Source organism: Anoplolepis gracilipes, chromosome 15 (genome assembly GCF_047496725.1).
Source record: "Anoplolepis gracilipes chromosome 15, ASM4749672v1, whole genome shotgun sequence".
Taxonomy (NCBI): domain Eukaryota; kingdom Metazoa; phylum Arthropoda; class Insecta; order Hymenoptera; family Formicidae; genus Anoplolepis; species Anoplolepis gracilipes.
The window spans coordinates 5,430,861-5,575,039 of NC_132984.1; the positions used below are offsets into that span (position 1 = coordinate 5,430,861).

Genomic DNA, 144,179 nt, shown 5'->3' on the forward strand with positions numbered 1-144,179 from the left:
ATCAATCATTTAATAAAGAAAGTAAATGAGATCAGAATCTTATCTTTTACATAAGAAATAAGTTACTAATCTAAAAGACAGAAATGGTCAGAAAAACGGTTTGGTACTTCTAGCGATAACTTGATAAAATATTATTTATCAAAAAGAGAGTTTCAACATCAGAGGTAAATAATATATAAAATATCAATGCAATGATATATCCGTAAGCAGCAAATGTATTCTCATGATAAATTGTTAAACATACAAAATTCGATAATTGCTAATTGAAATACAATAGTTTAACCTATATACTTAAATACTTAAATAACGTTATTTATCTTAGGATATAATACATATATCATATTAACATTAAAGATAAATAATATCAATGTGATGATATGTATATATACAGGGTGTTCGGTTGCTCTTGGGGCAGTTACAATGGCATTATGCGGGTAACGTTCTGCCACCTTCCTGTTTGGTACGTAATGTGTGCCTTCGAATTTGTCAAAATAACGACCTACTTCATTATTTTCGATCAATTTCGACGTTGTCAAAGTTTTAGAGTCTATAATAAAAAATGCGAAACGCAAATTAAAAATTAATTAATGATAAATAAAATTAAATAATAATGAAAGAAATATAACAATAAATACAATAACACTAAAAATTAATTAAAAAGCTAAATTAAAAAAAAAGAGAATAAGATGAATTGAAATAAAATAAAATACGTATACGTACAAAGAGATGAGAAAAAAATAAAGAAAAAATTGTAATTTATTGTAATTGTCTAGCGCCACCTACCATCTCTCTACTAGAATTTATATTTAAATTAATAGTATAAATTTTCTGATATAGTTTTTTTAGCAGTTAGCGGCAGTTACAGCGGCATCATGCGGATAACATTTTTCCAGCGCTTTGTTTGGTACATAATGAGTGCCTTCGAATTTGTTAAAATAACCACCTATCTGACTATTTTCTATCCATTTTGGCTTTGTTAAAGTTATAGCGTCTATAATAAAAATTTAAAAAACACAAAAAAATCAATTACTGATAAGTAAAATTAAATAATAAAAATTATATTCATACCTTTTCCCACATAACACATTTCATTATTATCCGTAAGAATTAGGTAACATGTTTGTTCCTTTGTATCACAACAGATATTCAATGGAAAAATATGAGTATTTTCTCTTCTATCTTTTACGGAGATTTTAACAAACTTTCTATCTTTATATCGATGCCATCCAATTATTACGCCTGTAGGACAGTCTGCAGATTGATAATCATGTGTCACGATCATTCCAACCGCAAATTTTACATCTTTTGATCTTGCATTTAGCATTTCAAATTTTTTTATCTTTATGGTAAACTGAAAAATGAAAGTTCAAGTTTTAATTGATATTTCTTGTCAAGTAATTCTTATATAAACATTTGTAGAAAGTTAAATTACAACTAGTCAAATTATAAATAACTATAATTTTTATGTAATTGCATGTTATTAGAGAAAAGCTTTTTGTTTCTTATTATTATTATTAATATACACCATGTGTAGTGTTTACGCACAATACAGTGTGAACCAATTTCTTTTAAACTCGTACTACAATCTTTTAAATTCATATTCCAGTTGAAGTTATTGTAATATTCTAATAAATCTAAATCATTCACTTTCCACAAATTTTCATTATACTGGATCATACACACCAGTATGTGTAGCATCTACAATAAAAAATGATTTAAATGTGAAAATAATGTTCCGATTAGAAACGAAAAAATTATATACTGTGCAAGTCTATTTTTTTAATTTTAATATTACGTAAATTAATATTAAAATTGATAAAAATTAAGTGCGAGTAATTACCAACCCTTTCGGCTTCTATTATTTCCAATTCTGTAAAATTGCACTTGATAAAACAATCTGGGAATTTTTCAAAATTTATTCTAAAACATCTTACATTTTCAGAACTATTTGTGTCACTGCAAACAATATACAATAATATTTATATGCGTGAGTGTATGGTAAAAATGAAAATATCAAAAGATTCAAATAATTTCAAATTTGATATTATACTTACTATGTTGGTTTCCAAAATAGACAGATGCTCTTACCGGGATATCCTTTTATTATATCGCAACGTAGCCCAAGTCTTCTGGCAACGCTATGATATATTATATATATTATTATTTCTTGACCATATTTATGTTCTAAGACCTATGTCAAAAGTTACAATGCAGAAATTAATTAGAGGGAAAGTATTTCTAAGATTACAACAACATGACCATGTTCACAGCATAATTGGCCATAATTCTATAATACATTATAATTAATAGTACTTACATTAGTTATACATTTGTGTTTTAATTGTGTATTCCAATCTGTGTTTTCCACATTGTTTGGTCGAAAGTTTAATGTGTCAAATATATATTCCTCGAGTGTATCCATAATCTGAGTTCCTTCGGCTTCATTCCAATGATTATCGTCAATATTGTTGTTTTTCCAATAGGAAAAATTTTCTGTAGACGTCGAGAATATTGAATGTTTGGAATTTTTCTTTCTGAGGCTATTCAATACTTCTAGTGCTATACCATCTAGTATTGCTGTTACGGACGAGTATAATATCTCCTTTTGAGGCTGTATGTCTTGTGCCACAAAAGTAGCACATCGTTCTAGTAGTTGCACTTTGTCAGGTTGCTTTCAAAATTTTTCTAATTTGTTTGCCCACATACGATTCTTCAGATGGAAAAATGTTTGTACATAGAAATATTTTTCTGTTAGATTGTAAAGAGTTTTTATGAAAAAAATTACACATTAACTATACAATACATATGTTAGTCCACAAAGTTAATTGTACTTTAATTAATATAATTTTACCGTGAAAATTCAGGGAGCAAATTTTTAATCTCATCAAAATAGAAACAAGCTTTTATATCATATCCACTTTTGTTTAAGGTGTACGACAAATCTTGATCTAACTTATTCATGAAAGGATAATGTGTTGAATTTTTCATTGATATAATACCGTGTTCATAATATTCTTGAATTTTTTGAGACATGAAATTTCGTAATTGTCTCGCATTATTCTTGCCTATTTCTATAAACTTCAAATTCTCTTTATTTTTCTCTTTATTCTTTTCAGACGCTTTCTGTTCATTTTCCTTAAGCTCCTTGTTATGGAGTTTTCTTGCTGTAGGCCATCTGATATTTAAATAAATAATATTATCGTAAATTTATAAAAAACGCTAAATTATTGCATTAGTAACAAGTTTTCCAAGAATTATGTTATTTAAATTGTGTAATATACGTAATTAGTCAAAATATCGACATTCTTGTTTTATTTTAATACATTATATAGTATGAGGTATACAATTTTCAATTTAAATTGTAATTAAAATTTACACACTAACAATATACAATTATATAAAATGTAAGCAATGGACAGCATGGTAGCCATATTCTGTAAATGTAACAAATTAACTTTTATATCCCGTGTATTTATTAAACATCAGTTTAATAACATAATTAAATAAAATAATTCTATTATTGAAACTGGATAATAAAATTCAAGAAACAGTAAAATAGACAGGAGCTATCTTCAAAAATTTTTCACTCATAAAGGAAATACAAAATTTAACAATTCTTTAATTAATTAAAGGCTAAATTTAATTGATGAAAAAGTTTAGTGTAAATAATTGCTCGCGCTCTTTGTGTTATTTAACTTTCATTGATCCGTTTCTTAATCTTTTTATATTGTTTATTATATTTTATATATTTTATATATATATTACTTTTATAAAATATATTTTTTCAGAGTTGATTGTATAATTAGTATGTTAATGAAATTAAATTGCAAAAAATTACTTAAATAACAAGTAATTACCTCTGTAAAAGCTTTTTCTTCATAAATTTGTTGTAGTTGGCTATGTGTTGAAATTTTTTACACACACATCTAAAGTTAATGATATCCTCAATGCTGATATTACTGTTGCCAAGTATGATACATATCACTTCCTCAGGTAAGTTTATTATCGTAGCCATTATTTCGATTAAGAAACAAATTTATTTAAAAATTTAGCAAAACAAAAAAAGTAATTTAATTTAAGAAGATTGGACCGCGTTTCACTAATTCCCTGTTTGTAGTCACACGAAATCTATTGCAAAACCTATGTTCTTATATATTTTTCAATTACCAAAAGCACGTAAACTACAGAAGTTTTTACTCTCTATCCGTACCTATTCTGACGAAATCTCAAAATCTAAAGGCTCTTCCACCATACAGTTGCTACGTGATTAGACACATAAAAAAGGACAACTCCTCTGATGTCTTTCAAGTAATACTTGTGATAAATTCTTCGGAACTTTTTGTGAGAAATTCTTTTGAACTGCAGAATCTTTTGAATCAGAATAGGTAAGGTAATATTATACCTCTCAGGTTAGGTAATATTTGTCACAAATCTTTCGAATTTCGAATTTTAAAGGAATTACCTTCCATCACACATGTCCCTGGCATAGTGAAATACATATTTAGAAAAAAGCTATATTTAGAAGAATTCATAAAAATAGCTTACAATTTTTATTTAAAACAATTTTTTTATTTCCATAATATTCTATACAAATTTTGAATATAATTAATATAAAAATAATGGGATATAGTGATGCCTGTGAACTAAACGCCTAAACATACACACGCATCACGCATGTTTCCTCGTGTGTATGTTCATATTAATTTTCTAATGTTAAGTTATGTTCTCTACTGTCAACATGTTTAATTAATATTTTGTCTTAAATTTTTGTAAAAAAGATTTTTATTATTACGCATCAAAATGAATCTGTTTATATTTCTCTTTTTATACTTTTTTTATTTATATTCTTATTATTTCTTTTGTCTGCTCTTTTTTTTCGTTTTTAATTAAATAGACTCAAAGCTGAAACTTTGTTCCATCAAATGGTATAACTGTAAAATTTTTTTAACAAACATGTATACATGCTACAAATGGATAGAGATTACATAAAAATTGTCGATTTTTTCTTTCTTTATTTTGATCCAGAAAACAATTGTGTGGAATGATAAAAGAATAAGTTCTTCACGTTTTTTTATACTTTAAAGCAGGGATCCGGACCGAACCGGAATTGAAACCGAAAACCGTTCCGTAATTTTTTAGTTTAGATGAACCGATATCGTAACCGAAACCAAATTTTATAAAATTTATAACACCGAAATCATAACCGAACCAATAATATTATTTACGGTTAACAGTTTTTTTCGGTTCTTAATCTATATATGTATAGATCTGTTTTTCATAGTTGAATCAATATGACAACTTAATGCTCGATTGAAAATGCTCTTTTTTTTAATAATAAGTTTTTAGAAATATTAGTTTGAAGTAAAATAACATTATGCTTTTTTAGATTTTTTAACCGTTCTAAATTTTTTATTATTATTGTTACTTATTATCTCTATGTCGCTTATATCTTAATTCTTCTATCTGAATCCACTAAATTAATCACATTTTAGTTTATCTTTTACACATGTATATGCATAAAATAAAACATTGTATTAAATAATATAATTTTTAATTTTTATTTCTCGTCATCTGCAAATGTACAATTTAATAAAATAAATATAAAAAAAGTCATTTTATTAAATTTATCATTACACTTCAAACTCTTTCCGTACAAGTAACTATAACCGAAAAAAAAGTTTTAAAAAACCGTAATTTTTTCGGTTTCGGTTTCGTTCACTGGTCAAGAAACCGAAACTGAAACTGAAACACTTATTCGATGTTTTATTAAACCGTATTTAACCGGAACCGAACTGAAAAAAGCTTTCGATCCGGGTCCCTGCTTTAAAGTACACTAAATTTGACAAAAAATTGCCGAATAACTATAAGATTTTTTTCATGGTGGCCATTGTGTTTTTATGGAGCAAAATGTGCAAGAAATTGTGAAATTGCTTAATTCCAATTAAAAAAATGGAAAATAAAATCAATTAATGTTAAAAAATTGCTTTCCAGTACACTGACACTACATGAACTTTTACTAATTATAAGTGTTTATAAGAAAAAAAGACACATTTAAAAATTTTTTTTCTTTATCAAAATTTTAAAAATTTAAAAATCGCCAGCGTTAGCGTTATCCAGAGCATATCACGAGAAAGTCGCACGGTCGGATATATGCTTCGTTTTGTGTGTGTGTCTGCACAAAGAGTTTACAACTCGTCGCTTTTGTGATATTTCTTGTCTTCGAAATTCTTTTTATGCATGTATGTGTTGCTGCCTGAGGATTTTGCTGTCAGGATTGCCGAAGAGCTCTGATAAGCGAGTCGGCGATGTAATTTTTATTATTAATTTTAATATTAATTATTAAATTTATAATATTAAGAAAGATATGAATCAATTAAACAAAATAAAGTATAAATTAAGTATAAGAATTGCATAATATATAATTTTCTCGTTTGTAATTAGAATCTTATTTACATGTAGTCTTTCTTTTATTATTGTAGATAGAAGTACTTTTGAATTTGATCTAGTTTAATTATAAATATTTGTGGCAAAAAAATTCAATATATTTGCTGCAGTATCACAAGAATAATAGTTACAATTGGAATATGAATTTAAAAGATTGGAATATGAGTTTAAAAACGATTGGGCCACACTATACTGTACTGTGCATAAGAATTACAAATAAAGCATATTAATTATAATAAAAAGTTATCTTTAAGGTTTCTCTTTGATAACACATATAATTACATGAAAAGTATAATTCGACTATCTCTAATTTTACTTTCTATAAGTGTTTATTTAAGAATTACTTGATAGTAAATATCAATTTAAAGTAGCACTTATACTTTTCAGTTTACCCTAAAGAAACAAGAAATGTATCTCTAGAGAAACATCATGTATGATGTAAAATTCCAATTACAGAACCAAAGAAAATAAAATTTGCGATTAGGATGATCGTAATCCATGGCAATCGATCTATAGACTGTCCTGCAGACGTGATAATTGAATGACAACGATATGAAGATATATATAAGCTTAATATCTCTATAAACGATAGGAGATAGAACCTAATATTTTTCCGTTGTAAATTTGTAGTGATATAAAGGATGATATAAAGGATGAAACACATTACCTAATTTATACCGAAAATAATGAAATGTAGGAGAAGGTATAAATATTATTATATTGACACATCTTTATTTTAAATTACAATTCTTTCTTTATTTATCTCATTTTTTTATATTGTAAAATAATATTTTATTTTATTTTAATTTGTCTTGTTCTCTTCTTTCTTAATTTAGATATTTAATTTATTTTTAGCGTTATTGTATTTATTATCGTATTTTCTTTATTATTATTTAATTTTACTTACCATTAATTGATTTTTTTCTTTGTGTTTTTTGTTTTTTATTATAGACGCTATAACTTTAACAACGCCGAAATCGATCGAAAATAGTGAAGTTTATCGTTATTTTGATAAATTTGAAGGCATTGACTCACCCTGTCGAACGGCCACACCAGACTGACTCTTCCTGCTAATTCTCCAAAGCTCTAAGAACCAGCTAAGGTCGAGGTAAGTCGAATCTTAATCATTCTGATTTATCTCCTTTACTCTCGAACATTGTATTCTTATTTCTTCTAATTATCGCAAAAGTCCTAAAGGTAAACTCAAGTCGCTATTTTTCACGACACAATCGAGAACGTCGACCAGACGATATATATATATATTTGTAACCACTCTTAACGATAATTAGATGTAATCTGTTCGCAAAAACTATGAATAAATTTATGCTATACTAAAGATACAATTTTCTCCGTGATTTCTAATCCCTCTATCGATTAAAAGATCGCACCTGGCCCTATCCCGCGTAATAAGGATTAATTTCTTTTACCAAAAAAGGACCGTCCGAACGAATGTCCGAAATAACAAGTAATAACGATATTCATTATTGTTAATGTTTTGGACCTGATAATTCGTTTGACTCGAGACCTACATCTTGATTCGTACGATTAGGTTTCGAGAGCTACCAGTTACGCCCTTCCTTCTAACTCATCCTTTCCTGAGTCTGGATGTAACAATATAAAAGTTTTAAATAAAAATTAAAAAATTCATATTTTAAATATTTGTAGATAGGTTTTTTTTTAAATAGGTTTCTTTTAATGTGATAAAAAGAAATTTTTACACTGCCAAAAGCATGTGTAACAAAAGATAGAGAAGCATTTGTATTCTATTAAAAGACTTTTCTCTTTTTTTCAGAGACAATAATAACTTTCTAAAACTTGAAAAAGTAGTGTCTTTCACAAAAATGAATTATTTGAGAGACCCCGTCAAGCTACAGAAAACATTTCCTATTGTGTGTAGTCACGTGACAACTATATAATAAGAAAACATTTAGGATTACAGATGATTAAAAAATGAAGATGGCCAGAGAGTGTAAAAAATTTCGGTGGCGGATAAGACACGTACTTTTGCTCTTGGCATAGGAAATTGGAATATACATAAAAATATAAGTTTCGCAATAGATTTCGTATCGTCATGACCATAAACAGGGAATTGATAATACGCTTAATAGTTTGATCCGATCTTCTTAAATTAAATTTTTTTTTGTGTTTTACAAAATTTTCTTCATAATGGTTTATCTGATAATGTGCTTACCTCAAAGGATATCATTTTTGGTTACAATAGCATCAATATTGAGGATATCATTAACTTTAGATGTGTGTGCAAGAAAGGCCGGATAAGCCTACCGAAAGTGTCCCCGACGAGTTTTCAAATAATACTTGGCCTGTCATTTCCTCATTGTGATAAAAAATTTTCCTCCAAGTTTCAGCTACTTAACTTTATTATTCTTTGAGTTATCAAGAAAAATATCGTTTTCAGTTTTAATTTTTTTTTTATAAATATTTGAGTTAATCCCATATCGATTTTTTTCTGAACATTTATCAACAAAAGACACAAAAAAAATATTTTTTCAATAATTTCAAAAATTAACCCCCCCCCCCCTCCTATTTTAACCTTGATTACAACATATTCAAAGCGCATAAAAATCGGAGAGGAACATTTCCATATTTTTCTTTATTAGTATAACTTGGTAAATACTATTTATCAGAAAATGATTTTCGATTAGTAAAGTAGGTAAATATGCAATATTATATAATATTGCATTAGAATATGATATAAAAATAAATATTTTGTTGGTGTGATTGGGAATTTTTATATAAAAATCTCAATCCCTTACGAGTAATTACGAGTAATAGAAAAATTTTACTTCGAAGGCATCGAAATTTCGCAAACTGTCCCTTAAGTTTTAATTATATTATTCTTTCAGACTAATAAGAATTATTACTTTTATTATAAAAAAAAATCATAATTGGATTGCAAATACCAATTTAATAAATAAAATTGTGGAAAAAAAGAAAGTGAGAAAAAAATCGCATTTTGTATACATACATATTATATATCCATGATAGATGACTAATAGACATTTATCATACATTTATGGGCGATATTCAACTGAAATAAAATTAATTTTCATTAGAAATCTATTCATCATCCACAAAAACAGATATCGGATGTCACAATGGAAGGATTACAGAGTACAATAAAAGGCATTTTTTCCTCGCACGCGCGTACAATTACAATTAATTCTTCTCGTCGTTCTCTTTGTCCGAGAGTCTGTCTCTCAGATCTCCTCGACTCGCAGATCGAGAATCGATTCTTTGTCTAGCGCCACACCATCTCTCCACAATAATTTATATTTAAATTTATAGTATAAATTCTCTGATATTGTTTTTTTTAACAGTTACAGCGGCAGTTACAGCGGCATCATGCGGATAACATTTTTCCAGCGCTTTGTTTGGTACGTAATGAGTGCCTTCAAATTTGTTAAAGTAACAACCTATCTGACTATTTTCTATCCATTTCGGCGTTGTTAAAGTTATAGCGTCTATAATAAAAATTTAAAAAACACAGAAAAAAAATTAATTACTGATAAGTAAAATTAAATAATAAAAAAGAAATACGATAATAAGTAATACTAGAAATAAATAAAATATCTAAATTAAGAAAGAGAGAACAAGATAAATTAAAATCGAATAAAATACTATTTTGCAATACGTATAAATAGATGAGACAAATAAAGAAAACATTTTAATTTATTAAAATAAAGATATGTCAATATAATCATATTTATACCTTCTCCCACGTAACACATTTCATTATTTTCAGTAAGAATTAGGTAATGTGTTTGTTTCTTTATATCACTGCAAATCTTCAACGGAAGAATATGAGGATTATATCTCGCATCTTTCACGATAACTTTAACCGAATCTCTGTCTTCAAATCGGTGCCATCCAATTATCACGCCTGCAGAACAGTCTGTAGATTGATTACCATGCGTTACAATCGTTCCAACCGCAAATTTTACTTTTTTTGATTTTGTATTTGTCATTTCAAATTTTTCTATCTCTAGGATGAACTGGAAAGTGTTAGTTCTAGCTTTAATTGTTATTTATTGTTATATAATTTATAAATAAACATTTGTAGAAAGTTAAATTACAGCTAGTCGAATTATATATAATTATAATTTTTATATAATTATATGTGTTATCAGAAAGAAGGTTTAAAGATTCCTCGTTATTATTATCAATATGCGACATGTGTAATGCTTATACGTACAGCATAGTGTGGTCCAATTATTTTTAAGTCTGAAATCCAATCTTTTAAATGTGTGTCATTCCAGTAGAAATTATGTCTGGTGAAATTTATAAATGAGGTTGGACATATACCCCACGAATATTTATCTTTTAACTGAAACAATTTCAGAAGTATTTCCCGCATCTATAATGAATAATGGCTTAAATGAGTAAATATGATTTCAAATACAAAGAAGAAAATTATACATTGTGTAAGTCTTTTTGTTTAATTTTAATATTATCAATTTGTTAATTAATATTAAAATTAATAAAAATTAAATATAAGTTATTGTCAACCTTTCCAAATGTTATTATTTTTAATCTTGTAAAACGTTGTTGCTTGATAAAACAATCTGGGAATTGGTTAGAATTTATTTTAAAACATCTTACATTTTCAGAACTATTTGTAGCACTGTAAACGATAAAAAATAATATATGTGAGTATAATGGGAATAAAAATGCCGAAAAATTCAAATAGTTTCCAATCTGATATTGTACTTACTAACTCGGTTTCCAGAATAGACAGATACGCTTATCGGGATATCCGATTATTATATCGCAGCGTAAACCGAGTCTTCTGGCAACGCTGTGATATATTGTATATATTATAATTTCCTGGCCATATTTATGTTCTAAAACCTAATGTCAGAAATTACAATGCAGAAATTATTTAAAGAGAAAGTATTTTTAAGATTACAATAAACATCCCAGACAACACAAAATATTTAAAAAAATATTTACACAATATATTATAATTATTTAAATATTCTATAAATATATGTCAAAACATTTTATAAACATTTTTAATATTTTAGATTGAATAGATCATAAATATTACCATATATATCTTAGGAAAAATATTTCACAAATAATTACTATAAATATTTATTTTGTACTCATCATAAATATTACATAAAATATTTCATCTTTGTTTTAAAAATATGTCAAATAAAGATTTTTACAAAATATGTATAAATTATTTATATAATATTTCTAAAAAATATATTTTCATAAATATTTATCATAAATATTATGCGCTGCTTGTGATATGGCTATGTTTACGGCATAATTGACCATATTGTTATAATATATTATATATATATATAATCTATAGTATTTACATGATCTATACATTTATATTTTAATTGTTTATTCCACTTTATATTTTTTGATTTGATTGGTCGAAAGTTTAATTTGTCAAATATATATTCTTCGAGTGTATCCATAATCTGTGTTCCTTCTACTTTATTCCAATAATTATCGTCGATATTGTTATTTCTCCATTGAAAAAATTTTTCATCGGATGTCGACAATATCGAGTGGTCGGGATGTTTCTCTCTCAGGTTATTCAATACGTCTGTTGCCATACTATCTAGTGACGCTGTTACGGTCGAATAAAATACTTTTTTTTGAGGCTGTAACTCTTGTGCCACTAAAGTAGCACTTTGTTCCAAAAGTTTCGCTGTGCTAGGTTGCTCTTTAAATTTGTTGAATTTTATTCTCAGTTTACGTTGCCTCAAAAAGTTAAGGAGTTGCATATCGTAATATCTTTTTGTTAACTGCTTGCAAACAACTTTTCTGAAAAATTTACATATTAACTATGCAATATGTACATACGTTAGTCCATAAAATTAATAGTACTTTAATTTATATAATCTTACCGTGAAAATTGTGTAAGCAAATTTTTAATCTCATCTATATAGAAAGAAATTTTTATATCTCTATCATTTTCATATTCCTTATAATCTGACAGTATATCTGGATCTAACTCATATAGGTACTCCTTCTGTCTTACTTCATTAGATGATTGATAGTCAAAATAATTATGTTTAATTTTTATGTTTTCAAATGTTTGTAATTGTCTCTTACAATAAATGCCCATTTCTATAAAGTTTAAACTTTTTCTATCTTTTCGTTCATTCGCTTCAGACTCTATTTGTTCATTTTCCTTAAACAGCTTGTTATAATGTTTTCTCGCTGTAGGCCATCTGATATTGAAATAAGTAATATTATTACGAATTTTTAAAGAACACTAAACTAATTGCATTGGTATAAGTTTTCAAAGAATTAAATTGTTTAAATTGTGTAATATAAATAATTAGTCAAAATATCAACCTTCTTGTTTTAATATAAAATATATGTAGTATATATTCTTCAATTTAAATTGTAATTCTTACACAGTAACAATATACAACAATATAAACAATGGACAGTATTATAGCCATATTCTGTAAATATGACAAATTATGACAAAAACTTTATTTATATTCTGGGTATTTATGAAACATCAAATTAATAATAAATTATTTCATAACATTATTAAATAAAATAATTTTACTAATAATACTTGATATTAAAAACCGAGAACCAGAAAAATATTGTAGATGAGAGTTATCTCCAAAAATTTTTTTGCTTGTTATAAAGAAAATACAAAATTTACCTATACTACTAATTAATTGAAGACTAAATTTAATTGATGAAAAAATTTATTGAAAATCATTGCTCGCACTCTTCATGTGATTTAACTTTCTTATACTTTTCATATTTTTTATTATTTTTTTCATATTTTTTATATATTTTTGTTTTTATAAAATATATTCTTTGCAGAATTGATTGCGCAATAGGTTAATAAAATCAAATTGCAAAAAATTAACTAATTACCTCTGAAGAAACTTGTTTTTCATAAATTTCTTGTGTTTGGCTACATGTCGAAATTTCTTGCACACACATCTAAAGTTAATGATATCCTCAATGCTGATATCACTGTAGCCAAGTATAATATCTATCATTTCTTCCGGTAAGCGCATTATCGTAGCCATTATTTCGTTTATGAAACAAATTTATTTAAAAATTTAGCAAAACAAAAAAAGTAATTTAATTTAAGAAGATCGGACCACGTATCATTAATTCCCTGTTTGTAGTCACACAAAATATACTGCAAAACCTATGTTCCTATATATTTTCCAATTACCAAGAGCACGTATCGTATACACTACAGAACACTCTTTTTTTCTCTGTCCATACCTATTCTGGAAAAATCTGAAAACAGCCTAAAGGTTCTCCCACTATACTGTTGCTATGTGATTATACGCACAAAAAAGGACAACTTCTCTGGTGTTTCTCAGGTAATACTTGTGAGAAATTCTTTGGAACTTTTTGTCAGAAATTCTTTTAAACTTCAGAAAAATTGCCTGCTTATCTTTAAACAATTCCCTGGTATAGTGAAATACATATTTAGAAAAAAGCTACATTTAGAAGAATCCGTAAAATTAGCTTTCAAACAATTTTTTACTTCAAACAATTTTTTATATATACTATTATCTATATTATATTAAGGGGGAGAATCTTTTTTTTTGGTAAAAAAAACGACTTTTTTGGGAATTTTTTTAGCAAAACTATGCGGTGTTTTAATTTCATCTTTTCCGGATATTTTTATTATATATTTATTTATTTAAAAATATTATTTTATTAAAAATATCGCCTGTTATTCCTGCTTATTTATGATGCCGCGTGGAGTGCCTTAATCGCTGGTTGATACGATATCTACCCTTGAGATAATCTGAAACAAAAAACTTAAACGGTGTTTTTTTCTGTATACATGTAGTTATCGCCTGAAATAGAAGTAAGCAAAAAAAAAAAAAATTTTTTTTGAGAAAATGGCGACTTGTCAAACTTAAATAATCGATTTTACTCTTAAATTTGGTAATTTCTTTTTTAATACAAAAAAAGTATATAACGTATCACTTTTTCTTTAGTTCACGCGATAGAGGGATGTTTTCTGAATATACAGTTAAAATTTCAAGTCAATTGATTGAATATTTTTTAGAAATTATGTCAACCAGTTGTAAAAAACCTGTTTCGAGAAAAACGTGTTTAAAGTTTCACCGAAAAAATGGTATTCTCTATTTTAGAAGAATTCCTTCTAAAGCTTTCCTCCAATAAAATATTCTAAAAAATTCAGAATATTCCCCTCTAATGATCTTTTGTTAAGAATTGTATATGAAATAAAGAAAATATTCTTAAATTGTATCATACAAATCCTATTTGCGTTTATACCATTAGAGGGCATAACGGAATATTTTTCCCGTAGATAGAAAAACCTATCGCAAGATATAAGAACCCTAATCCAAGAGAACTCAGTATCGAGGCTCTTAGCCCTGAAGACGCAAACTGCAACGTTTGCGAAATGTCATTGCGTGCATTACGCTGTTTAATCACGCGGCATCCATTCGGAAGTCCCCAGTTTAGACAATTCTAATGGTCACGAAAGCCTCAAGACTAGAAGTGTATATATTCTTACATATTAAAAATATCTAATACTTTTCTATTTTTTTAGAGGATTTCTGTCTTTAGTTAAGAAAATCCTCTTGGCGCTTATTTTAGAGAAAGATATTCTAAAAATAAGTGGTATATTCTTAAAATGAGAATATGATTTTTTCGGTGTTGAAGTTGAGTTTATGAAGATATATCAACTTACAGCTAATCTGCTATACCAGGGCCATACAGTATGCCTTTTTCTTTCTTTCTTTCTTCTTTTCCTTTTGTCAACACAATAAAATCTATTCACATTGTATTGACTGCGTAGCAAGGAGTTCAAACAGCTGTTATGCGTTTCAAAATGTACGCCGAGTCGGTTTACGGTTTATAACTTTCACAATTTAATTAATTTCAAATTAAAACTTTACAGAAGTATTTTCAAGACCTTAAACTACAAGATTTCGTAAAAAAAAATCGATTTTTTTGACCAAAAACGCGAGATTCCCCCCTTAAAGAACAGTGATATATAATGACGTCTGTAAACTAAGCGCGCACACGTGTCAGTTTTCTTCGTGTGTCTATTCATTTTCTATAGTGAACATATTTAACATAAATTTTGTTCTACTGTAAATTTCTAGAAAATTGATTCTTATTATTTTACAGTAAAATAAATCTGTTTTTATTTCTTTCTTTTTTTATTTATATTTTTCTTTTTTACTTATATTTCTCTTTTATTAATAATTAATAAAAATTTTTTATAAATGCAATGGATGAAAATTTTACCATCGATTTCTTGAAAACATACATGCATGTCAGAATTTTGTAGACTTATTTCTGAATATATTATCATCATTAATTATTAAGTAATACTATTAATTGTAAGTATAAATAATAATCCATCAATTTCGGACTTTCATTTGTTTTATGAGTTGGAAATATATAAATAGAAGTATATAAATCATTGTTTATTAAGATTGTTCTGTATTAAATAAAGTTTTTTTGGTAAATATCCTGTTTAGGGGAGGATGCTCCGATGTCCTTGATCTTGACATATGTTGTCAAGGTCATCACCCTAAGTAACGCTTAAAAGGTTTTAGCCGTCGCTCGTTGTTTACTAAAAAGTTACAAAAATTTTTTAAAATTGACGTTTTTTGCAATTATTTTATCAAATATTGAAAATTTAAAAAAATGTTTCAAATAAAAGTTGTAGGTCTCTTCAAAATACACATTTTATACCCTATCCAATTTTATTATACGAGTGATAGTTTTCGAGAAAAACAACGATAAAGACTCTAAACCTTATACAATATTAATTATAACATAATATATAATATAGTCCCACTGTATCCGCGCGTACACTTTCCTACCCACACAACAAATGGGTTGGGTTAAGTTATTTTTTCTGGAAGTGGAGTCCCTTGACAACATATGTCAAGGTCAAAGACATCGGAGCATCTTCCCCTAAACAGGATATTTACCGTTTTTTTATAGACATGTTACTAAACACAAAAGTAGTTTGTGTAAATCTTGTTCTCTGCAATTTTTCTCTTTCGATTTCTATTATATGACACTTTATTTATCTTATTTTAAATCTAACAATAAATTTCGATAAAAAATTTATTGACAAGCAAAATAATTTAAATTAAATTTTAAAACATTGTTTTTTGCATTTAACATATTTTTTATTACATATATTATTCATATTTTTGTATTAATGTATAATTATTTATGATTTTTATTTGTAATAATTCTTTATTTTTGTCAATTATGGTTTTTTTTTATTCGTCTCTTCTATTCTTTCGTTAGAGAAAATATTACATAATATACATAATATTATATAATATACAAAAGCGCGTTTTTAATTCGCACTTGAATGTCTGCAAAAATTTATACGAATCAAATCGGTGGAAAATATTTTTTTCATTCCGCACAGTATATATGAGGCACTTGCTTTAATTTATATCGAATCGAGAGGTGTCACTAAAAACATTTAAAACATATCCTTCATTTGTCAGGTTTATCTTGTCAGTATAACATTAAAAGTACCGAGCGATCATTTTTGACCGTTTCTATTTTTTAAATTAATTACCTTATTTTTTTGTGTAAAAGATAAAATTCTGAAATTTTATAACTTTTTATCAATTATTTAATAAAGGAAGTAATTCAGATCAGAATCTTATTTTTTTTATAAGAAATAGGTTACTAATCTAAAAAATAGAAATTGTCAGAAAAACGGCTTGGTATTTCTAGCGATAACTTGATAAAATATTATTTATAAAATAGAGAGTTTCAACATCAGAGATAAATAATATCAATGCAATGATATATCCGTAAGCAACAAATGTATTCTTATGATAAATTGTTAAACATACAAAATTCGATAATTGCTAATTGAAATAGTTTAATCTATATACTTAACTTGAATAACGTAATTTATATTAGCATATAATACATATAAAATATTCATATTGAATAATATTAAATAAAGTAGTATTATATAAAATTATATTATATATGTTATTAAATATGTATAATAGAATATTATGTAATATTATATTAAAATATGATCTAAAGTTTTATGTAACTAGGAACTTGTATGAAATAATCTAAATTTATAATTACAAATAATAGAAGTCTTTTATTCCGAAAACGGAAAGATTTTACAAACAGTCGCTTAATCTTTGATATTCAGCTTCAGAACAGTTCAGGTCACTACTTTTATCGTGAAAAAAAATCAGTGTTGAATTATGAGTACTAAAACAATAAACGATATGCTAGCTAGAACAATTATTTTTAGATAAATTTACAATAATAAATTTTAACTCTTTTTTTACATCGTAGTGAATTAGCAAATTTTGTTATATTTGATTTATCTTATCCGTCAATGAATAGAGTCGGTTATAATTGCATTTATTTTGATAAAATTAACAAAAATATGGAATTTATTCTGTTAATTAAACTTTTCATTGAAGGTCAAAAACTTACAGGAGGATGCAAAAACCTAAAATCATAACATGTCACACATTTTGAATTTATCTTACATAAATGTTTATATAAATATTACTTATACACAAATTCTCCCTAACAATTTATCTTTTTAATTAAATGAAAATAGACTATATTTAGTAACATTTTATTTCGTAAAATATCCATGTTCAAATAAATTTCAAATTTTAATCCGGTAAAAATTTATATATATATATATATTTTATATATTTAATATTTATATTATTATTTATATTATTATTATTTATATTATTATTGCATATATTATTATTATTATATAAATAAATATATTTTACATATTTATTTTTTATTTCTGGCTATTTATAATTTATACTAGGTTTTATAATTTGTTTAGCGGAGATTTGAACTTCTATTTAAATATTTATTAAGAGATTTGAGAGAGAAAGTACGATCGAGCGTCGAAAGATGGCAGCATCAAGGTGACATCTGTGGGAATTTTATTACGAGTTAAATATAACTAGACTTCTTATTTATATAAATTATTATTTTATTTTAAATATTTGAGAACGATGTTAACAATATGAATGTAACAGGAAGAATGAATAAATATATCTTTAATAAAAGAATAAAAAGTTGTAGTTAAGTAAAAGTTTGATCAATACATTAATTAGATGAAATTAGTACATATATAAAAATTAGGTTGGTAATAATGATGTATGAAATATAAAAGTTGGTATGAGTGATTATGAGTGAATAATTCTTCAGAACGCCACTAAGTCGCCACACATCTTGTGATGGCCGTAGTTTAACGTTGGTGTTCTTAACCTTGAAGCTTCTCTTCTCTTTCTGACTCAAAAAAGAAATATGTTCTGTTTATAACGGATCTTAAAAATAGTAGAGATTAGTTATTCTAACTTCGTGAAGAAAAAATATGTCAGAGAAAGCGAAAACCATGAGCCACATTAAACATATTCCCAAGGATGCCCAAGTCATCATGTCAATCATGAAGGATATGGGAATAACTGATTACGAACCTAAAGTGATCAATCAATTGTTGGAGTTTACCTATCGTAAGTTTCTTCCTTTAATGGCGATTTTGATAATTTTCTTTTACATACTCTTTCACTATATATTTCAACATGTTTTACTATTTTAAGTATTTTATTATTTTTTAAAATGATTTTCTATTTTGATATCACAATCTATCCCTCCATCACAATATCTTACTACTTTATTATTTTTTTTTTATCATTTTATTGTTTCGTTTTTCCTTTAAGAATCTTTAGACTTAATAGATAAATGAATTTTATGACAGGATACGTCACGTGCATATTGGACGATAGTAGGGTATATGCTAATCATGCCAAGAAGAAGTTTATCGACTTGGATGATGTTAGATTAGCAGTTAAGATGCAGCTGGAACGTTCGTTTACGAATCCACCACCCAGGGATGTATTGCTGGATGTAGCACGCGCCAAAAACAACATCCCGTTACCTTTTGTCAAGCCAAACAATGGTCTTAGATTACCTCCAGATCGTTATTGCTTAAATGGGACAAATTACAGACTTAAAAATGCAACCAAGAAAGTTGTTCAAAAGTCTGCGCACTCATTAGTGGGTAACAATCAGTCTAGTGGACAATCCAGACCAAAGGTGGAGGGAAATAAAACAGGGGTGTCACTTGTTAAGAGACCTGGCACGCTCGCTACTGTGGCTAGAACGCAAAGCATTTCTATACCAAAGCCAGTTTTGAAATTTTCGACAGGTAACATATGTTATATAGTTTGTAATGATTAATAATTATAAAACATAGTTATTATTATAATTATTTCTTTGTTTTTTTCTCTTTTGTTGTATTTATTATTAATGTTTTTATTATATATATAGCTAATTTATATATTTAACGTAAATATAATTTATATGATTAATAATTGTTTTACAATTATTAATCATAATTTTTTTTGCCTATCTTTTATTTCTTATTAATGTGTAATAATTATATAAGTAATTAATTTATTTAATGTAAATATTCTTATTAATTTATCCATTTTTCCATTTAATATCCAAGCTTCTTTCCGCCTATTGCAGTCCCATTCATCCGTGCCATTCCGTGTATCCTTTAGAACTCTAGGAAGTAAGATTTTAATATAAAATAAAATTAGTTTTGAAATATGTACATATAATTATAGGAATGTCGCCATAAAATTCACGTTTGCCTATTCGATAGGAATTACTTTAAGCTGAAAAATTAAGTTTAATACATTTTATTTTTAGATATAAACTTATATAAAAAATTAATAAACTTATATAAAAAATTAATTTAATTTAGAGACATTTAATTAATGTAAATATTTTCACAGCGACGACCAGTACCGCGACGGTTAAGACGCAAGTAACGAAGCCGAAAATACAAATCACCTCAGCTCAAACGTTGCCGACCGTGAAGACAGAGGCCGACGAGTCGTTGAAGAGGAAGCGAGAGGACGAAGACTATGACGTGCCGTAATCTCACGATTTTTAATAATTTTCCAATTAACAATTTATTCTTGGACTTATTTTTTTTAACTTTGAATTTTGCAATAATCCGTGAGTTGTAAAAGTCTTTGCGATAGTGATAAATTTTGTTAAAACAGTATAAAAAAAAGAATTTATAAAGTAAACAATATAAAATTTAAAATTATGTAAAACGAATATTATAATATTTACTATATAATCGTATATTATATTTAATTATTTATTTAATCTTCGATCTCGTCTTTCATGTAATCTTCTTCCAATCTCGCTATGTCTATAGGTTTTTCTTCCTCTTCACCTTCTCGAATAACATCTGTTAGTTCAGTTTGTTCCTCTTCATCAAGAATTTCAACCTCTTCTTTAACTTCAGCTTCTTCTTCTTCTTTGTCCTCTTCTTCCTCTTCTTCTTTTTCTTCTTTTTCTTCTTCCTTTTCTTCTTCTTTTTCCTCTTCTCCTTTTTCCTCTTCTCCTTTTTCCTCTTCTTTTTCTTCCTCTTTTTCTTCTTCCGCTTCTTCTTCTTCTTCTTCTCTTTTCATTACTTTTTCTTCTGCGATCCCTTCAACCAACCACTTGGTGGTCGGTTCCTTCATAATGACAGGTGGTACCTTTCCAATTTCCACGCTAGGTTTTTTTGGTACTTTCTCCTCTCTAATGCACTTCTTACGGTGTATTGGGAAAAAGAGTTTGAAATCCTCCAATATCTCGTCCTCCGAATAAAGTCTAAAGAGAACATTTGTAGCGTGTTTAGTTTTGAATTTGATTTAAATATTCTTTCAAGAAAAATTTAAAGGAACTATTGCTTGCCAAAGAGTTGTGTGTATTGTAGATAAAATTAATTTCATATATTTAATATTTTTTTATAATTAAAGAACTATATTAATTTACTTTTTATATTATAAACTTAATTTTTCCACAGAAACATTTTATATAGGTTCAATCAAATTTGTCCGTTGAGAGAGATCTTAAATTAATTAGAAAACAATTAAATTATAATTCGTCAGTAATTAAATAATTAAATTTCCATACTTTAAAATTTAATTATTGATTAACTAGAAAATCAACTAATTGGGGAATTAAATTTAATCATTGACTAATTGGAAAAGCAACTGGTTCATGTAATATGTAATATATCCTTACCTATCAGCGAAATAAACCCGTCTGATTCTGCAATTAGCGTGAATCTGCATTCTGGTGGTCTCGATGTAATTCGTGCCGTAGGCTCGTCGTGTGAAGTCGCACAGATTGAACTGAATCTGATTCCATCCGCCTGAAAGCCCGATGGGCATGGACGTGCAGAATGGGCGGACGCGTGTTGTGCTTTGGAAATTGCTCACGCGAAACCTCCTGTGCATATTTTTATCGTCCAGTATCTATTTAACATACATATACAGATTATTATTCATACATTTGAAAGGAGAAAAGTTTAATTTTTTATTTAATTAAATTTTATTGGTGAAATATAGTAGAGAGAATCTCATTAAAAAAAAAAATTTTTAATTTAAAAAGAAAATTGTAAAAAAAATCTTATTTAAAAACGAGAAATGAGAAAATTCTTAGATTTGTGAAAGAAAAACTTCTTGTTTGTAAAAGAAAATTGAAAGTCTTGTTTAATAATTAAACGTATTCACATGGGCTTTACTGTTATCTCGAACGTGAAATATTTCTTCATATTCTTGATGATGATGACAAGGAAAGGTAATTTAATACCCAACACTTTCTTCGGATCTGACGGACAATAAATGTAGGTCGTAGCCACATTAGTGCCGGCTATTTCTAACGCCAACGATTTTATCTCCTCGTCTGTGATTCTTCGTATGTATCCATTTTTCACCTGAAATATTTAATGCAATATAAATCTATAAATACATAACGTACGTTAAATATATGTGTATGTTATTTATCAAAACGCGTTGCAGAGATATAAAACACGAGTATTTAAAATTACAGTTGTGCAGATAGCTCGAGAGAGCTATAACCGTATCTTGTAGTAATATCATTCGTTTAAATTTCAAAGAAATTAATAAAAAAGCTAACGTGCATGTCCCATAATTCCAGAGGAGCCGATCCGCAACTGTACAAGATGGACAAAAGTCCGCCCTGATAAGTATTTCGAAACATTGCAAGAAACTTTGCTCGATCATCGGCAATTCGGAATCTTTCCAATTTGACAGATATTAAATTCATCCATCCTTTGTTTCTGGAACTTTTTCATTAACAGCTAACGACGTCTCCTTTAGAATTTTTACTGTGAGTTAAATAATTTCAACAGTGTTTAAAAAATTATTTTATATACACTTAAAACAATCAATGGTTTTCTAATAATAATCAACAGAAAATAAAATCAATTACTAAACTTTTATACAATTATAATTTTTAATAGATTAAAAATATAAAATTAAAACTATGACAGTTACAAAAAAATAATTAAAGAATTAGTGATATAATGATAACAGATAATTAATAGATCGGTATTTACTTCTGAATTGGAAGAGTAAGAGAATAGACGATAATTTTGTAGAATATATAAGATTATTTATTTTATAATTTATTTTCGCTAAAATTAAATACATGAAAGATGATTCTATTAGCGACTTCGAATAAGTTCGTTCAATCGACGTCTCTCCTTCTCCGTCAGAGGATCCGGTACGATCAACATCTTCGGTGACATACCAACGCTGAAGACGCGATCGATTCTCACACTATCGAGGGCGAACATCTGGATCATGGCAAAGTGCGCGATCTCGCGATTCAATTGCCGAGATATCTGTCGCCTGATGCTTTGCACGCGATGTCTGCAGACCACGTGGCTTAAAAAGTAAAAAAAAACGAAACGCGTGCAATTAGCTGTCAATTACACGCACCGTAAAATTAAGCAGATTCCATAAAAAAGAAGAATAAATCTGCTAAAATCTTCGCGATGTAAAAAATTTTCTAAAACATCTTCTTCCATTAATAAAAAAATAAAAGTCAACACTTGATACGACTCGATATTTAATAATTCGCTAGAAAATATAAAATTTGATAAAATATTTAATAAAATATCAAATATATTTAACTTGCTTACAAAATATAAATTTCTTAATTCTATTATCTTAATTATAAATTTATGTGCGTTTAATTTGCTGAATAAATTAATTCTTACTAAGGCAGGACTTTTAAATCGGTGTAGCTTGGATGAATCGAGACGTCGCTTCGATACAATTCCGGAAATAGCTTCATATGCTTCGAAAGATACTTGTGATAAGCGGCAGTTTTCTTTTCCTTCTCATCTCGAGGACCTCCGGATACCTCCAAGTCTTCCAGATCGTCTCCTTTATTCATTTTTGAAATCTGACCCTAATTAATTTTTTCAGCCACTTTTTCTTTCTTTTTTTTTTTTAAACGCGATGGAACTAGATTTCACATGTTGGTACACAAAATAGAAAATATCTTCTCTTTTCCAGATGGACGGAAGGTTTTGATAAGAATTGCAACAGACTCATTGATCGTTAAAATAAACGTTACCGATTTAACAAAGATAATTTTTAATATTTTTTTCACTCTATTAGGAGAATTTTTGAAAAAGTCACATTTTTTTTTAAACACCGGAATTTTTCTTCCTTCGCGAAAATCGTCCTCGAGGGACCGCGGAAGTTTGCAGGTTTGCCAAAACGGGCGACAAATTCAATGATGCGATTCGAGGAAAGTTTGTCCGATTTGTAACGAAGTGAGCGCCTGTGCCTCGTACGGATATCGATTTGGTTTCCAGGTAAATCAATAAAGAGATTCGGCTTATTCTTATTCCGATTCGTCCACGGAGCACTGAACTCTTCACGCAGACAACGGGATAGTGGCTCATAAAATATGTCGGTTGAAAGTAATCCAACCGATATATGATTTAGACAATTTAGACAATAATTATGATTTAGTCGCTCCAAAGATCGACGAGAATCCGTACTTTTAGAAAAAAATTACAAACCATAACAAAAAATTGAAATATTAAGTCTCTTAATACTAACAATAAGATCTTTAACAATTTTAAAAATTATTAGTTTAATTAAAATTAGAATAATTTTAAATAAGTTTTAAAAAATGTTCTTTATTATTCAAGAATTATTTTTAAAAATAGAGAAAAAAAATTTATAAAAAGTGAATGCTATCGTCAGCGATGAAATAATTCAGAAGGTATATTGGCTAGACGACCAAAACTGACAGAATTAAGCTTTCTTCATTTATTAGATGTTAAACAAGCTTCTCATAACGACAACGTTTCGACCTTTGGTTTAGGTCCTTGTCTAAAATGTAAAAATTGACAATTTACGTGAGAATTTGACGTCAAACAATATTACAAACCTAAGTACTTATCGAGTTATTTGTAGTCATTTATCATAATCTAAAACGAAAGATCGTAAATGCCTTATGAAAAAAATTTTAGATAGATAAATAAAATGTACAATTAATTTATGAAATTATTATAGCAAAATTAAAACAATCATATTCTTGAAATGACTATTATAATAATTTATTATTTAATTAAAATTAAAATAATTTTAATTACAAATATAAATTTAATTTATTATTTAAATTTAATAATTAAAATAATTTTAATTAAATTTAATAAAATTATAATAATTTTAAAAGTTATAATTTCTCATAGATCCAAGGATTTATTTTCGTCTCGATATTTTGCGAACTTTATAAAAAATTTCGAAATCCAAAAGGCCAAGCGATAATGTAAAATATATAAATATATAAATAATATAAATATATAAATATATAATAATATATAAATATATAAATATATAAATAAAAAAAGAATTAAAGATTTTTAAAGATCCAAGAATTCAAATAACACTCTTGAGATCTAAACAGTTTAAGAATTCTGCTGTTGAGGAGATAAAGAATCTAAAAGTTTTTGTGTTTGAAAAATAATTTGAGAAGTATCTTCAGAATTCGATGCAAAAAAGATTTTAAAATCATGTGCACAGAAAAAAGAACTACTTTTGTTTTGAGAATATTTTTATTCTCGACACGTAAATCTTGAAATAAGATTATGTAAACGTTAAACGCATACAAATTGCTCGTTCAAAAACATTTACTATAATGTCCTCTACTAAGAAAAATATGTTCTTATTATTCAAGAATAATTTTCAGAAATAAGGAAAAAAATGTTGGATGGATAAATAAAATGTACAATCAACTTAGAAAATTATTATAGCGAAATTAAAATAATTATATTATATTCTTGAGATGATTATTATAATAATTTATTATTATAATAAATTATATAATATTTATTATTTATTATTAAAATAAAATTATAATATCGTTGAAATTTAAAGCTATCATTATTTTGCTTATATGATCTCGTGAACTGAAGTATATGAGTTTTAATTTGATACTAATTTTATGTGTGTGTGTTTTTACATCCTCAGATTTCAGAAAACAGTCCTTCGGACGTAGAAGCATTTCTTTAATTGAGATTCTACATTTTTCGATATCTTGTATTCTCTCCCGAATGGCCTTCGTGTCGAGCGCCTATTTTATCGCACGGTAGCACGCGATAAAGGCAGCATTGTGATCTCGATAAAGCATATATGTACGAGGAAGGATTTCGTGTACGTTAATTAAATTTATTTCGCATTTTCCGCAGAGCGAGGCGCGTGATTGCGTGATATAAATACTTTTTCCTTTCCATCGTAGGTGTATATGTTCGTTGAAAGTTGGCTCTTTCATTTCTGCATGTCTTATTGATTTTTGTATATACATGTGTATATAAGGGTACATTAAATCGCACGTGTGTGCGTAATGAGACAGTACTTGTCATTGTATATTCAGTAAATTAGTTAAAATTAAAACAAAACAGGCTTTTATTTATAAATCCGACCGATACAGTCTGACAATTCATTGGACAAGTTGTTATCGATTTTTATTTTTCATCTTTCTTAATTAACTTCTTAGTCATATACTTAGTCAATTTTTAATGTCCTCTTTTACATGCGATATTGAGTGATTTTTCTAACAATCGAAGATTGTTGAGCTTTTAGATCTTGCAAAATTGGTACTGTTCAATTCCACGAATTTTTAAGATTTTGCGTGTGTCGGCGAGCTTTCAAAAGAAAGTCTTTTAATATTATAAATGTTATATGTTATTATAAAAATTAATTTATTCATTTATTACGTATATTTTACTCCAGAGAAACTTAAAGGATAAAAAACTATGGAAAAAAAGATAAAGATTAATTGAATTTAAATGTTATTAACAACTTTGGTTGTTGTCATTAATAAATTAAAATGAAAAGCATGGAGAATTTGAACTTAATTGTTTCTCGAGAACAAATCGACCGGTCGTTCCTACGGAAAAGCTCAGAAACTCAACGGTCATGCTCGAATTTATTGATATTTGCTCGAAAAGCAAAGGGGGAGCTCGCCGTCACACCCGCAGGCTCAACAGTCTTCAGGCGTACAGCTGATCGTGAAAGACGAGACTGAGACGAGCGCATTCCGGGACGATTTTCTACAAAATTTCCGGCCCACCATGAACGAGTGACGTAGGATCGATCGAACGAATTTTCCGCGAGTGAATTACATCGGAGATACTAATCGCAAGAATGTCGCCGAGGTAGCGAGACAGAGCTCTCCTTCTCTTTGCCCGTCTGCCTCTGTCGGAAGACAGTCGGACGGTCCATCTCCAGACACCTCCTTTTCCCTTCTTGTTCCACTTTCTTGTCCCAGAAGATCGAAAAATCCGACCTTGCGATCCGCTCCAAGGATTCAAAGATTGCAAGATCTAAAAATATCCGCTTCGTTAAAAAATATTCCTATAAAAATTAAATAAATATAAAATACATATATTTTTTCACAAGAAAAACTCTAAGTGTACAAAGTCCTCTAAGCATCCCGAAGACCAGCACGCTGTGAGAATTTGACTTTTAGAACTTAGATTTTCAATCAGAATTTAGAGAACTGATAGGCTTCAAGAAAATTTATCAATAAAAAATTTTGCATAAGATTTGGGTTTTTGATTAAACGTCAGAAGCTACAAAAAACAGAGATTCAGAAATCTACGTCTTCAATCTATTAAATTCCATTGCAAAGAATCTATTTCGAGAATCCTGAAGGATTTTGGAGGATTCAAGAATCCACAGAGCTTCCTGAAAGGTTTCCCAACGAAAAGATGCGCCCAAATAATTCGAGAACTCTCGTAAACTGTTGTTTCGTAAATCGTGAAATCTCAATCGCCGGTCAATGTTGGTGAAAACCGAAGTATCGACATACAGGAGCGACAGATTGGAAGCTCTTGCCGTCGCCGAGACGTTCGATAGCCACGAGAGATCCTTACAATGGCCAGCGAAAAGATATACAGGTTGGTAAAATGTATTAAATTTTGACAAACGTATAAATTTATTTTGACATTTTTTTTTGCTTCAAATTAATCAAACTGAGAGAAATTTCAACTATCCAAATATTGAAATTTTCAATCTTCTTTCAAAAACACACATTTTACTGTAGAATTTATAAACTACATCATAATCGCTAATTGATAGTAAAACGTAAAAAATTCATCAAAATTTTTACACAATACGATTAAAATTAATTTCTTTCTTAATTTTAATAAATATCTTTTATAAATAAAATCATAGATAGCCTCACGATTTCGAACCTAGTCATATATTTCTTGCCATTTATTATAGAGATTAATAATGTTTTTTTATAATAAAAAAGTTAAAATTAATAAGAATTTAATAAACAAATTAATAAATGAATGAGAATTTAAATTAACAAAAAGTCTAATTATTTAAATTTAAGATAAATTTCAATTTTTAAAAATCTTTTTTTTTATTATTTTTTAATTCCTCCTCCTAAAAGCATATGTTGTACTTTGCAAGGACATCGTTACCAGTTCCGGGTCATTCCGAAATAAATCTCTGCTCGATGACGCTACAACTGGGCAAGGACATCAGCAAGACCAGCATGCCAGTCATATTCAACGAGCCCCTGTCATTCCTTCAACGCGTCGCCGAGTACATGGAATATGCCAAATTGCTCAAGCGGGCATCTCAGGAGCAATCGCCGACCTCCAGGCTCCAGGTGCGCGAGAAAATTTCTGGTCCCTGTAAAATAATTAATAACTCAATAATCCGGGAGTTAATGAATGAAATTAATGATCTCGCAGTACGTCGCGGCTTTCGCTGTGAGTGCTCTCGCTTCGAACTGGGAACGCTTTGGAAAACCCTTTAATCCGATTTTGGGCGAAACGTACGAGTTACAACGCGAGGACTTCCGGTAATTAATCCGTTCAGGTCTTATTTACTGATTTGTTATTAATGATTGAAATTATCGTATACAGGAAGTCCCATTTTAATTCCTCCAGTCGATTATCTCGAAAACCAAGCCTGGGAGAAAAAAATGTTTCAGGCAAAAGTTGTATGGTTTCGAGGGGGCCATAAGATGGTACCATTAATCTGACCTTGAAGAGTCATTTAAAGGTCACGTGAAGGTTACCTCAATTTTTTTAAATGGCACTCTCTATTTTTTGTTACATATTTTTGTAGCTGACTTTGAGAACTTTCCAAAACACTATGATAAAATGTTTTTTTCATTAAACACTTTTCGAGTTATAAGGCTTCAAAGTTGCAATATTTTGACATAAAATACAAGATATCTCGTAAAATATTAATTTCTCGATTATCTTACCCTAATACTTTTATGCACAGAATAATGAGACGAATCAATTCGTGTAAAGAAAACACATAGTTATCTTTAAAAAAAAATCTGAATTTGCAACTAGCAGTTACACATTTTTACTTTAACATAATTATATGTTTTAATTACGCCAATTAATTTGTCTCGTTATTCTGTGCATAAAAATATTAGGGTAAGATAATCGAAAAATGAATATTTTACGAGATATCTTGTATTTTATGTCAAAATATTGCAACTTTGAAGCCTTATAACTCGAAAAGTGTTTAATAAAAAAACATTTTATCATAGTGTTTTGGAAAGCTCTCAAGAATATGCAAAAATATATAGGGTGTTTCATTTAAGAAATTCAAAATGACCTTCACGTGACCTTCATGTGACTCTTCAAGGTCAAACTAATGGCACCATCTTATGTCCCCCTAGAAACCATACAACTTTTGTCTGAAACATTTTTTTGAATTTTCCATATTTTTCGAGATATTTCACTGGAGCAATTAAAATGGGACACCTTGTATATTTAGAATTATGGATGATTCGTTATTTCGTTATTTTATATCAGATTTAGTCTTCAAGTATTATAACGTATTTAGAGTTTATTGTATAATTGAATAAAGTAAAATCTAAACAATCAAGTTTTACACGATGTAATATCGGTGTAAAAATATTACACGATTAAAATTATTCTCTTATATAATAAATTTTTTAATTTTAATAAATATCTTTTAAATAAGATATATATTACCTCACAGTTTCGAAATCTTAGTCAAATTTCTTAATGTCTATAGAGAATAATTATGGTTCAATTAAAGAAGGATTTAATTATATTTTAATAATAAAAGAATTTTTTTATTAAGAAATAGAAATTAAAATCTTAATTTTTTTTTAATTCAAGAATCAATTACATCAAATTCCAGAATAAATGTGTAAATAAGAATTTAAATTAATAAAAGAATTTAATTGTATTTTATTACTCAAAAAATTTTTGATTAAGAAATAGACATTAGAATTTTAATTTTTTTTTTTTTTATTCAAGAATCTTTAAAAACTTCTACATCTTTTTTAGGATAGTATGTGAGCAGGTCTCGCATCATCCTCCGGTGTCGGCGTTTTATGCCGACAGTGAGGATTTCATCTTTCACGGTAGCATTCACCCCAAACTGAAATTCTGGGGAAAGTCGTTGGAGGTGCACCCAAAAGGAATTGTCACAGTCGAACTACCCAAGTAAGTAATTCCAATCATAATTAATTAATTTTAATTTAATTTAATTTAATTTTTATTTATTTTATTTTAATCAGTTTATTTACTAAATAATTATTTCCTTTATTTATAATATTAATTCATTTCAATATCTCTCTTTGTCTTTTAATTTTAATTATTATTGAAGATTAAATACCAAGGAGATTTCATTGAAAGCTGAATGTTTTTCAAAAGGACGTCGAGATAGAAATATAATTATTACTATTCCTCTTAATTAATTATTATTTAAAATTTAAAAAAAAAAACGAGAGAAAAACTTTTTTCAAAGGATCTCGATGTTAATAGTTGTTTGTTTGAATAGATGGAAAGAGGCTTACACTTGGCAAAATGTCAATTGTATCCTTCACAATGTTCTGGTGGGACAATTGTGGATGGAACAATCGGGCCCGCTGGAAATCAGACAGCATGGAGGAGACAATCTGAAAGCTAAACTATGTTTTATCAAAAGCACTCTGAACGGCAAGGACATTCATCGCGTCGAAGGCTTCATAACGGATCAGGAGTAAGTTTGAAAAATTAGATTGGCAAAAAGATAAGCGCAAAAGGGAAAAGTTTCGCTTGATTGATTTATTTTCCATTGCAAACTAAGATTAATAAATTAAATTTCTAAATTAATCGTTATTATTTCCATATATTTTTTTTTTCAGAAAAAGGAAGTTACTCTTTCTTTACGGCAAATGGATCGAAATTTTACGATCCTGCGAGCCCTCTTTATACGAGGAAATGCTGGAGAAGCTCAGAATGGAGGCAAAAAGCCCGCAGGGTAGTCCAGGACACAAAAAGGTCCTGGCGAAGCTTCACAGCCTCAAGGTCGGAGCTTTCAAACCTCTGCATCAGGTATCGGACAACTCTCGTTCAACAAATCAATCTATTTCTCCAATTAATTAGATTTAATTTATTTTCCAATTCATTATCAAACATATTATTAAATTTGCAGGATGCGATAGATGAATCATCTTTGAGCAGTACGATTGTCGATGACATCCCCATTGTAGATGAGATTCCAGGATCTAATACATTGTGGGAAGCCTCACCGAGACCCAGCAACAGTTCGGATGTTGGTTCAATCAAATTGATAATTGAGACATTTTAATGGATACATTATTTTTTTTTATTTTTCTAAAAATTCTAATATGTATATATATTATAATTGTTTTGTAATAATAATTATTCTCTAACATTCATAAACTGTCTTTTTTTATTTTTTTTTTTATAGTAATATATTTTAATAAATTTATGATACAGAGATTTATTTATTCGGATAAAATAATAAAAATAATTTTGTAAAAAATATATTGAGAAGAACCTTAATTCTATTGCAAAATGATATATGTATATTAATTCAATATGATTTACAGTACTATCAATTTACGACGTTTGCCATGTCATTGAATGAGCTGGAACCTGATATGGGAGACACCCTATGTCCGACCGATTCCAGATTAAGGCCGGATATCCGGAAGCTGGAGAATGGTGATCAGGATGGTGCTGCGTCTGAGAAAGCTAGACTCGAAGAAAAACAGAGGGACTCTCGCAAAGCGCGCAAACAGAAGAAAGCACACGAATATGTCCCCAGGTATGCCTTTCAGAAAATTTTTTTTTAAATTAAAAAAAATGTATTTAAAAAATATATATATTTAATATTTGAAAAGAAAATATTAGAAAAAAATTTTAAAAATCAAAGAAATGCGGAAATCTTATGATTCAAATTTTAATTTAGTATTAATTTAATATTAATTTAGTATTAATTTAATATTATAATTTAGTATTAATTTAGTATTTTACTTTTAATAAATAATTTTTCTTCTGCTAATATTCTAATATCAATTTGAGATTTTGAAAAAATAAAAGCTGCAAAATTGCAATTTAATTAAAAACTCTATATTATAATTATGGCCTTCACGTATAGTAGATTAAATAGATTAATAATTAATATGATCTCTAATTTCCAAATACCTTCTCGTGAGATTGAAAATGAATTTACAGATGGTTTCAATTGGGCATGAATCCTTACACCGGTCAGGAAGATTGGATATATCGGGGCGGATATTGGGATCGTAATTACACCGATATCGAGGACATATTTTAAGGAAGTTCCTCAGTTTCCATTAATGCCCGAGAGGATCGATAATCGGGCGTCTCGTTAGTGCAAAATTATAAATAATAAATTGCCTAAGAGGACGGGCGCGTAGATCGATAATAGACGCCTTTAGAGATCGATGTCTCTGTGTAAAGTACATTAAAAGCAAGGATGAGCGAAAATACAATCGAACGTTCGTAAATTGATCCGGAAATTGAAATTCAGGATTTACAAATTTCGAGCGTTCGATTATATTCTCGGATCACTTCCTCTCGCAAACTTATCCGACACTATTTTTATAAGATGCCAAATCGAATGATGGGAGAAATAGACGATTCTTTTCATAGTATTCCCTGCTTGAAGAAACCCGTAAGAAACGACAGAAACTGATTTGAAATCTATATAAAATGTCTCTAAAATAGAGGGGCATTTTGTGTAATTTCGTCGTGAACTATCGTTCCACCATCGACTTCTCTCACAATCAGTCAAATTAAATATTTATCTGAACGCTTTTCTATACAAATTACCTGTCAGTTCAATCAACTAATTACGTTTCGATGTTTTAATACGTGAGACTCTATCTTAGTTCTATCCAAAAAATATTCTTGTATATTTATAAAAATGATATACGTAATAGAGATATATAAAATATCATGTATCCTATCGTTTGTAAGAGAATGCAATCTGGAATCTAGAAGGGGAAACGTGTAATCTCTTATCAGTCAACTTGCAAAGAGGGAAAGAGAAAATTTACAGCGAAAGTATCAGATGCGAAATTCAATATTGAAGAAAAAGAGAGCACAGTTCGAGCAATTTTTTTTTCATGTGCTTTTGCTATCGGACTCTTTGAGCAAGAACCTCGTAGATTCTTTTATGTAAATATATATAGTGACTGTGTAAAATATTTCTGTACCAAAGTCAAGGTAAACGATTTTTCGAGATTAGTTTCTCACATCGAGCAATAATTATTTAAACTCTGTGCATTTACTTTCGATTTGAAATCTGGAGGAAAAGAAAATCGCGCACAAATTTCGAAAGAAAGTCAACAGACAGGTTCGAAAAGTTTTAATCCAGATTTATCTCTGGATCCAAAAAAACGCGACGTTTCTCGAAGTTCTCAAGCAAGAAGAAGCTCAAATCCATGGAATGGATTTATTAATATTATTAAGAGATATCACTCGTGATAACTGTAACAACAACAAGTTGTTTCGACTTTACATGAACTCGTGTTGATATTTGTAACAAAAATGAGCTTACTTTGCGATATATACAGCCTGTATATTAAATAAGTTAAAATTAATTTTATTTATTCATAGAAACGGGAAAATTATTTTGATATAACAAATAATGATAATCACATGATTAATGTTATAACAATTAAAAATACAAAGTTGTTATACGAAATAAATTAATAATATAAAAAAGAAACAACAAATTTATATTCTGTTCCACGTGACATTTCTTAATAACTACAAACAAGATGCGAATTGATGCAGAAGAAAATGCACACACAAATGCTCTACAGGATGCAAAAAGGATCCAATACATACCGAGTATGCTACGTTTCTTCCAGCTCGAGTAGATGTATCTTTTGCGTGATATAAAAACGCTTCCTAGAATAAAAATTCAGATAAATGTGTTGTGTGTATCATGCGTGCGTTGTGTGTCAAGCTTAATTTAGAAAGGACGACACTATGGGGTTTTTCAAGCCAAATATGTTTCAAACTACAATGTTGAGAAAAATATCTGAATTCTATGAGTTCCATGACAGTCGAAACTTCGGAAAACAGAATTTCGAAAAAGTAACGGAGTGGGGATCAACCAATCAAAATTATTTAAATTTAGCGAATTAATTGTCCTGTGTTATTTTGTGTGCTAAATTAGATGACTCTGATTGTTGATTACTTTTTCGAAATTTTGTTTTCCGAAGTTCCGACTGTCACAGAACGGCACCTTAAGTGTCAAGCTACAAAAACGATTTATTATAATTAAGCGATTTTATAATATATTTTTTAAAAATGTAACTATCAAAAAATGTGCATCTCGAAAAAGAAGCATAAAAAGCGAGATGAGATCCTTTTTTTCGTGAAAATGTTTGTCTTCCGAATTTTAGATAACTTAGTGAATTAAAAGTAAAATTTTTTTTGATTCAGCATAATTTGGAATTTAAACTCTCGAATTATATAATCCTACCAATCTATCAAATTATACATATTGCTACAGAAAAGTCCTTCATTTATTGTGATCGATAATAAATAAAATTGCACAATTATCGAGTATACGAATGAGTCATATTTTATCCACGCGAACGAGATTTAGATATATATAATACACGTGTGTGCACATATAGGAGTACATATCTACACCCGATAGGATTTCTACGCTCCAAGATAAGAGGATGACAATTATTTGTATTGATAATGATTGTATACCTATGGTAATAATATCCGCGAGTCGACTCTGAAAATCTTATTATTGTTAACAATCGCGCACGTAATTTATAGAAACTCGTTGTATTTTTGCGTTGCATATAGTTCACGATATGTGTAATTGTACATAGACAATATAGCCACGTTAGAAATAAATGTTGTTACAAAAGAGCTTTTAATATCTTTATATATATGTGTATCCCAGAGAGCATAGGATGTTTATGATAATGTAATACTGCCCGATAAAAAATTTTTTATGTATAATTATATATGATATATGACCATATAAAATTATATAGAAATATATAAAATTTTGTATAAGTTATGTATAATTATATATAATAATATATCACTTATTATATAATTCTATATAATTTTATATTAATGTTGGCTAGGTGTCAGTCAATGATAATACAAAATTATGCATATTATACATAACTTATACAGAATTTTATATATTTCAATATATTTTTATATTGTTATATATAATTATATATGAGAAATTTTTTACCGGGTGAGAAAGTTTAGAGGTTTATATATAATAGTAACTAGCGGATAGGAAAAATTTTAAACTTAGTATGTGCTTACTTAAAAGCTTAATCTAATATTAGCACTTATATCCTATTACAGGCTGGTAAATATTTTGTTATGCATTGGAATATATAAGAATGAGTACAGTTAACGTTGTTTATCTATTCTAAGTTAAGTACAGGAAAAATATAATTACTAATAGCAAGGATAAGAAAAAACCTGCATGTTTCTATGTAAAAAAATAAATAATAAAGTTATTTGCATTATAACATAAAAAGTTTGGTGTATATTGGTAAGTATTATTGTGATATGTAAATATTCATACGTAGTTATATGTAATTATAAATCTAACTTGATATACATTTATATACATATATATACGCACATATGCACATTTATGCATACATATTCATACACATATATTCGTTTTTTATATTTATATTCTAGAGTATCTTATTCTACTTCGTGAAATATATCTAGATTTTGATAAGGCAAATTATGTTTTAAGTTAAAAGGCAGATTATGACTTCTAATGCTAGTTATATTTTTTGTTAGTTCATTAAATTTTAATTTATTGTTATAGAATTTGTTGAATAGTAGACGAGAACTGGTGCTTTACAACGTGATATGATCGTTAATGATTGTAATATTTCTGGTTGATATACATATATCAGAGCACCCACGAAAAAATAGCTATTAAGTTTGTTTTTTTGCATAAAACGTACTTTGCTTAACTTGTTATTTAAACACGTAAAATTCGGAAAATATGTTACATATATGTCCATAGACTCTTTGCTCTTCGTAATAATAGTACTATATGATTTTAATCGAAAAGATTTATGGAACATTCTATATATTTATTTATAATTTAAAAATTTCAAGACATTAATAAAATATATTTTAATTTCGACAATAATTTAAGTATATATTTAAAATCAAAAGAATATATCAATATTTAAATTTGCAAAAAAAGAAAAGTGTCAACAGCACATGGTGTTCCCAAGCGGTCATCCAAGTACTGACCATGCCCAATGTTGCTTAACTTCAGTGATCGGACGAGAACTGGTGCTATACAACGTGGTATGACCGTTAACACTAATAATAATTCTAGTTGATATAGATATATCAAAGCACTTACAGAAAAATAGCTATTAGGTTTGTTTTTTTGCATGAAACGTACTTTGCTTAACTTGTTATTTAAACACGTAAAATTCGGAAAATATGTTACATATATGTCCATAGACTCTTTGCTCTTCCTAATAGTAGTACTATATTATTTTAATCGAAAAGATTTATGGAACATTCTATATATTTATTTATAATTTAAGAATTTCAAGATAACTATTAATAAAATAAATTTTAATTTCCACAATAATTTAAGTATGTATTTAAAACAAAAAGAACTATATCAATATTTAAATTTGCAAAAAAGAGAGGTGTCAACAGCACATGGTGTTCCCAAGCGGTCACCCATCCAAGTACTGCCCACGCTCAATGTTGCTTAACTTCAGTGATCGGACGAGAACTGGTGCTTTACAACGTGGTATGACCGTTAACAATAATAATAATTTTAGTTGATATAGATATATCAAAGCACTTACAGAAAAATAGCTATTAGGTTTGTTTTTTTACATAAAACGTACATTTTGCTTAATTTGTCATTTAAACACGCAAAATTAGAAAAATATTTTACATATATGTCCATAGACTCTTTGCTCTTCGTAATAATAGTACTATATGATTTTAATCGAAAAGATTTATGGAACATTCTATATATTTATTTATAACTTAAAAATTTCAAGACATTAATAAAATAAATTTTAATTTCAACAATAATTTAAGTATATATTTGAAATCAAGAAAATATATCAATATTTAAATTTGCAAAAAAAGAAAAATGTCAACAGCACATGGTGTTCCCAAGCGGTCACCCATCCAAGTACTGACCATGCCCAATGTTGCTTAACTTCAGTGATCGGACGAGAACTGGTGCTTTACAACGTGGTATGACCGTTAACAATAATAATAATTTTAGTTAATATAGATATATCAGAGCATGCACGAAAAGATAGCTATTAAGTTTGTTTTTTTGCATGAAACGTACTTTGCTTAACTTGTTATTTAAACACGTAAAATTCGGAAAATATGTTACATATATGTCCATAGACTCTTTGCTCTTCGTAATAATAGTATTATATGATTTTAATCGAAAAGATTTATGAAACATTCTATATATTTATTTATAACTTAAAAATTTCAAGACATTAATAAAATAAATTTTAATTTCAACAATAATTTAAGTATATATTTGAAATCAAGAAAATATATCAATATTTATATTTGCAAAAAAAGAAAAGTGTCAACAGCACATGGTGTTCCCAAGCGGTCACCCATCCAAGTACTGACCATGCCCAATGTTGCTTAACTTCAGTGATCGGACGAGAACTGGTGCTTTACAACGTGGTATGACCGTTAACAATAATAATAATTTTAGTTAATATAGATATATCAAAGCACTTACAGAAAAATAGCTATTAGGTTTGTTTTTTTGCATGAAACGTACTTTGCTTAACTTGTTATTTAAACACGTAAAATTCGGAAAATATGTTACATATATGTCCATAGACTCTTTGCTCTTCGTAATAATAGTACTATATGATTTTAATCGAAAAGATTTATGGATTATTCTATATATTTATTTATAACTTAAAAATTTCAAGACATTAATAAAATAAATTTTAATTTCAACAATAATTTAAGTATATATTTGAAATCAAGAAAATATATCAATATTTATATTTGCAAAAAAAGAAAAGTGTCAACAGCACATGGTGTTCCCAAGCGGTCACCCATCCAAGTACTGACCATGCCCAATGTTGCTTAATTTCAGTGATCGGACGAGAACTGATGCTTTACAACGTGGTATGACCGTTAACAATAATAATAATTTTAGTTAATATAGATATATCAGAGCATGCACGAAAAGATAGCTATTAAGTTTGTTTTTTTGCATGAAACGTACTTTGCTTAACTTGTTATTTAAACACGTAAAATTCGGAAAATATGTTACATATATGTCCATAGACTCTTTGCTCTTTCTAATAGTAGTACTATATTATTTTAATCGAAAAGATTTATGGAACATTCTATATATTTATTTATAATTTAAGAATTTCAAGATAACTATTAATAAAATAAATTTTAATTTCCACAATAATTTAAGTATGTATTTAAAACAAAAAGAACTATATCAATATTTAAATTTGCAAAAAAGAGAGGTGTCAACAGCACATGGTGTTCCCAAGCGGTCACCCATCCAAGTACTGACCATGCCCAATGTTGCTTAACTTCAGTGATCGGACGAGAACTGGTGCTTTACAACGTGGTATGACCGTTAACAATAATAATAATTTTAGTTGATATAGATATATCAAAGCACTTACAGAAAAATAGCTATTAGGTTTGTTTTTTTGCATGAAACGTACTTTGCTTAACTTGTTATTTAAACACGTAAAATTCGGAAAATATGTTACATATATGTCCATAGACTCTTTGCTCTTCGTAATAATAGTACTATATGATTTTAATCGAAAAGATTTATGGAACATTCTATATATTTATTTATAACTTAAAAATTTCAAGACATTAATAAAATAAATTTTAATTTCAACAATAATTTAAGTATATATTTGAAATCAAGAAAATATATCAATATTTATATTTGCAAAAAAAGAAAAGTGTCAACAGCACATGGTGTTCCCAAGCGGTCACCCATCCAAGTACTGACCATGCCCAATGTTGCTTAACTTCAGTGATCGGACGAGAACTGGTGCTTTACAACGTGGTATGACCGTTAACAATAATAATAATTTTAGTTAATATAGATATATCAGAGCATGCACGAAAAGATAGCTATTAAGTTTGTTTTTTTGCATGAAACGTACTTTGCTTAACTTGTTATTTAAACACGTAAAATTCGGAAAATATGTTACATATATGTCCATAGACTCTTTGCTCTTCGTAATAATAGTATTATATGATTTTAATCGAAAAGATTTATGAAACATTCTATATATTTATTTATAACTTAAAAATTTCAAGACATTAATAAAATAAATTTTAATTTCAACAATAATTTAAGTATATATTTGAAATCAAGAAAATATATCAATATTTATATTTGCAAAAAAAGAAAAGTGTCAACAGCACATGGTGTTCCCAAGCGGTCACCCATCCAAGTACTGACCATGCCCAATATTGCTTAACTTCAGTGATCGGACGAGAACTGGTGCTTTACAACGTGGTATGACCGTTAACAATAATAATAATTTTAGTTAAATAGATATATCAAAGCACTTACAGAAAAATAGCTATTAGGTTTGTTTTTTTGCATGAAACGTACTTTGCTTAACTTGTTATTTAAACACGTAAAATTCGGAAAATATGTTACATATATGTCCATAGACTCTTTGCTCTTCGTAATAATAGTACTATATGATTTTAATCGAAAAGATTTATGGATCATTCTATATATTTATTTATAACTTAAAAATTTCAAGACATTAATAAAATAAATTTTAATTTCAACAATAATTTAAGTATATATTTGAAATCAAGAAAATATATCAATATTTATATTTGCAAAAAAAGAAAAGTGTCAACAGCACATGGTGTTCCCAAGCGGTCACCCATCCAAGTACTGACCATGCCCAATGTTGCTTAATTTCAGTGATCGGACGAGAACTGATGCTTTACAACGTGGTATGACCGTTAACAATAATAATAATTTTAGTTAATATAGATATATCAGAGCATGCACGAAAAGATAGCTATTAAGTTTGTTTTTTTGCATGAAACGTACTTTGCTTAACTTGTTATTTAAACACGTAAAATTCGGAAAATATGTTACATATATGTCCATAGACTCTTTGCTCTTTCTAATAGTAGTACTATATTATTTTAATCGAAAAGATTTATGGAACATTCTATATATTTATTTATAATTTAAGAATTTCAAGATAACTATTAATAAAATAAATTTTAATTTCCACAATAATTTAAGTATGTATTTAAAACAAAAAGAACTATATCAATATTTAAATTTGCAAAAAAGAGAGGTGTCAACAGCACATGGTGTTCCCAAGCGGTCACCCATCCAAGTACTGACCATGCCCAATGTTGCTTAACTTCAGTGATCGGACGAGAACTGGTGCTTTACAACGTGGTATGACCGTTAACAATAATAATAATTTTAGTTGATATAGATATATCAAAGCACTTACAGAAAAATAGCTATTAGGTTTGTTTTTTTGCATGAAACGTACTTTGCTTAACTTGTTATTTAAACACGTAAAATTCGGAAAATATGTTACATATATGTCCATAGACTCTTTGCTCTTCGTAATAATAGTACTATATGATTTTAATCGAAAAGATTTATGGAACATTCTATATATTTATTTATAACTTAAAAATTTCAAGACATTAATAAAATAAATTTTAATTTCAACAATAATTTAAGTATATATTTGAAATCAAGAAAATATATCAATATTTATATTTGCAAAAAAAGAAAAGTGTCAACAGCACATTGTGTTCCCAAGCGGTCACCCATCCAAGTACTGACCATGCCCAATGTTGCTTAACTTCAGTGATCGGACGAGAACTGGTGCTTTACAACGTGGTATGACCGTTAACAATAATAATAATTTTAGTTAATATAGATATATCAGAGCATGCACGAAAAGATAGCTATTAAGTTTGTTTTTTTGCATAAAACGTACTTTGCTTAACTTGTTATTTAAACACGTAAAATTCGGAAAATATGTTACATATATGTCCATAGACTCTTTGCTCTTCCTAATAGTAGTACTATATTATTTTAATCGAAAGATTTTATGAAACAATCTATATATTTATTTATAATTTAAGAATTTCAAGATAACTATTAATAAAATAAATTTTAATTTCCACAATAATTTAAGTATATATTTGAAATCAAGAAAATATATCAATATTTATATTTGCAAAAAAAGAAAAGTGTCAACAGCACATGGTGTTCCCAAGCGGTCACCCATCCAAGTACTGACAATGCCCAATGTTGCTTAACTTCAGTGATCGGACGAGAACTGGTGCTTTACAACGTGGTATGACCGTTAACAATAATAATAATTTTAGTTAATATAGATATATCAGAGCATGCACGAAAAGATAGCTATTAAGTTTGTTTTTTTGCATGAAACGTACTTTGCTTAACTTGTTATTTAAACACGTAAAATTCGGAAAATATGTTACATATATGTCCATAGACTCTTTGCTCTTCCTAATAGTAGTACTATATTATTTTAATCGAAAAGATTTATGGAACATTCTATATATTTATTTATAACTTAAAAATTTCAAGACATTAATAAAATAAATTTTAATTTCAACAATAATTTAAGTATATATTTGAAATCAAGAAAATATATCAATATTTATATTTGCAAAAAAAGAAAAGTGTCAACAGCACATGGTGTTCCCAAGCGGTCACCCATCCAAGTACTGACCATGCCCAATGTTGCTTAACTTCAGTGATCGGACGAGAACTGGTGCTTTACAACGTGGTATGACCGTTAACAATAATAATAATTTTAGTTAATATAGATATATCAGAGCATGCACGAAAAGATAGCTATTAAGTTTGTTTTTTTGCATAAAACGTACTTTGCTTAACTTGTTATTTAAACACGTAAAATTCGGAAAATATGTTACATATATGTCCATAGACTCTTTGCTCTTCCTAATAGTAGTACTATATTATTTTAATCGAAAAATTTTATGAAACAATCTATATATTTATTTATAATTTAAGAATTTCAAGATAACTTTTTTTAATTTCCACAATAATTTAAGTATGTATTTAAAACAAAAAGAACTATATCAATATTTAAATTTGCAAAAAAAAGAGGTGTCAACAGCACATGGTGTTCCCAAGCGGTCACCCATCCAAGTACTGACCATGCCCAATGTTGCTTAACTTCAGTGATCGGACGAGAACTGGTGCTTTACAACGTGGTATGACCGTTAACAATAATAATAATTTTAGTTAATATAGATATATCAGAGCATGCATGAAAAGATAGCTATTAAGTTTGTTTTTTTGCATGAAACGTACTTTGCTTAACTTGTTATTTAAACACGTAAAATTCGGAAAATATGTTATATATATGTTCATAGACTCTTTGCTCTTCCTAATAATATTAGTATATGATTTTAATACAAAAATGTCGAGGCTATTATAGTTTTCAAACTGGAAGCAATTATATCTCACGAATGATAGGGCTGAGATTTCGCGCTCTCAGGTGCGGCAAAATAACAAGTGATAAAAGTGCTCCTATAAATAGCGCTCTTTTCACGATATTATGAATATTATGTTAGCACTCGGGCATCTCAGCCCGAGTCTCAGCCCTATCATTCGTGAAATGTGCTATGTGTTGGTGTGTACTCTATATCTTTATGTTTTCATTTTCAAAATTTTATCATCAACGATATAAAATATGCAAATCGAAATTCTTACAATCAAAAGACTAGTAATTGTTTTTATTCGTTTAATTGTTGATACAAACCCAAAAATTCTAAATATTAAACTGATTGTTTAAAACCAACCAAATAATAAATAAGAATAACATATATATATATTATATTAAACATTATAACATATATTATATTTAATTATATATATTAACTATATTTTATTACTACTAATAAATTTGCTATTAAGAAATTGGAATATATTTAAAATATCTGTAGTAAATAAAAAGAAGCTGTAAAGCCGCATGTGCAATTTTCAAATCAGCTGTTCCTTTCACGCGGTCACCCATTCTCTAAAGTTTCTACTGGCACTCGACAGGTGGCGGCAACTGTCAACCACATTTTCGACGAGAGGGCGGTATTCGACCTATTGTCAGTTCATAGTCAAAGCCGATCGATCTCTGCTCGGTATCGGAGAACGCGCATTATCTTTTGCTTCCTGGTGAATCGATTCAAGCTCGTCTGTTTTGTGATTTTGCATCGAGGTTTTCACGAAAATCAACGAAAATTGACCGATATCGCCCCGATTCCGCGAGTCACGAGGTCATCAGAATGAGTAATGTGCCAACAGGTGAGATCATCAACATCGCCATCCGATGTCTGATTCCGATTGAGAAACATATTATTCGGGCATATTGTTTGTAATTAAACAAAGTAGCTCGTCGTCGCGAGAATAACGAGAATTAATCGACAAGAACGTTTGAGAAGCGACAAATAAGTTGGACGATCGAATCCTAACCTATAATTATATATTATGCGCGTTCGCATATTTGACGTTTCCAGTCAACAACGACCTTGTGAACTTCCGTATGCCGTGTGTTCACGTGTATGTATGTGTATGTGTGTAACCGACGATGTTCCGGTCGCATATTCTGTGCAAATCATATGTGCATATTGGATTACTTGAAACTGCGCTTTCATATTTTGCGTTGCATTCGTTGACGTTGTTTATCTTGAGAGCTAAAATTTTATTACGAAAAAATACATTCATTTTACTAATAATAATACACTTGATTCTTCTTCGAACTTTGGTATTTAGTTTTTAAACACATTATATACATATACATGTATGTCAATGACATTATACGTCAATGGCAATCTGTATACAAGTATTATTAATTATATGTAAAATTATTATAATAAAATTATTATATATTTTTATATTTAATATACATAAAAATCTTCTTTTATGTGGAAAAGATAAATAAATAATAAATAGTGCAACCGACACGAATAGATTGCAATTACGATGCGGGTGCAGCTGCACTGATTAAGGTCGATTTTCTGCACTTTGCTGTTAAGTGATGTCTTTGGAAAGAATTTAATTGTAAATAACATATTAATTTTTTTAACACATGCGGCTTTAATTATTTTTCTTAACATACTCTTAATTATTTTTTAATTAATTATTCTTAATATTTTTTCCATATAATTTAAACGGAATATTTTAATACGGTCTGACAATTTTTGACAGTTTGCATATTTGGGGAAGGATATTTTTAATAAACAGGTGAAGAAGTAAAGTTAAAAATAGTCGTTTAATTGAAATCAAGAATAAGGAATTAAAAGAGAAAATAATTATTATGTATATTCATAAGTATTAAATAAGAAGAATTTTCAGAAAAAAATCAGAGATATGAAAGAAAAAATATTTTTTAAATTATATTTTTGTCCAACCTTGTGTGTGCTTTATATTTATAAATCAATTTTTATTTTTGAGCTTCCGTTTTTTCAATTGCATCCATTTATCATTTTTAATTATTTTTCTTAACATGTTTTTAATTATTCTTTAATTAATTATTCTTAATATTTTTTCCATACTTTAAAAATAAAACGTTTTAATATCGTCCGATAATTTTTCACAATTTATACATGTAGAGAATGATAAGACATTAAAGAGATAAAAAGATAAAGAAATAAAGTCGTTTGAAAAATTCTTTGAGTGAAATTAAGACGATAAAAAATTAAGAAAGTGAACATGCATTAACAGAAAGATTTTAATTAAAAACATTAAAAAGAATATTAAAAAAAAAACACATTAAAAGGAATCTTTTTCTGTCTTAATTTGATGTTTGCAAATGTTATTTTTCTTTAAGAAAAATGTATTAACCCTTGACAAGAGATTCGTCGATAATAATGAAACGACCATCTTTAATACTAAACACACGTCACTAAGCATGGACAAGAATCCACCGTCGAGTCGAATCGATAAACCGGTTTGCTCTCAAGGTTCCCCTCGCGAGAAGTTTAGAAACTTTTATTGTATTATACAGTCTTTGTGTGCCACGCTCTTCCGCGCTTTTCTAATCGATCGCGAAAAGAGGCAAAGTACTTTAGCGAGGTCCATCTACGAAATCAATTAAAACACTTCTAATCGCGCCTGGTTTTTCTCTCTATCTTTATCTCTATTTTTTAAAAATTTTATATGTATCTGTCATCATAATATGAATGAAACAAATGAAAATACACAGTGAGCGGATTAAATTGAAACGTAGCAAGTGTCAGAATAATTCTGGTGGAACGGTCGAACGTTAATATAAATTAGCGAGATTTTCTTAATTAGAGTGTGTTAATTATTAAGGAAGATCCGTTGCGTGCTATAAAAAAAGTCTATTCTAATTAGGTAGAGTCGAACGCAAAAATAATTTATTATTATTATAAATTATTATTGTAAAAATAATATTTATTTATTTTATAATATAAATTTTATAATTATTATTATACGAATAATTTATTATATTATTATTATTATTATTATTTATACAGTTGTCACGTATAAATAATAACAATAATATAATGAAATAGTTTTATGTTTGCGAGATATGAGACCTGTGGGAACTGGCTTTAGAAGTCGCTACTGGGGCCTTTCCTTCTTGAACCAAGGCAACTTGTCAGTTCCCTCTTTTCTCTCCCCTCTCTTTTCTTCTCTCCTTTCCCTTCCTACTTTATTTTTCATTAAAGCAGAGTGAGAGAACCGCGTCTCGATTTCTCCGAAACGTTTATGTCTTCGCAACTGTCGTTCTTCGACGGGACAGCTGTTAGTCCTGAGTGCACACATCGGTACACGTGGTCGCTTTTCGCGGATTGTCAAATCGCTGCCATGTAGAAGAATCGATTTCATTTGAAAAGAATCGCGTGAATCAAGTCGAGTTGTTGTTCCTAGATCCCGTGCGATTCGATGATTTACGGTGAAACGTTGTTCAATTGTGATAATAAATAATTAATCACGTCGAATCTTCTAGTCCATAGAGATTTCTCCGTCGAGATTTCTCTGTAATTTTTAATTCTCGATTCAGTGAATTCTGAATTCTCGTGTGTGATACAATCTCGCTGCGATCAAGTACAAAGTGTACAATATGCGAATAAAATTTAAATCGTAGACAATTTTATATTTATTTATAAGATGTATTTTTCTGAAGAAACTATTAAGGCAAGATAATAAAAAAAAAATTATAAAGAGTTTGAAGCAAGATTTGACAAAACCTATATAAATGTAATATTGAATCCAAATAAAATCTTTAGATATCTAGACACTTGTCAAGACTGATTAATTCTTTTCAGAAGCTTTCAATGTGTCTGTTGAAGTATAAATTTGAAGTAAATTATGATTTTTAAAAAATCATAGAAAGCAACATTTGCTATTTTTAATTTATATATCCACCAATCATCCAATCTGTTTATTTTGAAGCTTTCCATTTCAACTTTGTGGATTTTTTTTGGAGCAAAAAAACCCCTCGGACATTTTTAAACGTGACCACGAAGATTAACAGGCTAATAGTTCCTCCGATTAATTGAGTATTATTTTAAAGCTTTCAACGAACTTTCTGTCTCACATTTTTCGTGATCAAGAGCCAAGCTTTTACATCAGAAGAGATTTCCCGAAGAAAAATCATGAGAACCAAGAATGGCGAACCCTAGGCAATCCGTAGATCCGAGAAGCAACCAAGAAAAGCGCGGAAGGTTTTGCCAGGAACACGACGAGGAGGACTGTCCGAGTGAGAACGAGCGCGAGTTCGAATCGTTGGAATACGAGGAGGATGTATATTACTCGAAGCTGACGACGACGCCGAGCTTCGACGACATCGACGAGCTCGACGACGATGTGGACGAGTTGGTGGTCCACTGCTGGCGCGACTCCAACGGCGAGATCGACGAGATCGTCGTCGACGACGGCAACCTGTCCGTGGAGACGAAGTTCCTGCCAGAAGTAGGGACACGTGGCGGCAAGAAAAAGAGGCGGTCGATCCGCGTGGTCTTCCAGGATTTCTCCAAGCCCTATCTTGCCAGGATCAGCAACAGCCAGAATTATAGGAGGTTCCTCGAGCTGGTAAAAGGTGCCGTGAGAAGAGAGGAGAATTCGCTTCGCCAGTTTTATCGCTCGTAATTTCCGATGAAGAGCAGTCGTTATAGACTTCGCTGAAACTCTGATGGAAATTAGGACGATTCTCGATAATTTGATAGGCTGACTCTCGAAACTTTGATTACAGAATTAATCTAACTCGAATCATAGAATTAATTCTTGAATATTTATGGTAATTAAAAGCGAATGAGATTAGAGTGAAGATAAATAATAGACTATTGTTGTTTAATTAATCAGAAATCGTTATCACGCTTAAGTCTCTCAATAAGATTGTATACGTATTAAAAATATTATTATTGTCGAATTATTAAACATTGAAGAATTATAGCAATTAAATGTAATGGAATTTTGACGAATTGGGATTCAAGGATGAGAATAAAAAAATATAATAAGAAGAAAGTCAACCAAATCTTATAATACATATATAAAATATTATTTTAATATATAGTGATTATTTAATTTTAATTATAACTGTAATTATAATTGTAATTTAATCATAATTAATTATAATATCAAAATTATAATTGGACATTACATACAGTGATATTTTGTAGAAAGCTTGTGTCCAGCGATCTTAAAATGTTTGATTTTTTAATTACATTGATTTTTGGCTTTTATTACTCTAATTTTAAAATTTTTTAAATTAATTTAAAGATTTTTATTTAATTTTTGGCATTAATTATTTTCTGTAATTTTGTGTAAGAAGTTTTTATATTTAACAGCCTCTCTCGGCGTCGATTTATTTATTTCTTCTCTTGTGTGAAACTGAACAAAAAAAGAAGTTCAGTAAGTAGAATCGCGATCGAGTATATAGCGAAGTAGAAGCATGATGTTAATTTTTTCTAGGACGACGTTTCGCTCTGCTGAAAATGCGAAACTCTGCGCATTCCTTCGCAATCTGACGAAACAGAATCGCGAAATTTGTGTGAAATTTAAGCAATTGTTTCCTAATCGAAAAATTAAAATCGATTAATTTTTATTTTTGCACTCACATTTTATGCAATCCATAAATAATTAGATAAATTTTATCCGTTTTATTCAGCTTATATAAAAGAAATTATCTAGAATATATTAAGTTATTATAAATTATTAATAATTAATAAATTATAAATTATAAATAAAAAAGTAAAGAAAGAATCTTATAAATTGTAGCTAATCGAATACAATTATTTTTTTCAATCTAGAGAGAGAAAAAGCGTTTGAAACATTAAAATATTTTTAATTATTAATTTGAGTGAAAAATAAAAATCTGTGTTGTTTTCCAGTCTTAATATTTTAATATAATTTTATTAGATTTTAAAATTATTTCTTATAGAAAATATAAATATAATTTTTATTATATACATATATATATTTATGCATAATAAATTATTTATTTATTTTTTTTTCACATAACTTGTTATAACGAAAGAAAATGATACTTCTGGCAGTCAGTAAGCATGACAGTTATAGTGTTGTATAACATGTGGCTAATGTTCTTTGTTCCTTTTGTTCCAGGAGAAGATGCCTCGCTACACTCGGCCGGATCTCTGTCGCCCTCATCGGATCATGTAGTACACGAACTCCAAGGACTCTCCTTGGAGGAGCAGGAACAGCATAAGGCCGAATGGAGCGCTCAGTTAGCAAAAGTAAGTTTTGAGGAATTTGAAAAAATTCCGAAAGACGAGAGATAACAATGTTTGTTTTCAGGTTGAAGAGGAGATACAGACCTTGAGACATGTCCTCGCCAACAAGATCAAGGTTTCGCAGGATCTGAAGAGGAAACTGGGTATCAGCGTCTGGAAAGAGCTCACCGACGATGTTAATCAGGGACTGAAGAACGTCAAGGAGAGCCATGTGTACGTTTGCTACTTAGTTATCAGCTTCTTCTTCGTATCTCTCTTATCTGTACACTATATATATGTATTCACTTTGTATATTCATGTGCACACTTTGCCATATTTCTTAAAGGAGAAAATTTCTTGTAAAGGAGAAGTGGATGGAAAACCGTGATTGTGGAATTGCAAGATACTTGCGAAATATTTCCAAATTCGTTGCACCAAGTTTTTCGATTTTTTTCTTGATTTTTATACACATCTCCTTTCTATTTTTCGTCTCTTCGTTTTTATTTTTGCAAACCTACGGTGATCGTTTTTTTTATGTTGATACTCCACTTCTCCTGTTCTTTAGACACACGTAGAAGCATTCTTTTGTTTTACTTTCGGTTGAGTTTCTAAGACTAATTGTAAGACACAACGAACAATGAATTCAGTTATCAGCTTGGCATGTCACTCGGTCGCTTAGTCAAGACGATTCCCAGCAACGATTTGTAAGTATAACGCATCTCATTTTTTCCTGGTTATCCAAATCTTATTCTCCTATTGATATTTTGCTTACATATTTGTACATAACATGCTTTTAAAATTCTTTAAAATTCTTTTAAAATTCCTTAAACTGAATAAAACATTGTCAAAGTTTGTTGACATGCTTTGGAGACATCTTGTGTTTTTGTCGATATTTTAATTTTGATAATTTAAAGTATCGACGACGTAATATCGCTATTAAAGCACGTTTGCTTGAAACAAGAACCAATCTTAACAAACACCAACATTATCTGATATTTAAGAGCTTTGTGATGTCGATTGAAATTTAATTAACATAGTCATTGTTTTTACAGAGGATGATCTACGACTGACTGATTTATTATTCTTATTAGTTTGTTGATGAATCTTCTCTTTCTTTCAGATACCAAAAAACAGAATCTGTACTCAAGTCTACGGCTGAAAAAACAACAAGTATTCTGGGTGGATTTGGTAGCGGCATTTCCATGAAACTGGGCCAGATGCGCAACTCTGATAGCTTCCGGTCATTAGAGGAAAGAGTTGGATCTGCTTGCGAGAATATTAAGGTATTAAAATTTAAGTTATTAAATAAATAATTATATCAAAATAATTTTTAGATTAAATTAAAATTAATTTTAGATTAAAAGTTTGTAATTAGATTATTAATGGAATGTTCTTTAGCATTTTTATAATATTTTTTATTAAATTAACTTTTCCACGCATTATTAAATAAACAATATAAATTAATTTATTATTATTTATTAATTATTAATTAATAAAATTTACATAATTGTATTATTTATTATATACATTAGATTTGTGTTGTTAGATTATTTTGTATTATTATATATACATGCATGTGTGTAGATATATTGTAATAATAATAATGTATATATTATATACATTAAATTTGCGTTCTTTTATCAATTTACAGAAGTTTTAAATAACTCGATTTAACTTGAATTTTTATTCAGAGATTTGAATCCTTTTCTTCCTTTTTGCAGACAAAAGTTGTGCCTTCGAGATCCAATTCGACGCAGAGCTTTGACGATGCTCTCCGAGAATCCGAAGCAATGAGGCGCTCATCCGCGGCTCCGTCGGTCACCAGCCCGACCATTCCCGAGGACAAGCTGCTCTCTTAGAGCCAAAAGTTGCGCGAAACTCGTGCGTCTCTACCGTGCGATATAAAGACCTGATAACGCGCTATATCACTATTGCATTCGTCTACTGCAATCGCTATAGAGGGCCAAACGACGATGTATCCGTGCACGTTGAATGAGATGATCGATACTTCGCTGAATCGAGACTCTGGATACATTCGTCCAAGTACTATCCTACTCTATCTAATAAAAAAATATATATTTTTCTCGCACGCCCTTTCCACGCCTTTTTCCCTTCGCAGGATCGCCTTTTTCTAGACCACATTCAGGACATCCTCAGACACAGGGGAAAACTTCCCTCGCAATTTTTATATTTACACTTAAAAAATTTATATATAAGGCAACCTATTTTTTAAACAATGACTGTTGAATTTCTTTTGGCCAATAATTTTGATTTATAATAACACAATAAAATATAATTGATGTTTGAATTCGAGCTGATTATTGATATATGCGTTGCAAAAAGTATAATTTTAAACATTAAAGTTAATAGTAAAACTTTGTAAAAAATACTTGTAAAAATGCAATAGTTTTTTGATCATTCTCACTGTTACAATGTTTACAATTTTTAATTTTTTTTTTTTATGTAACTATGCATGTATATACATATATATATATATATATACATACATATATATACATATATATATACATATATATACATATATATATATACATATATATATATATTTTATATACATATATATATATATATATATACATATATATACATATATATATATTTTATATACATATATATGTATATATATATAATTTAAATTTACATGTGTAAATTTGCACTTGTTTTTGCATATATTTGTAATATTTGGTATTGAAATTTTTATCGCAATTTATTGATGTCCTGAATCGATCTAAACAGAGCTGCCAAAAGAAAATATTTTCAACGATTTATGATAAAATTAATAAATAACCCGTCCGTCGACAATACTTTACACCGTATATACTAAACTTCTTATGTATGCAAATCTGATTAGCGCGAACAATTCAAAAGGTCACAAAAGACAAATCTAATCGGAATCTCGAGGAACATTATAAATCTCTTCTTTTTTATCTATTTAATTAAAATAATTTATATAAATTTAAAGCGAATAAAGTTTCTTATAATAAATCAAATAAAATCACATTAATACGATTAAACGATAATTAAAAGATTAAGTTCATTTAATGAAAAAGAGAAAAAATAATTTACTGAATGCTTCTATATCAGAAAAATTATTAAATGCAATACCTATGAGAGATCATCAGAACAGGTTTTATCTGAATACGACTTTTTTGTTTTTTAAAGCGAAACAATATACAATATTAGATAAAAAAAAGGTTCCTGGCGATTCTTGATTTTAGATAAATATGTTTTAAATGCGCGGATAATCTTATTGAATTAGCACGAACTTTGAGAGATATTTTGTATATTTTAGCTTATAAATAAAAAAAAAACTATCGACGACGCACGATGGAACGGTCTGTTAATATCAGAAAAGATGCAAATTTTTGCAAAATAAATTCATATATATATATATATACTTAATAATACGATGCGGTATAATGATTAATTATCATCAAAGATATGATTACCGTGATTCGTCGATAATATTTGCTGCATAATCTTGTTCATAAATAAATTATTTTACGAAACGTCAAAAGTCACAAATTTCTTGTAAACCAAAAAAGGATATAAAGATAGTTCCTTTTTCCTGTCTTTTCTTTTTTCACACTCCTTATATTTATATTTTAATAATCAAAAGGAATTAAATACAAATTAAATACATATATCTCAAATATTTCGCGCAAATATATATTATATTTAAAGAACGAGAAAGATTACACAGTTTTTGCACGAATATCTACAGTCTACAGTCTACAGAATCGTGAAATTAAAAATTAAAGAATAAATTAGCTTGGAATTTTAATTCTACATAATTCGATAACATTCAATATTATTTTTAACATTGAAAATTATATTTCATCCATTTATTTTGTTATTGATATTGATACGTTATGTAATTTTTATACGTTCAACAATTATTACCGACCGAGTCTGCATTGAGTCTGAGTTTGAATTTATCACCATCAGATGGCGTCAGGCAGGCCATCGTTGGCGCCAAAACGTGCATCCGCTGAAACCGCAGATCGTTGTCTCTTTCGTACGTTTACAGTTGCAAAAATGCGCCTACGAATGAATATGTATAATAAATATATAAGTAGAGTTATCGGGAACTTAAAACTAATCTCGGTTGATATTATATCGCCAAGTGCGAAAATGTTCAATCGAAATTCGTGTCTTTGATTTCTACTGCCATCGGAATATCGCTCTCAAGGAAGAAAGCGGTGCAAAAATATGAGGAACCCAGAAAATTCTGTCGATTTTCCGGTTGTATAATTTATGGTGAGCACATTTATTTATTGTATTATCCAGATAATACATAATATTTATGATAAATATTCATAAATATTTTTTACATATTTTATATATTAAGAGAAAAAGTCATAAAAACAATACTTGACATATTATTAAAATACATATAGAGTAAATGTATTTTAGCTACTACTTATTGTCAGTAAAATATAAATATTTATAATATTTTATAAATATTCTCAAATATTTATTGTGAAATATTTGTGATCTTTATGATCAGTTAAATTTAAGATTATAAAAATATTTATGAAATATTTATAAAATATTCAAATAATTATTATAAATTATATTTAATTATATATAATTATTATAAATATTTTTTACATATTTTATAAATATTGTGTGCTGTCTGAGTATATTTTAATTAGCTTGCATGAAAGTGATTAAATTTCTTTTTTTATCAGATTCCAAGAAAAATGGTTCCAACGGAGATTATCCTCGGAGAAGGAAGCGATGCAAAAGAAATCAGCGCAAGGAATCCAGGAAATCCTGTTGACGTAGCCGACAGAGTTGGGCGAGTACATTTACATTATGTTATCATATCTTTATTGTTGAGATCGTTGTAGCAATAAAATTGCTACCTTCAATTTAAACATTATATAATGTTATCTATTGTCTATTGAATTATATCAGTGAAAAAAAACGAAGTGTCCCAAAAATGTATATATGACGAGATTTAAAACGAATGGGACAGCTCATTTTTTAATAGACAAAAATTTGTATTTTATATTTAGTAATTATTTGTTTAATTTATTTAATTTATTATTTTGTTACTTATTCACAAATATTTTTAATTGAAAAATATAAGGTATCTCGGAATTATGTACGATAATCGTAAACGACAGATCTTTCAATTAAAATTTTTTTTTATATTTTAATTATATATAATTATATGTGATAATTATTTTAAAAACTCAATTTTTTTATAACAAAGATTAAGTAATAAAGCATTATATAAAGAATATCGATGCTTTAAAAATATTCGGTGATATTCTTCAATAGATAAATTTCGTACCTTGATAAAATGGCTTAATTAAAATACGATCAAATAACAAAAAACAATGAAAAATCCAAACAATTACGGATGTAATTTGATTGATTAAATATCAGACATCTGAAGCGTTTCTCTGTTTTTATAAAAAAGCATATAAACCTTTATTAAAACTAAGTACAAAAATAATAGGTACATTTCTTCGTCGTCTCGTCTAAATCTCTAAATTGCTATACCGGCTGGTCCGCCATTCAAAATTATTTCAATCATTATACATTCGTGAGCAACAGCGAAGAGTATCCTAAAGCCGAAAGATCATTTAGAATATTTTTCTTTTTCATATATAAAGTTGTCCTGGTATTTTTATCATTTCTCTCAAACATTAAGTCTCGAGTCAATATTAATTAATTAATTTATAATCAAAGAATCCGAGAAAATGTGCGATCCTTGCTTCGAATCGTCTATGATTTAACGTGATTTCACGCAGCATCTCATAATTAACGTCTTTTTACATATTCATAAAAATCTTCGGCGAAGTCGAAGCCGATTTTCGAACGAAAGTGTCATTAAACCTTTTCGCATTTTATCTATAACGTATAAATCTATATAATTAAATAATCTCGTTGACGATAAGTTAGTCGAAAATTTCGTATATTACACGCATATATTGCACTTGGCAATTTATTTTCGCTAAGAATGATGTCTCGTATATATCGTAGATCGCTCGACGATCTTCGCGATTGCTGAAATTAGGAGAGAAACTTTGAACAATCATTTTATTATTAGAGCATATATATATATGTATAAAACGCACAACTTGGTAGGGAGAGGGGGAGGAAACCTTACAAAGTTTTTTTGAAACACAAACGGGGTCTCTTATTCGTGGGTCTATAAAAAAAAAAAAAAATTAGGGAAGAAGAGAGCGATACACAACTGTCAACGTTGTTAACGTATAGGTACGCTAATACATATACATATACATATATATATAATATATAAAATCATATATATTTGCGTATATCTGTACGTATGTAGAAACATGTATTATATATATTTATATTTATATATATATATATTACGACTTCATTAACAACATAAAATGTAATTATTCACATAACACAATATCCGTGATATAATAAAATATTATAACGATCTGCTTTTTGTACTGGGTAGGCCGACGCGCATTTTATATATTTATAGGGTGTTCACGCAAATACGGAAAAACATCTCAGCCGTAGATTCTTTGAATCTCAAGTCGATTTTTGAAAATTTTAAATGTATTTAATTTATATAACTAGCATAATATTAATATTTAATAATATATTTTATATTAAATCTCTTTATATTTTATTTCATTGAAAATACGATTAAGTTATATAAATTAAGACTTGAAAAACTGAAATATCGACTTTATTTTCAAAGAATTTATTAAGTGAAGAAATATTTTTCATTGGTATATATTTGATCACCCTGTACAATACATAATATATATCTCATCAACTTTTCTCCTCGCGAGAATACAAAGGTTTGCATTCCTTGCACGCGTCTAGAGCTAAATGGAACTGTTCTAACTTTGATTTACGATCGGAATGAAAATAGAACAGCCGCAGTTAGCTATAAACGCGCGGAAATAATCTATATCTTTCTTTTCGCGCGGCCCTCGACCGCCATGAGTATTATTGCATCGCATTGTTTAAAAAGAAGGGGGAAAGAAAGAAAGAAGAAAAATCTTACATTTACATTCTCGTTACCATGGTAACCTCGGGATTCGGATTCGTATCCTTGTAACAGGCTTGGACAGCCACCACGTTTTACTCCTAGGATTAGCTTTACGTACGTACATGCTAGGCAAAGTATATAGGTTGAGAAGAAAATAATATCAAGAATTTCAGAACGCGCTCAGGGAAAGATTTCGGCGATCCCGTGGTTCTTGAGTATTAAGGATTCGAGGATCCGAGGATTCCGATGAGTATTTTCTTACGTAATGTGATGGGCAAAGTGGTTATCTCGACACATCGTCAGGTTTAATAAATTTTATTTTAATAAAATTTATACTAAATAAAATTATTAATTAAGTTTAATAAAAATATTAATACAAATTTAATTAATAATTTCAATAAAATTATTTATTAAATTTATATTAATATATTTACTATTAAAATTTTATTTAAAAAAAATAAATTTCATTTTGTATAAATCAATAAATGAGATTGTAGGTTTTTACATTTAGAATTATGTCGACACATTGTCAAGATTAATAAATTTTATTTTAATAAAATTTATACTAAATAAAATTACTAATTAAGTTTATTAAAAATATTAATATAAATTTAATTAATAATTTCAATAAAATTATTTATTAATATTATATTAATATTTATTATTAAGATTTTATTTAAAAAAATAAACTTTAGTTTATATAAATTAATATTGCAGTTTTTTTTTATATTTAGAATAAATAACATTTCACTAATTTTTTTTATACAACAGATTTTTTAAATAATATTAGCCGGTTATTAATTTTGCGATCAAATTTATTAATGAATTTTCATTTAAAGAAAATTATATAGAATTTAGGAATATCAAGGAAAATTTTAGATTATCCTTTGTTTTATTTTTGAGAGAAAAGTATCTTTGCGAAGTAAAAGAGCCAGGTTGTTTTACGAAATAAAGAACTTTTTTGTTGCGTTTAAACAATTCAGAGATTATTGTTACCTTCCTCTAAAATATTTTAATGAATTTTCAAAATGGGAAAATTACGCACGATTTTTTCGATAACTCGTTTTCCCCTGCGTTTACGACACGCGATTCGTTCATGGCGACCTTTGCGTCGCTCTTTTCGCGCAATCTTCCATCTATGGAGATCATTGTTGTAAGACGGGCCACACCTCTCCATCCTACCTTCAGAAGGTTAACAAGCTTATTCGCAATTCTTAAGGAGTTGTCTAGACTAACAGCAAAAATTATCGTGTCTTCAAATTCAGGCAGCGGAAAAAAATTTTAGATTTAAAATCAGAATTTCTTTTTAAAAAATAAAATATTTAATAGTTATATATTTATTTATTTACGCCAAATATATTTTAATATTTTAACTTTTTTAATTGAAAAAATATAATCTAATATTTTAGAAATTTATAGTAACGGTTATATGTATGCGTGTGTGTGTAATTACTGCTGAAAATATTCTATTTTTAATAAAAAATGTATTGGAATTATAATTTGAATAAATTATTAGATTTAAATTTACAAAAATATTAGAATTATAATTTCAAATCTGAATTTTTTTAAATAAAATCCTCGAGTTTTTTCTGCGATTAAAGAAATTTTATTCGCGAATTTTTTTTTTTTACTGGCAAGTACTTTTTTTCAAAATTTTAAATTGCAATCTAAAAAATATTTTTCGTCGAAGAAGGAATCGTTAAAGAAGATCATCAAAGACACACAAAGAAGAGTCTCTTACATTTATACATATAAATTTTGTTATTGCAATTGAAAGACGCAAGAAATATTCTCAGAGTCGAGGAAACTCGAGGATCTCGTTAATCCTTAAAGTTGACGCGCTTGATTAAAAGTCGTCGCATCCTCCGAAGACGACGTTGCCGCTTTCCTTTCGCGATCGCGAGAGATCGAAGGGGGCGGGGAGGGGGAGGGATCGATCGCGCGGTTAATTCGCCGCAAAGCTGATTAGAAGCCGGGCGGGTCGCAATCCGATTCGACGAGATTGGTGAAAGCCGGTGACGGCGGTGACTTTAAACACCCCTTATAAGGTCGCTCTCATCATCGCGATCTTTAAGTACCCTAGACCGATGTGATGAGGCACAGCTGCTGTAATAACGCCCTTATATCGAGGTGCCCTACAAACCGGGCGAGTCGGCCCCCTTTCCCTACGCGCGTGCGACCTGGTTCTTTAATTAACCCCCTCGCGCCGAGAGATCAAATTTATATACCTCGTCCAGTAATTAAAAATAATTCGTAGAACTAATCGCGTAGAATTACTCTCGCTCCGGAATTGAAAGAAGAGTTTCTAAATTTTGTACTTACTGTTAGAGGATTACAGAAGCAAATTAATTTAGCTCTCTATTGTTTAATTTATTTTGTGCAGCAATTGGAAAATAATATAGAGCGAATAGTAGGCTTGTTAGCAATGAAGATTAAAAAACTTGTATAATTAAAAGGTATTTCTAATTTCTGGATGGAGAAAAAAATCTACAATCTCTTTAATCTCTTTCATGGATTTTTCCTGCTTTTAATTAGCATTGAAGCACGAAGGGGTGTGACGGGGGGGGGGAGACATGGATCGACACCGTAAAATTATAGATGTTTCAGCTATAATTATGATGATCTCTTGTTGCTGTCTGTTTTAATTAGACTAACGTGCAAGCAGAGAGATAGATATGTTAATATATTTTGCAGTTTCTCCGCCCATTTTCTTCCTGATAAATTATGGGATAATAAATATAAAATCTTGCAATTTCCGTTATACTCTCGCCACCGCGTATTTTTTTTTTTTTTTTTATGGTGGCTAAAAAACTTGAGAAATTTCTTCGATCTGATTATGAAAATGCCTGACGATGTGTTTTCGAACTTGAATCGTCGATTGTGGATATTGGCCTTAGTGCGGCGAAAAAAATAATCTTGATTGAATTATGCAAATTTCGGGCAAGGACGAGAGAGACAAGAGGCTGCGAAATTATACGAAACTTTCTAAATCTTTTGAATTTTCCAGCAAACACGTTCAGATTTTTTTTTTCTTTTTTTATAGTTTTGAAACACTCTCGACTCTTATCTGAACAAATTTTATAAATATATATATATATATATTTTTTTTTGGTACATTACAATATTTATTATACAAATATTATAATATTTATAATAATATTTGTATAATACTATTATAAATATTATATAATGTTATTATAATTTTTTACATAACTGAGGCGGAAAGAATGTTGATTTTGGAAAGTTTTAAAATCAGATGGCCCGCTGGATGAGAGTCGAACGCGTTGGATAATTTTGTTCAAGAGTACCTTTTGAAAGCCGCTTTACTTTTGCGTGAAGGCCGCGCAATTAATTATCCCGATAACGAATCGCCGACGGATAAATTCATCCCTCGGGGTGAAACTTATCGCCACCTGCGTCACGACGGACGGGACGACGACGCGATGTCATGCATCGTGTACACGTGTGATGGGCACGCACGTAACGCAATATCGACGCAACGTGTAATTACCAGGCTGGCGAGCCTCGCGATAGCCCGAGGGGGCCCGTTCGGAAACCCTCTGACCTCCGACGGTGTTGTTACGGGGTCGCGGGGGCCCCGGAAAATGTAGCACGAGTATACAAGGTGTGCGAAAATTCACGCATATTTCTCTCTCTCTCTCTCTTTTCCTCCCGATTGTGTGATTTTGTTATTCGCAGCTTTGGACCTTATAGTCGATAAAATTACGCTTATTAATTGGTGACGATCTTCAACATCGGTGATTATGGCAGTGATGTATAATTAATTATTATAACACACGAGAGTAATTTTATTATTTGTGAATATTAATACTTTTTTTTCAAGAAGCTTTAATGTGATTTAACAATTAATGCTTAATGGATAAAATAATTTAATTATCAGTTTTATTAACACTATAAACACAATAACAAATAATGCAATAATGTTATATTATTTTGACACTAGTATTTTTTTATTCTGTAAGCAAAGTCAAAAAATGAATGTGACTGTTGTTTCTGTGGTAACTTTCGGCAAAGACATTTGAAATGATTGAAAATAATTTTCTCGGTCGATTCCTTTTTTTCTAGCTGCGTTTTCGCGAGAGAAGAGAGAGAGAGGGAGAGAATTTAAAAGAAAAAAATACCAATGTGTGAGAAAATAGTATTAAAAACGCATTCCATTACGTTTGCTTCGCTCTAAACTGCTCGTGTACGTACCTAAATCACAGCTCATGCTACTAATTACTTATTAAAGGATATTCCTCTCGATACTTTGCGCTTATCTCGCTCTAAGTTACTATCTAAATCTACTCTCTACATACACGGAATGTTGCAGGATCGCCGGATATCCTTTTTGCTCTGCAGATTCGATTTGGAATCAATCTCTTTTTAACTTTCGAATATGTCGGATTAATTTCAGTTTCTTTTTACTCTGATTTAATTTGTCAATTGACTATAAAAATATAAATGTTCAAAAGTGAAAAGATAAATGATGCGATCTAAGATATTTTCATAATAAGAAAACATCGTTTTTCGATCGATCGTAGAAATTTCGATTAAAAAGATTCGATGGTCCTGAAACATCCTGTATAACTGTAAAGATTTATTTTATAAAACATCTTTAACGTTAATATCTCGTGGCTATTAAATATAATTAATATCGTCGAGTAGCCTATAAACATTCGTCGCTCTGTCGTCGTCATTATTGTCACCTGTCAGTGTCGTCGTCTTCGTCATTATTGTCATTAAGGGTGATCGTAGGAACAACAATTTCACGGATGTCATGTTAATTTAAGAGGAGCGCGATTAGCGCCCTTCCTTCATAATTAATTAATAATTAAGATAAAAAAACTCGGCAGCGAGCTGCTGCCGTTAGGATAGATAATCTCGCAAACAAAGATCGGATTCTTATATATAATTAACTTTTTAATTAACTCTACGGTGTGTCGCGCGTAGTTTCGCCATGCGAAACTCGATCGGTTTCTTGTCAGTGTGTTGGGTATGTCATGGAAAATGATTTCCTTCGTTCATATAATTCGCAATCGATTCTTTCACGGATCCGAATTTGACTAACTGGAGCTATAATTAAGATTCAATTCGAGTTGTTTAACTAATCAAAGAAAATTAATCGAGTCGATGTAAGAAATAATTTAGACACTTGGCTTAATCGAAGTAATTAAATAAATAATGGTTACGCTAATTTAATTAATGAATAATTGAATAATTTAAGCAAGCAAGTTTATCTAATTAGATTAACGTTTAATTAAGTCAAATTAAATCGAAACTTTGTCCAATCCAACAAATTATTTTCCAAGATTACGTGAGTTAGTTTTCGAACACCCGATACACACACGATGCGTTCATCTAATCGCTCGTCATGGTTCGCTCTTTCTCGCAAGCTCGGCTCGAGAGTTTCCATCACGGAAATTATATTCATGTAAAAAAAAAAAAATCGGCAACTCGAGAAGAGAAAGCAGAAACCAGCCACGGCCGCCATCTCTTTTCCGAACGCGGGAAGAAAAAAAAAAAAAAAAGAAAACACGAACGAATGCACGTTCGCGCGTTCGCGTCTCGCGAACTAACTGGGGGGACTGCAGGCAGCTCCCGTGGGATCCACGGCGACCTGGGTTCTGCTAGCGATAGCCGGGGAGGAGGGAGTCACGTTGGTCTCCGCCGTCGGGCTGGTGTTACCGTTGTTTCCGCCCCCGGTGCTGCCGCTGCCGGAAGTGGAAGTCTGCTGGATACCGGCGGGCTTCTGGGTCACGTGAGTCTGGTAGTGCTTGGCCAGGTGGGCCTTCTGGCGGAAGCTCTTGCCGCAGAGCGAGCAAGCGAACGGCTTCTCGCCGGTATGCGTTCGGATGTGCACGTTCACGCTGTACTTATCCTTGAAACCCTTGCTGCAAATACTGCAATAGTGCAGGGAACGCTCCTTGCGTTGCACGCTACCGGGCGAGCCGCCGGAGCCGCCAGACTGTTGCTGATTGGCGTTGCTGCCGGTATCCGAGCCGGCGCCACCGTTGCTGGAGCCATTGGCGTTGTTGCGATTGGCGCGTCTGACGTATTTCTTGGCTGGCTTGGTATTGACGCCCACTCGGGCGGAAGTAAGCTGCAGCTGACCCGATTGCTGCAGCACACCCGATTGCTGCTGTTGCTGCTGCTGTTGGTCCACGTCGGTTCGTTGAGCGGGCTGTTGTTGTAGAACGTCTTGCTGAGCGGCCGTAACCACCGTTACGGTACTCACCTGGCCGAGATCGGCCGGTAACGTGATGGTACCCAGACTCCCGCTTGCTGGGTCCAGCGTGTACATTACCGTAGTGGTCGCCGACACATTACAGACCGGCTCGAGACTGCAGTATGACTCGACTACTTCGTTCGCGATGCTCTTCAGCTTTTCGTAGTCGCCTGGTCGGTAAGTCGTCTGGTCCAGCTGCGAGAGTAACAGGTCCTCGTCGGTACACGTTTGCATAGAGTCCTCCTGTTGTTGTTGCTGCTGCTGTTGCTGTTGTTGCTGTTGGTCGGACACCATGAGAGCCGTGTTTGCCGAAACTGGCAGCGATATGGTTGCTTGCGAGGACGGTGACGACGAGGTGACCGATTGGGCCGGTCCGGTATATAGTTTACCCTGAAGAGCACTTCTCAAAAGACTTTCGGCGGAATCCCCAGCCCCAACAGCGACCGCGGCGGCAGCTGCAGCCGCGACCTCTTGGAGATTCTGGTCCGATAGCTTCCAGTCGTTGTTATTGTCACCGGAACAGTTGGCTGAGGACGCGCGCGCGCACAGCTCCTTGCTCTCGACGAAGCCGCTGTCATCGGTCGCGTACTGTGACGACGGCACGGTGAAGCCGCGGCCGTCCGGTCCGTGAAACCTATCATTGACACTCCTGGACACGTCGCCACTGGTCTGCTGCTCGTGGTCCTGCTCGCCGGAGGACGGTTCCATGCTCAGAATGGCGTCGAGGTCGAGATTGGGTCTCAGGGACCAGGAATCGCCAGACGCGGGCGCCGGACTCTTGCAACAATCCAACGCGTCCATCGAGTTCGCCTCGTTGTTCAGCACCGTCAGCGTGTAGATGGCACCGTCTGTATTCTGTCGGTCGTTGGTGGTGCAGCCAGCGCGGCCCGAGCCTACGACCTGATGATGATCGTTGGGCCCAGTGGTCGCCGAGTGAATGACACTGTCGTTGGTGTGCGCGCTCGAGGACCAACAGTACTTGTTGAGGTCTTCCAGCAGGATGTTGCACGTTTGCTCTTTACCATCGTCCTCCTGGCCCCAGTAGTCACACTCCGACTGATCCATGGCGGTGGTCTCGCCCCCAGTCGGCTGGACGCCCCCGTGCTGTGCGCGCACGTGATGATGCGCGTGATGATGGTGCTGATGATGACTCAGCGAGCCGGTGATGGTCGAGACGGGTGGTAACGCCGTCAGTGTGTTGTTGTTGGTTTCCTTTATGAAAGAGCCATGTGTGCTCTCGTGATCCTCGTGGCTCTGAAGGTAGCCGCCCAAGGCGGCACGATGGCAGCCGCCAGTACCGCGGTGCAGGAAGCTCTCCTCGTCAGAGACGCCGTCGGCCGAGGGACAGTGCGGCGGCGGCGACACGACGAAATCGAAGAAGTCCGTCTTCGGCAGGTCCTCGCCGCCGCCTCCCGGCGCGAAAGCTTCCGTCAGGTCCATGTGGACGATAGGACGTCGCTCGTTGTACTCGGTATCGCCGCTTTTCGCTCTGAGTTGACTGCAATTATTCGCTCGAGTGAGCCGAATGATTTTGCTGACGTTGATCTGCGGTGGGTATTCTCGTCAAACGCAGCGCCCTCGACTCCGCTCCATTCGCCACCGCATCCTCGGACTCCACGGAGTTGCCTAGAAAAAGGGAAGAAGATGAGATTAGATGAGGTTTTAATGTGATTTTAATGCAGCTTTCAGCTACAACTTTGTCCTCGCCCAATATAGGGTTAGAGGTATGGACCTTGAAAGAAAGATCAAGTTTCTCGGAAGTTTAGTCCTGGCGTAAAAAATTAATTTCTGTATATATGGTATAATTAAGTGTTAAGTTGTTGCTCTAATTTTGAATTATCCCATACAGTACCGAAAGATTGTATACACATTGCAACAATCTTTCATCGCAATATTGCAATATTGCAAATTTACTGCGAAATGTTGCTGCATCATTGCTGTGGGATTGCAGCAACGTTCAAATGTCCGCCTTTAGGAAGATTGCAACGAAATATTATAGCAATATTGCAATGTTATGAATTTGCAATAATGCATTGTTACTGCAATCGTCGACTAATGTTGCGTATAAGAATTTTTGTTTTTGATAGATCAGAAGCATATGGACACATAAAATACAAAAAAGTTGAAGTTAAATGTTTGTAATAATTTTTTTTATCTAAAAAATATTATATTACAAATTTACATAAAATTATATATATAAATATATATGTAAATTCATAATATAATATTTCTTAGATAAATATTATTGCAAACATTTATTTTAAGTGCAACTTTTTCATGTTTTATATATTTCCTGTACGTTTTAAAAAAATATAATTATAAAATTTTGATTTTAAAATTTTTCCGAAATATTTATGTTATGTTGCAACAACTGTCGATATTTTGTGGATTTATATCTCTGCAATGTTTTTGTAATTTACAATATTGCAACGTTCCTGCAATGTAATTGCAATGATCTGTGCTGTATGGGACTCTTATCAATTAGCAAAAAAAATTTATATTAAAAATAGATTGATTTGACTAATTAGGCTCTGATCTATAGATATATATACTCTCTTACTTCTAAAAAATATTTATAACGAATTATAAACGAGAAACAAATTTAGAATATTGCAGAATTAATTGCTAAGATATATAGATTGCAAATAGATTTCAAGTTTCAAAAATTTTAAGAATTTTTAAATATTAAATTTTTATGCAACAACATCAAACATCAAAACTGTTGTCTGAATTAATTGCTAACGAAATATTTTAGTTCTACATTTATTGTTCGCGAAATAAGTTTCAAAATTATGGAAAACTATCCAACACTTATATATATCAAGAATAAAGTTACAGTTTAAATAAGTTAAAAATTATAAAAATTATAAATATTATATATAAAATCGTTAATTATATATATATATATATATATATATATATATATATATATATATATATATATATCTAGGTTTTAATAAATATTTTAAATGATTCAAAGTAAGGTCTAAAGTAATATCTTACATGAATCATATTACACACAAGGCTATAAAATTAGTTACAACCGCGTATATAGACGAGTGATTAATTGTGCAAATAACCAATAATAATTATTATTGTGATCATAAATTGTTCGTTCCATGATTGCTCTGCCCATGATGCTTCTTCGGATCTCCTTTTGCTTTTGTTTGTCCTTTGCCACTTTTTTAATAGCGCGCACTTGCGAAAACACAATTAATTACGATCGCGCTAATCATCAGAATACGACGCTCGCGTGGCGAACTTTACATAGCACTTTCTGATCAATTGACACGACATGTCAATTCATATTGCGACGGTTGCATAAAGCTACTACCATCCGTGCTCGACGCAAAAAAATCGCGGAGCCAATTTACACAATGCTATCTAATGTCGCTAATGAATAGTATACGCACGCATTTTACGGCAACTTTACTATCTCTCATTATAATACAAATGAATACAAGTTAAAATTGAAATAAATATTGATGGAAATGAATAAATTAAAATAAATATACAAGTTAAAATTAGAAACAGATATCCTGGGTAATTAAAAATGCAATATTTATAAACATACTCGACTGATTTATTTCGATCAAATGAGTCACTAGACACGTCTTTTAGCAGATCATCTATATACAAACACCATTTATGGTACTATTGATAAATATTAAATACGGAAATATATATATATATATATATATATATATATATATATATATATATATATATTAATAGCGTATTTATTAATGTTTGGCAGCAAATCGATACGTGAGCGATAGAAGCGAGAATAAAAAGTGCGAAGGAAATAGAGATTGAAAAGATAGAATTTTGGACGGCACATAGTTTAATAAAAAATCACGTTATTTGCAGTAAATTCCAAAATTTCTCGATATTTGCAACGAAATCGCGAAAGAAGATCGAATTCGCGATCAGCTGTGAATTGCGGAAAGCTCAGCGATGACCTGTCAATTCATTTTAATGACTGAAAAATTTGAAAATGACATCTGTAATTTTGCTCCGATATCAGGCGAGTTAATTGAGACGTAACTGGGATAATTGTGAAAATTAATTACTCCCGCTGGCTGACAATCATTAATTATTTAAGTATCTTTTCGTTATACATGTCTCGATTGTACATATTATAGTACGCGTCAAAGACGAACATATTACCATGCGCGGTGGATTTGTTGTCATTCACACGGCGAGGCGAGACACGTGTGTGACGGAATATATTCTGTGTCTTATCACATAATTTCTCGAAATATAATCGCGACAAGTAATGAAAGCTGACCGAACGCGATCATTTCTCACGGCTTATTGGCTATTCAAACCGCACAATCAATTAATTTTCGCGATTATCGCGTCTCAATTAGTCATTAATTCAACGCGAACTTTTAGAGTACAGTTTTGCTGATGTCATATCCTTTGTCATTAATAAGACATCCAGGAAATGGATTGACTCGACGGACGCGTTTAATTAACAAGTATAGTCGTCATTGATCTCGTATTTTAATAAGCATTGTGAATTGCCTTTTTCTATCGGAACATAAAATAAAGTGCGTCCAATTAACGTCCTAATCATAAATTCGTCTCGTGAGTGCCAAAGAAGTGAAGGAGCGATAAAGAACAGACAATGGAAAAAGAAAAAACAGAGTCATCAGGTGACAGCGAAACAACCATGGCAAGTAATTTATAATTTTGGTCATTAATTATATGTAATTCATAGAAATATTTGTTTGCTTATTTATATAATGATTTATTTTATATAAATGTATTTAAAGTATTCTACGACTTGTTTTTCAATACTTTAAATATTTAATAAAATATATATTTATAATTAGTAATTATATATACATTTAGACATTTTATTTAAAATTTATAACTCTTTATATTATTTATAGAAACTTTTAAGAATTGGATTTTTATTTATCATATGTTTTATATAAACTTATATATAAATTTTTCCGGAAATCTTTTAATTTCTTTCAATATTTGTATATATTTGTTTAAAGAAACAAATACAAATTTAAACGCGTTAATTATTTCTTTTACTAATCGCTTTACATTATTTTAAATATTTTGGATACATTTATATTTTATAAATCGGTGTTATATATGATCTACAATTTATTACTGTAGACCGTTGCACGTATCAATGAATTATATTATTTTTTATCTTAATTTGGAGGTTTAGAAAATAATCGAAAACTTATTCGGCGAATGTAAAATTAAGTGATATTTTGAGAGCAATTAATTTAGAAGTTTTAGTATTAAAACAGAACTAATTAATTACATTGCAACACAGTTTACTTTTCAGTAATTATATGAGTAATTGAGAAAGTGTGTTTTCGATTATTTTTTAAGCTTTTTATTTTGCGAACAATGAAACAAGAATGACTGAATATCGCAATACAGAATACAGAAAACAAACATTTGAATCTATTGCACTCTGACGTCACGCACTCCAACCAATCAAAATCGTTTTCTCACAATTTAAATTTTATTAAATTTTAATCTAATTTTTTAATACCTTTCTATTGATTAAAACTTACAATTTTCTTATAAATAAATTTATAATAATATATACTTAAATTACATATATAAGAAGATGTATTTTTTTTTTTTTAATGCCAACTCCCTACTCGTCACTTCTGATCACGTGACGCTAAAAATGAACGTCAACATGAAATGGCGCCTTAAATAAAAGAACGACATTCAGGCGCTCTCGGACATCCGGGAGCGGCGGTTGCCGCGATCAATTGTTGCGCGGTTCGCGTTGTTGGCATTTAGCGCGAGCGTGAGGCTCGCTCCGCAACGTCTACACTGTATTAATTTGGTACAGTGCGTTGCTGCGGTATTGCGGGATATATAAGCGAGCGCGGAAAAGAAGTTGCGCAAGCGAACACGAGCGTTGCTCATACCACTCGGCGTCGTACACGCGCGCCTAGTCTTTGCTCTCTCTCTCTCTCTCTCTCTCTTTCTCTCTCTCTCTCTCTCTCTTTCTCTGTCACTCTTTTTCTGTCTCTCCTGTCTCTCGTCCCGCATCTATCCTACGAGCTAGAGCGAATTTATACACGAGCACGGTGCGTTCCCACGCCTTAGAGTATGCGAGAGAGAGAGAGAGAGAGAGAGAGAGAGAGAGAGAGAGAGCCTCCTGCTCTCTTCGAGAGCCTGCGCGCCAAACGATCCCGCGCGGTAAAATGTAACCGATGTAACCGAGGCGAAGCGCGTCGCACGAGAAAACTCGGGAAAATCTAGGTCGCCCCCTGCGCGACGCCATTGTGCGCGCGTTTATCGGTTAATGGCAAGCGCGACACGGAGGAAAGTAGCGCTGTACGAAATGACGGGGCAAAAGATGCCGAGATGTTTCTCAAAAGATAAAATTGCGGCTAATTAAATTGCTGCGAATTTATCGCAAGTTTCAGGAAGGAAGATTTCAAGGAAATTTCTTGAAAATATAGAAATCAGATGGGATTCTGTATAATAATTTAAAAAGTAAACCAAATATATTTAATATATATTTTATATATGTTTAATAATATATTTAATATATATTTTAATAAATTTTAAAACTTTAATAAATTTATAATTCTCAACATTTTAATAAATTTTAAAACAAAATATTTTTTCTGATAAATTTTAGTAATAATAATTTTTAATAATCCTTGATAATCGCGTGTATGAAGAATTGAAATTTTTTTAAATTCTAATTAAAAATTAAAAAATTTCGTGAATTAAAGTTATAGGGAAAATCAGGGAGACCTTTTCAGAGAGATTATCGCTAAAAATTAGAGAACCGTACATATCTTAAGAGGGGCCCAGAATGCGATTTTTTCCCCTCCCCTCCGCCCCCCTTCCCCTTTCTCCTCAACTGCGCGATCGCTTGTGCAACGCGATCTAGTTTCGATCTCTCGCGGGGAAGCCGGGAACGCGATCGGCGAAGCATCTGAGCGTTTGAGCAACTCGTCGCCCAAAGGAAGTCCGCGATCGTGAAGTTCGACGATCTCGCAACGATTCCGAGGAAAAAAATGGGGCAGGGGAGAGGAGAGGAGGGAGGGAGGCCGAGGTGATCCACGCGCGGGAAGATCGATCGAACGCGGGCCTTAATGAGGCCCGGGCCCGATCACGACGATTTCGCCGATTCTGCGAATTCATTCAAGATCGGCCGACAACACCCAGCCAGCCGCTTTCCTTCCTCGATCTCCGGCCGATTATTTTCGCCCCTAATTTTTTACTCGCCTCTTTTACCTTCATCAGACAGTCGGCAATTCTCGATCGCTTCGCCGAACGCGAAATTTATTTAAAAGATTTAAATCAACAAAGTGAAGAATCGATTACCAGAATTGGATATTAAAATTGGTACAATAATTTTAAATATTCGATTTGTGTGTGTGTAATAAAATTTATTTATTAAAAAAAAAAAAAAAAAAAAAAATTAAAGTATTAGTGTTTAAAATTCTTTAGGTATTCGAAATTTTTTTTTTTTTTTTTTTTTTTTTTTAATAAAAAATGTACTCTCCTGTCAAAGTTTTGCAAATCTCCAGAAAAGATGCTGATTTTTAGAATAAGTTCGCATGAGATTATTTGCGTGTAACGTTACCACCTCCCGGATATTTCCCGGTAAAAGAGGCCAAGGATCTCTTCTCGTGCTGGGAACAATCGAGAGACGGGTTCAATCGATCGAATTTCGAGCCGTGGAAAAGAAAAGGAAGAAGGCAAGAGTCAATCTCTCTTCGCATGAACGGAGCGGAGAAAAAAACGCGCCGGACGTTCGTCCCCTCGTCTCAATCGCCCTTCGAGGTCTCATCCTCCTTCAGCCTCCTTTCCTCGCCACGTAAGCAGGAATTGGTAAAATTTTACGAGCGCCTTTATATGCCGTAATAACATGTCCGCGGTCAAATTTTATCGCTTCATTTGGCTTCAATATAATTTCCCACAACGTCACGTGTCTTCCTCTTTCTCGCCGCGTGATTTATCCCGCAAATTTCACATCCAATTTTATATCCTTCTCTCTCTCTTCAAATTTAAAATTCTTAGAAAAAAAAGAAAACGTTGGTTTTGATAATAACGTCACGAAATTTCTCTTATGTCATAATTAACACTTTCAGACGAAATTTCTTTTATGATCGTTAACTTACGTAACGCAATGACATGAAAGAATGTATTTTTGATTTCCAAATCCAGAATCTTATTAAAAAAAAAAAAAAAAAAAAAAAAAAAAGAGAATATAAGCCTGAATGAGGCGGAAAACATAAAAAAGGGCGCATTATCCTGCTTGCGAAACTCGGCCGCGAGCCCGGCGTTTATGTCGTCGAAGCGAAACGCGAGCGAGTTATATCGAACTGGTTGCAAAACCCCCGTGGAGTACGAGGCCGGGGCCGAAGCAGGGGATGGCGAAGAAGTGGAAACGCGAGGGAATCGGAGGGATACCGCGATCGCGAAATGATATTGGACAAATGAAGCAATAAAGTCCTCGAGCAAGCGAGCGAGCTCGCCGGCCGCGAGAGTGGCTAAGAAAGCCGATGATGCTGTCCGAGAATTATGATGTAACGGTGTGTTCGCCGAGAGAAACAAACAGGTTCAGTAGGGAAGACACGACGAGCCAGGTATTAATAGAGCATTTACTCGCCGGCCGCGAAGCGAATAGATTGCGAAGAAATTGGAGCGCGTTGCGTAACCAGACGTTGCGTTCGCGCAGAGGAAAAAGGAAGTTATCGGGTCACGGTATGTTAAAATATGCTCTCGGATTTTCAGAGTGTCTCTAGAAAACCTGAAAAATTCTCCGGAATTTTTTTCGTATCTAGAAAAATTAGGGAATTCCCATAGAATTTTCTTGGAAATTTTTAAAAAAGTTCTCAGCGATTTCTTTTGTTCTTCAAAAAATTCTCATGGAATATTAGAATATCATTATATTAGAAATTTTTAACAAATTTTCAAGGATTTTTGGTATCTGGAAAATTAGGGAATTTTCATAGAATTTTACTGTGTGGAAATGAAAAAAAATTCTTAGCGATTTTATTAAAAATTTTTTTCAGATTTTTAAGATACTTGGAAAAATTAGGAAACTTGGGGAATTTTATTGGGACTCAGAGAATGTTTGAAAAGTTTCTTAGAGATTTCTTTTGTATCTTGAAAAATCAAAAAATTCTCATGAAATTATATAAGAATTTTTTTCTTAATTTTAAGGATTTTTTGTATTTGAAAAAATTAGGGAATTTTTATGGAATTTTATTGGAAATTTTTAAAAATATTCTCAGAGATATCTTTTGTTTCGGAAAAGGAAGGGAATTTTATCGAAAATTTTTGTAAAAAGTTTAAGAGATTTCTTTTGTCCCTGGAAAAATCGAAAAATTTTCGTAGAATTTTGTAAAACAATTTTTAGGAATTTTTTTATATGTGGAAAAATCAGGGAAATTTCATGGAACTTTATTGAGAATTTATAAAATTCTTTCTTTAATAATTTTGCTTTAGAAAACGCATATGATAAAAAGACTTAAAAAATTGCATAGAAAATCTTTAAAATAGTCTCTTTATCGGAAATTTTGAATAAAAATTTCTAGAAGATCAGGGGAATTTACAGAGAATTTTTTTTACAAGATTTTAGTAGACCTGCGAGAGTTTTAGTTTTATGATCGTTTTTATACAAAATATTTTCAATACTTTTAATAATATTTTCAATAATAACGAAATATCACGCATTATAAGATAACATAAAAAGAATATTAGAATTTTCATTATAAGTAAAAATTTTGCTTTTTGCGTGATTTATTTTAAGTTAAACTCAAATTTCTCTCAGGAATATTAAATCTAGAGTCTTCGATGATCACACAAGGTGACGTTAGATCATGTTCAAAAAACAGCGGCAAACTCGTAGACAAAGTCACGCGTACTGAAAATATTTCGGGAGTGTTTTATGGCTAGTTTTACTGCCTAGCCATTTCGAGAAGATAGCCTTTTAAATCCACGACAGCTTTCTCTGTCATCGCTCCTCGCGCGTAATTAAAGGAGTTGATTCAATTAAAAAAAGAGAAAAAATTACGGAACTGGCCAGGCAATTAAGGGGGCAAGACCGCTTAACCCACTTACCGCAAACAATTAGATGCGAGAGAGAGAGAGAGAGCTGAGGAAAGAGAGAGAAAAAGAGAGAGAGAGAAAGAGAGATGGTACTAAAAATCAAGTGTACCGACCACAGAAATTCAATTCGCCGAATCTTACAAAAAGACGAAAATCACGCGTAAGAGTTTTAATATTTCTGGCTTGAAATCGATAAACTTAATTCCTCGGCATCTCAAAAATGTTTAATGCGGCATTTTTTGTTTCTTTTTATTACATGCAATTTCGAATTTTGTCAGGTTGCTTTCTCCAATTTTTCGTAGTAAACGATTTGAGACTGAATCGGATAAATTCGAGTTTTTTAAACTTTAATCGAATAATTTATGTATAACTCCATTTAATATGTTAAATCTTATTAGTGTAAGTTATTATTAATTAATAATAACCAGTTTAGAAAAAATAATTTTTTTCGAATATAAGAAAGAGCATAATCATTTCTCATAATCTCAAAGAATTAAAAATTTCGAATTTAAATAAAAATAACACTAGAGATTATGATTATTCCCTTTCGTATATTAGAAAAAAATTATTTTTGTTAAACTTGCTAAAATTTATTATACGAATCTGATGTAAAAATTTGATAAATTCAAAATGTATACTAGGCATTCTTGCAAGTAGATATGAATTTTGAAAAAAAGTTGATCATTTATAATTTTAACATTTGCCGATTAACGTATTGATTCTTTAAAATTGTCAGTTTTGAAATCACAGATTTATATTTAGCGATTTAAAAAAATTCTTAAGTTTGAATAAACGTTGAAAACAATTTAATAAATTTTTAATATTCTAATTAGTAACATACTTAACTTCGATTGCAACAAAATTTCAACGTGTCATCTATCTATAATTTATTAAAACTTCTGTAAAATTTCTTAAAATTGTAAGAAGCAATTAAAAGAAATTAATTAATTATTTCAGTTAGGTCGAATTACTTTTTGGTTTAATTTTATTAAAAAAAAATTAAAAAATTAAGATATGATAGTATAAATGTATAAATATTAAGATATAAGATGTATAAATGTTACAAATTAATACAGTTAATATTAAAAATTGATATTAATACAAATTTCTTATAAAAGCTGAAATCAACAAGATATTTAACTTTGATTGAAACAAAACTTTTCCAACATGTCACATATCTATATATATATATATATATATATATATATGATAAAATATATAATAAAACAGCAACTACTGTGACGTCAAAATTCTCAAAATTATGAGGTTAGGTAGAAAATAAAGGCAGAATCTTTTGTAAATTCAGCATAAAAATGTTATAAAAATTAATTATCTTCTTTCTTATGTATTTTTCTGTCAAACTTGATAAATTTAAAATATATACGTAAACATTCTTGCAAGTGTCTATAAATTATATATAAATTTTGACAAAAAATGGATTTATAATTTTACATTAATTACATTTGTTATGTCGTTTTCGCTTTCGAATCTGTCAATTTTAACATCACAGATTTATATAGGTATTCAACGATTTAAAAAATTCTTAATTGTTATTAATATAAATTCGCAATTATTAATTTAATATTATTCTCTTGATTTAATATACTTATTATATATTTAATATTACACAGATGATTTATAAATAATTTATTAATATCTCTCTCTCTCTCTCTCTCTCTCTCTCTCTCTCTCTCTCTTTCTCTTTTTCTAACGTCCCGTGTATATAATCGAACGTGTTCTCGACGCGTGTACTCGCACGTGACGTTATATTATGGCGATAATCAACGTCGCGAAATACAACGTTTTATATACATATATTATTGGCCGTTAAGGGGAAAATAATAACGTCAATTCGTATCTCTTTTTTTTCGTTGAATGCGTGGTCGCTCTTAATCGACGGGTTCTCGCTTGAAAATTCAACGATCCGGCACTCCTAACCGTAAAACCGGCGTCCAATTACCCGGCATAGATGTGTCTGCCCTAATGATCGGCCGCAGTTGTGACGGATACACGTTATCTCGCGGATACGACGACGGGAAATTATCTCGCTGCGACAAGCGAAACTACTTGGGCGAGCGGCTAATAACGGATTGCGCGCGCGCGCGCGAGCGTAAACACTCTGTCCCACAGTGTTATACGTGCCAGGTATATCGAGAAGTTAATATATTCTCCCACAACCAGTTCGCTGGAATATTATCGTATTAAGTATTCTTGTGCGTAAGTGATCCGAAACCCTCGACGAGACTCCTCTGAATTATAATGACATATAAAATAATATAAATGCAAAGAGTTTAAAAAACCCGACCAGTGTTTGTTTACTCAAGTCAGTTTTAAATATTTTTTTTTGAACGAAAATGTGGGTCATAGCTTTTCTGCAACATTTTTAAGATTGATACATCTCAATTTTTATATACTTATATATTTTTATAAATTATTAATATTTATATATTTCAATTTTTTCGGTTTTTTAAAAATAAAATAAAATAAATATTATATATTCTCCCACAATCAGTTCGCTGAAATATTATCGTATTAAGTATTCTTGTGCGTAAAGTGATCCGAAACCTTCTGAATTATAATGATATATAATATAAATTGCATAGAGTTTTCTTAAAAACTCAACGAGTGTTTGTTTACTCAAGTCAGTTTTAAATATTTTTTTTTAACGAAAATGTGGGTCATAGCTTTTCTGCAACATTTTTAAGATTTATTATATCTCAATTTTTATATACTTATATATAATTTTATATATTTTTAAAAATTGTTAATATTTATATATCTCAATTTTTTTCGGTTTTATAAAAATAAAATAAAATATTTTTATATATTCTCCCACAATCAGTTCGCTGAAATATTATCGTATTAAATATTCTTGTGCGTAAGTGATCTGAAACTCTCGACGAGACTCTTCTGAATTATAATGATATATAATATAAATGCATAGAGTTTTCTTAAAAACTCAACGAGTGTTTGTTTACTCGAGTCAGTTATAAATATATATTTTTTTTTAACGAAAATGTGGGTCATAGCTTTTCTGCAAAATTTTTAAGATTTATACGTCTCAATTTTTATATACTTATATATTATTTTATATATTTTTATAAATTATTAATATTTATATATCTCAATTTTTTCAACTTTTTAAAAATAAAATTAAATAAATAATATATATTCCTCTACAATCAGTTTTCTGTAGTATTATTGTATTCTTGTAAGGTAATCCAATAAAAAGTTTGACGAGACTGATCTGAATTATAATATAACATAAATGTTATAAAAAAAAGTTTCCAGGAAACCAAAGAATTTGTTTAGTTGTAATTTTAATTTATCAATGTTTTACATGATTTTTTTTAATGAATAAATGTCATTTTTGATATTTAATATAACTCATTCTCTTTGATCTTTAAAAATAAAATTATATCAAAAATTAATTCGACCAAATTAGTGTTGAAGTAAATAATTAATAATTAGCTTCTTTAAATTAGTTCAATACAAAGTCACAATCACTTTACGCACAAAAATGCTCAATATGATAATTTAATTTAATTTTTAAACAATCGAAAAAATTAAGATATATAAATATTAAAAATATATATTAAATAACTAAATAAATAATATTTAAATTACATATAAGTATATAAAAGTAAAAATATATAAATATTAAAAATGTGAAAAAGTTGTAGAAGTTGCTATTTTGTAATGTATTTTATTATCATGTTATAGATATGTGACATGTTGAAGAAGTTTTTTTGCAATTGAAGTTAAGTATGTTGTTAAAACTTTCAATTCTGATAAGAAACTTGTCGTGTCAGTTATATGATAATAAGAGGTTCGCGTTTAAGTATAATGTCAATTGCAGAAAAATTGCTAATTAGAACCTTTAAAAATCTAGTAAATTGTTCTTAAACATGTTTTAAGTATATTTTAAATATGTTTGTTCAAACTTGAGAATTTTTTTAAATCGCTGAATATGAATACGTGATGATCAAATTGATAGCAAGATATGACGGATGTTAAAATTAAAAATGGCCGCATTTTTTTTCATATATTTGTATAGAAATGTTTACGTATTTTGAATTTACATATCAATTTTTTACATTAAATGTATCATATTTAGCGATCTAAAAACCTGGAATTTGAAATAGAGAAACGATTATACTTTCTTTCACGATTCGAAAGAAAAAAAGTTATGTTCTGTTGAACTGGGTTATTAATTAGTAATGACTGCACATTAAATGGCAAACGAAACTCGAAGAGAGAAGACCGTTCACGTTGAACGAAACAATATCGAAATAATCGAGGGGAAGAAAAAGAAGAACGATTTCTTTGCGTTGCGCAAAAAACCGGAAAAATTTCACCGGAAAAAGGTTCGCCGGAGAAAGGATGGGAATAAAATTCGGGGGGCATAAATCGCGCAGCGCCCAGGGGGATGTGACCGGGCACAGACAGACAGGCAGACAGCGTGCGAGCCGGCGAATAAATAATATCGGACACGGTATGTGCTGCGAAAAAAAAAAAAAAAAAGATAATAATATAAATGAGCGCGCGCGATGTGTGCGTTTATGAGAGAGAAAGAGAGAGAGAGAGAGAAGACGTTTGCTCCGTCGCCTCGTATCTCTCTCTCTCTCTCTCTCTCTCTTTTGAATTAATTCCGCGCGAAAAGAGAAGCAGAAGCGGATGCTCGGCCCAATTCCCGCTGCACGCACGCGTAAAACGCGCTGAAACACTTTTCGCGATCGCGCGCCACGCTACACTTGCGAAATCGGCAGTATTGTTGAATCGAGAGAAAGGGGGAGAATAGGTAAATGGAGATCGCCTCTGGGATACACGATAGGCGAGCGGGATACGAGCCGTAACGAGAAAGAGATCTTCTCTTTAGCTTGTCTTTAATCAGTCTTTGATTTGCAATTTCTTCCGCATTTCTTGACCACAACAATTTAATGGAAAAAGAAAAAGAAAAATAAAAATCTATAATATTTTCTTTGAACAAAATTAAAATCTCAAGAATATTGAATATTTAAAAATACAATATTTTAAAAATTTAAACATCTGATGATTTTATACATATATATATATATATATATATATATATATAGAGAGAGAGAGAGAGAGAGAGAGAGAGAGAGAGAGAGAGAAAGAGAGAGAGGGAGAATTATTACAATATTAAAGCTATACTAAGTAAAAAAATTGTAAATACATTAAATATATTAAATATTTTGACGTTAATATGTATATTACGGAGAAAAAAGGAGGAATAGTTATTGCACTATTAAATTTATATTAAATAAAATTTTGAAATATATTAAACATTCTGAGAGAAAATAATACATATATATAATTATATATATTTAATATATAATTATATATAATATATATACATATTATATATTTATAGAAAAAGAAAGAGATAGTTTCGTTATTAAATCTATATTAAATAAAATTTTTAAATATATTAAACATTTTGAAAATAATATATATTATATATATAATTACAGAAAAAGAAAAGAGAGATAATTATTATCTAATTAAATCTATATGTTTTAAATAGAATTTTACAGAAAAAGAGAGACAATTTTATTACATTATTACAAATCTATACTAAATATACATATTTCTAAATATTTTAAATATTCAAAGTTTTATTTAAAAAAATAGATTTGCTCTCGTTTTGTTTTGCCTGAAATTCATTTAGATGCACGAATAAGGAGGGAATTTTTCTTGTTATAAGTATGAACGACGTCGGTTACCGTGGACAATAGCTGGCGGAACGATAAGTGCAATTGTGTCGATTTACAAACAAAGCTGTACTGCGTTTTTTTTTTTAACACAAGACCATTTCGTTTTAAAGGCGCGGCTGCGAATTCGTCTCTCTTCTCTACTTTGCTTCGTATAAACGCTATCGCGAAATTCATCAAAACTGGAAAACGCATTTGCATTGCATTGCATCGCGCGTTGCACGCGCATTTCGCGGTTTGCATTAAATCCCGTTAGAAAACGATCCGCGCCGCGAATGCCCCTCGATTTCGAGAGAGGATGAGATGCTGCAAATTTTCTCGCGCTTTATATTCATCTTGTCACGTTGCTGGAAGACCTCTCTCTCTTTTAGAGTGCAGTTAGAGAGATGGCCCGCAGTTGCAGTACGGCTTTTGGAATTTTAAGCTATTTAGGACAACGTGTATTATATTCTTCTTTCTCTTTTTCTACCGTAGCTGCATATCCGTCACGTTGCACTTTTTCACGGTGCACCGTTCGTGCACGAATAGAACACGATGGATCGTTATCAGAAAGGTACACTGTTTAGAATAACAGAATAGGTCATCTGGAAATTTTAATAGACACACAGATACAATCTCAAAGTGGATGCTGGCAAACCTGAGGTGTCTACATAAATGCAGAAAATTGCAATATGCAAGTGCATACTAGAAACATAAATTCCAAATGAGATGCAAAATATTAATATATTATATATATTATAGCATGTTATATTTTATGATTTTTAAGTAAAAATAAATCTTGGTCTATTTGTATAAAATTAGTTTCTAAGAAAAGAAATTAGTTATTTAATTCTGATTAATTAAGTTTTGTTTGTTTCAATTCTACATAAATTTAAACTTCTTTAGTCGAGTAAATATAAGATATTTCACACAATCTCTTATCGTACATACATACATTTCCTTAGTTTAATATTTTATTTCTTGCATAAAAGTTATTTTTTTCTTGATAAAATATATAATATTACATTTAAAATAAAATAAAATAAATCTTAGTTTTTTTTTAATTTTGATCTCTTTATTCGTCTGTGTAATTAGTTTCTAAGAAACTGGATTAGTTACTTCTAATTAATTAATTTCTATTTGTTTCAATTCTACATCAATTTAAATTAATTAGTTCGACCAAAAAAGGCTGTTTATTTTACTGTAGTACATATCTCTTTAGTTTTTTAATATTTTATTTTGTCTCACGCGAAGAGAGAACGTGTGTCGTTATATGCACTGCGTCGCACGTGATAAAAGGGGGACGTCTTGTTGCGGGGGCCTGCACGCGTGCATCGGAGCACGTGCGCGGCCGACGATGCATCCTTGTCGCGTTTAGAATGCGTTTCATCCGTTACCGGGCGATTTCCATATTCGTATGGGAAACGGCGAGCGAGCAGGTTTTTCGAGCCTCTCTTCCCCCCCCCCTCTCTCTCTCCCTTTTCGTTTCGCTTCGCTCGTTCAGCCTCAACGAGGTTGATGTGATACGTGCGTCAGGGCTACTCCTTATTCCGGGGTTCCGGGAGATTGCTTTACGTAACCGATGCAGGTCGTCAACGCGTTTTAATCTTGCGAAGGAGAGCGAGAGAAGAATTACTTTTATATATATATATATATATATATATATATATATATATATATAATTTTAATATAAATGTTCAATGTGATATTTAATATTTAAAAATTTCTTAAAACTTTTAATACATTTAATATTAAATATAACATTGATTAGTGAAATTTAAATATAATAAAAAATTTTAATATATTATTTAATTTAATATAATATTAAAATAATATAATATTAAAATAAAAAAATTTAATATAATATTAAATTAAATATAATATTTAACATTTAATAAATATTTTTTAAATATAAAAATAAGAAATATAAGATATATCGAATAAATCAAAACAAGGAATACAAAACAAAGAATTAGAAAACGGAAATAATGCAAGTAAAAGGAAAGTCATTTTTTTTTTTTAGAAACTGGGATTTTATTCTTCTTTTTTTGTGTCGTTTGTAACTTCATAAATTACCGTTTAAATCGCAGCACGTGCTGTCAGTAAGTCATTATGAAAATTTTCCGGAAGGTGTCTTCGCTAATTTTTTCAATTTTCATCTTTGACAGCCGAGTTTCTCGCACGCGAGAGGTGAGTGCGTGCGTGCGTGCGTGTCGAGTATCTCTGATGGCGGACGTTCTAAGAGAGATGCCGGTTAAGTAATTTAAGTAAAGATACAAATACACTCGACCAGACCAGAGACTCGAGATAAACTATGCCGAGAGAATCGTAACCGCACGGCCGGATCGAGTGGGCTCCTCGCTTCGCGGAGCAATGTCTGAGTATGCTCGGTAAATTGTCTTCTTTACGAGCCGTTAGAGGCGAGTGCGGATAGTAGGAGTGCCTTTTTAAACAGAGCCGTCTGTTTTTAAACGAACCTGCCGACCAACAAAAGCTTGTAAAATACGCGCCTCGATAAGCACCACTCGATCCTCGGATCTTTCAATCGAAGGAACTTTGTGTTTTTAAGTAGGCTCGTCTGTCAATTTTTTGTGAAGGCTCGCAATATTAAAGGTTAATGTTGTCGTTAAAATTTGAAAATTTGTAAAATAAATCGCATATTTTATTCAAAAAATTTTATACAAATAAGGAAATAATTTTTAAAGTAATTTTTACAAAATTGAATGAAAAAAAAGAGAGATATATCATAGAACAATTAATTAAAATATCAAGATATATAATTCAAAATTAAAATACAAATTATTAAAATAAAAATTACGTATTTTATTCGAATAATTTTACAAAAATAAATGATAATTTCTGAAAAATTTTTTATAGTGACATAATTCTTTAAATAATTTCCACAAAACTGAATTTAAAAAAAAAATATATAACTTGAAAAAATATTTTAAAACTCTATGTATATTGTATAGGTAATAATGTATGTCACATAAATTAAAATAATTAAGATATCAAGATAATTACAATTGCCTCGAAATAATTTATTAGAATAATAATCTGAAAATAAATTAAATTCTTAAGAATTTTAATTCTGGGAACGATGAATTTTGCATCACGGCATAATTATAATTGAGATAAATGGCGTTTCGGTGTAATTTGTGAAGGACATTAGCTCCTGAGCGTGATAATTTTCGGGATTCAAGTCGCTCGTTGCAAAGCCGGGAATTGTGCTTGCTAATTAGCAATTAGCAATTAGGTTCACGTATATATATATATATAAAGTGCGAGCGCTTTTCTAGACCAGTTGTGGCATTTGTGAGATTGTCGCGTTCCAGTCTAATCGTCCAACCTTCGTACACGCCTTTGTAGTAATTCGAGCAGTTGAGATGAGAGGGCTCTTCTCCATTCCAGTTTTCAATAATTATCTCAAAATTGTTCTCTCTCAAAAAATAATCACGCTGGAAGTAAAGTGTCTGCAACGGACGTGAAGTTGTTTTCTCTTTTTCTTGCAACATTCCGCGTGTTAATGAACATACGTATAATTAGCATTAATATATTTCAAATGTCACAGTTATTAAGGCATATGAAAACACATTTGAATTTATTTAAATTTAAAATTCAAATTAATTTGAATTTTTTTTAGAGATACTTTACTTCGATGATATTTTTCTTCTTTTTCTTTCTTTTTTTTTCTTTTTTTTTTTTTGTGTCAAACACGATATCCTTCAGAAACCCTATACTCTAAATTGCAAAATATAAAATGCAAAATACATTTTTATTGATGCTAAACTAACTAGTATGATAGAAAATACATTCAATTACACTGAAATAATATTATTTTATACCGACGATTCTTTGTTAGATAATTTCTAGGTAAATAAGAAAAACCTAAGAAACTCTTTATACAATATACTTTATATGCACAAAATGACCCAATAATATTATTTTAACAATACATTATATATTTATTTACATCGCATCTTTTTATTTATTCTAATAAAATAATTTTCACAAAATTGAATTAAATCAAAGATATATATATATATAATTTGGAAAAATATTTTATTAATATTTTTAACACACTTACTTAATATACTTAATATAATTAATACACTTAATATTTTAATATTCTAGTAACTTATTTTTTATATATTTTTTTATTTATCTTAACACTTTGTTATTTCACTAAACGATTGCAACTCACGATGAGATCAAAGGAGTTTTTTCAATGTTTTTGCGAACTTTTATTTAACCCGACTTGGAGGTGCGTTTGTTGCGTGTATATAAGTGCGTACGCAATGTCGAGATGACGGAAGCCATTCGGCCGCACTCGGCATTGTAATTAGTTCTGGTTATACGAATGTTATTTCCCCGTTTGTTTCTCCCGATTGACGATCTCTCTTCCGAGAGGCGAGTAACCGAGGCTCCGCTCTGGCAGCGCCAAAATCAGAGAAAGCGGAGCGTTATTATGTCCGATGCTTTAATTGAACGCGTCGGAATTTCGGGAAATCGCCGCCAAAGACTCGCTTTCTTCGTCTCGTTTACTTCTCGCGAGCGAGAAACGCTCTCGCTTCACAAAATGATTTCTAAAATATCCCATCGGACTCGATTAACATCAAGGAAATAATCAACATAATTAATTGTGATATATTAATAATATAAATGCATAATTATTACACGGAAAAAATATTCGGGAAGATTGAAAGAAATTTAAAATACAAAATTAGTCACGTGTTTTATAATAATATTTAATTAAGAAGAATATTTTATATATTTTATTTATAGAGTAATGTGAAAAAATACAAAAAGAGAGAAAGAAGTTTGTATTTTAATTTTTGTGAATTTAAATGTTTTTTTTCAAGGTTAACATCTTTAAAAAAATGTTCATTTTTTTTATTAAATTTACATTAATTTCATTTACATTAAATTTCCTTTTTCCATTAAATTTAAATTTACATTATAAAATATATTATATTATAATATATTTTTATATTATGTATTTAATTACACATGCGTTTTGGCACAATTACATAAATTTGGCAATTAAATTTTTTTATTTTATTTTTATTTTACTTTACTTTATAAAATTTCCCGAAAATCTCAAGATGTAAGCAACGCGCTTCTTGAAAAGATGCATCAAATCACAATGGAACGGAGGAGAGACAGAGAGATGCACGCGGGCTACGCAGGGTGCATTTAAAATCAACTCCGACATCCGCTTTATTTCTTTAAGTCTTTGGTAGCGAAGGAATTCGTGTCCCTCTGTCCGCATACGAAATCCCACGGTCGCCATTGTATGTAGGGTCTTTGTATTCATTTCGGAATACAAAGAGCGCGACAAATATACATGATAGCCGTGACTCAGAATCTCGAACTTTTTCTATCCTCTTTTTTGAATTTTTAGATACAAAGTGTTTATTTCCTAGAAAATCTAAAAATCCCAGGGATTTCTTTTATACTTGGAAAAATCGGGGAATTTTCGTAGCATTTTATTGGTATTCAGGGAATTTAAAAAAATTATCTTCTTGATAATTTTGCGTTTATATTGCAAACAGCAACCAAAAATTATATGTATTTAAAATGTACTAAATATATATTTATGTCTGTTAAATTCAGTGTTTTAATATTAAAATAAAAAATATTAAATATGCAATTCATATTCTTTATTATTTTTAATCTTTAGTATTTGATTTTAGTATTGTTTCAGTATTTGGTTATTTTTAGAAAGAAATGAAAATGTGAAAGCAAATGAAAGCAAAAAATCTTTAAAAGGCTCTCTTTATCTGGAATTTTGAACAAAAATATCTGGTAGATTTGGGAATTTTTAAAGAATGTTTTACAAGATTTGAGTAGACACCCTCTGTAGATATTATTTTAATACTTTAATACTTTTTAAAACTTTGCCGTCTTGTCTTTTGAAATTTTGAATGAAAAAGTCATAATTAACAATATTGATGCTTGTTAAAAATATAATATAAATATAAAACAAGAATAATAAAATTAGATTAAGAAGGATATAATAATAATATTGAAACTCTGGAACTTTGATACATAAGATTATAATTTTCGAATTAAAATCTTTGAAAAACATTGAAACTGCAAAATTTCGATATATAGATTATAATTTCAATAAAATTATCTAACATATCGAAATTTCAGAGTTTCAATATTTTTCAAAGAAGATTTTTGACAAAATTTCAATATCATTATTTATACATATATCCGATTATAATTTGAAAATTCGGATAAAATATAATCTAATATATTCAACATATTGGATTTGAAAAATTTTTTTCAAATTTTCTATAAACACATCTTATTACGAGAGATAAAGCACCGAAATAATGTATCACCGGAATCGCTCAATTTTGCCACCTGTCTGAATTCCAGCGATTCCGGTTTTCTATTTCGTGTCTGTCGATTTCGCAAGCACAGGAGCCGAAAAATCACCGACATAATTTCCTAGACTGGAGAAAAGGGGGAGAGAAACGCGTCGAGGGGGCAGAGAGAGAGCGACGGGGGGTGGGGAAGGGGGGGGGGAGAGTATCGCGGGGTGAACGCCTTCGACGTGCATTAAAGTCGTATTAAGGCCGTCCCGCTATTAGCGATTGCTTATTCTCGACGACTAACTAGTCCCGAGTGGACTTTACACACAGTGTATAACGTGGGCATGCGTGTGCCCGATCATGCAAATTCCTAAATCGCCGGAACAAGTGTCACGGGTACGCGCGAGTATCATATGGAGTGGCGTTGGCACTCGCGGCCTTGGGTACCCCTTTCTCCCTCTCCCTCCCCCCGGCAGTTTTATTGTGCCAAGCGAAAGAGCGCAATTTTAATTCTTTGATGATTGCCTTTTGAATTCTCAGCATCCTTTTATTTTTTATTAACGTGTCCTTTCTCTCATAAGATATACGACGAATGAGGAGAGAATATTAATACCGTGCTGTTCTATTTTCGTATCCCTTTTAATTCTTTTTCATTATTTTTCGTGCTTTACGAGACACGAAGATAGACATTAGTCAGTCAAATTTTATTATTCCACTTTTTTATTTCTTAGTAATAAAATAGTTTTATTTCTTATAGTAATAATGTTTAATAATTTTTTTTTTTTAATTTATACGGCAATTTTATTTGGTGATATTGGCAAATTTTAATGCCATTATCTTTATATTTTTCATTTCAAAATTATGTAAAATAAACATCAAGGATGTTTAATAACGTTGAGGTTCAAAATAAATGATAAAAAATAAAATAATGTAAGATAAACTCAATTTTTATCAATTATGTGTTTTCTCAGACGTGAAAATTTGGTCTCGAACGAGTTTTAAACAGCTTGATATTTCTTGCAACTTGTTTCGATACGAGCAAGAAATACTTTCCATGAGTATTAAATAGACGTCTGAGAAAAATGTACACGCGAAACATGGTTGCTGTGTTTTATGTACACTTGTCTGTCGGCGACAAATAACAAAAATGAGAGAGAAAAAACTAAACCGTTAAATCTTTCAAACACTGAAGCGAGGAACAAAATATTCATTTCTTTCGACACGTGCAATCAGTGTATCGAACGATATACAGGGTGTTTTGCGAGAAATTTCACACGATAATATTTAATTAAAATATTAATTTTATTTTTATTTTTATTTTTATTTTATAAAATTTATTTTAATTTTATAGAATATTTATTTTATATTAATTTTACTCTATTTTAATTAAAATATTTGTTTTGTCTACTTTTTGTTTACTATGTACATTCTCTGAACTAATTTTTATTTTATTCTTATTGTTAATTCTCCTTCTTTAAAATATATTATTATGTATTTATTATGTATTTATTATTGATGTATTTTTTTATTAGATACTAAAGCGAGTGTTATTCTTAAATAAATAATGTCACGATCTTAGAATCTTCGAGTCTAATTATCTTGCGAATATTCTTGACTATAAAATAATAAAAAATAAAATTTTCTATGCGCTCATTCAGATTCTCTGGCGCTTTATATAACGGACGCTGATAATGTAATCACGTCGGCAATTAGCAATCGCGTCGTATTAAACTTATTTGATGTAGACCGAGCCTCTTTTTTCTTCACATATCGTGATTGTGCAATGCAAATGTCTTCATCTGCAATCGCGATCTGCGCGACTGCAACACTTAAATACGGTAAATATTGATCGTGGAGTAATTCTGTTTACGGCATTCATGAATAATGTATCTGTCGTATTTTTACCCTAAAAGAATGATACCCAGTTCACGTTATCCTCGAGAATTAATTAATGACAGTCAGTAACCGATTAAATAGAAATATTTAATATCCAACATAAATATATATATATCTCGAATAATATTATATACATATTTTTTAAAGAAATCTAAATATTTTTTTAAATATAAAAATAAAAAATGTAAAATTAACAAATAAATATTAAAAAATTATATGTAGGTATTAAAAAGTTTGTTTTAACATATTTTTAAAATGATTAAAACATTTATTTTAACTTACATATTATTAAAATATAAAAAAATATTAAAATAAATATATTTAAATTAAAATATTCAATATTAAATATAGTAATTAAATTAAATATTAAAAATAAATATAATTAAATTAATATTATAACAATTAAAATAAAATTAAAAATATTAGAAAAGAGAGATTATGTCAAAATTTTGACATTTTAAATACCGGTAAATGAAACACACACACGTAGCTGTATAATGTGTTTATAAAAACGAGTCAAATCCGAGACGAGAGCGATCGAAAGTGTCGCATTCGTTCGGCGAATGCGATTTATTTTCTCTTTGTTTTTTCTTTCTCCCTCCCATACATTCGCCCGTACATTCGTGAATTTATTTTTAGCGACGGTGACAAGAAGCGAGGCACGGATCGATCGATACCGCTAGACGATTACTCAATCAGCGACATTGATCATTACTCACGGACCTCGTTCCTGTCCGTAACTTCCTCCAAGGACGAGGATATAACGCGTATGCGCGACGAAATAAATAAATAAAGGAACTCCCGACCCGTTACAACAGCAGAGTCGATTTCCTTCTTTCCTTTTTATCCTCGCGATGATCGTTTGTAACGCCTTTTTTCTACCTAACGTAGTCGATCGAATCGATCGGATATCGATGATGCGGATATCCTGTATCCCAAGGACCCACGTGCAACCTTCTCACGAGTGGCAAACCGTTTTCGTACGCGAAAAAAAGACCTTGGAGATGAAATCAATTAAAGTCGGACGGTTGGGTGTGATTTTATCGCACGACAAGATAGCCAAGGGTCACTCTTCGAGAGCTACATATTTATTTATGCATTTAAAATAAAATAAAATTAAGCATTTAATTTAATTTTATTATTAATATATTAATTTATGTATTTTTCTTTTATATACAATATATTGATTTATATTTTTATTTTTAATTTTAATAAAATTAAATATTTAAAATAAAAAATAAAAATATAATGTATATAATATATTGTATATAAAAAAATTTTTACCTCTTAATATTAACGTTTAACAGAAATTCTCTCAATGAATTGAGAATCGAAAATTGTAGTCTGACTTGATAGATCGGATCGGGATTCGAACGGTCGGCGGCGGTATCAGGATCAGGATTTGCTTATTTTAAAATAGTTGCAACGTCCTTGAGGGTTAATTACCGGTTACGCTCGATTGCGCGATACGCCTTTCGATCGCCGCGCGAGATTCTCAATTCTTATTCGATATACACGTGCGCGTGCGCGCCTACATACTTATCTCGACATGGCTTCCTTTTTTTTCTCTGGTTCGACACCAAAACATTTTATCGTCGACACGATAAAAAGAGCTAATGTAGACCTGATCGCAGATAAATCATCGTTTGAATAGCGTTAATCATGTGCTTATTAATATTACGGTATATTAATTACATTAGAACAGTTAACATATGAAAACACGTAGCAAAATCAAGAAAAGCGAGGAAAACAATTTTATCTATCGCGGATTTTTTACTAATTACATAGTCGCGTTTATTTCTTTACTATTATCGTTATCAAAATGTTTATACGACATGAGTTTATCATACTGTTTTATTGCATACTTAATATTCCTTTTTCTTTAATTTTTCAGAGTTATAGAAATCGCATCATTACAATTTTTTATACATCCACAAATTACTCGAGCAATTATTTTAATTTGTTGCTAATATTTTTTTATTGCTTTGCATTGTTTATTATTATTATTTTACGGTATATTTTGAGAGGGATTTCGTAGGAATAATGATTTTATCTATTTATACCATAGATTTTTATTAATTAGTCGCGTTTATTTCTTCATTATTATCGTTATCAATTGACATAACACTGTTTTATCATATTTAAAAATGTCTTTTTTCATTCCAGAATTATAGAGAGAAATTATATAATTTAAATTTATTTTCTACACTTACAAATTGACTTGAGCAATTATTATTGTAACTTTTTATTATTATTATTTTAATTTATTGCTAGTTTATCTTATTATTTTATTATATTACTATATAATATTAGTATATTTTATTATTTTATTTTATTATTATCATTTTAATTTGTTGTTAATATGTTTTTATTACCTTTACCTTGTTTATTACTTTGTATTCTATGGTATGTTTCGGGAGGAGTTAATTATATTCTTATTTTGCTTAAAGTTGATTTTTTCACCCTATTTTCCGCCGCCCTATCGCGACGAAGCAATCAAGCAAATAAGGGTACAAAGTAACGACGTGAAAGTCCGGTACGCGAGTACCGAAGTAGGCCTCGGTAATTTTATGAGCGCGGGCTGACCCTTAATTCGAACAATGACTAAAAAGAAAAAAGTATTACGATAATGTACAGTTAATCGCCGGGAACCCCCAGGTCATTTTTTTTTCGGGCCTGCTCGAAATCCGATCTCCTCCTCCTCCTCCTCCTTCTGCTCCGCGAAATTATATCCTTAATTCTTTGTTATAACAGTATTTGCATACGCAGTGCGATGGCAAATAGTGATTATAAGCATTAATTTTATCCTCGAGATAATCGTTAAATATAAATGGAAGTTTCAATGTTATGTGAAATTAATTATGCAGTCGTTTTTTTGATTAATCTTACAGCGAAAGAAAGACAATGTCAAAAAGCACATAAACTTCTCTGAATGAAATACTGCAAGTTATAAGAAATTCAGAATTAATTATTCTTGAAATTATTTAAATTCTTTATTAAGATAAAAATTAAAATATTTATATTTTCAATTAAAATTTCAGAAAAAAGAATCTTGACGAATACAAATTTCATTTGTATTTAATTATTTTATTTTAAGTGCAATATTTTATTATTATTTATCATTTTTTATTTTGTTTATTTCTATTTATTTATTTTATTTATATTTTATATATATATTTTCTTTCTTTTTAATTAAAATTTCAGCGAAAAAAATCTTCACAAATGCAAATTTCACTTATTTTATTTTAAGTATGATATTTTATTTATTATTATTTATTCTATTCATTTTTATTTATATATATGTATATATTTTCTTTCTTTTTAATTAAAATTTCAGAGAAAAAAATCTTAACAAATGCAAATTTCATTTCTTTTATTTTAAGTATGATATTTTATTTATTATTATTTATTCTATTCATTTTTATTTATTTTATTTATATACATATATCTTTATATAAAATTGACAAGAGCGCTTGTCCTATTTTTTCCACGGCGAAGGAAGGATGAAGAGGGCGGGAGAGAGGGAGGGAAAAAAACGAAGAGATTGTTTTGCGCGCGGTAAATATTCATGAGTATGGAATTTTCTTCAGCAGGACAATAAATCGAGTCCTCGAATCGCGAAGATGAGTCAGGGTGCATCTCGTGTGCCTCTTCGTTCTCGCTTCCTCCTTCGATATCCTCCGAAAATATCGGGCCTCGTGGAGTGATAAATACTGCCGGTGGGGCGAAATAAATTGCTCCCTTAATCGTCGTTCTTTCTCTCCCTTTCTCCCCACCTCTCTCTCTCTCTCTCTCTCTCTCTCTCTCTCTCTCTCTCCTCAACCTCCTCTTAATTAAATATTATGTAAAGCGGAAGATGCGAACAACTCAACACCGTAAACACGTCCGCGCGATTTACGCCTCGCTAATGGGTCAGTCGCGATGTACTAGAGGTTCCCCCCCTCTCTCTCTTTCTCTCGCCTTCAATTTAAAAGGATGAACGCGCCGTATCTGCATAATGTATAATCAACTTTCTTCTCGGTTAATTCCTTAAGTATTATTTATCGCTAATTTACTTAACTCGCGTAAATTACCGTCACGTTATATATTTACTTATTTATTTATAAACAGCAAAGAGATTTCTCTCTCTCTCTCTCTCTCTCTCTCTCTCTCTTTCCTTCCCTCTCTTTCTTTGTTGTCAGTATCACAAAAAAGAATGTGTTACAAATACTAAAATAAGTATCAGCAAATAAATTATTGAATAAAATTAAACATCCTTAAAAATTACACATTAACAAAGACAAAAAACATATATATATATATATATATATATATATATATATATATATAATAAATATACATATAAATATATAATACATGTATAACTAATAATAAATATAAATATGTATAATTAAAAATAAAAATAAATATAAATATAAGTATATAATATAAGTTTTATTTAACTTCCTAAATTATATATCGGAGTAATATTGAGCAATTACATATAACACTCAATCTTTTCTTTTTATTAACGGACAGACTTAATGACAGAAGAAAGAAAATTGAACGCAAACTTTTTTCATAATTCTACATCACCGTGATTCACGCAGAGAGACTTATTAATTATTTCTGCGTACGAGTGACTCGATCATTTGTCCCTCGTCGACGATTTCTTTCTCGACACTAGATAAAAATATGAAAAATAATTAATTATTTCTCCCAAGCGATAATTTTCATTTACGACCGTCTCTTCGGGGGATGGTTAACGCGTAGAGGAGAGATTCTGATTTTTCCCTCCGAGAGAAATAAGAACTCGAAAGGGTCAACGAGGCGTCGATAAGGGCCTCCTTTGAAAAAAATCGAGACCCGGGGATGGGGGATCGTTAAGATCGCGGGGGGGCGTCCCGAGATATATATACATACATACTGTATGGATCCAAGATATACCGTGTAGCAATTTGTTATCCGGCGGCGTGACGAAATGCGTAATTACGCGCCGCTAAGAGCGCGGATAATTTTCAGAGCGTTCGCGTGCGCGAAAAAGTATACGCGCATCATTAATCTCGCGAAACGCGCGGAGGGAGAGAGAGAGAGAGAGAGAGAGAGAGAGAGAGAGAGAGAGAGAGAGAGAGAGAGAGAGAGAGAGAGAGAGAGAGCGAGAGGGGGAGAGAGAGAGAGAGAGAGCGAGAGGGGGAGAGGAAGGAGAGGAAAAAGGTCGATAATTATACGCGCCGCGGAATATCGTAAATCAGCGATTAGAAAAGCCGTGATGATTTCTATCGGGACCACGTGAAAGCAGCCGCTCGGATACGGCGTGTTTAAAGACGTCGACGTAGCATCATTATCATCATCGTCTCTCAGAGAGACGTATCGGCCGCGACCATTTGCATAATAAGATGTCCTCTTGCTCGCGCAAGATACTCTGTCATTGCGTGTAAACATGCTCGCGGCCATGAACGGGCATGCGTGAAAAATTTAAAAGACACGTCTAAAATTATTTTAAGAGTCGGAAAATTAATAAATAAATAATAAAATAAAAATAAAAATCTCGATTTATTAATCGCGCTTATATTTCTTTTCGTATTTGTTTCTTTTAATTGTTTTGTTTTGTTATTTTCCACTGATAAATAAATAAATAAATAAAATAAAAATCTCGATTAATAAATCGAGATTTTTATTTAACTATTTATTTACACATATTATTTGTATAAATTATAAAATACTAATACTATAATAATATAATAAAATAATAAAATAATAAAATTGTTTTATTTTTATTTTATTTATTTATTTATTTATTTATTAGAAATGGAAATAAAAATAAAACAATTAAAAGGAAAAAGGAAATAAAAATACAGATTACAAAATAATTAAAATAAAAGAAAATACAAATTTGTAAAATGCTGTTGTCTGTTTTCGAATCCGAAACTTTTAAAATTGAGGGAGAATTGTATTTATATTTTGAATCAAGCTGCGCGATGACATGGCTAATTTGAGCCTTTCGATACTGATGTTATAATGTGTTTGCAGTAAAGGTCGAAACTAGTATTTACTATCGAGGATCGGCCCCCTACAGAGAGCGAGAGGTGTACTGTAAGTACTTTATAACACGTGAACAAGTGCCCAAAGGCTTGTGTTGACCTTATCATCGTTGCTTGGATTTGTTCCGAGAAAACGAGAAAAATATTACATTTTGTGTATTTTTTCATTTTTATTTGGAATCTCGACCGGCATGAAAATAATTGATACTGCTCGAAAATTAAATTATAAAAATACAAATTTAAATTATTCCCAGTATTTATTAAACATTTATCGCACACGAATATTTAATTTTATTAATAGTGATTAAAATTTAATTCAAAATATATTTATAATAATATTTAATTCAAAATTCTCTCTTTCTTTTCCTTATTTTACTAACTTAATTTATATACTTTTGAATTTTTTATTTAATATTAAAGCAGTATTATTTGACAAACATTCTTTTAAATTGAGAACACACTCGTTTACGATGAGTAATAATTGATCCCACTTTACCATACTATAAATTAAGTATTTTGTTCTGTGCTAAGGTTAACGACATGATAAGGAAGACATGCAAAAACGATGTCGCTGTCGAGATAAATCCATCAATGACGGGTATTGATTTATTGCCGATAATAATTGATTTATTAACCAATATAATAAGGTATCAAAAGTCAGGTTGTTTATAGAATGAGTGACAATGAGTGTATGTTGATGGCTTGAATGAGCCCAGTCACGAGGCGGGAAATGCGATGAAGCTCTTCGATGTGAATAAGAAACTTGAAATTATTTATAATATGCGAGCGCGATCGCGTAATTACAACGGAATATATCCGGCAGCAATGTAAATCACTCAAGGCTGAGGAATAACGCATCTCTTCTTCCGTTTCGTTTATTTGTTATGTATCCTTGGATGGACATAAGTATCCTGGGAATTCCTTGAAAAATATTCATAAAGATCTCTAGCATCCGATAAACCAAATAAATAGAGTAATAAATAAGAATATAAAAATGGATAAAAAAACCAAGTAAAGAAAATAAAATTATTTTTAAAAACTTTAGCATTTTAATGAAATTATTGATAATTGTGGTGCATTCTTCTCTCTCTCTCTTATTTTATTTTTATATTATAAGAAATGATAAAAAACAATATATGAAATAATATCTAAATAATAATTAATAATAATCAGAGAATATAAAAAGGAATAAGAATTCAATAAGAAAGATAAAAAGGATAGTTAAAAAAAACAAACAAGATAAAATATATAATTTAAAAAAGTTATCAATGTAGGATGATTAAATAAAATAATTGATAAAACGTGTGATATATCCTTCTCTCTCTATCTTGTTTTATTCCTATAAGTATTGTTATAAAAAATGCAAAACAATATATAATAAAAAATAAATTGATATATACTGATAATGTATAATAATCAGAGAACACAAAAAGAAATAAAAATTCAATTCAGAGAGACACAAAAAAAGCAGTTAAAAAAAAAAACCAAATAAAATATATAGGATTCAAACAATTATCAATAAAATGATACATTTCTCTTCAATTTTAAATCCTTTCTCGCGTTTTTCGTTCTTAAAAAAAAAAAAAAAAGATGATCTGTCAATTCCTTCGTTTTACATCGGATTTCATCGAAGGAAAAATAGTATAGTTGGCATCCCGCGATGGTCGTTACTAATCGTCGATTTCCCTCGTTACGATGGCAGAAAATCACCGAGGATGCAACTGGGAAAACGTAACTCTCGGTTCCCTCCCCCTTTCCCCCCTCCTGAAACCCGTTGGAGCATCTAATTAAAGTATTAACGCCGCGTCTCGCACGAGCTACGCTTTACGCGCGCAGAGTGTGCAACACAAACTCGCAACCCAGGCCGCTCGTGTCTTCGCGAATATGTTTCTAGGCCGACGAGACCAGCCGGCCTACGCAAAACGTCGAGAGATCTCGGTTTTCGATTAAAATTCGAATACATGATATATACTCCCGGTAACTGTAACTGCGTGTCGGTCCGAGACTGCTCTTCTCTCGCCGAGAAATAGATGCGTGCACGCATACATATACTCTCACACACACACACACACACACACACACACACACACACACATGCTGTGACATTTAACGACGAGACGCTTGTTACTTGCTTATGCACTTTATTTTATCATTTCGCGAATTATTAATGTAACTTGAAGTATGTGCGATTGATATGTGTGATATTTTGTAGTACAGTATAATGTTACATTTAAAAAATTGATTGTTAAATATTTGTTTAAATATTACCTGCGTCTATTTTTATAAATTTTTTTTTGCGGAAATTATTGACCTTTATTAACACACATTTAATTCATGTGTTAAGAAAATATATTTTATTTACATACATTTATAATATATATTTATTATATATTTTTATACACTTATATATATATATATATATATATATATACACTTTTTTATTTTAAGAAAATTTATTTTATTGATGTATTAACATATATCATATTTAAAAAAAAAAAAATTAAAAAAATTGAATAAGCGTAAATGGATCGTGAAAAATAAACTGCATATATTTTATTTATATTTTAAGAAAATATATTTTATTTACATACATTTATAATATATATTTATTATATATTTTTATACACTTATATATATACATATATATATATATATATATATATATATATATATATATATATACTTTTTTATTTTAAGAAAATTTACTTTATTGATGTATTAACATATATCATATTTAAAAAAAATAAAAAAATTGAATAAGCATAAATGGATCGTGAAAAATAAACTGCAAACTCTGCAATCAAAGTGGACGACTTTCGAAACACTTTGTGCGTTTTGCGATGCGACGATAAAAACTGAACGGACCGTAAGAAGCGTCGTGTCCGAGAAGTTACTTGCGCATCCGTCAAGGATTGTTTTTATATTTTCAATCACAGGGGAGTCTCTCTCTCTCTCTCTCTCTCTCTCTTTCTGTGTCTTTCTTTTACGACGCGCGAAAGACAGGAAGCGCTTAAATGCCTCACTAAGTGGCGATTACGATAATTTATGCGAACGAAAATTACCCCGATTGCCTATATTTACAAAGTAAAACGCGTCGTCGATTTCATCGTGTTTTTGGCCGTTAATTAGGCCTTATTCTCTAGAACTGAGATATAATGATTAAAAAAAAAGAAAAAAGAAATCCCCGGACAAGATACACAATTGAAAGAAAAAGTCATCTCCCGACTATTATTTTCATGTTCATTAATTTGGCATGTAACGGGAGTTATTTAGGAAAATTGGTCTTAATATTAGAAAATTTCATCTCTCTCCTCGTTCTTTTTTACATTTTTTTTTTCAGCCTAGATACTTAATTTAATTTTTAATGCGGATGAAAAATTTAAACTCTCGAATTACAACAATTTAAATTAATTGATAGTGTAAACTATACTAGGTTGAATTTTAATCTCCAATAAAATTCTAGATGAAATTAGAAGGATTATTAATAGAGATGATCAGGATTAAATATATCGTTATAATTATTTAATCTTAATTAATTCGTACGTTGTTAAAATTGGATTAAATTTTCTCAGAGCTACTTCTTTTTCGAGCCGAAAACGACTCAGATCGTTTTTGCGGTGAATCTCTCGCTATTTACCTGTCTCTTTACGACAGCCAACTGGCGAACAGGAGCGAATCCATTCGCTATCGACATCGCGCGCAGATCGCGCGTTACCTCCGCTTCAGATTTTTATCGTCGCTTCGCGGTTTCTTGCTCAACTCTTGCCGGTCGTCATCCGTATAAAAACGTAGCCGATGCTGTGGAAAATATCAGCGTGCAAAAGCAACGGCGGGTTCCGTGGAAATTTCCAGTTTGCTCAGTCGTGCGAGACCGTAACTGGATTCAGGTGCGTGTGCGCGATTTTAAAGTTCTCAGGAAACAGAGCGATCGCGCCCGATGTGTATTTATTCGCGTAAAAAAAAAAGAGAAAAGAGCATTTTTTAAATTTTTAAATTAACGCTTGCTTGCGATAGTCGACTTTAATTATTAATTACTTATTTATTATTTTATTATTTATTAATTTTATTTTATTATTTATTATTTATTAATTATTAATTACTCAGCGATTATTGATGTGCGTTTCAAAAACTGGAGATTAATTCATTTATTTATATCAATGTTAAAAATAAAATATATTAAAAATTGTATATTTAAAAAATTATAAAATTTAAGAATTGACAGATGTAATAATGATACCGTTTTAAAATTTTTAAATTAACGTTTGCTTGCGATAGTCGACTCCAATTATTAATTACTTATTTATTATTTCATTACTTATTAATATATTATTTAATTATTTATTATTTATTAATTATTAATTACTCAGCGATTATTGATTTAATTAATGATAACGTCGCAATTTAGTTAATGATGTGCGTTTCAAAAACTGGAGATTAATTCATTTATTTATATCAATGTTAAAAGTAAAATAGATTAAAAATATATTTAAAAAATTATAAAATTTAAGAATTGACAGATGTAATAAAGATACCTTTTATACATTTTTTAGGACCATAATTTTTCCAAGAAAATATATAAATTATAATGCATAAATATATATATTGTATATAATAAATATACAAAATAATCAATATTAAATATAAAAATATAATATATATAGCATCTAAATATATATATATATATATATATATATATATATATATATATAAACATAAATATATAAATGTGTAGTATAAAAATATAAATATATAAACTATATATTTTTTTTATTTTTGAGATTGAAATCACAGATTGAAATCGCAATTCACGAGTCCATTCCAGAAGATGTTTGATAAGATAGTGGCCGACTGTTGTTATCGAGTTCCAACGTGTACGATTCCTGCGATTAAATCGGAAGATTTCCGGAAGATCACCTAGGGCCGCGATATACAAAGTGGATTTTCGTGCCGGGGCACGAATTTCACCGTTAGCCGACCCAGTTTCCGCATCCGCGTATAGATAGCATCCAACACCATTCGCGAAGGTGCCGAAATTTCATTTCCAATCCTCCTGAATCGGCCCTCATCTCGATTTCTTGGCTACGACAGGAACACGGAATTCTTCGCGGCCGTTATAATGGCACGTTTTCCCCTTCCCCCTCCTTCTTTCTCTCTCTCGCATTTTTTCTTCCTCTTTCGCCGCCTTTGATCTGTCCCCTTACGCGACAGATGATTAAACTCAGCCCTCTTTACAGGATGTCCCAGAAATTTCGAATATTTATAACTAGCGCGAATTTCGGGACCATCTTTTGGAGAACCTCGACGTCTTTATTCGGTCGTTGATGCATTTTTTGTTTCCAGCCTTTTTTCCCAGCACTTTGCTGAGATCGAGAAAGAAGCCAGGTAAAAAATTGTGAGAAATAAAAAATCTGAGATGATTTTTAAATTAATTATTAATCTTTTTATAATTATATATAGTTGACGCTCGATTTATATTAATTAATCTCTGCTTGAATTAAATTTAATGCCTCGCTACGATGCATTCTACATATACGATTGTAAGAAATTGAAATTGTAAGACTACAAGAAAGAAAGGATATTATCTTTCTACTAGTGCAATCAAATCGGCCATTATTTTGATAGCAAGTAATATAGGACCAATGTTTTTATACACAAGATCAGTCTTTACTCGGAAAGACTAATCTTTCTCCCAAATTTATTAGAAAACGTGCCGTGTGTTAAAACGAGAGAAAACTAAGTTTCAATTAAAGCTGCTGATGACAAGCAAGATGAGTGGGAGTCGAGAAAAGAGAGAGAAAGAGGATATATCGAAGCTGTTATATTGAAAATGCGGTCTCGCGATGTTGGGTACATACCAGGTGGGTACACTTTTAGCCTATTTACCGTAGCAAACGCAAAGGAACGAAGCATCATTCCTTCGTCGTAGTCGTCTCGGGCTGCCTGGCTGATGGTTGCGCAACCAGATTGCCTGTGTCGGTCGGTTCGCTGACGTTACCACGTGACCGAACGAACCGAGACCGACGCGAGAGAGACTGGATAGAGGTAGGTATCTCCCGCACGCCTACATCGCCCCGAGTTGCTTGCCGTACCCCCCTCCGGCCCCCGCCATACAAGGGGGCTCTCTCATACCAGCTAGAGTGCCGGCGGTTGCCCCAACAACCAACGTCAAGAGGGCTTGGCCGGCCATCCTTGGCAGCCTGAAGGAGTCAGCGCCAACGCTTTTCTGGACAGGAAAGGGTCTTTTTTTTTTTTTTTTTTTTTTTTTTTTTTTTTTTTTTTTTTGCGAAATTGCAATTATCGTGAAACAATTTAGAAGGTCGGTTTATTTTAAGAGATTAATACTCGACGTTGGATGAATGAAACGCGATTTCTTTGCCTTGTTTGAGTTCTACGAATAAAGGGAGGGGACAAACCAAGAGAGCTGAATAATCTTGGGTTTAGGAACCGTAAATAAATTTTGTAGCCTATATACACCGGTTTTATGAATCTCGTACCGGTTTCCCTTTAAGTATAATTTCTCTCGACTTTCTGCTCTCACGAGTTTGTATATTATAATTCTCAACGAGGTAATAACGAGAGAAGAGTCTTCTTCTCCTTTTTCTCTCTCCTCTAACAAAAGTATAGTTGTAAGGCATAAAAAGACATTATTACGTAATTAATAATTTAAATTCAATTGCGATATTTTTCAGAGTTCGACGTTACTTAGATATGAATCAACGTACCTAACTTGCTAGTGCAAAAAGGAGAGTTTGTGCCTCTCTCTCCGCTTTATATATGACTGTTCCCACCGTAAATTACCTCTGACAATCGATCGATCGCTCTCGACGCAGCTGACGAAACTGAACAGCTATTTCGCCACGAAACGATCGGTATCTCTCGGTGGTCTCTCTCTCTCTCTCTCTCTCTCTCTTTCTCTGTATAACACAATTGAAATTGAGCGATCTAGTCTTGGATTTGAGTGACATCGAGCGGCTGGAAGAATTTCTGCGCCGCGAGGGGACACATTCACGAAACGCGCGCGTGTATCGCGTATATTGCGTGAAATCGCGGGGTCCAAGTGAAGACTTTAATGCGATGGAACGCGGCCTCGATGTTAGCCCCCTCCGGGTACGCCTTCAACCTATTTACAGTGACCGATCGTTAGAGGCGATCCAAATAGTCTCGCTACCGCGAGAACGCTGGTGTCATTAATCGTCGACCTGGCCCTGGCTTGTCACGTGTGTATTACCTGTCAAACGCGCTCGCTTTTGATCGACTACCGTTAATCCGGATGCATTTCTAAGGATATCGGCGTCTTCTCAGATTCGATTATCATTCATCACTTTTTTCATCTTTGATTTCGTCAATTTGTCGTTCTCCATCTACTCTTTGTGCAAGATTAATTCATTAATTCGTGAGTTAATAGATCGTGCAATATGTACACAGAAAATTTAGGGATCTTTGATGTTGTGAAAGGTTTTACATTACTTTTCATATAGTATCTAATATTTATGATAATTAAATATAAATATTTTATATATATTTTATATACATTAATATACATAAATATTTGTATTTTTTTCTGAAATATTTGTTGGGATATTTTCTATGATATCTGTTCAATCTACAATTACAAAAATACAAAAATAATTGTGAAATATTTTGATAAATATTTATAAAATATTCAAATAATTATTAAAAATATTTTATAAATATTGTGCGCTGTTGTTCTGGGTTAATTCTGATACTTTTACATAAATTTAACTTTTGTTTATGTTATTTTCTTATTTCTTACTTATTGTAATATAATTTCTCATCTTATAATGTCAGATTGATTAACTCAGAAATTTAATTATACTACTAAAATTAACGATGCGATCAACGCTCTTTCTTTTCTAGATCTGTCATTCTTAAATTTAATTCTCGATACCTTTCTATTTCTTAATTATGTCATTTGTCATCTTTTGGTACGCTAGATTTAAATTAAAAATTTTTAATTTTTTTCCTTCTCTCTATTCTTCTTTTTTTATTTTTTAATAATTTGATTAAAATAATTTAGTAAAATAATTATATATATATATATATATATATGATATTAAATTCTTTATAATTGCCATCATATATACAAAAAAAGAAAAACACGAAAAAATTTTCTTATTCCACAATTATCTTTTTGCTTAATGAAGATAATTTTTATTTTTTCTTAAAATATATGACATTAAATATTGTTGAAATCGAAAATGATCGCCCGAGGACATAATATTGATCGACTTATCTCAAGTCAATATCGGTTGTTACATTTAATATATGATCGTCAAATGACTTCTTCTAATTAAACACCCAATGAAAGAGAGAAAGAGGGCGAGAGAGACGGCGGTCAATTTCCTGTTTCGAAGACGAAGACAGATTATCAGGCGTGGATGCAACCGGGCCGGTATTACTTTATAACCGATAATTACCGTCGCGTTTCGAAAGCACCGGTCGACTGACTGCTCCACCCTCTCGTGGATCGGGTTTTGTTGGGCGGGGAGACAGGACAAGACAAGACAACGCACACGCTGACACCGCGCGCTGTCCATTTTCGCAGCGTCCTTGCCGGTCCGGCCCCAACCGGCGCGCAAACTGGGTCAACCGGGTCCGTTTTCTTTGACGAGGAACGGAAGTTCGCACCGAGGCGAGCACCGCGATTTGCGCAACCGATCGAACCGGCCCCGGGGCAATACTCGGGAATCGAAACGAAACTTGACAGACAACAGACACGTGGAGAAAGTCAAAACACGGTACTCTATCGTTTATGTCCGAATTATATATATATGGGAACCTTACATTATATATCCAAACTAATTTGTGAATCGTTAATTTGGACAAGCAAAATTTTTGTACAACAAGATCATTTCTCTTTTAGAAATTTCTAAAAAGTCGATAAATATTCATTAATTAAGCTTAATATTAAATAATACTAATTAGCCTTCTTTACTTATTTATTAAAAATTAATAAATATAAATGTATAAATAATGAAATAAATATGTATACATTTATAAGAACTTAACTTTTGTTAATTATGTTTTTTAAGAAAAAATCATTTGATTATAATTATAAACTTATAATCATAAATATAATTACGTATAATTATAAAATTATATATTTTATTATTTATACATTTAAAAGAAATTAATTTTTGTTCATTATTTTTTTAAGAAAAACTTATTTGAAAGTAGGAGGAAAAATTATATATAAAAAAAAAAAAGAAATAATTATTTCAAAAATCGTGTGTGAGAAATAAAAGGAATTTTTCCATTTTTCTTCGCCAAGCTAGGGTGACAATTTCATCAACAGTGATAACCGTTTCTGATTGGCGAGCCGTTCGAAATATCGACATCCGCAAAGGCGGTATGTCACGACAATCGTTAATCGCGCGGCTCCGTGTCTCGATTCCGCTCCATTGGTTATGCATTAGCTCAGTTTTTTGCTTATTGTCAGCCGGTGCTGTCGAAACGCGAGTTCAAAGGCCACCCGGTATAAGGAAAGCTCTCTCGTGATCCTTATACGATTCTCGCTGCTGACTCTGGGATATGACATTAATTCGTAATGCGGATGTAAGTAAACGAGACGTTGCGCATTTTTCTACCAACACATAGGAAAACCACTTACTACTTCCGTCCAGTCGAGAAGAGAGAGAGAGAGAGAGAGATCTTGAGATTCACTCGAATATTTTATTTAAAATCCCACGAACCTCCAATAATATAAAAATGATTTATCAGTTTAATAAATTATGTAATTTATGAATTATATCTATGTTGAAAAACATTTATACATATTATGTATTAAGAAATATGACAATATTATTTCTTAAAAATTAATATATATCTAATATATATTTATAAATGCTAAAAATAAATACAATAATCTATATAAAACTATTATTAAATTTAATTAAATAATTATAACAGTTTACGTAAAAGAAAAAAATATAATTATTCAATTAAATTAAATTTTTACTTTACGATCCTTTAAAAAATTGGACCGTTACCAGAGTCTTTAGTTTTCTCGTCGTCGGATCAGATCGATTAAAAATTCAATTAAAAACTTTTACGATCGAGTTTTTTTTTTTCGTGCAGTTAAAACGCGATTTACAAAGGTTTACGCGGTTTTTTTCCTGCCGTTGCTCATCGTCGAAACGGTATCGTCCCGAGTAACCTCGTTAACCGCCGAAGCTAATTAAGACGCGTACTATCCTAAGCGCGACTCGCGCTAATAAATACACACCGTGTAGTAACGCGGGGCGACATCGTCATTAAAGTGCATGCAGAGGCGGTATATATGTGCCATATTCGCGGCACGTTCGCGATTTTGCATTAGCTCTGACAACCGAGACGAAGAGGCGCGAGAGAGGCCTGCTTCCGCGACGATTCTGATGCGCGTTTTTTTTGCGCGCATAATCACGTCTCCGACACATCGCACGTAGCATGATATTAGCTTAGGGATATGCACGGGAGGATAAAAACATTTTACATAAATATCGGATGCCAAGAATGTAGACGTACAGTAATTTTATACGAGCTGTCTAATCGAAGAACATTAGGTTTGCCGGGTCGAATACAAAAATTGCAATTTTGAGTGAAAATATTCCAACAAATATGCGTTGAAGTTAATGCTTTAACTTGTATTATTTTTCGTAGAAACTTATTTATTTAAGTATACACCATTCTCTGTCTGGAGGTAACATCCAATATAAAAAAAGAATTATTGAAAAAAATAAATAATATAATATAATATAAATAAAATATAAAAAAATATTATATTGTACAAAAATAATGAAACATTCAAAGAGTATCAGGCACATCGTTTTTTAAACAATAATTTTAATAGAATATAAGAAATAAAAATAAAATATAATAAATAATAAAATAAATAGAGAAAAATAATAAAATAAATAATAAAATAATTTTAGAATATAAGAAATAAAAAAATATTAAGAAAATCATAGGATAATTCTCTTTTTTCGAACGGCATCGGGTGGTTGTTCTTTTGAGAATACTGGGTCAGTATATACTTACTCGAGTATATGCATTTCTCTGAACCACCGTAATGGTCCGCCTTTGTAATGTTCTAAACCGCTCTTATCCGGTGTTCTAATTACACCCTTAATTACACGTGCACACCAAGAGAAGTCTTTTCATGGCGCGGCCCGAAGTCTGTTCACTGGCATGAAGTCATTTCCTCTCGCGCGCGAAGATGCGAGATTTATATGAAGACAAAAAAACACGGAGGAACTTAAAGTTTTAGAATTTAGACATTACGTATTTAGAGTGAGACCTCGGGACGAAAGGAGATAAATTGAAATGGAATTTATGAAGAGATTGATTTTTTTTTAATCGAGATTAAAATAACATTTATGTTATTTTAAAAAATGTATAGAACGTTATTCTTTTTTTAGTTATGAATTAATCTATGATTTCTCCATAATTTTTTCCTAAGCAAAAATATCGAAGGAAATAATCACAGAGTAGTTCCCTGGAAAAATGTGGAAACTTGGAATTTTTAGAGAATTTTTTTATGCTGGAGAAATCAAGGAATTTTATTCCATAAGAAATAAAAAAATTACAAATTAAAAAAAAATTTTTTTAAATTCTGTCCTTCATAATTTTGCTCTTATACTATAAATTATGAATATATATCTATCTCTGTGTATATATTTAATATTTGAATAAAATATTGAATATGTATATTCTTTACTTTAATTTTTAGTAATAAAAAATGTTATTAAAGTTAAAAATGTTTATCTGAAGCTATTCAGTTTTTGTTCAGTACTTGAAATTTAAGTAGTTTTGTGCTTTTTCTTTTATATGATTGAAAACGCGTACAATAAAAAAATTTATTTTATAAAATTGCACCAAAAGATCTTCTTCTTACCTGGAATTTTTAACAAAAATATCAGAAAATTTTCAAGGAATTATTTTACAAGATTTGAGTAGATATCCTGCATCATTTATTGTAACTTTCCAATTTCCTACATTCGCGCGTTCATGTACATTGTGTATACTTAAACTTTTGATTTTAATAACAGATAAATTCTATGAAAAATTTATAATTGAAAAGTATAATTTTTAAGTAATCCTTAGCCGACTCTTTCCGAAGATTAATTCGCGAAAAGCCCTTTTCTTCACTCAAAAATTATCTCCACGCGACTTTCCAATTTCTTGCATCACATATCTCTGTAACTAAGCCTGAAATTAAAATTCCATTAAGGCAAACTTCGCCTTCGAAATTGAGGAATGTACTCACTTGGCTCGCGGAGATTTATTTTGCTATGAAATTTTTTCTCCCGTCATCTTTAATAATTTCAAAACAATTTAAAGTGGCTAAAACGAAATCTGTCATTTCCTCTCCTTTCGAGCAAGCCCTATTTTCCCTCTCGCGTTCTCGCGAGACGCCTGAAACCGTTTCCGCCTTATTTCCTCGCGAAATTACTCGAGAATCGTCGATGGAAAAAGGATACGGTTTCACGCGCGTTTGCCAACACGCTGCATTCGCACCTGCCCAGGTGGTTCGAGAGCCCCCTCGATTCTGCACCTATGTCGAAACGACCGCTACGGCGCAGCAACTCTGCAGAAAATTTCTCTCTTGGCAGCGACGGCGGTTGGTTGGTTGTTGCAAACCTGCCCTCGGCTCTAAGCCCGCTTCTGCAATCGCGCGGCTATAACTGCCTACATAGTGACTCTCCGCGTTATGCGCCATCCCGCGTTTTCTAGCCGATAATTATCGTACCACTGCCATCCCGGGGCCTTAGCCTGCTTTTTCAACGCGAAATGTGGCGTAGGATCTAACGAGCGACCGCGCGATAAATATCTACCGTCATGACAGGGTGTCTACTCAAATCTCGTGAAAAGATTCCCCGATCTTCCAGGTGAAGAGAATGTTTCGAGGATTTTTTGATTAAAAAACCTAAATAGTTTTCATGAGATTAATACTTTTCGCTTGCTTTTTTATTTTTTTTATTGTTAAAAATTATGAAGAATATGTACTGCATATTCAATATTTTCTTAAGACATTGAATGTAGAAACAAAAATAGATATATATTTACAATATATTTTAAATCATTAATTTGGTTTATTAACTGTTTATGAAATTATCACAAAGAGAATTTTTCAAAAAATTCTTGACAAATTTAATAAGATCCCGTGAGAATTTCCTCTGATTTTTACAAAAAAAATCCTTAAGAATTTCAGATTTTCCAGGGAGTAAACACCCTATATGAGCCCAAAAACTCCCACCGGAAGTCCAGCTGGATTCTTCGACTTAGAATCGATCTTTCTTCAACGGAAATATCAAATCGATTATAAACATTGAAAGTTACCTAAATTGTAGAGATATCATTAGTTTATCTAGAGAAAATTCACCTCAGATTCACCTACGTAATTAATTTCGTCAATAAAAAAATCATTTTTTTTTACACTATGTCATCAGTAAAAATTCTGTCTTTCTATATTATGTTATGTGTCGTGTAATTAATTTGAGAAATCGAAAATTATTTTTTGATTGATTTTGACATTAGCCTAGTATATTAAATTAATAATTTTAAATATCTTGATAAAAATAAATAAATAAATAGATACAAATTGTGGTTTTCTTATTCTGAGAAAGAGAATCATCACCGTGAAAATTCTTAAAGAACATTTGACGATTCCGAGACACCAGGTATAACGGCAACGGATAGGTGCACCTCGCTATAGGTGAACCACTCGACTATCAACCTGGCAAATGTCAGAGTATCCTGCCGTCGTCGTCGTCGTAGGAACCTGTCCTGCACTACTCGTACAGGCCGAGAGCTCGCGCGCGGAAAATATATTAGACCTCGCGAAACCCGCAACTAAGCGCAACGTGTAGATTATTACTGCAACGCGGTGCATAATTCAGAGTCGATTAGAATCCGCGTTTAATAGATGTGTGAATAATAGATCCCGTTGGAGATTATCGTTTGACCTAGTTTGGAGTAGAAATTGAAATTTAAGAAGAAATCGAAGAATTAGAATCTAAAATATAAAAGAAAAATTTTTTAGATTTTTGAAATATTTACTGATATTTTTAATATATATTTATTTTTCTATTTTTTTATTTAATTATTAATTATTTATTATTTATTTCGTTGTTTATTTATTTATTAAATATTCAATTTATTAAAGAAAGAGAAACTCCCTTTAATACAGAGTAAAAAGATTTAAGAAAATACATCAGCAGATAGATATATATAAATATATATAAAATAAAAATATATTAAGTGATGATTTTAAAAATTAAAATAATAGAAAAGTTTAAATTAGAAAATGTATGTATATTAAAAATATCAGTAAATATTAAAATTGAAGCAGAAATCTAAATTTGAATGTCAAATCTAAAGTTTAAAAAAATTCCTTCAAATTAACACTTGATTCAACTTGATATAATAGAATTTAATATTTATAGAATTTAATTAGTTAATTATACAGAGAGTGGGGAGACACTGAATTATGTCGAACATCACTCATCTCGATAAACTGATAATTCATCGACGAGCAGAGGGAACAGATTTTGCCTCGATTAACCGAACGACTTTGTCATGGCGAGAGGAATTTATTTATATGCGTATTTGCCGATTTAAAATTTGATCGAGCCTTTCGCAATCAAGTAAATAAGCGTAATTACGAGATTTAAAGTTTTTTACGCGAAGTCGCGCGAGTTCTTTCCTTTAATCTCGTGGGGGACGTCTCCGATATCAATAATGCGAGGAATAAACGCGAAGAAAGAGAGAAACAAGAGCGAGAAATCGGATTTTTTTTCTTTTCCTTCCATCCGTCCAGAACACACATGTGCATTTGCCATTAACATTCCGATAGAAAGCGGTGACTCATTGCTACTCGTAGAGTATTTTAACAGCGTCTAGAAACTGATGAAAGTCACTCGGCGATAACTTTGTCCTACAATTTACGAGCGGATTGTCTTTTACTTTGACAGTCCTTAATTCTCCAAAGAATTCAACGGCGATTCGAAGATACCTCAGACTCAATTTCATTATAAAAAAATAACTGCAAGCATGACGTTTCTTACAGAAACACTACCTGAATTTTCAAACAGATTTTTCAAAAGAGTATTCTGAATTTTCAGACATTTTTTAAACTTTTAGAAAAATGACTTTGATGATCAACATAGATTGTGTGAAATTATTTACAAACTCAATTTTATTGTAAAAAATAATTGCAAAGTATCTGAAGCTTATTTATAAATACACTATTTGAATTTTTAAAAGAGTTTTTTGAATTTTCAGACATTTTTCAAACTTTCAGAAAAATGACTCACGGTTAAGACAGATCCGAAATTATTTATAAACTCAATTTTATTGTAAAAAATAACTGCAAAGTATCTGAAGTTTATTTATAGATACACTATCTGAATTTTCAAAAGAGTATTCTGAATTTTCAGACATTTTTTAAACTTTCAGAAAAATGACTTTGATGATCAACATAGGTTGTGTGAAATTATTTACAAACTTAATTGCATTGTAAAAAATAACTGCAAAGTATCTGAAGTTTTTTTTACAGATACACTATCTGAATTTTTAGACAGAATTTTTAAAAGAGAATTTTGAATTTTCAGACATTTTTCGAACTTTCAGAAAAATGACTCACGATTAAGACAGATCCGAAATTATTTACAAACTCAATTTCATTGTAAAAATAACTGCAAAGTATCTGAGGTTTTTTTTATATTATAGATACACTGTCTGAATTTTCAGACAGAATTTTCAAAAGGGTATTCTAAACTTTCAAAAAATGACTCTGATAATTAAGATACATTGTCTGAAATTAATTACAAACTCAATTACATTATTATTTCGAATAAATAAGGCTCCTAATATTTACAAACAAGTAACTATCAACATGGCGATAACAGCCATTTAGAGGGGGTAAGGAAGGGTTATAGAATTCTCAAAAATGAGAATCTATTTCTTGGTAAAATACACCAAGTAAAATATGTGCCCTGTGCACGTTTCAAATTTTCGCAGAAAGAATTAATTTCCAAAGAAAATTTACGCATTAACATCCGCGTATCGCTCTTACCGCCAAGTTGATAGTTACTTGTTTGTCAATTACATTATAAAAAATAACTGCAAAGTATCTGAAGTTATTTTAACTGTTGTGAGTTTTTAGAATTCTTGAAAGAGCATCTGAATTTTTAAATATTTTTCTGAGTTCTCAGAAAAATGTCCCTAGTGATTAAAACAGATTGTCTGAAATATAATTTTATACATCTATATTTCAAAATTCAGACAAAAACATATCTGATTTCTTAGCATATCTAATTTTTTACAGTGATGTATCCAGTCTCGATTTTGTTATCAGAATCGAAGAACTCGTGTCGTAAAATAATTTTATTTTTTATTTTATTTATTCTTGACATATAGTTACAGCTCTTTTACGGTTGTAAACAATGAAACGCGTTTTATACGAGAAATAATTGAATTATTATCTTCCAAGATTGATCGATCGATTTAATCATAGCCGAAGCGCTAACGTCGAATATTGACATTATGATTGATAACATCAAAATGCTGATCAAAAAACTAGTTAACGCTCGAAAATATTTCGTATTTATTATGACGCTAGTAATGTTTGATCGATTGATTTAATTCGCGATAATTCTTCGAACATCAATTTTTCTCCGATCATCTCAAGACCCAGGATATCGTCGAGGAATAAAATTCAACCAGGCTTCTCGTCTATCGGCGATGTATTTTGCGGCGATGACCTCACGTGTCCTTCCACTGTCTTCCTCCGGGCATCTCGCGCGCATCGGCAAAAAGGACTATTAATAATCCGCCTTGCTTTCTCATTCTCTTCAATGAAACGTGCAAGATGTTCGATAATTATTATCCATGTAACCGGGAAAAAAACACACGATGCGTTATTTTACATTACACTTTGTATTATGTAATGATGTTTTATATATATATTTACATCTCGTAAAGTTATTTTTCTAAAATGATTATATTTAATTATTTCAAATCTCTAGATATCATGAATCCTATTAAGATTTTTGGTATCATATAAATCTGTTATTACGATTTGATATATATTATACGCGTATGATTCTCAAGCCTGTTTTAAAAAATATCGCTAAAATAAACAAGAAAGTGATATTAGTTTGACCATTTTTTTTTTATCAGAAACAAAGACTTATATATTTTATTAATTGTAACAATATTTTATTTATCTTTTATATTTTTTAATAATACATATAATTATAATATTTTAGTAATAAAATTATAAAATTTTTAGTAATATTGTAACAATATTTTTTATATATGCTATATAAAATGTGCTGAGAGAGATGGATAATATTTTCATATTTTATTATATATTCTAAATTAATTTTGATTCACTTAAAAACGCGAATTATTATTATTGACACATGACATTTAATTGTTTGAATTTTTAATTTCTGTGTTGGGTAGGGGGCTTAAAAAGAAATCACGTCGGTAAGATACGATATATGCGTTTTGAAATAGCCGTCTAAAGGCGGCATTCAATCGAAGACAATACTCGGCATTACTAGCCCACGTCGCGCACGATAGTCACGTGGATTACAAAAGCGTCGGCGTCATTATGCGTCGCGACGCGACGCGCGTCCTAGATATCTCCCGCGGCGACTTGAACGCGAGGTGACTTGAACGCCGGCAATAGAAGTGAGTATATACATATATATATATATACGCACGCGATCCCACGCTCGGAGATGCGTATCTCCTGCGTATCTGCCTCCTTCCGATCCTCCGCCTTTGTTTCGGCGTTTTGTGTCTTCCCGCCGATTTCTATTCCTCCGCCCTTGCTGTATTCCGTAAGCTCGTTTTTTTTTTTTTTTTTTTTTTTCATCTCGCAATCGATGCAACGCGCTTACGACGCCCCTTCGCATTGAGGGAATTCGGGGAATCTACCTATGCAATTGGAGAAGCGATCTCGCAACAGAGTAATTTCTAAATCTCCCTTTTCAAAAAATATTGGGGAAATTATAATTAAATTTTATTATTTTATGTTACTAATTTTTTTATTTAATTTTATTTTCGAATTTCCCTAAAGAAAAAAGAATTGGATTGTGGCATTTAAGATTATTGATATACTTTTTAAATATTACAGCAGTTTTGTAATTTTTCAAGTATTGAAAATCTTTTAAAATAAACAATTTTAGGAATTTCAAAATTCAATAAATATGAAATACTTTTTATATTCATTGAATTATGATTTTTTAAATATTTATTGAAGTAAAAAATTTGTTTTTAATTTAAAAATACTATTTTTAGTTTTATTAAATAAAATCAATTTTTTAGGAATAAATTAACTTCAACTCGATCGATTCAGTGTTTTTAAAGGACTTTTATGGCTGAGTCAAAGTTTATGGGGGTTCTAAATTAGGATCAAAATAGCGAGGAATGCGAGTCCGCGGATTTCGCCGGCGCCAAAAATAGCGCTGTTAGACGAGGCTTTTATTAGACGCGCTTTTATTTGTCGACCGCACATCCGACATGTTTATGCTCGTAGATAAAGAAGAGCCACGTGTGTCTCTTTGTTCCTTGCGTTTTTCTCGAAAAAACAAGCGCCGTTTCTGGACGCTCTTCTCAACCAGCGTGTCAGACCGGAATCGAAATGATCAAAATTCCACTCACGGTTTCCACGGACAGAAATAACAGATTTATCCAAAAATTCCAGGAGTGACAAAAACGACGGGAGACAAATCTTCCCTCCCTCCCTCCCGTCGTAAAAACCTTTAAACCGACATAAAAAAATTAAATCTGACGACTACAACTTATTAGGTGTTTTTACTCTTCTTTTTTTCTTTTTTTCAAAACTTGATTCAGTGTTTCTACTTCTAAATGAATTATTGTCCGCCTGTTTTAATAAAGAAGACACACACACACACACACACACACACACACACACACACACACACACACACACACACACACACACACACATACACACACGAAAAGCGGATTTAATTTAAATCCTGCCCGAAACATTCGATGTTAAAAGGTCGTGAGTTTTTACAAAATGTCATAGCAGTATCTAATAATTTTTTTGATAAAAAAAAACTTTTGTAGTAGAGACTCTTTCCATTTCTGAATAAAATTTTCACGAAAATAAACTTTCCACTTTTTTTTCTAATACGGGTTTCTCCCTTAATTCTCTGGAAACATTAGATTACGCTCTTTTGTCATCGAGGTCGATTTATTTAAAAGAATTTGAATTTAAAATGTTTCTTCTCTCGCGATCGCCCCTTTGAATTCTCGAATCTTCGGTCGTTTTTTCTCTTCAATTTGTGCCGGAATGCGCGAGCATGACCAGTTTTTACTCGGCGACACGCGGAAAGGTGACCGCGCGCGCGACACGGTCGCCATTACTATTTTATAGTTAATTAATACTGTGGCACGGTTGCGGTAGTGTGAGCAGCTGGAATTTTTCACCAATTATTTGTTTCGCAGCCGGCGATTCATAGCAGCAGAACGGATATGTTGCGGTCGATTTTAAGCAAGAGAGAACCGATTTCTCAAAACGTCAACGAAAGGAAAAAGATAAGCATAAGAGAGAAATAAGAGAGAAATTATTAGTGGACTCATTTATCCAATGATTACTTTTAATTATGGATAAAAACGCGATTAAGGTTGTGAATATTAATTAATCAATCTAATAGCTATTTAATTTATGTCGATTAATTTTATAAATATATATAAATGGACGATGTACACATTTTAATATATGTATATATAATAATATGAATAATAATTAGTGATTAATTGATATCAATTTATGGAGGTGTTTAAAATTATTTCTTATCATGAACATTGCTTTGTCTCTTTTTTCTATCTCCTAAATTTAATTAATTATGTACTTATTACTTGATTATTTTTTATTCTTTTTTGAAACTCTATTTTCTTGTACTTATATTTCCGTATAGATACTTGTAAGTTTCTGCTTCCTTTTTTTTTCTCAGGCACTACCGTGTCGAAGAGAACGAGTTCCGTGTTTATTCGGCGGGATGCGCGCATGAAAAAATACAATTTTAACAATAATCGCGATCGCGCGCTTTCTCCTCGCGCATTCATTTGCATATCGTACCGTAATTTCCCATCGAAAATGAACCGCGCGAATACGTATCACGCACTTCGATATTTCAAGGAAATCGTTATTAAGTAACAATTTCCTTGAAGATATATTTTTTTCCATTAATCCCCGCGATCCGCGCGCGCGATAAGCCTACAACAGGCGTCGTGAAATGCGGCGTCGGTGTATAATGTAAAAATATCACATCATTCTCTTTCAAACATAAATATATACACGGTACAAGAAACTGCCTAAGAATTCACATTTTTATCTGAATTTTAATTCTGGGTATGTGAAAATAATTTCAGATAGTCTTAATTAGCAGAGCCATTTTTCTGAAAGTTTAGAAAACTATCTGACAATTCGGATATTTTGTTTGTAGTTAAATTTTACGGCGTATATTGAAACTGTCTAAGAGAATTCAGACAGATTTTTATTTGAATTTTTAGATCTTGGTGTCTGAAGGTAATTTCAGACAATCTGTCTTAATCAGACTTATTTTTCTGAAAATTCAGAAGAAAAATGTCTGAAAATTAAGACACTCCTCTGCAAATTCTATTTGAAAAAGTCTGAGTGTCTGAAAATAATTTCAGACAATCTGGCTTAACCATCAGAGCCATTTTTCTGAGAGTTCAGAAAAATGTTTGTAAAATCAGACACTTTGTTTGAAAATTTTGTCTGGAAATTGAGAAATTATGTCTGTAAAAAAAACCTCATCTCTCCAGTTTTTTACGATGTACATTATAAGAAACTGTCTAAAAATTCAGATACAGTTTTACCTGAATTTTCGAATTTACATGTTCGAAAATAATTTTGAATAGTCTGCTTTAATCGTCAGAGTCTTTCTTTTTGAAAATTTCAAAAAAGTAATTTTCTCTCTCTTAGATATTTTTTTACAAATCCAGATGTTCTTCTAAGAATGCTGTTTGAAAATTTTGACAGTATGTCTGTAAGAAAACTTTAGATACTATGTCTGAAGTTTCAGTCATTTCTTACAGTGTATATATATATATATATATATATATATATATATATATATATAAATATATACATATAATTTTTTAAACCTAGTTATACCGCGTATTTCCTTTCGAAACGTACGTCGTGGGCGCGCAATTGATGAATCGGAGGCTACGTCATCGCAAAGATTTCCAGCGCACGAAATAGACGACGTCAGAATTCCGTCTTCGCCATCGTTAACCTGTAACTCTACAGGAGATTACACATGGTCGACAGCGGTTGTACATGTATATATGATTCTATCTATAATTATGTATCAATCGCGCGATTAATCTCTATTAGCGCTTTCGAAGTTTGGTGAAGTTTAATCGCCTTGAAAGCGACGTTGTAAACTCCGTCTTTACTTTAGATTATTGGATTAAATATTTTTCCAGAAACTGTTTGATTAATTAAGCAGATTAATTAATTTAAAAATCTTGTACCTTAAAGCAAAAATATATTGTCAAACGGGTATTTTATATTATTTATATTTCACTAATGTATTATTTATAATCAAATTAGATTTTAAACTTGTTTTCGGTCGAACATATGTTTATGACAAATTGGGTTTAATCGCTCTCCAGTCAAAGCGATTAAAAACTCGCTATCCCAAACTCAGTTTTACCCAGACTTTCATGGTTTATTGCAGCAATAACAGTAATGATGGAATCAATCATTCTATATTACTTCGTAATCTGCCCCCCCCCCTCCCTCCCTCCCTCCCCTCCTTTATATTATTTCAGGAAAGGCAAAAAATATGTATGTCTGTTCCCTAGAGTTTATCTCTCTAGAAGAAATGGAATAAAGTAGTATTATTATCATTGCTTGCTTTATACAAGTACATTCGTAAAGCTGAAACTTTGGAACGGAAGTTGACGTATCTGTTTCGAGAGAGTAGCCGCATCCGCAATAACGTGTTCCTCTCGTCTCGATCGATCGCCGAAAAAATTCACATCTCGCTGGCCGCAAATAATGCAGCTCGCGTTGCACTTTCGCAACACGGATAAATATATACCTGCACGAGGCTTGCGCACGCATACGCATGCATATATATATATATATATATATATATATATATATATATATATATATATATATACGATCGCACGCACACGCGGGCACGTCGGTTGCACCGCGAGCGTGTACCCACACTCTTGCCCACACGCGCAAGTGTATACGTGTCTGAGCGTGTGTGCGTGTGTACAATACCGGAACGAAGCGAGTGACTAACCTCTGTGAATAGAAGAAGAGACGAGGAGGAGATCTCTGCCAGGTTAATACCTCGAGAAGACCAGGTCGCTCGTGGATCCTCCGCGGAACCTTCCGGAGACGATCTTCCCCCGAAATTCCTCGAACAGGATTAACAACGCGGTCACGGAGAAGCCTCCCGAAACCCTCTCGACGGGAGAGAGGTCGTTCACTGGTCGACGATCATGTGGTGCACGACACGCTGGATGACGCGGGGCGTCGTCGCGGCTCGACGCTCCTCGCACAGGCTGTAACCACGTATATGCGTCGACGCGGTGGCCATCCGGTGACCTTCCGTCGACTCCTCGATCCTCCGGAGAAAGCTAATTTCTCGAGTCCCCGGGACTCGTGATAGGTCCTGGGATACTCGAACAATTTGTAAAATACGATCCTGATGCTCCTTGGACTCTTGGAATATAACAGATCTTGATTCGAGCCCTCAGAAATCTCAAGTTAGGATCTCTCGGGCTTTGCCGATTTTCCAAGATATAAATTATAATGGATTGCGACGGGTTTTAAAACTGTGGAATCTTAAAGATGATAATAAATCCCGTTCCCTTGGATCGTTAATGCAACAGAGATTCTCGGAATTTTTACTTCTTTGACTGTCTTCTGCACTCGCGCGAGAGACGCAGTACACCAAACTCGAATCACCGACCTGTCGTGTCTCTGAAAGACCGGAAAAATATCACTCTCACTCGCGCGGATACGTTCTTCGGAATTCACGACCCCGTTGCGTTCGCTTTATCTCGCAGACCTGGTCCAAAACCAGGGGGACCAGTCCTTACGAGGAGGTCCTCGAGGATTTGCGATCGCTGGACGCGACCAGCGGTACCAGCTGTTTCTGGACGCGATCGTAAACCGTATTGCTCGCCGGCGACCAAACGACTGTAGACGCGATGGTGGTGGTGGAGCAGGACGAGGAGGAAGAGGAGGAGGAGGAGGAAGAGGAGACGGAGGAGGAGAAGAAGTGGTAGGGTAGGTAGGTAGGTAGGTAGGTGAATACTCGCGAAGAAGGAGAGCCTTCTTCGCGGCGTCCTCTTCCTCGCTGCTGATCGTCCGGCAATCCTTAGTCTACCAATTTCAAGTCCCCACGACTTGTTATCTTTCAATGACGAGGGCGACTATCGATTAATCGCAAATGCCAAAACAGACGCGAGGGATAGCTGTGGGAAAGAACTCTCCTACTTTTATTTTTCCTCTTTGATATTCCAATCGGAAATCGCTCTCCGATGCTGAGGAATTTTTGCAGAATGACGATGTAAAATGACGAATAATCGACTTGAATGGCAAATAGGATAGTGTCTCTAGTCTCTTCGCCAACTCGGAGTCGACAACGACGATACTATGCCAACTGTGTCAGCGATCTTTATCGGACGCTCCGTAAATGCTATTTCAGCAACTCTTTGTCCAATTAGAGTGTGTCCACTCGAAAATCTTTTACTAATCAAACGCTCTAGCACGAACAAATTTAACAATCTTAAAATGGTCAGAGTCACAATTTTTGATCCTTCTAGAGGTCTCGAAATCTTTCTATGGATCGAGATTCAACAGGACGAATAAACTCCTCTCGCGCACAGCAGGACGACAAAGTAGATAGAGGAAGACAGAAGGAGAAGGAGAGAATGAGAAAAAAAGAGAAGGAGGTCGACGGCGACGTCGCGACGCGCGTCGTCGGCGAGATGAGGCAAGCCACTGGTCGGTCCCCGCCGTTGCTCTATGGCGTGCATCATGGCGTGTACTTCCAGCGGTATAGCTTGTCGGAGCGGGGGCCTGAGGGGGACTTGTGAGGAGGTGGAGGAGATGGGAGGAGGGAGCGATCGCGGACGAGCAAAAAAGAGAGAGAGAGAGAGAGAGAGAGAGAGAGAGAGAGAACACGCACTAGGTAGGTAGGTAGGTATGTATTTCGCCTGGGGCGACTCCAGGTATAGCGGTACTTGGGTACCCCACCTCCCTCCATCTCCCTCCGGGGCCCCTCGCTTGCCTTCTCCGTGCCTCGCGACACCCTCCTCCTTCACCGTAGAGCCGCACAAAGGTTCTCCAACCGTACCGGCGCGGCGGTTCTCCGCGCGTACGTTCTGTGCACGTGTCACTAACACGGACCTGGAGAAGCCTCCTCTCTCAGACTGCCCGCGCTCTAACGCGGGGGAACCGCGCCGACGATGCAGCTTCAAGGACGTGGCTTTTCGGCCGGAGCCTAGGAAGCTTCGACCTACTGCCGCCGGAGACTTCGACGAGAGGTTAAGACATGTTCATCGAGTCCATCGGGAAGAAGGAACATGTACGATTATCAATCATTGCGAATGTGCTGGTCCAGGAAAGATGTAATTGATTAATAGAGAGCGTAGCAAGAGAGTAGAGTAATAACGGTGCCACTAATAGCATTTTATCCAATATAAATATCGTAAAAGTTGTTTATTTTAATCTTTATATAGTAACTTTTCTTTCGATTTTTTTATTCTTTATTTAATTGTGATTTTATTTTATTTATAAAACTAAATATTTAAATAAAATTATAATTGAAAAATGTAAAGGAATTATAATTAAAACAAAAATCAAAATTCAAATTGTACATACGACAGCAATGGATAGTATATTAAAAATCTGTACTTTTTTCGAGAAGATTTATTTATAAATAGAATATACTTAATTGTTTTTCTAAAAATAAAATAAAATAAAATGGATTTATACATTAATGGTATTTTATCCAATATATAAAATGTAATAAAAATTATTTATTTTAATCTTTAACATATTAACTTTTCCTTTTACTTTTTATTTTTTATTTGAATGCGGTTTTATTTTATTTATAAAACTAAACATTTAAATAAAATGTAAAAAAATGTAGAGAAATTAGAGTTACAATAAAAATTAGAATTTAATCGCGAGTGACAGCACAATAGATTAGTATTAAAAATATATAATTTCTCAAGAAGACTTTATAAATAATTGTTTCTCTAAAAATGAAATAAAATTCAGAATTATTTAAATTAATACACAAAACGAACAGAAGACTATTTTCTTGAAATTATATTTTTTACATCGCGCGTTTTGACTTTGGACAAAAGAATTTTTGAAATATTCCTCTGAAAAAGCCAATAGAAAACTGTACAAAACTATTTTTTAGATAATTAATTAATACTAAATTTTCCATGATAAAAGTACAATATTTTTCGTTGATGTCATTAAATTCGAATTTTTATTTTATTTTTTTACTTTAATATTTATTTTTAATTTAATTTAAAATTCTTTTTCGCTTTTACCTCCCATTTCGATATGATTTATTAATCTCTTGTGATTTATCGATATACTCGGCAATCAAGGACAGGGTGTTGTCTGTAATATATCGACAACCCGTCGATATGTATTGATATATCTGGCAAATCGAGTACACCTGCGAGAAAGATCTTTTCACGTATATATTATATCTTGCACAAAGAAAATGAAGCAAATGCAAATGTACGTAAGTAATCGATCGGCGGGTAATAATTTATTAGAACGACTTCGAATGCGCCTCGGAATTTGTTTGCACTCGCGTGATTCGCTGCATTTTCTTTTTTACTATGAACATTCCAGCGATGTGATAAAATTTCAACACGAAACCACGGAATCCATCGCGAAGTTGATGAGGCTATTAAAATCATCGCCGATAACGCACTTGAAGACAGTTCGATCGATTACTCTCGCAAAATTCTTTATATGAAATATTTAATTTATTTTTAATTATAAATTATAATATATAATTCTCTTATAATTTATTATCTATATTATAATTTATTTTGTATTATAAATAACGAAAGAATTAAATTAGAATGTAACTTTCGACTAAATATGAAATATTTTATTATAAATTTTAATTTTTATTATTATAATTCTTCTAATTTATCATCTATATAATTTATTTTTTTATTAATTATATTTTAATAATATGTCGAATAGTTTTTATTTCTATAATATTGAAAAAAAATAAATAGTAATAAATATTTATAATATTTTAAAATATTTATCCTAAATATTTATAAATGTTTATATTTTAAAATATTTATTTGTAAATATCGAGTGCTATCTGGAAATATTTCTTACGATTTAAAATTTGACAGCTCGGACCCTTTACAAATAACAAAAGAATTAAAGTAGAACATAACTTTTGACTAACAATAAATATGAAAGATGTTATTGTAAATTAATTTTTTATTATTATAATTCTTATAATTTATTATCCAGATTATAATTTATTTTTTATTATAAATTACGAAAGAATTAAATTAAAACGTGTAACTTCCGACTAAAAAGAGATACATCCCTCAAAATTCGGGGCTCTGTCCTAGGATTTTAATCAGACAAGTACTCTCTTTTTGCCGTCGAAGCCTACATTCGGCGGAGCCAGATCCGGGTCCACGGGTTGGAAACGTGGATCTCTTATTGTGGCGAGAAAATAAGTTTGATCGAACGGATCTCGGGGAGATCGATTCGATTCGCCGATCGGATCGCGGAAAAATGATCGGGAGAAAGAAAGCCCATGAGACTAATAACCGGCGCGTGGGGCGGCCTTGGAAAAATATCTGCCGCGGATGATGGAGCGCGGGAACGTGATGTGCGGAAGAAGCGAAAAGGCTCGGCGAAAAGGAAAAGAGAGCCGACGGGTTCTGATCGATGATGTCAGAAGGATGCGCCGCTTATCGATGTCTGCACGTGCGCCGGGATGCTGCTGCTGCTGCTGCAATTAAGCCTTTCTCTCTCTCTCTCTCTCTCTCTCTCCGTCTTCAACAACCCACCCTGGTCTCGCATAGCACGTGCACACCCGGTACAAAGTCACGCGAATAAACGAACGACACGACGCAACGTGACGACGAGAGAAATGTAGGATGGAAACCGTTCCGATTAATGATAACGCATCGATAACTGACCGAGGCAACTCCTCGTTATTCTAAACACGAGACTCGCCGAGTGTCGTTATTGAGTGGAGAGATTAAATTTTCCTTTGCGAATGATTCGATAAATTTGTAGATTTTATAACGATGAAATTTTTGTGTATCTGAAATTTTTTTCAATTTGTAGATTTTGTAATAATTCAATTTTTAATAACGAAAATTTATAAATTATGTTGAATACAAAACTTGAAATTTTTTAAAAATTGTTTGTCACCAAATTTGAATTTCAAAAGCAAAATTTAATATAATTTTCCTTCGCGAATGATTCGATAAATTTGTAGATTTTATAACGATTAAATTCGTGTAAATCTTAAATTTTTTCATAATTTTTAGATTTTATAATAGTTTAATTTTCAATAAAAATTGATAAATTATGTTAAATATAAAACGGGAAATTTTTTAAAAATTGTTTGTCACCAAATTTGAATTTTAAAAGCAAAATTTAATATAATTTTCCTTTGCGAATGATTCGATAAATTTATAGATTTTATAACGATTAAATTCGTGTAAATCTTAAATTTTTTCTTAATTTTTAGATTTTATAATAGTTTAATTTTTAATAAAAATTGATAAATTATGTTGAATATAAAACGTGAAATTTTTTTAAATTGTCATTAAAATTTGAATTTTAAAGATAAAATTCAGTATAATAAAAAGTCGATTTCATACAAATTTTATTAAATGTGTATACAATAATATATTATAGATAATTTTTACAAAATATAATTATAATGGCTATTATAATTATATTTTCGGATACATAATAATAATATAAAATAAATAAATTTTATTATATATAAATTATGATTATAAAAATATAATATAAAAATATATGATAAACGCATTACGTATATCACATTAATAAACATTACTTTCTTTAATTGCACTTTAAAATGATATATCACGTTGCGATCGCCAAATAACATAGTAGTTTTATACGATGATTTGGCTTTACATTAGAAAAGAGGCAACAGGATGTGGATATTCTTAATAACGGTAACGGCTCATTCGGGAACCCTTTATGATCATTAATTCACTTGGTCTCACTAATATTGTTCTGCTATTATCATTATACCCGATGTGCCCCGGTGAAGCTCGTTAACGAAACTACTAGTATTCGGTTGCATCCTGTGTCTGCTAATTGCGCGTATAAAACGCAAGGCGCAATTTCATCGCCGGAGATTCACCGGAAATTATTCTCGGTATCATTCTAACAATAAGCCTTGGAATATGCAAAAGAATTTAAACGTTTAATCCGCTTATAGGGATTACGGTTTTAAATAAATTGGGATCCTCGTGATACCAAAGGTCATTTATGAATATATATATCTTTCTCTTTTCCCTAAAATTTCAAGATTTCGAAGATGCGAAAAGAATCCAAATAGAGAATCCAAACTCTCGGAGGCTCTGAATCTCTAAAATTCCAAGCGAAAACATGAAGGGAGAGAGAATAAATTTCTTCTGAAATATATATTTATTACATAGACACAGCACAATATTTATAAAATATATATACAAGATATTTAAAATAATTATTTGAATATTATTTTATAAATATTTTTCTAATCTTAAATTAACAGTTTATAAAGATTCATAATCATAATATCATAAATAATGCAGCAAATATTTCAGAAATATTTATAAAAAAATATTACTGTTAATATTTATTATTTTACTTACTATATAAATATTATATAAAAAATATATTTTAATAATATGTCGAATAATTTTTATCACTTTTTCTTTTAATGTGTGAAATAAAATATATATTTTAACGTATGTAAATTATTTCTATAATATTTAAAAAAATAAATAGTAATAAATAAATAACAAGAAAAATAGTAATAAATATTTATCATAAACATATTTATAATATCTTAAAATATTTATAAATGTTGAGTGCTGTCTGGAAATACTTCTTACGATTCGACTTAAGATTCGACAGCTCGGGCGCTTTACAAATTTGTCGAAGTTCAAGTGGTCAAAAGTTGAAGTTGTACCATGAAAAGTGTGTCCGCGATATTTGTCGAGGCGAGAGCAAACGGAAATTTCCAAAATGCGGAGGGACAAGTTTCTCAGGGAGAATTCGATCAGGGCCCGAGCGAGGTTTCTCGATCGACGCCGAGAACCGGACCGAGCGTGCGGTCACCGTAGCCGAATTCTCGTCGACTCCGGTTCCGGTACGCGAGCACGGTTGGCGTGCCAGGTGCAACAGGTGAGTCCGGCTCGTTCTCGGGGCCCCGGGCCCCACGGCAGACACGGCTCGCCGCCGCTCGGTGGGCCTTTTATCCGCCGGGTCTCGGCTCGACCAATCCCAGGACGAGACCTACATACGAGAGACTTCCACCACCCGCGGCTACCTAAGGACACCGCGGTTCTACAACCGGTTCGACGTAACTCCCGATCCCGTTAACGCGCAACAAGACGCGTATCGGGCTGGAACTCTTTCGGAGCTGGACTGATGTCCCGAAGATCGCCTCTTGCTTTAAAAAATCCCCTCCCTTTCTTCTCCGAGAAAGAGAGAGAGAGAGAGAGAGAGAGAGAGAGAAAGAAAGAGATGCTGTCTCTCGTTCTCCATTCTTCGAGCGATTTATGTATGTATATATTTTTCTCTTTTTTTGTACGCGCGTTCGTCGATTTAATGAGAATAGATCGAGCGGCTACCGCAGCGAGCGCGAGAAGATTGTTGTTTGTTGATATAGGTGAAATTGTTAAGAGTAAAAGTCTGACAAAGTAATCTTCTGGTGATGGAGCGTAATCTTCTATGGCGATCGTGTTCGAACATATCACGTTCGAGCACGACATGATTCTTTCGCAAAAGTACTCTTCAATTTTGTTTGTTATTTTCTCAATTGCAGTAGACTTGTAACATATTATAAGTGAGAAAGATGAGAAGACAGAGCTTAGAGATTTAAGAATTTTTTCTATAAAATTTAATTTTATAAAAATATAAATAATATAGCTTGGATTTTTGAAGACTAAAAACTTCTTAAAAAAGAGATTAAACTTAAAGATTTTTAAAAATATCTAGAAAATTGAAAATTTTTTAAAATTACTGTGCAAATTTCAATTATGTAATTTATTGTCACTATTTATCACATCTTTGAGATTGAAAATTTCTTCAATTTTGTTTGTAATTTTCTTATTTACAGTACTTTTATTTGTAATATTAAAGAGAGAGCTTAGACATTTTTTTTTATAATTTATTATATTGAAAGTTAAGAATTTTTTCTAAAAGTTGCCTTAATTATATGAGAAAATTTGAATAATGTAATTCTCTTGGAAATTTTAAGAATTTTTCAAAGATTAAAAATTTCTGACAAATTTAGATTTAGAGGAAAAGACTAATTTTATATATTTTAAAAATATCTAGAAAATTGAAAATATTTTAAAATTACTGTAAAAATTTCAATTATGTAATTTATTGTTATTATTTATCACATCTTTGAGATTGAAAATTTCTTCCATTTTGTTTGTAATTTTCTTATTTACAGTACTTTTATTTGTAATATTAAAGAGAGAGCTTAGAAATTTTTTTTTATAATTTATTATATTGAAAGTTAAGAATTGTTTCTAAAAGTTGCCTTAATTATATGAGAAAATTTAAATAATGTAACTCTCTCTTGGTAATTTTTAGGCAGAATTTTGGAAGATTACAAACTTTCTGAAAATTTAGACTTATTTTTAGAGACAAAAATCTCAGAGATTTTAAAAATTCCTAGAGAATATTTAAAAATTATTTTAATAATATGAAAAAAATGTTTAAAAAATATTTAAAAAATAAATACTTTGACTATTTGAAAATTATAAACCTTTCAATAATGTAAACTGACATTCATTATCAGCATCCTGCAGGATAAAAATATCCTAGAAACTTTTATACATTACACTAGAGTATAAATTCAGAGAAATTTCCTTATTTCTAAATGTTCTTTTTTCCTTGTCATGATGCATTCATCGATGCATCAACGTCCGGAGAGTCTTGCACATCTCTACATTCTCATCCATGACATACACGCTCCATCGGCCAAGATGATCCGTCGCGATAATTCCGTCCCGATCGCAGGCAGGACTCCGTTCCACGACTTAGTATCCGCTCCATAAATCGAGCGTCGCGCAAACCGATCCCGTAATTGAATGCTAGATGCGTATTCGCCGACCTACTATATAATTGATAGGAAGAGAGCAGCTGTTCTCTCTTGGCGAATTCAATTAGGAGGCGAGTCCCGATCCTCCTCGTCGACGACACTCGCCCCGAGATCGATCGACATTTTTATCAGACAGTCCCTTCCCTCTTGCCCTCGAGAGAGAGGCTAAAGCGGTGTGTCCTTTAAATTATTCTTAAAAATAACCGAAAGGGGGGAAATGCAACGGATGAAAGGCGTGTCCGATTCTACGTCGCGTGCTTACACCGTATTACTCGACTTCGTACATATATACAGGGTGAGGAAAAAGTATAGAAACCCTAAAAAGTCTCGAAAAATATTAAGTTTAACAGAAAAATGTTTTAGACAAAAGTTGTATGGTTTCGAGAGGGACATAAGATGGTGTCATTGATTTGACCTTGAATAATTGCTTGAAGGTCATCTTCAATTTTTATTTTTAATTGCAGATTTTTGTAACTTACCTCAAGAGCTTTCGAAGACATTATAATAAAACTTCTTTTGATTAAGAATTTCCTGGGATATTTTAAAGTTTGTTACGATACTTTTTAATATAAGATATGAAATAAATAAAAAAAAAATGAATAGATCTTGTCATAGATGGTCAGATCCTTCCTCGATCTTGCCTTAGATTCTTTTCCTTTAATGCTTTTATGTTTCGAAATTTTTCAGAGTCTCCATACTTTCTCCACACCCTGTATATGTATACAAATACGTTGTACACGAAGGAATCTCAAATGACAAGTCGGGTTCTCGAGTATCCGCTCTGTCTCATACGGTAGGTTCCACCCAGGAGCAGGCGCTCTAGTTCCAGGCAGGCGGAAGTTGCGGGGCCGCGAGATTTTGTTTTAATCCGCCGACACATCTCGTTGCAGTTCGAGCCCCCTCTTTTCCCCCCTTAGAAACGAGACTCCTCGCAAGAGGATGCAATTCTGTGTGTGCATCTCGTGCACGCATAGTTATGCGCTCGTTCTCGAAATGCACTGACGCTTGGGTGCTAATCACAGCCCAGAGGTGCAGGGGCGTATCGGGGGCGGCATGACGGAATATTTTGCCCCCCCCCCTTCTGGCAGGTCGTCGATCCGGTCGACCCGGCCGATACGGCTGTCGGTCTCGTTTCGCGGTCTTTTTTTTTTCTTTTACACCGTAAAAAATTGCTTAAGAATTTAGACATTTTTGTCTGAGCTGAGTTAAAGGTAATTCCAATCTGTCAAAATAATCAGAGTCATTTTTTGGAAAGTTTCGCAAAGATAATTGCAATCTGTCAAAATTCAAAAAATTCAGATATACTCTTTTGAAAATTCGGACAGTGTGTCTGAAATAAAAATTTCAGATAGAATTTTCAGAAGAACAAATTTTCTAGTACAAAATATTAAAACCTCGATTTAAGAAATTAATTAATAAAAAGTATAATAAGCAGCTTTATTCTGTTGTTTGTTGCGACGTTATTATATCACGTTGTCGCGCGTTTGTTAAGCTTGTTTTAAAATTATGTTAAAATTAGTCTGAAATATTCATTAGACGATCCGCTAAAGTAGTATTTTGCAAAAATTATTAAAAAAGGAAATTAAAATAAAATAAATTAAAATTAAATAAAATTAAGAAATAAATAAAATGATATAAAAATAAAATAACCAAAGTAATAAATTAGTGGAATAAATAAATAAATAAGATAAATTAAAGGAGAAGAGGCAGATATAAAATCGAGAGACAATATATAACGCATTCGCTGTGCTAATCTCATGAAAAATGACCGTCCAAAGTGCCGGTCAGTTTTGATTAATTAGCAGTCACGGCTGCCCAACTTGTCATTTCTTCGTTGCGAGTACAGTAAATCGTCGTGTAGAACCGCAGAATAAACAGCGTGCTCGCGCACGATTAGGAAAAGTGCAGCATCAGCATCGTTATCGCTCCACGGCCAGTCAATCTCCGCGCCTCATTGTCGATAGATTAAGGCAGATTAGTCGGACCTACTTTCGGATTACAACGGCCGCCGCCGTCGTCCCTCTGTTATCGAGCCAGAGCGAGAGATCATCGGGAGATGGTCGAGCAAACACTGCATCAATTATCAACGACATATCGGCGAATTTGTAATCGATTTTCCTTGGGCGGGATTGCAATGTTCGACGAGATGAGAGGATGGAATTTTGCGAATTAAACCATGCGAGTAGCAATGTAAGATAACGGATATGAATCGCGTTTCTCGATTAACTCTCCAACGCATTTGGAGCATCGATACTCGAATATCCTACTTTTTGCGAATCGCTCAATTTTTCACCATCAGACTTATGAATTTATACACGAGCTCCCAACAGAATATAATTTTCTCTTGATAATTCTCGCGTAAAAAAATAGATATCAAATAGATTCTCTCTTATAAAAAAAAATTAAATAAAATAAACACTAGATAAAATGAGTAATTAGATAATATTATAAATAAAATAAATAATTAAATAAAGTAAATAATTAGATAAAAAATTATAAATAAAATAAATAAGTAGATAAAATTAATTTTCAAAAAAAAAAAAAAAAAAAAAAAAAAAAAAAAAAATACGAGTAAATAGATTTATCTATAAAACTGATGAAGACGTAACGAGCGACGCACGATTGCGGTATGTGTAGCGGGACACTCTATATAAACGAGCGAATAAACGAGCGTACGTTCGCACCGCGAACGCGAGTACTCTATCTGCGAGTGTGCGAAGACGAATAAGATTCGAGGCGTTGAAAGATGACGAGCTCGGTAGCTGGGACTTTAATAATAAATATACAGGCCACGTAGCCGCGGGGGCTCCTTCGACGAAGCTGAGTTGATGGAAGATTTAAAATTTATATGTATATTCTTAGCCCTAAATGTTCCAAAGGTCCTTAAATATATCCTTCAAATATTCAGATGTAATTTATTATTATTTTTTTTACCAAAGAATATTTCCTTTTGATCAATAAATTTATTTTTATCCACCAAACAATTTATGTAAATTTTTAGTATTTGAAAAACGAAAGATTTTTTTCTGATAATTTTGATTTAATATTTGGTTGCGTGCGATTTTAGAAATTTAAACTTTTCAGTTGGAAAGTTTTAAGAAAATGAGGATATTTAATAAAGAGATTTTCAAAAATTTAAGTTAAATCAAAATTGAAGTTATAATAAGAAGAATGATATCTTTTGATAATTTATAAATGATTGATTTATATAGTATTTGACGTTTACAGAATTGCAGAGATTTAAAATATATCCAGCCTAAAAATTCTTAAATAATATTCTTCAAATATTCGTAAAAATAATTAATAATTATTTTTTATGCTGTACAATTTTTTCTTTTAATCGATTTATCTTTGCTTGAAAAATTTAAACGGAAAGTTTTTCTGAAGATTTTAATTTGATATTTGATCATGTGACTTTTAAAATTAAAAATTTGCAATTTGCAGAAATAAGAATCATTAAATGCGTGCGAAGGATTTTTAATTAATTGTATCAGGATTTTAATTAATTATATCTAACGCAGCACTGGAAATTTCGGTCTTTGAAAGAAATATGTACATATATTTTAGCAATCTTAACGATTTGATGCGTAGATTCTACGATTTATTTATTTAATTATTTAAATTCTTATTTTCTTTATTTAAATTCTTATTTAAATTGTTATTTATTTAAATTACAATCATGAAAGTTAATTTGTAATCAGCCGATATAAATTTACAATATCATCGATCAGAAAAAAAATCGATGAAATATATTCGGGAAAATTTACGATTCCTTTTACGAGATCGAACTTATCGCGTTCTGATTCCTTCGGTGGAGCTTCGTTAACAACGAAGACGATACGATAGACTCGACCCGAATGCAAGATTGTTTATTGCTCCACGTTTATTGCACGATTGAAAAATGATCGCGCCTTGTGAAGGTGCAATCTCCGAAGAGAAAGAGAGAGAGAGAGAAAGGAAGATATTAATTCGCCTTATCCTAATTGCATTATATCACATGCCTCGCCCTCGCGCTCGGAACTCGCGAAAAATGCAAATCATGAATTTATCGTGAATTTCCCCGAGCACAGATCTTCTCTTGAGCCATAAAAATATATGCAACTGTGAATTTAAACTAAAGAGATGAATCTCGAAAAACCAGCGAGATAGTAATAATAAAGAAACAGCAGCTGAAAGTGTCAAGCGAGAATTTATTTTTATTCGTAAAAAAGATAAAATTTCTGTCCCCCGACATTGAATCGAGTATACAATAATGCAAATTATTATTACGATAAATTAAAACGTTATTGTTTATTATAAATAAATTTGAAAATATTATATATATATATTTTATTATAAATAAATATATATATATATACATAATTATATTATTAAACTACATTTGTTTTGTAAATAAAATTAAGCTCTGTAATAGAGTACTGTATATTGCATTCTGTATATGTTGCATTTAAACTATGCTGAAAAAAGTGCGCGATAGCAGCCTATAATGCATCGTAACGAACCTGCTATTAGTGTTATGAAGTGGAAGAACACTTTTGGCCAATAGTTAACAGCTGTTGATGCGAACGAGACATCGGTTTCGATTAATTTACTCTTATTTGGATGCGGGGTTTTTTCTTTTTTTTCCTCTCGGCTGTTTCGCGCATAAACAACCAGACTAACGACTCGTCCGACGACGCCTTATCGGGGAATTAAATCGTGAATTAAAAATCCACGTGTCTTCGGCGTTAGTCGTCGCAGGCGTCAGCGAGTGCGTGGGTTTGCGAAACTCGATAGTTTAAAAAGTACTAAAAAGATTCTGACGACAATCGATTATTTTATTACTAACCGGTTTATTAATATTAAACATTTTTCAATGCTTTTTAAATAATTTTATCGTAGTCATTTTCGTAATTTTGTTCAAGTATTATATAAGTTGGATAAAAGAGACGCGATCTCAAGATTAATTTGTTTCTCGAAAATAAGAAAATAATTGTACAAAAAATTAATTTATTTATTTGTATTTTTACCATTTATTTAAACAGAGTAAATAAGATTAATCCATAAATATTTCATCAAAATAGAAAAGATTTTTATGTATATTATTCCGGTGTTAATTAGTTATATAGATATTAAAATTAGATTTGATATTTTGAAAGAAAGAAATCAACTTCTTAATAAAGTTAAGAAGTTTATTAGATTTATGCAAATAAATATAAGTATCATATTTGCATTTATAAGAATCGAAACGATAGAAATTTTAATTTATTCTGTGTGTCATGAGATATATATTCATGCATAGTAATTATTTCTTTAGATGTCTCGAATATATTATATCTTGTATCGCGCTTGAAATTTTTTTAATCGATATGAAATTCGTTATCATTATCATTTCCAGATTAAGAGAGTAAAGTAATGTATGAATTACCGTATTGAATAATTTAGATTTTAGATAATGAAAAGCGATAATGTATTTTATTATTAATAATTAATTAGAGATTGAAATAATGAGTGAGAATTTTCTTAATTAAAAATACGAGAAACGGAATATTCGGTATAAAAATATATTCATGAAACCATTAAATTCGTATAGAAAATAATGTTTCGGGACGTGACAATAAGTCTACTGGCACGCGACCTTGGCTTCGTTTGTTTACACGCCGTACGCAAATCCTTCTGTCATTCACATAGCGAGATTCAAGCCGACAAGTAAGTAGGAGCAGGAAAATTTTATGTGCCGTTCTTCGAAACCATTCTTTACGAACATTTAGCAATTGTCAGCACACTTAAGCAACGATTAAATACTCATCGTAAATGTTCATTCAGTTATATTTTTTGAAAAAAATATTTCAAACAGTTTATCATTAAGTAAAAATCAGAAATAGAGGATTATAAATTATTCTAAATTACTGTCTCATGACATTTTTACAAGTGATAATTATTTCCTAAACGATTGGTATACATTTCTTATGTATTTGAATATTTTTGAATATTGTTGTCTCGCAAATAACAATCGGTCAATTGATAATTAATTTCTGTTTTGAACAAAATACATTCGGTATTTATATTATATAAAAATTTATATACAGTATATTTTATAATATTTGTAGTATTAATATATTTATTATTTTTCTTTATTTATTTTTATTAAGTGTATTTTATAACGGTGTGTGTGTATTTTAAATGAAATAATTGGACTATTCGTTTTTTTTTAAATATAACTATACATGCACCTTTGTCGAGAAAAAGGAATGCAATGCAGGTATAATTTTTTTATTATAAAATAAATTTTATTAAATAAATTATAATTTTATTAAATAAATTATTTAAATAAATTATATTACTAAATTATAATTATGTAAATTATATTATGAATTTTATTTAAAATTATATTATGTATTCTCCTTTCTATTGGGTACATCTTATTAGAAGACTCAGTATCTGGAAGATTATCTAAACAATTTTTTTATCGATATCGCTTTATAAATAGTTAATAGTTAATAATTTATTTCTTATTATTTAATATTTTTGAAATTAATTTTTTTATTCTTTATTATTTCTAGTTAATAGTTTATATAATATTTATTAATTATATATTAATTGTTGTTAATTGCATATGTGTATTAATTTTTTTGTTTTATTGAATGATATAAAGAAAAGAGAATTAGAGAGAAAAGTATTTTTATATATATAAAATTCATTATTTTGTAAAAATGTATTTACTTACAGAGTATATAAAATTTTTTCATTAAATATCCATTTATGATTGTATGCATCGAATGTAAAATTTAGTCATATTTTTTTTCAATATTAATAATTTTGCTTATATTTGTGTTTTTATGCATTACAGATTAACCTAAATTTTTAACGAGTGTCAAATTTTGATTTTATAATAAAAAAACGTCAACTACATAATATTTAATTTTCTACCGTACTGTTGCTATTTTAATTTTCTATTTTTTTGTAAATTATATTTGTTGCATAGAAATGTTTGAATACTTTTTTGTGTCATCCTTGTGTATTTATCTCTCTTAACTATATTTTTTTAAAAAGATCCTACTATCTCGGTATATGTTAAAAATTCACGAAAAGGAAACTCGAGGACTTTATATGCGACTTGCATGTGCGAGCTAAATGCACGAGAGTCTACGAATATGCTCGGCGCAGATACTGCGGCGAGGATCTCGCGCGCTCGCACGGGAAACTTTCTAATGCCTGCATTAATATTTTTGTGCCTGGGAGCTAAAGCCGGAGTTGCGTCAAAAGGTCGGGCGCTCGCTGTTTCTTGCACGCGCGCCGTATAAAACGGCCGGATATAGTACATCGAATTTAACGGCGAAAGAGAGAGAGAGAGAGAGAGAGAGAAAGAAATAAAGCGCGAGATGTTTTATTCCGCGTGAATAGACGTTATTTCGTGTCGGTTACAGTTTTACAACCGAGGAGTGTCTCCCATCTTTCGTTTTTGCGATTAATATTGCTGTCATCCCGATGGATCATACTTCCTCCTTTCCTTTTAGATCTGCATTCAGTTATCGATTAGTAAAATGACAAATCAATATATTTATTTTCTTAGATCGCGATACTAATTTTTTTTTACCTTCCCCATGTTTGGAGCAATTTTTCGTATTCTCAGGGAAAGATTAAATTAATTTATTTAGGGGAACGTGGGATAGAACGGCACCGCGGGGTACATGTGTGTAGAGTCGATATCTTTTTACAGAGATGCTACCATGTCATGAAATATGTTGCAATTATTATTATTAGGTGTCTCTTTCTGCGTGCTGTTATCAGTGGTCGCAATATTTTTAGTTGAAAATTGTTATAAATTATTTAATGCACTTGCTGTGCTCTCCGCGACTGAGTTGTAATTCTTCGATATATTTACATAAGGTAAACAATGATAAAATTCTATTTTTTATTACCGTAAATACATTTATGTTTTAAAATGATCTTTGCTTATTAATTTCATACCGTGTCTATGTAAATATTGATTAATTATAATTTTTTATATGATCAAAAGTAAATAAATACGTTTTGAAGCTTAATGAAATATTAGCCCACGAAATGTTGTACTTTTTATTTTTATACTAGAGAAAGAAAGAGAGTATATATAGATGCCGTCTTTCAAAATGAATACCAAAAATTATTATATTAAAGGATATTTTTCCATGTTTTAAAGAGAAAAATATTTATTATTACAAGAGAATCGTTTTTATTTATTAATTTATAGTTATCATTTAAAAATACAAATCTATATTCTTATGTTCTATATATCATATTATAATGTACAACTTTTAAGAAGTTTTAGACATCAATGTTAATGAAATAAACAAGTTTTGGAGGTAGTCCATTATACCCCGCGTGAAAAGCATATCACGAAAATCTAGGTTTTTACTAAATCAATAATCTCGTCTATTTAAACTATCATTTTATAATAAACTTGTGTTTTTTCTTATAGTGGATATTCCAAAGAATATTTTTAGTAAAAAAAGGATCGATTTATTTTTTTTTAATATGTTGAAAACTTGCTCAATGCTTACGCCCACGTTCCTCTATCTATTATCTATTTATCAATTTATTTATTTATACATTTTTTATCTATTTATCCATTTATTTATAAATTTCAAAAATTTTTTAATAATGTACTAATTAAATACTTATTAAATATACTATTTAAATACATTTTTATAAATATATATTTATAATATATATATATATATATATATATATATATATATATATATATATACATATATAAATATTATATACATAAAATAATGAAATATGTTTATTTATAAAAAATATACACTTTTTTTAAAAATTGTGTCTTAAAATTGACGCAGGCGATTCATTTCGAGCGCGAGCGGATCCTCGTTTTGGAATTTCGCGAGCTGCGAAAAATTCCCGAGCCGTTTCGCGCTCACCTGCGGCCTCGCGATCGCGAATTCCGTTAGCGCTAAATCGGGGGAGAAAAATCTCGATGACTCTCGGAAATCTGATCCTGATTTCTTGCCGGTCTGGAACGAAGAAGGAGCAACGGCGGCGGCATCCATCGATGTTCCCGTTGAATTAGCAACAAAACGTGCGGGCTATGGTGCGCGTGCGCGCGCGCGAGAAAATTACGCGCGTGGCGGAAGGTCATCTCGCCGGCCCGGCCGCCGGACGTCTATCCGTTTGCGAAAAGAGGTATAAGATCGTTTCATTTCAGATATATATCTATCTATAAGATAATTGTCCTTGATAACGGGAATGCCTTGTAACGGGGCGGCCTGATATACTCAATCGCTTTTGTTCCCCCCGCGAAACCAGAGACTCGACTATCGATGTAACACGGTATTTCATCGGGAGAGAAGCAGGTCTCAAAACGCCCACCAATTATCTTTCCGAATTAGATTCGCAGACGTGAGTAACGCGTCGGAGCTACTTTATATAATTTTATATCACACACAATATACATACGTGTATAAATGTATCTAGTAATTTAGAGGTATATTTATATCTCAAAAAAATACACATGTAATATGTGATTTTCTTATATACAAATTTTAATCATCTCTTTTTAGAATTGCTTAATTATATTGTTAAATTATTTAATAAATTAAAAAAAATTTATCATAATTTGAATATATTTATATCTAAAAAATATACATACAAATATATTAATTTTTATATACAAATGCTAATTATTTTGTGGAAAATTTAAAAACATATTATAATTTAAATTAATTTATATTTAAAAAATACAAATATATTATTTTTATGCATAAATGTTAATTATTTTTCTAAAATTGTCTAATTATTAAATTTTGTAATAAACATAATAATTTACATTATTATATATTTAGAAATAATATAAAAATAATAATATAACAACATATTAACAAATAAATATATATGTAACACTTTTCTTTAATATAAATTTATAAATATTAATATTTTAATAAGTGTTTGAAGGGAGGGAGAATAACATGGAGGACTATTAATTTCCTAACTTTATGGAAACCATATTTCGTGTATTTTGACTCGAGATTGAGTTACAATTAGGTTTCCTGGAGAGGCGTTCATTAATTCCAGGGCGCTCATTAATTCTACAGCCATTGCACAGCACGTATATACATATACACCTCTCTAAACACGACGATATTTCGAATCTGCTCGTTTACCGGATCGTTTCTCGCGCCGGTGAGAGATATGATATACGATGCGGCGGGCTACGTAAACGGCTATTAGCACGGCGTTTAATTAGCGCGCGGATAATTAGCCGCGACAGGGATTTATCCCGACTAACTCGGCAACATATACTCGGCAAAACCTTTAGCGTTCGCGAAATTCCCCGACTGATTTTGCTGAGCAAAATTGTTTTTCTCTTTCTTTCCCTCCGTTTCTTTTTCTCTTTTTCCTCTCGACTCGAGCGATTTATTAATCGTCGCGCATGATTTCTATCGAGAACTATCGTTATAATCTCTTCTTACAAGAGCTCTCTTCTTATCGTCGCCTCCATCTTCATCGGCGAGATAAGCGATCACGTATCGAGTATACTCCCGATATATACCGCTGGCATATAATAATAATAGATAGCCTCGCACATTGAAATTAAATGAAAACTCGACACGCGATAATCTGCCAATCATTACTCTCATCCCTGGCTCTCGTTCTGCCCGCGAATTATAGCGCGAGACGATAATTATGTGTGGCGTAAATCACATTTAGCGCTATTTTCTGATTAAAGATTTCCTTTCTTAAGAGAACCAATTCTCAAGCTAAAAGTGATTGAAAATGAAACGTTTCTCGCGAATTTACAAAGTCAACTGACAAGAAAAAAGCTGAGAGAATGGAATAAAATTTACTTAGTTTTTCAATTTTAAAAACTTTAAATTTTATTTTAATTTATTTTATATATTTTAAATAATTGAATAGTATGGGAAATTTAAAGAAATTCAAAATGTTAAATGTTGGAAACAATAAATGATATTCTTACTCGATACTTTTTCGTGCCCTCAAGTTTAAAGATGTTTAGCACCTACAATCGGAGCAAAAAGTAGTCGAAATTGACGAATATATACTTTTCTCATATATCTTAATATATGATTATTATAAAGATTGCAAAATCTTATTATTTATTATCATAGCTAAAGTGTAGAAATGTATTTTCAAACTTCTGTTGCTTTTTTTCGGAGAATTTTCGTGTTTCTTAAATTATAATGAGAAACTTTTATCATTGACGGTACCTCGATTTCAACATTACAGCATAAAATTTGAATTATAAAAATAAAAGAATTTACTCGTACAGAGTAATTTAAAATGTCAGAATAGAAATTATAATAGTGAATAATGACAAAATATAGACGATTTTTAACTATTTCTTTGATAAATTTAATAATTTGTCATTTCTCCGAGAAGAAAGAAATGTGGCAACATGGTAATTTTTCATAAGTTGGTCAAATTGCAAATTGACATATGAGGCCTAGTTGCTTCTCGCTTACATGTTTGTGTATAGAGGCTTCTTCAGATAAAAAGATATTTAAAATGTCAAAAGAAGGCTCAGCTGAATGCTATGTTGCCACGTTTTCACAATAAATAATATGTCATCTCGGATAATAGGACAAAATTGAGAAAATTATATTCAATACCTTTTGAACTAGTCAGTACTTGTCAAAATTATGTGATCAAATATTTCCTCTATATTTAAACTATACTTTTGCAAATTTTGAATAAATTCCTATTATTTTTTCTATCTATTTTAGCTCTTAAATCAACACGATCACAGGTTTTTTATAAGATAGAAAATCTGTAATCGTATCAATTTAAGAGCTAAAAAGAACAAAAATAATTATATTTATACTTATTTATATAAATAATTATATTTATAATAATATCGACGGGTAAATTCATTGCAAATTAAAATCTTTATAACTTTTGATTGCTTTAGTGAATCAACTCTAGGTTTTTTTATAAGTTTCTGAACATGTACTTATCAGAACAATCTGTGCAAATTTTATTAAATTCCTATATTTTAAAAATAGATACTAAACATCTTTAAAGAATTTATAACTAACAATAAGAGAAATGTCACTTTATGTATAAAAATTATTCCTTTTAATTATTTCTGTAATCTGTATTTTTTTTTAATTATTTTATTTTATTATTGCATTAATCATATTATTATTATATTTGTTATAGTAAAGGGCTTCTCTTTGTAATAAGTAAATAAATAAATGAATAAAAAATATTTTATATACAAACAAAATATTTCGTGTCAATTTACCGTAATGGAAATTTAATCATATTTCAATTTTAATTTTATGTCAAAACATGAAAGATTTGCAGTAAATTTATATAAAAAAATTTATGCCGTCATAAGGTTATATAAATAATTTAGTAAGATTCCGTTATCATTTGGCGTCGAATAAATCACCGATTTTTGTGACGGAAGACTAATGTCTTCCCGATAATATTGAAAGCCACGAGAAGAGTACTTGCGAGCTTTTACAGAAACGCGATATCTCGAGCATGTTTAGGCCTTAATTAGCGAACCCCCTCCCCGCGACTACACAATCGGCCTGTTTCGATATATCGGCATAAATATGTTTTACTGCCAGAGAAAGTCGGTTATATATATATATATATATATATATATATATATATTTAATAAGCGCCGACCCGAGAGCCACCATCGTTAAAAAAGCGTCGCGGCGGGAAATCCTCCTCTCCCCCTCCCTTCATCCCACCCCTTGTCGTGTTTTTCAGCCCTCGCGAAACGATCTTCGAGGCTCGCATACCTATATCTCGCCCCGATATCTCGACACGCGATGAATTTATGGACCTGCGAAAAGGACCGACCGCCGATGTGTCGGTGTCCGACTCATTACCATTAGCGGGGATCTCCCTCGGTAATTGTGTACCTGCCTCCCGTGTAAACGTCCTCTCGCGAGAAATCAGCGACGAAGGCAAAAAAGGGGCGGTTCGAGACAAGAGCTCAGGCGATCGATACATTTTTTTTTTTTTTTTTTACCGAGAACCTCGCTGAGAGGCTGAAAAATTCCGATTAAAGTATTTATTACGTGCTAATCATGTCGATTTAAATCGCGAACTATATGCAATAATGTCGCATCCGCGCGACATTATATCGTGTTTATTTTTTTATTTACTTATTAATTATTTATTATTTATTTTATTGTTTATTTATTTATTAAATATTCAATTTATTAAAGAAAGAGAAACTCCCTTTAATACAGAGTAAAAAGATTTAAGAAAATACATCAGCAGATAGATATATATAAATATATATAAAATAAAAATATATTAAAGTGATGATTTTAAAAATTAAAATAATAGAAAAGTTTAAATCAAAAAATGTATGTAGTAAATAAAAAATTACATAGATTATAAAATTTAATATTTAAATTAATATGCAAGATATATATTTTGATCAAACAATTAGACAAAGTTAACGCAATTCAGAACAAAATATATGTATTTTATTAGTTTTGTTTTCTGTAAAAAATAAATCTTGATTCAAAAAATAAACAAATTAGTAAAAAGAAAAAAAAGAAGATAATATGGTTTTTTGAGACACTGAATTTGCATTGAGATTTTAATTTGTTTTCATTTTTTTAATTTATTTTGTCGGAATTTTCTGTTAATTTTATTTATCTAAAATATTAGAAAGATTTCTATTAAGATTAGTTGTACAAACATTCAGCTTCTGAACTCTTTTTTGATTTCTTATTGTCACTCATCAAAGTATAACTTCTAGACTACAATTTAATTTTTTACATATCTGATGATATACATCAGTCTGGTTATCAGTAATATCACACAACATCCTTCAGCATTTTCTCATTAGTCAATTTTTTACCCTCGATTACATTCTATGCACGACTATAGAAGTAAGTATAGTGCGGCATTATCGACATCATTGTCGCGGATATAAGGTATCTTCGACATCCTTCGTGTTAATCTTCGCTTTATCACGTGATTATAGCTCGCAAAAAAAAAAAAAAAAAAAAAAAAAAAAAAAAAACGGAAAATAGAGGACGATACGTAATTATATATTAGTAAAAAAAGAAGGAGAATAGATCCGCGACTAACGGTCGTTCCTCCACCCGATCTCATCTCATGAGAGTCACGTGACTCTCCTCCCCCCCGGATATCGATCGCGATCGGTCTTCTCTCGATCGGCGCGTTAACGTCATCACGTTATTAGTCGAGCTTTAAACGGCTAATTACGCGCTCGAGCGCACGAGAGGATTTTTGCGGAAGATCTCTGCCGCCGATATGGCGTCCTCTCGTCTCGTCCTCGCTCGCGAGCAGCCTAGAAAGTCCTCTTCGCGAGAGGAGACTTTTACGCGATCGCTATCGTGTCGACCTAATAACAACAATTTCGTCAAAACCAATAGCCCCGCGTGCAATCTTCTCTTTCTCTCGGACGAGTTTCTAAAAAGCCGATTCCTCGCCACCGAGCCTCGCGTTCAGCTGATAATTCGAGTCATCGTGGATCCTTCCGGATGCTGGACTCTGTTGAAGATATATATGTAGGGGAACGTAGGGTAGAACGGCACCACGGGGTACAATGGTGCAGAGTCGATATTTTTTTACAGAGATGCTACCATGTCATGAAATATGTTGCAATTATTGCTATTAGGTGTCTCTTTCTGCGTGCTGTTATCAGTGGTCGCAATATTTTTAATTGAGTTGTTATATAATTTATATAACAACAATATTTTTAATTGAGTTGTTATTTAATTTAGTTGTTATAAATTATTTAATGCACTTGCTGTGCTCTCCGCGACTGAGTTGTAATTCTTCGATATATTTACATAAGGTAAACAATGATAAAATTCTATTTTTTATTACCGTAAATACATTTATGTTTTAAAATGATCTTTGCTTATTAATTTCATACCGTGTCTATGTAAATATTGATTAATTATAATTTTTTATATGATCAAAAGTAAATAAATACGTTTTGAGGCTTAATGAAATATTAGTCCACGAAATGTTGTACTTTTTATTTTTATACTAGAGAAAGAAAGAGAGTATACATAGATGCCGTCTTTCAAAATAAATACCAAAAATTATTATATTAAAGGATATTTTTCCATGTTTTAAAGAGAAAAATATTTATTATTACAAGAGAATCGTTTTTATTTATTAATTTATAGTTATCATTTAAAAATACAAATCTATATTCTTATGTTCTATATATCATATTATAATGTACAACTTTTAAGAAGTTTTAGACATCAATGTTAATGAAATAAACAAGTTTTGAAGGTAGTCCATTATACCCCGCGTGAAAAGCATATCACGAAAATCTAGGTTTTTACTAAATCAATAATCTCGTCTATTTAAACTATCATTTTATAATAAACTTGTGTTTTTTCTTATAGTGGATATTCCAAAGAATATTTTTAGTAAAAAAAAGATCGATTTATTTTTTTTTAATATGTTGAAAACTTGCTCAATGCTTACGTTGGCCGTTCTACCCCACGTCCCCCTATATGTATATATTTCGCGAACCTATTTCCTTTTTTTATAAAACAATCTCTTTAGAGTAGATAATTAGATATATGTTCACATTAACTTACACCTCATGGGACGTTTTCGTTTTGACATATATAGAATGGTATACACTCTTCGTAGTTTGAGAGTATGTCATCGATTTTAAAGATTTAGGTCTCGCGAATTGTATGGGTTTTTAAACGTGAATGGAAGGTGGTTTCCAAATTCGAGTTGCGTGGGTGAGGTAAGGATTAACTTTTAAATTTTTAATAGAAACTCGTATGCAAAATTACATTTTTGAATTCTACGGGGAAAAACAATTTAGTTTTATCCGAAACATTCTTTTGTCAGATGTTTTTATGAAAAAAATATGACGGTTTAAAGTTTTAATTTAGGACTACTTGGAGCGGAAATAGCTGCACAAAATAAAGAAAACAATACTCTATTCTAATTTATTCAATATATATTAATTATTCAATAATTATTAAACGTTTAAAATGTCCTCTATGAATGTGTAAACATTTATTTATTCGAATTACCAAAATAATATTTAAAAAAAAATTGTTTTAATCACCAATGCGAAAAAATTGTATAACCCAACGCAAACCTATTTTTGACTTTAAATTAAAATTAAATTGAAAAAACTCTAACTTAATCTAGTCTAACCCAAATTTCTGATTTTAAATTAAAATTAGGTTTGTGTTAAGTTGGTTTTTTGGGAGTGGGACAGAACCTCTCTTCCGCCTACGCTTTTATTTCATGAAATCTTGAAAATATATGTCAAGGTTAAAATCATTGGAATAAAATCTCTTGTTTTAAAAATATTATTATTATAATATTTTAAGAATGCAACATTTACTTGTAATTAATTTTAATAATAATTAGTAATTTAATTAATTAGAATTAATTAAGAAAAGAATTCGGGACTCGAAGGTGCTCGTTAAATTGAGTCCAAAAAAGGCGGACAAGACGGATCGAAGAATTAAAGTCCCTGCTCGGCTAATTAAGACTTAATCTAGGCAAAGAGCGTCTGTCATTCCTTGACTGGACGATGTCTGAAATTCCTCGTCGAGTAACCCATTCAGAGGACCCACCGTCCGATTAATCACCAGTTTGATGCACCGTTCCGGGTTGTATTGTTCGAGGAGCGCGCGAATAAAGGACCCTGGCTTTCGCCGATTCGAGCTATTTGGCAGCTCATATTCGTAGGATCGGCGTCGTGAAATGCTTGAATGCTCAATTGATCTTCGTCTTTTGATTCGTAAGAACAGAGATGTCTAGGACAATTTCGGACGATGAGGAGGAATCGGGACGATGGGGGGAGGATAAAATATGCTCTCGAACGGTGAACGGCGTGCGATATCTCTCTCTTTTTACAGGGTGTCCTAGAAATGTATATGAAGAGCCGACAGCTAATTTGAAAATATGATTTTAGCAAAAACGATCAAGTTTACATTGCTTATACGAAAGGTTAGGTTAGGTTACGAATTTTAATAAGAGATCGGTAATTTTCTGAGAAAATATATGTACATGCGCGATTGAAAAGATAATATTCTTCAGAAGCCATTTTCTCCTTACGATTAAATGTAAAAGCGTAAAGATGGTAATCAGAGGCTTTTAGCTTTACATCGCGAGGTTGAAAAAATTTGCACATTTTTTTTCCTTTAATTTAACATGATTTTTTATATAATAAAATTATGACGTTGTATCTTTAAAAACGCAGAGCGATGCTTTATATATAATTTTATGAATTATAAAATCTAACATTTTTTGATTTAATTATTGAAAGATATTTCCTTTGTAAAAGCAATTTTATAAAATAAGGAATTTTTTACTCAATTCTCTGGAATTCTTTTGATTTCGATTGCTCATATTTTCAGTTTTGCCTGAACGGAAGGAGAGGATCACAAGGAGAACATTCTGTGAGATTTTGGAGCACCTTTTCCTTACCTGTCTTCCATATGCTTTGATCATCAGAGTGTGACCGTCGTCGTCGTCGATGGCTCCTTGGTTTTCGATTGTTCCGGCCAGCTCGTGCTTGATATCGGTATTCTGACGCACAATAGGACCCCGTTGTGTCGTCGTCGTCGTTACCGTGCTTGCCTCCGCCATTACCGTTCTCATTGTTATCATTGTTATTGTTATTATCTAGCTAGCTAGATGTTATTAACGATTGAAATCGGCCCCGGTTAGATAGTCACCGAGTCATTGCCTTCCAGCATTGGCGGCGAAGTGGCTCTCTCATTTGCAGTGTAAAAAAAGAAAGATGCAAGATGATTATACGATAACTTGGTAGGAATGTATAACATTTTCCGTTAATAGAAATTAATCTTATAATTTCTTTTTTACAATGTGGAGAGAAATTAATTGCTCCTGTATCTAAATAAAAGAAATATATATATATATGTATATATGGCTCGAGGAAAAATATTTATAATTAAATTGAAGCTGAAAATGTCTCTAATTTTGAAAATTTAAATATGCAATTAAATTTTAATAAACTTTAATTGTAATTTTAGTTTTATTTTATAATTTTTAAATTAATAAATCATTAATTAATTTATTAATTTTTAATTAATTTTATTTTAGTAAGTAATTAAATTTTAATTATATTTTATTTTATTAATTTTCACAATGTTATGTGTAATACTTTTATATTTATATATTTTGTTTCTGTGGCCAAAAACTAAATTTCTGGTTCTATAAATTCCTACAAATTTTTCTTATCTATTTAAAAAATATTACGTGTACTTGTATAGCCTTTTCTTATTAAAAATCTCTGCATTTCTTGTTTTGACAAAAGAAATTCTTAGAAAATTAATTCGAACGTGTAATTTACTACATTAAATATTTAATATTTCTAATTCAAAAGCGAAGCGACGCCAATGGTAAGCACGGTGAAGTACATTTGATATATTATGGAGCATACTTATAAGTAGAAACGGTCCGATCGAGCGGTTCGATCCTCAGGCGTGGTTGAGCAAACACAAAAGCGCCTCTTCTCGAGATGCAGAAAACAGGTCCGGCCAACAATCAGCGATGCATGAAGCCTTCTCGGCCGATTTCACAAATTATTTTCGGCCGTAGAAGATCTTTGCGAGTCGCATAGTAATAACATTTAAATAAAGTGTATACCTTTCTTACTTGTATCCCGCAGCACAAATCCAATTTTATAGCAAACGATATGTACGATATCTCGAGAATACAATTTGCACGATCGAGAGAATATTTTGTTAGCGATTTATGTGAGAAATCGCATTATTTTTTCAGAAAAAATATCAATAGTTTTTATTCGTTTTTTTCGTAAAAATAGAATTATAATTTTGCAATTTAGTAATATATCTGTCAGTTTTTTTTTACTTCCAGTAGAATTTATTTAAAATAAATAAAATAATAAAATAAAATAAAATTAATGAAAATCAGATAAAATACATAACAATTAAAATTTATAAATTAATGCTTTATTATTGACATGCCTGGTGTTGAAAATTAAGAAATTGTAAAAAAAAGGCGTCGAATGAAGGTCTCGTTCGAAGAAAAATCGGCTTCGGTCAAAAAATACAGTTCCTAGATTTCTTCTCCATTAATCTCGTTCCTATTTATTTATAATTGTTTTTGAGATTATCTAAGCGAAAGTCGGACGTAAATTACGCGACGGAACGGACTGAACGGGCGGTGGCTGCATCTTCATCTTCGCGATCGTCGAAAGTGTGCGCGGCGCGCACGTCGAGCCATTATTATAGACTCGGTGGCGATTATGACCGCGCCCCGTTAATTATTTGTCTCGTCAGGATCAAACCGTTTCGTCGTTCCATAAAACGACCTACCTTTCTTACGAGAGACGGCAACGCTCGCGCACCTGTCAGCTGTTCGTTCGCGCTCGGGAAGACATCCACGTGACAAGAAAGTTGTAATGACGTCCGAAAATTAAAATGGATTTCTTATCAAAAGATTTTTGAGAATTTATATTTTAATCAAACTTTTTGTAATTGTATTCCAAGGAGTTAAAAGATTTAAATCTGTAGCGTGGGAACTAAAATATTTCGGAGCATTTGGACGTTTTAAGAAATTAACCACACAAGAGAGTCTAATTGTTAAAAAATTTTAATTGAAAACATAATTTTTCTTCGTGAATAAAGATTTATATACAAAAAAAAAATTTCTATAAATATTTTAATAACAGATATTAAAAAATAAATGTTCTTTTGTTTACAAATTACTAGGATTTAAAATCATTATATAAGTTGAATGAAAAATATTTTGACGATTTAATAGAAATTAATCACAAGAGAGTCAAGTTATTAAAAAATTTCAATTGAGATCAAATTATCTTAGGGATAAGATAAATTCTTCTAAAAGAAATTTAATAAATATGAAAATTTGTCATGGAGATTGAAAACACTTGCCTTAAAAGAATTAAAAATATTTTCTTATGAAAAATTAAAATAAATATTTTCTCTTCACAAATTACTAGGTTACTAAAATCACTATAATTCGAATGAAAAATAAATAGAAATTGAAGTACTTGTTAGGAGAACTTTCATTATATCTCGAGTCGCATTGGGACAAAAACAATGGAGAAGATTAATGATTGTGTGATGGAATGCGCTCTCGTAGAATCAAAATCGCGACGGTGATAAGGGGAGCATCGGAGAGCGGTCCCCCGGTTAATTCCGAGACGATTGCATTAGTTATCGGTCACGGTCAATAGTAGAATCGCTGAAGAACGCAGGGGAAGACCCACCTCGCTTCCAGAATTTTTTGCCCCCTGCCTTGCCCATTTCGCTGCCTCTTTCCTTCCTCCTCTCTCGCGATGCGTACCCTTTCGCATTTTCCCTCCCCCCTATCGCTATCGCGAGAGACGAGATATGCCCCCTCTCGTGTCGGAGACCTACTTAGGAAAGATCGGCCGAGCAGAGGAGATGGCCGGCTCCCTCTTTCCTCCTCGTCGCTCACTCATCATCCTCGCGTCTCGTCTACGAATGATCCGATTAGCGTGATCGATTCTCTCGAAACGAAGCGATGCCAATTACGAAACACGGGTTCGCGAAC

The 144,179-nt window shown here is 31.0% G+C and overlaps 6 protein-coding genes, 2 long non-coding RNA genes, 9 other non-coding genes and 5 pseudogenes across 18 annotated transcripts; 3 read left to right on the forward strand and 19 right to left on the reverse strand.

Annotated features, from left to right (window-relative positions):
• Positions 1 to 9,486: 9,486 nt before the first annotated feature.
• On the reverse strand, positions 9,487 to 10,745 carry LOC140673940 (uncharacterized). Its single transcript, XR_012048132.1, has 3 exons — positions 10,658 to 10,745; positions 10,175 to 10,457; positions 9,487 to 9,926 (listed from the first exon to the last, which is right to left on the reverse strand). It is a non-coding gene; the product is annotated as an uncharacterized lncRNA (long non-coding RNA).
• A 1,390-nt stretch (positions 10,746 to 12,135) lies between these two features.
• LOC140673941 (uncharacterized) lies at positions 12,136 to 13,442 on the reverse strand. Its single transcript, XR_012048133.1, has 3 exons — positions 13,336 to 13,442; positions 12,336 to 12,662; positions 12,136 to 12,252 (listed from the first exon to the last, which is right to left on the reverse strand). It is a non-coding gene; the product is annotated as an uncharacterized lncRNA (long non-coding RNA).
• Positions 13,443 to 18,671: 5,229 nt separating this feature from the next.
• Taf9 (TBP-associated factor 9) lies at positions 18,672 to 20,640 on the forward strand. Its single transcript, XM_072907335.1, has 3 exons — positions 18,672 to 18,968; positions 19,214 to 19,663; positions 20,259 to 20,640. Exons 1-3 carry the CDS (start codon positions 18,830 to 18,832, stop codon positions 20,402 to 20,404), a joined length of 735 nt encoding a protein of 244 aa, XP_072763436.1. The 5' UTR covers positions 18,672 to 18,829; the 3' UTR covers positions 20,405 to 20,640.
• LOC140674166 (cilia- and flagella-associated protein 20) lies at positions 19,867 to 22,596 on the reverse strand. Its single transcript, XM_072907546.1, has 4 exons — positions 22,447 to 22,596; positions 22,052 to 22,243; positions 21,550 to 21,782; positions 19,867 to 21,132 (listed from the first exon to the last, which is right to left on the reverse strand). The coding sequence occupies exons 1-4, from the start codon at positions 22,594 to 22,596 to the stop codon at positions 20,637 to 20,639; spliced, it is 1,071 nt and encodes a 356-aa protein (XP_072763647.1). The 3' UTR covers positions 19,867 to 20,636.
• Positions 22,597 to 22,996: 400 nt separating this feature from the next.
• Positions 22,997 to 23,733, reverse strand: LOC140674305 (uncharacterized). Its single transcript, XM_072907762.1, has 2 exons — positions 23,555 to 23,733; positions 22,997 to 23,219 (listed from the first exon to the last, which is right to left on the reverse strand). The coding sequence occupies exons 1-2, from the start codon at positions 23,731 to 23,733 to the stop codon at positions 22,997 to 22,999; spliced, it is 402 nt and encodes a 133-aa protein (XP_072763863.1).
• Positions 23,734 to 26,833: 3,100 nt separating this feature from the next.
• LOC140673907 (oxysterol-binding protein-related protein 2) lies at positions 26,834 to 35,030 on the forward strand. The gene is made up of 9 exons (XM_072907157.1): positions 26,834 to 27,757; positions 28,281 to 28,482; positions 28,568 to 28,677; positions 30,158 to 30,316; positions 30,654 to 30,854; positions 31,000 to 31,189; positions 31,290 to 31,409; positions 31,711 to 31,928; positions 32,339 to 35,030. The coding sequence occupies exons 1-9, from the start codon at positions 27,735 to 27,737 to the stop codon at positions 32,439 to 32,441; spliced, it is 1,326 nt and encodes a 441-aa protein (XP_072763258.1). The 5' UTR covers positions 26,834 to 27,734; the 3' UTR covers positions 32,442 to 35,030.
• A 1,340-nt stretch (positions 35,031 to 36,370) lies between these two features.
• LOC140674337 (5S ribosomal RNA) lies at positions 36,371 to 36,486 on the reverse strand (annotated as a pseudogene).
• A 343-nt stretch (positions 36,487 to 36,829) lies between these two features.
• LOC140674329 (5S ribosomal RNA) lies at positions 36,830 to 36,949 on the reverse strand. Its single transcript, XR_012048192.1, has one exon. It is a non-coding gene; the product is annotated as a 5S ribosomal RNA (ribosomal RNA).
• A 341-nt stretch (positions 36,950 to 37,290) lies between these two features.
• Positions 37,291 to 37,410, reverse strand: LOC140674340 (5S ribosomal RNA). The gene has a single exon (XR_012048196.1). It is a non-coding gene; the product is annotated as a 5S ribosomal RNA (ribosomal RNA).
• A 339-nt stretch (positions 37,411 to 37,749) lies between these two features.
• On the reverse strand, positions 37,750 to 37,869 carry LOC140674309 (5S ribosomal RNA). The gene has a single exon (XR_012048172.1). It is a non-coding gene; the product is annotated as a 5S ribosomal RNA (ribosomal RNA).
• A 339-nt stretch (positions 37,870 to 38,208) lies between these two features.
• LOC140674334 (5S ribosomal RNA) lies at positions 38,209 to 38,328 on the reverse strand (annotated as a pseudogene).
• Positions 38,329 to 38,671: 343 nt separating this feature from the next.
• LOC140674310 (5S ribosomal RNA) lies at positions 38,672 to 38,791 on the reverse strand. Its single transcript, XR_012048173.1, has one exon. It is a non-coding gene; the product is annotated as a 5S ribosomal RNA (ribosomal RNA).
• A 339-nt stretch (positions 38,792 to 39,130) lies between these two features.
• Positions 39,131 to 39,250, reverse strand: LOC140674311 (5S ribosomal RNA). Its single transcript, XR_012048174.1, has one exon. It is a non-coding gene; the product is annotated as a 5S ribosomal RNA (ribosomal RNA).
• Positions 39,251 to 39,589: 339 nt separating this feature from the next.
• LOC140674327 (5S ribosomal RNA) lies at positions 39,590 to 39,709 on the reverse strand. The gene has a single exon (XR_012048190.1). It is a non-coding gene; the product is annotated as a 5S ribosomal RNA (ribosomal RNA).
• A 338-nt stretch (positions 39,710 to 40,047) lies between these two features.
• LOC140674336 (5S ribosomal RNA) lies at positions 40,048 to 40,167 on the reverse strand (annotated as a pseudogene).
• Positions 40,168 to 40,510: 343 nt separating this feature from the next.
• LOC140674312 (5S ribosomal RNA) lies at positions 40,511 to 40,630 on the reverse strand. The gene has a single exon (XR_012048175.1). It is a non-coding gene; the product is annotated as a 5S ribosomal RNA (ribosomal RNA).
• Positions 40,631 to 40,969: 339 nt separating this feature from the next.
• LOC140674332 (5S ribosomal RNA) lies at positions 40,970 to 41,089 on the reverse strand (annotated as a pseudogene).
• Positions 41,090 to 41,432: 343 nt separating this feature from the next.
• LOC140674331 (5S ribosomal RNA) lies at positions 41,433 to 41,552 on the reverse strand (annotated as a pseudogene).
• Positions 41,553 to 41,891: 339 nt separating this feature from the next.
• Positions 41,892 to 42,011, reverse strand: LOC140674313 (5S ribosomal RNA). The gene has a single exon (XR_012048176.1). It is a non-coding gene; the product is annotated as a 5S ribosomal RNA (ribosomal RNA).
• Positions 42,012 to 42,342: 331 nt separating this feature from the next.
• LOC140674314 (5S ribosomal RNA) lies at positions 42,343 to 42,462 on the reverse strand. Its single transcript, XR_012048177.1, has one exon. It is a non-coding gene; the product is annotated as a 5S ribosomal RNA (ribosomal RNA).
• A 3,977-nt stretch (positions 42,463 to 46,439) lies between these two features.
• LOC140673864 (uncharacterized) lies at positions 46,440 to 52,265 on the forward strand. 2 transcript variants are annotated; one of them, XM_072907096.1, is made up of 6 exons: positions 46,440 to 47,298; positions 48,822 to 48,952; positions 49,014 to 49,162; positions 49,576 to 49,632; positions 50,049 to 50,211; positions 50,650 to 52,265. In XM_072907096.1, exons 1-6 carry the CDS (start codon positions 46,869 to 46,871, stop codon positions 50,785 to 50,787), a joined length of 1,068 nt encoding a protein of 355 aa, XP_072763197.1. In that variant the 5' UTR covers positions 46,440 to 46,868; the 3' UTR covers positions 50,788 to 52,265. The 2 variants fall into 2 exon arrangements, with proteins under 2 accessions (XP_072763197.1, XP_072763198.1); XM_072907097.1 differs by lacking the exon at positions 49,576 to 49,632 and having other exon boundaries at positions 46,456 to 47,298.
• Positions 52,266 to 56,743: 4,478 nt separating this feature from the next.
• LOC140673885 (uncharacterized) lies at positions 56,744 to 116,310 on the reverse strand. Its single transcript, XM_072907122.1, has 2 exons — positions 114,549 to 116,310; positions 56,744 to 63,804 (listed from the first exon to the last, which is right to left on the reverse strand). The coding sequence occupies exon 2, from the start codon at positions 63,616 to 63,618 to the stop codon at positions 61,525 to 61,527; it is 2,094 nt and encodes a 697-aa protein (XP_072763223.1). The 5' UTR covers positions 63,619 to 63,804; positions 114,549 to 116,310; the 3' UTR covers positions 56,744 to 61,524.
• Between the last annotated feature and the right edge of the window lie 27,869 nt (positions 116,311 to 144,179).

Coding starts and splice junctions, on each gene's coding strand:
- Taf9 (XM_072907335.1), top strand. CDS start 18,830: ATGTCAGAGAAAGCGAAAACCATGAGCCACATTAAACATATTCCCAAG. Junction 18,969..19,213: donor ATTGTTGGAGTTTACCTATC/GTAAGTTTCTTC, acceptor ATTTTATGACAG/GATACGTCACGTGCATATTG. Junction 19,664..20,258: donor AGTTTTGAAATTTTCGACAG/GTAACATATGTT, acceptor ATATTTTCACAG/CGACGACCAGTACCGCGACG.
- LOC140674166 (XM_072907546.1), bottom strand. CDS start 22,596: ATGAATTTAATATCTGTCAAATTGGAAAGATTCCGAATTGCCGATGAT. Junction 22,244..22,446: donor TGGAATTATGGGACATGCAC/GTTAGCTTTTTT, acceptor TAAATATTTCAG/GTGAAAAATGGATACATACG. Junction 21,133..21,549: donor CGGGTTTATTTCGCTGATAG/GTAAGGATATAT, acceptor TGTTCTCTTTAG/ACTTTATTCGGAGGACGAGA.
- LOC140674305 (XM_072907762.1), bottom strand. CDS start 23,733: ATGAATAAAGGAGACGATCTGGAAGACTTGGAGGTATCCGGAGGTCCT. Junction 23,220..23,554: donor GATTTAAAAGTCCTGCCTTA/GTAAGAATTAAT, acceptor TTACTTTTTAAG/CCACGTGGTCTGCAGACATC.
- LOC140673907 (XM_072907157.1), top strand. CDS start 27,735: ATGGCCAGCGAAAAGATATACAG. Junction 28,678..30,157: donor TTACAACGCGAGGACTTCCG/GTAATTAATCCG, acceptor CATCTTTTTTAG/GATAGTATGTGAGCAGGTCT. Junction 30,317..30,653: donor GTCACAGTCGAACTACCCAA/GTAAGTAATTCC, acceptor TTGTTTGAATAG/ATGGAAAGAGGCTTACACTT.
- LOC140673864 (XM_072907096.1), top strand. CDS start 46,869: ATGGCGAACCCTAGGCAATCCGTAGATCCGAGAAGCAACCAAGAAAAG. Junction 47,299..48,821: donor GTTCCTCGAGCTGGTAAAAG/GTGCCGTGAGAA, acceptor CTTTTGTTCCAG/GAGAAGATGCCTCGCTACAC. Junction 49,163..49,575: donor AACGTCAAGGAGAGCCATGT/GTACGTTTGCTA, acceptor CAATGAATTCAG/TTATCAGCTTGGCATGTCAC.
- LOC140673885 (XM_072907122.1), bottom strand. CDS start 63,618: ATGGACCTGACGGAAGCTTTCGCGCCGGGAGGCGGCGGCGAGGACCTG.